Genomic DNA, 135,825 nt, shown 5'->3' on the forward strand with positions numbered 1-135,825 from the left:
TTCTGTGGAATGGGGAGATCACCAGTGTCCTCTCCTGGGAAGCAGAGCATGAGCAATTTGGTTTTCTGAGGGACTTGGCAATGAACTTCCTGGGTAGATAGCTGGAATGATAGTGGAGAAAACTCTGACTGAATCAGATCAAACATAGCTTAAAGTCCATGTTAGAATTTACTCCATGGAAGACAGGAAAGAGGTCTTTCTTCTTTGTCTCCATTGCATCAGCACAGCATCATTTAGTGGAGCTCTTTGTGGAGTGATGTCAAAGGACAACTACATCTTCTTCCCGATGGTGGTGAGGAGGACCCATCTGAAGCCTGTAGAGGTCCAAGGGTGCAAAAAAACTTTGATGTTGAAATCACTCATATTTCTACAGCTTGGACTCCTGTTAAAAACAGTCTAGTGAGACGTTTGAGTTAACTACCTGTCCAGTGCTGATAGGTGAGTTTTACTTTGTTTGGCCTGAGGATGTGGACGAGTTGTTGAGCCAACCACCTGCCCCTTAGACTCTTGCCCATCCTAGCCTTTAAGTACTGCCAGAGGGGAGCTGACTAAATGCATTTTGGATGCATAAAGGGCTTTAATAATTTTCTTCTTAATTTTATTTTCCTCCAAGAAGCCCATAAAACCGGTGATCCACATTTTACATATATTGGCTGACTTGACTATGGTGGGGTTTAAACCCAGGTCATAGTTACAACACCCTAATGGTAAAGGTTAACCTCATCCACTTCACCATACCAAGCCCAAGAATGGCAACTTATTTTTGTTTAATATTTTGTTTGCATGTTTCAAGAAAGATGAAAAAATATCTGTGGTTTATAGGTCCCAAGTGGCTATCTCCTAATGGAGCATGAAGCCACTGATCAAGTCCCTGATCACCCAACTTTAATTGGAGTGTCTTCTCAAAGCTAAAGAGGTCATTAAATTGTCAGGATGACTATAGACAAAGATAAAGAACATATATCATCAAACTTATATGTTTTAAGGGAATTATGTTGAGCCACATCTCTTTGAAATACATGTTTGTTTAGCATAGCCAACGTAAAATGCATGACTGAGTGGACTGCAACCAACATCTTCCAACCATTATCGCATTGGGGTCCCTTCCTTTGAAAAAAAAAATGTTCTCACGAGTCTGGATCAATTACAAATCAGCAGCTGATTTGTCTGGGTGATTGAAAATTCCCCAGCACAGACCACCTACAAGATAAAAGGATGGGATCTATTTCAGGGAGAAGACCTCAGCTTTGCCAAGCTTGGCAAAGCATGTAGAAACTCGGCCTCTACATTGGAATCAATCCTCACTAAAAAGGAAGAAAGGAGTAAGTATAAGATAAGTTGAACAAAGAGACTCTCTGTTCAACAGTGTCAGATGGAAACCAGGGTTTAAGAGAATGGAACTTTAATGAGCATAGATTGTGGCACTTTAGGAGAAAACTTCATGTTAATGGTGAGATTTAGTAGTCCATCCATATATTTACAGGAGGTACAACAGAAAAAGAACTTTAACTGTAGATGATGATGATGATGATGATGACGACGATGATGATGATGATGGAAGTAGTAGTAGTACTTGTGGCAGAATACATTAGACAATGGGAGGTATAGATTAGAAATCAGAAGGAGTTCTTTAAGCATTTGAACTTAAAACTGTGGAATACTCTCACTCAGATAGTTTGTGGGGGTAGGTCTTATGTGCCAATTATGGCCCATTGGGATCAAGAAAGTCCATCACCAGCACTTTCATATGAATTTAGGACTGTGCCATCTAAAGCCAGGAAGCTTGATACTGTAGAGCTAACCAAATAGAAGTTCCTTTGGAATACGGGATATGCCTCCCATGGTGGGAAGGGACCTTCCATAAGAAAAAAAAGGTTCTGTTTGATGAAGGTCCCTCCACCCAATGTTTTTGGATCCCCCTCCCCAACTTCCCATTATTCATTAGGGTCTCCTGACTCTCTCTGTAGCATTTTCATGGCTCTGAAGAGACTGCCCTAGGAAGGGAGTGCAGTGCTGGGTTCCATTGCTAGAGGAATTCAAACAGAGACTCCAATTCAAACAGAGCCACCTGTCAGGGATGCTTTAAACTGGATTCCTGCACTGAGCAGGGAGTTGAACACAATGGCCAAAATGTCCCCTTCCAACTCTATGATTCAATGTTTTATGAAGTCAGAACTTCCAACTCTATTTTTTTCCTATTTAACTTCTATAAAATAATGGCTACTATCAAACCAAAAGTCCTATTAATTTCAGACCATGAGATTCAAGCAAATAGGCAATTCTCTCATAGAAAACAATGTGAATTGAAAATGAATCACTTCAGTTGCATCATGGCCACTTACAAATAAATCAGATACAAACATTACCAGATTCGAGCCAGGAAAGGGTTGGATTGGAGTCAGATGGGAGGTGAGCTCAGGCCTACCATTTTAGATAATGGGTTAAATCCAGAATTAGTCATGCTTGAATTTTGCACATTAAAATCAATGGGGCTTAATTTAGTTAAATCATTTATTTCAGTAGTACTGTAAAGCTAACACAATAAAAGTTACTTTGGGATAACTATGGAAGGGTCTTTGCTCTCTGCTTGTGATATGCTGTGGCTATGTAGCCTATCCCTAAACATGTTTACTTGAAAGAAAGCTCCTATGGACTTCAAAGGGACTTTTTCCCAAGTAGGCATGAATAGACAAATACGTGAGTGGAGAAGTGACAGTAAGCAAATGTGATTTTCCTGTTTCATATCACTCTTGTTGCGGCAATTGGCAGTTATCACTGTCTCTTTCCAGTAACACCTTTTCAACAAGTTCAGTTGGTCAAGGCATGGGGCAGCTTAACTTTACTTTAAGAGTAACAAGGAGTTACAGGATAAGTCTCCAATAGTGGGAAGGAAACTTCTGTGAGAAAAAAAGAGGTTTTGTTTGGTGAAGGTCCCTCCACCCAATTTGTTTGGATCCCACCCACCTACCACCATTCAGTAGAATCTCTTGACCCTCTGTATAGCATTTTCAGCAGTTTGAAGAAACTGCCCTAGGAAAGGAATGGAGTGGTGGATTCCATTGCTAGAGGAATTCAGACAAAGACTGGAAAGCCACCTGTCAGGGATTCTTTAAACTGGATTCCTGAACTGAGCAGGGAGTTGAACACAATGGCCGAAATGTCCCCTTCCAACTCTACAATTCAGTGATCTATGAAGTCAGACCTTCCAACTCTATTCCCCCACTATTTAAGTTCTATAAAATAATGGGTATTATCAAACCAGAAATCCTATTAATTTCAGATAGTGAAATTGGTGTAGATGAGCCCTATGAAAGTGGTATGAAAGCAGTATATAAAAGGCAGGAGCCACACTGCTGCTTTATAGTGGTGCTGAAGTGCACTGACAACTGTTGGGGCCCATGACACATCTACACCAAGCAGAATATAAAACTATGAAAGTGGTATGAAAGCAGTATATTATATGTGTCATGGGCCCCAACAGTTGTCAGTGCACTTCAATACCACTATGGCCACAGCTAGACCTAAGGTTTATCCTGGGATCATCCAGGGTTCACCCCTGCCTGAGCACTGGATGCCCTGTGTGGCACTTAGATGAACAGGTTTGACCCCAGGACAATCCTGGGATAAACTTTACGTCTAGCTATGGCCTATGAAGTAGTAGTGGGGCTCCTGCCTTTTCTATACTGCTTTCATACTGCTTTAGTGGAATATTCTGCTTGGTGCAGATGAGCCCATAGTCTTACCAGCAGCTAGGACTGCTGTGAAATTGGTTTCTGCTGCTCCTGAAAACTGGGTTTATTTTGTGTATTGGGGCTCAGATTCCATATCTGCCTTGTACTCAGAATTTGGGACTACTTGTTCTCTGCCATGCCTCCTATAGCAGCCATTTCATGGTGGTGTCTAAGAAAGTTTCTCAAATTGCCAAATGTGCCAAGTGACTAAATGTTCCCCTACTCCCACCCTCCCTCCCTCCCTCCCTCCCTCCCTCTCTCTCTCTCTCTCTCTCTCTCTCTCTCTCACACACACACACACACACACACACACACACACACACACACTTCCTCTGTTACTTTAAAAATATTTATGTAAAATACTCATCTTTCTTCCAGATGGTACATGTCTCAGGAAAATGATCACCAGCAACTTCTCCACAAATATTGTCACTGAGGTTGTCCTACTTGGCTTCTCTAATCTCCACCAGCTTCAAAAACCACTCTTCTTTCTCTTCCTGGTCATGTACATATTGACTTTGATTGGCAATGCTTTAGTCATCCTTATGATCCAGATAGAACATCGTTTACATACACCAATGTACTACTTCCTCAAGAACCTCTCCTGGTTGGAAATCATCATCACCACAACTGTCACTCCCAAGATGCTCACCCTACTCATCTCAAATGAAAACACCATCTCTTTCTTTGCTTGTGCCCTACAAGGATATGTGTACTTTGTTGCTGGCACCACTGAAGTCCTCCTTTTGGCTGCCATGTCAATAGACCGCTACATGGCCATCTGCAACCCATTACGGTACACAGCTATCATGAGCACCCGGGTCTGCCAGGTGATGGTTCTGTCCTGTTGGTTGGGCAGCGTCTTTGCCATCACAGCCTCCATGTTACTAAAGGCAGGTCTGCCTTTTTGTGGCTCCAATGTGATTGATCATTTTTTCTGTGACAGTGGTCCTCTGCTTGAAATGATATGTGCTGACATCCTCTTCCTGCAGGCCTTGGACTTTGCAGTTTCCTGCTTCACACTTCTCAGCTCTGTATCTGTGACAACGGTCTCCTATATCTATATCATTATCACTGTGCTGAAGATGCCCTCTGCCAAAGGCAGAAAGAAAACATTTGGCACATGCAGTTCTCACATCACTGTGGCATCACTTTATTATGGCAGCTCCATCTTCATCTATATCAAGCCAGCTGGCAGCTCTTCAATGGAATTCAACAAGGTAGCGACAGTGTTCAACACAGTGGTGACTCCATTGCTGAATCCCATTATTTACAGCTTCAGGAACAAGACAGTGAAGGAAGTCCTCAGAGATACATTGGCAAGAGTGTGGACAACATGGCAAAGTAAGCCCTAAGCTTTTTGCAGAAACATAGTGGGATAGATAGAATCTTGATTCATATTTCTGCATTGCCACCATATTTTGGGGGAGAAGAAAAGAGCAAGATGGAGATGTCCTCCTTATCCCTGACATCCACCTTTCTAACATAACATGTACTAGATGGAGGACAATGTTGAGATGGCTCATCACAGAGATGATGGGAATGGAAAGCTTGAGTAGAGATAAAGAGTTCACTGAATCAACTATTTTTTTCTCATTGTATTTTAAAAAGACAGGCAACTTTTAAAAAAAAACATCTGTGAAACACACATATCAGCTCTAGAAGTGAACACGAATGATGGCCCCAGTTTATCACCATGATTGCAAGTGGTAAATTTTAGCAGCAGTTTTGGAGCGGGAGACAGCAATCCTATGGTCCCTTCGAGAGCATCCTTCCGGGGAACATGTCAACTTAAAAAATGCCCTATGAGGCTGGAGACAGTGCTCCGACCTCAAAAGAGGGAGGTGGAGATCTGCCCCAGCCCCCTCCCCCTTGCAGCTGGTGTGGAAAGAACTGCTTTGGCTGATTCTCCAAGGTTGGAAGACCTTGGAAGACTGACCTCAGAGCCACAGGAAAGGCATGGAGAGAAAGACAAGCCAAGGAAAGCACAGGCAACTCAGAAGCCTCTGCGTTCAAGAGCTTCTGAGCAGCAATGGTGAAAATGATAGGATTACACCCTGAGTTAGATGGGCTGAGCCAATTTGTTCATGGGACTAAGCAAAGAAACCAAGGGCACTGTGTCTCCATAGTATTTTTTCTAAATTTTGGCAACCAACCAGGAAGTTACTTTGGGTTCCCCTTACATTGAAACTAGCTTATTGTAGCTACTCCAGCTTTTTTCTTTTTCTCTTCCTGTTATTATTTGCTGTGTCCCAACATTTTCACCTTGAATGTATAGCCTTCCAATCTCCTGTTTCACCATTTTCATAACATCATATTGCCCTCCTCATTTGGTAAACACTAATTTCCCTTATATTTATCTTGTCCTACCTTCTGAATTTAGGCCTTTTAGAACTGGTATACTGTTCCGAGTGATAGGGGTGGGCGAATGAACCAGCTCAATTTTCACCTCTGTGATGACTGTGCATGTATGTGTATGTGTTTGAGAACAAAAAAACCCTGTGAAAATAAAGTTCATGTCTTTGGATTTTAATGAATGTTTGAACTAGTTTCCCCATGTGGGTAGTAGTTATTTCACATCTAGTTAGAGCATAGTGTGAAAGTCTGCTGTATACAGACCACATCTCAGGTTAAAGGTCCCTGAGACCCTGGGTTGGTTGTTACACATGTAAACACACGTTGTGTGCCTATGTGAACAAAGACACCTGACAACACCACTTAGCAGGAACAATGGCCAGGGATGATGGGACATGTAGTACAACAACACAAAGATGGCCACAGAGAAGTTTCTATAAGAATCTACAAATTCCAGTAGCACAAATAGAAAGCCCACTTTGGGTTATGGCTAGAGATGTGAAGTCCCCTGCCCAATGGAAAAATTCAGAAATGGATTAGTTGTTTCCAATTTTTCCCGAAGACAGCTTTTGGTTTTGGTTTTTCTGAAAAATTAGGAAAACAGAATAGGTTTGGATTATGAAATATTTTGTTTTAGAATGTAAGACAATATATTTATATGTTGTTACCCATGAAAAGATTGTTAAAAATGATGTAATAACATTTTTATAGAAAGACTAGAGATATACAATGTCTGGAAATAATGAAGCCATGGGGTGATGTGTTTTTTAATCCACTCAGTAAGATTCCTAGCATGGTTATTTCTTTTATTCCTTATTAAACTTATTGATCTAAAGTATATTTTAATGATAGACGTTTATGCTCAATTCCTCACCATGTGAGTAGAGGTCTTAGATGGGTTGCCCTCTGACTAAAAGACCAAGTGCAAAGTCTGGGAGTCCTCCTGGATTCAGAGCTCACTGAGGAATCCCAGGTGGCCACAGTGTCCTGGAACACATTTTACTAGCTCAGGCTGGTACACCATCTGCAGCCCTATCTAAAGATAACAGACCTTGCCTCAGTTATACATGCATTAGTGATGTCCAGGTTGGACTTCTGTAATGTGCTTCATGGGCCTGCCTTTGAAGACAATTCAGAAAGTTTAGCTGGTGCAGAATGCAGCTGCCCAATACTATTGGGGTCAAGGTGATTTGTTCACATAATGCGTATACTGGGCCACCTGCACTGGTGGCCCAGTATACTACCAATGAGTTTCAGAGCCCAATTCAAAGTGCTGGCTTTGTCCTTTAAATCCTTAAATGGTTTGAGACCAAATAACCTGAGGGACCACCTTCAACCATATCAGCCTGCCTGGACTAAGATCAGAAAGAGAGGACCTTCTCATTTGCTCTTCCATGAAAGCAGTGAGGTGGGTGACCACACATGAGAGAGTCTTCTCTGTGGAGGCCCCACACTTTTGGAACAAGTTGCCATCAGAGGTCCACCATGCTTCATCATTGCAGGGATCCAGAAGGCCTTGAAAACATATTATATGTGTTTGAGGGTACGGTTTTCATATGTGGCCCCAAGAGGACCTTTGATTATGATTATACCTTTATTACAGAGAAACACTGGAGTTCATTGGAAGTTGCAGTGCAACACATCTGGAGAGCACCAGGCTAGAGAAGGTTGGTTTACACTTGGATCCTATACATGTCTTCTCAGAACTCAGTGCTGCTGAGTTTACTAGAGTTTCCTCCCAAGTGGTATAGGATTGCAAACTAATTTCATCTGAAAGGAGTTCAAGTCAACCAAACTAATCCTTTTCTGTTCCTCTGTCACTCTAATGAGATGATGTATTGTGGAGGGATTGTGGGGAGTGAACAGTATATTTTGTATGAACACATTTTAAGGGGGGGACATTGGTTCTTTGAAGGGCATGGTATTGACCAAAAGTTGATAATGCCAGCCCTTGCTCTGGTTCTACATCTCCAACAAATAGTGCCCCTTCTGTTATCAATCATGCTGCTCTATGCGATATGTGTGTGAGAAAAATATATATTGTGCAGCACCTGTATTTGGTAAGGATATAGAACAGCGTTCCCCATCTTGTTGTCCCAGCATTCCTGACCATGGGACATACTGACTTGCAATGATGGGAGTTGTAGTCCAACACCCTTGGAGGGCATGAGGTTGGGGAAGGGCTGCTCTAAACAAAAAAAGAGAAGTAGGTGGCTCTAAGTTGTTCATCATCAGTTTTCCACAACCCCACAGTCACCTCTGCATATCCTATTCTCCATCCTGTCGTCATGGTTTATCTGCTTTGTACTTTCTGTCTCTTTAGGGAGGATGTGGTGTTAAGGCTTGTGAGCCTTAACTCCCAATTTCCCTGCTTTTTGGTGCTTGGTTGAAAACTGTACATCCTTAACATTGTTTTGTAAAACGTAGGTTTTTTGTTTATTGAATCAGTCAACACTGCCTTCTTGATTTTCATAAATCATATGTTTATTATATGCCATTGTTCCTGCTTGGTAGAACTCTGTTCTGTGTCTGTATGTGCTATTTTGTATGTGGTAATTGAGGAACCTTTCAAGACTGTATTGTAGAATGGGGAGATGACCAGAGCAGTTGACACAATCACTCCTAAGGGACCTCTCCACGGAGGTAGAGGATGAGCAATTGGGTTTTCCAAAGCATTTAAGGCAATGAAGCACCTGGATAGACAGCTAGAACGATGGTAGGGAAAACTCAGACCAATTCTGATCAAACTCAGGTTAGAGTCCATGTTAGGATCTATTCCATGGCAGTGAAGACAGCAAAGATGTCTTTTTTGGGAGTGGAGAAGAAAGCATGGAATAAAGACACAGACACCAGAGTTTGGGATAAACTAGGGCCTATTTATTTAAATAAGGGAAATTCACCCCTCCCTTGATCTGCATGTGAAAGTCTGGGAATCTATTAGATCCTTTCTTCAGACATATAGTCTGCCATTATGGGCGAGCCACTCTCCAAAGCCAGGAGATGGGTAAACCCATCCCCTCTCTTATGAGACACCAGCCTCACCCCTGCCAGGTGCTGCACAGCTCCAAATAGGTGAGGAAGGAAGGTCCCGAAATACAAACCATATCCTGACATGACAGCTGCACAGACCCTGAGGAGCAGGTCTTCCAGATATGCACTCACCAAAAAGTGCTAGGGTGCTCACTGTCCCCACTGTAATATCGTGCAAATTCCCGCACACTCCTGTCAATCCAATCTAATTCACCTATTTGCTCACCTTCCACTAATCATAATTCCAGTATGGAACAGGCAAAAAAAACTGTACACAATTGCAAATTCATGGCAGGTAAAATTCCTACTCAGCCCCCCGTCCAAAAGTGGTGACTGGCTAATCCCATTCCAGTTAAGGGATGGAGGGTGGGAGCCAGAAACAAAAGAGGATGAGCTTCGGCGTGGTTGGCCTCTACAGGCTCTGCACCGCCCATGGGTCAATGTGGCCCACATGCACATTACACGTGCGATGTCTTTTTCCACTCCATCTCACCTACTTTTAATGTTAAATTCTATGTTTAACATCATATGTAGTTTAGCCTTCAGTTACTAATACTGGTGGGACAAGTTAGAAGACACAGAGTAGCTTGGGGTGCCCTGCATCCAGGAACTCATACAACAGCTGGTACCTGGCCCAGGTTGATAGGCAGCTCATTTCTGGAGGTGTGGGTATTTCCTCCTGTCATTCTCTCTGCAACTCAGAAGAGCAGCATTTGAATGGCCAACAATAGCATCTAAGTCTGGGGGGAACGTTCAGTTGACATCGTCATCTCATTAGCAACAACAATACACTGCTTCAGTCACCCCTACTGCTGTGAACAGCCAGGATCTATGGAGTATTCAACTGCCCAAGAGGAGATGCTCCAGCCTCTGGAACAAAATTATATGTGTTTAAGGGTTCTGCTTTCTCATATGGTTGCTGCAGAAGCTTCAAAGTACAATAGTTGGAACATAGTCCCTTATCAGTCACCACTGCCTTCTTGATTTTAACAAATCTTATGTTTATTGTAGGCTATTTTTCCTTCTTGATAGAACTCTGTTTGGTGTGTATGACTGTACAGTGGAATGGGGAGATGACCAGAGCAGTTGATACAATCACTCCTAAAGGTCTTCTCATTGGAGGTAGAGCATGAGCAATTAGGTTTTCCAGGTGCTTAAGGCAATGAAGCACCTGCATAGACAGCTAGAATGATGGTGGGGAAAACACAGACCAAGTCTGTTCAAACTCAGGCTAGAATCCATGTAAAGTCTGTTCCATGGAGGACAGCAAAGAGGTCTTTCTTCTGAGTCTCCATTGCATCATAAAAGTGTCATTTCATGGAATTAGTTATTGGGGGGGCTAGGTTCAAAGGACTACACCACATTCCTCCTCAGGGTAGTAAGGAGGACCCATCTGAAGCCTGCAGAGGGTCAAGGGTGAAAAATACTTTGCTGATCAAATCACTCATATCTTCTTCAGCTTGGACTCAATATTAAAAACAGATCGTTGTAGGATGTTTGAGTTAACTATCAGTCCAGTGCAGATAGGTGAGTTTGTTTTGCCTAAGGATGTGGATGAGTTTTTTGGTGGGATGAGGCCAACCACCTGCCCCTTAGACTCTTGCCCATCCTAGACCATGAGAGCTGCCAGAGAGGGGCTGGCTGAGTGCATCCATATTTCATGTATTATTTTGGATGCATAAAGGGCTTTAATCAATCTCTTCTTAATTTTATTTTCCTCTAACATGCCCATAAAACTGGTGATCCACATTTTACATATATTGGCTGACCTGACTGTGGTGGGGTTTAAACCCAGATCATAATTCCAACACCCTAATGGTAAAGGTTAACTTTATCTACTTCACCATACCAAGCCCAAGAATGGCAACTTATTTTTGTTTAATATTTTGTTTGTATGTTTGCAGTGAGATGGAAATATATCTATGGTTTGTGTGTCTCAAGAGGGTTTCTCCTAATGGAGCATGAAGCCACTGATCAAGTCCCTGATCACCCAACTTTAATTGGAGTGTCTTCTCAAAGCTAAAGGAGGTCATAAAAGTCTCAGGATGACTACAGACAAAGATAAAGAAAATATTAGGTATCTTCAAACTTATATGTTTTAAGGGAATTATGTTGAGCCACATCTCTTTGAAATACATGTTTGCTTAGCATAGCCAAAGTAAAATGCATGACTGAGTGGACTGCAACCAACATCTTCTAACCATTATTGCATTGTGGTCCCTTCCTTCAGAAAAAAAAATTGCTCTCACCAGTCTGGATCAATGACTACACCAGCTGATTTATCTGGGTGACTGAAAATTCCTCAGTACAGACCACCTACAAGACAAAAGGATGGGATCTATTTCAGGGAGAAGACCTCAGCTTCCCCAAGCATGTCAAAGCATGTAGGAACTTGGCTTCTGCATTGGAATCAATCCTCACTAAAAAGGAAGAAAGGAGTAAGTAAAAGATAAATTGAACAGCGAGACTCTCTGTTAAACAGTGTCAGATGGAAACCAGGGTTTACGAGAATGGAACTTTAATGTGCATAGATAGTGTCACTTTAGGAGAAAACTTCATGTTAATGGTGAGATTAAGTAGTCCATCCATAAATTTACAAGAGGTACAACAGAGATGACGATGACGATGACGATGATGAAGATGATGACGATGATGATGATGATGGAAGTAGCAGTAGTACTGGTGGCAGAATACATTAGACAATGAGAGGTATAGATAAGAAAGAAGGAGTTTTTAAGCATTTGAACTTAAAACTGTAGAATACTCTCACTCAGATAGTTTTTTTTTGGGGGGGGGAGGTCTTATGTGCCTGTGCCATCTAAAGCCAAGAAGCTTGATACTATAGAGCTAACCAAATAGAAGTTCCCTTGGGATACAGGATATGCTTCCCATGGTGGGAAGGGACCTTCCATAAGAAAAAAAGTGTTTTGTTTGGTGAAGGTCCCTCCACCCAATTTGTTTGGATCCACTTCCACCTCCCACCATTCAGTAGAGTCTCTTGATCCTCTGTGTAGCATTTTCAGCAGTTTGAAGAGACTGCCCTAGAAAGGGAGTGGAATGGTGGGGTTCCATTGCTAGAGGAACAGGGATTCCTGTTCCTCTAGCAATTCAAACAGGGATTGGACAGCCACCTGTCAGGGATGCTTTAAACTGGATTTAAAGTATAGCGTTAAATGTTTGAAATGTCAAACATTTAAAGCAATGTTTGGCATTTCAAACCTTTTCAAAACTTAGAGTGATACTTCAGAAAATGAAATTAAAAAGCAATAATGTTAAGTTTCAACATATTAAATCCAATACTGTCTTACCTTGGTTTTTGTTTGGTTTTGGTTTTGTATGTTTGGTTCATTTGTTTGTTTGTTTTTTAGAATGCATTACATCCTGTGCTCATAATTAGTAAGGTTAAAAATTATTTGAGGGATACATACCTTCATTTTTGCATGGAAATATGAACTATAGCAATTTTATTGGGATATCCTCCTCCCAGTTCTACATTTAAAAATATGGAAGTGTTCAAAAAGTAAGAGAGTTTTCATGTTGTTGTTCTCTTGCTCACAGTATCAAGGAAAACTAAAATTACAAATTTAAATGCGTAATATTTAAAAGAGACTAAACAGAGACTTATAATGAATTACGTCAGGGGAAGGCAATGAAGCACCCACAGTCACCAATTCACCCCCGGACAGCCTTCTTGGCTCCTCTCCCATGGTGGCCAAGCCCTCTCACATTTTGTTTAATTAACAAAGGACTGCTGTAAAATTGGCTCCTGTTTCTGCTGAAAACTGGATTCATTTTTTGTGTTGGGGCTCGGATTCCACATCTGCCTTGTATTCTGCATTTGGAGCTAAATGTTCTTTGCCAGGTCTCCTATGGCAGCAATTTCATGGTTTCTCAAATTGCCAAATGTGACCAATGACTAAAAGATACCTTACCCTTCAGTTACTGATTTATCTACATCATGTAACATATTTCTCTCTCTCTCTTTCTCTGTGTCACTTTTTAAAAACATTTATCTAAAATCCTCCTCCTTCTTGCAGAAGGAACATGTCTCAGGAGAATGAAATTCACCAACTTCTCCAGTAACATTGTCACTGAGGTTGTCCTCCTTGGCTTCTCTAATCTCCACCAGCTTCAAAAACCACTCTTCTTTCTCTTCCTTGTCATATACATATTGACTCTGATTGGCAATGCTTTAGTCATCCTTATGATCCAGATAGACCACCGTTTACATACTCCAATGTACTACTTCCTCAAGAACCTCTCCTGGATGGAAATCATCATTACCACAACTGTCACGCCCAAGATGCTCACCCTACTCATCTCAAATAAAAACACCATCTCTTTTTTTGCTTGCATCTTACAATCATATATCTACTTTATCGCTGGCTCTGCTGAAGTCCTCCTTTTGGCTGCCATGTCAATAGATCGCTACATGGCCATCTGCAACCCATTACGGTATACAGCTATCATGAGCACCCAGGTTTGCCAGGTGATGGTTCTGTCTTGTTGGTTGGGCAGCTTCTTTGCCATCACAGCCTCCATGTTACTACAGGTATCACTGCCTGTCTGTGGCTCCAATGTGATTGATCATTTCTTCTGTGACAGTGGTCCTATGCTTGAAATGATATGTGCTGACACCCACTTCCTCCAGGCCTTGGATTTTGCAGTTTCCTGCTTCACACTTCTCAGCTCTGTATCTGCGACAACAGTCTCCTATATCTATATCATTATCACTGTGATGAAGATGCCCTCTGCCAAAGGCAGAAGGAAAACATTTGGCACATGCACTTCTCACATCACTGTGGCATCACTTTATTATGGCAGCTCCATCTTCATCTATATCAAGCCAGCTGGCAGCTCTTCAATGGAATTCAACAAGGTGGCCACAGTGTTCAACACAGTGGTGACTCCATTGCTAAATCCCATCATTTACAACTTCAGGAACAAGACAGTGAAGGAAGTCCTCAGAGATACATTGGCAAGAGTTTTGGCAACATTGAAAAGTAAGGTCTAAGCTTTTTGCAGAAACACAGTGGGGGGGGATCTACACTATTGCTTTTAAAGCGCTTTAAAGCACTTTGAAAAAGTTTTGAAACCTGTATATGCAGTGTGTCCTGTGCCCCAACAGTTGTCAAAACTGTTATAAAGCACTTTAAAGCAGTAGTGTAGATCCCCCCTAGGAGAGACAGAATCTTGATTCCTATTTCTGCATTGCCACCATATATGTGGGGAGAAGAAAAGAGTGAGATGGAGATGTCCTCCTTATCCCTGACATCGACCTTCTAACAAAACATGTACTAGACAGAGGACAATGTTGAGAGGGCTCATCACAGAGGTGATGGGAATGGACAAGCTTGACTAGAAATAAAGAGTTCACTGACTCAAACTGTTTTTCTCATTGTGTATTAGAATGACAGGCATTTCCCCCTCAAAAAACAACAGTAGGAATCTGTGAAACACATACCTGTCATCCCTAGAGGTAAACACAATTGGTGGCCCCAATTTATCACCATGTTTGCAAGTGGTAAATTGGAGCAGCATTTTGAAGAGGGAGACAGCCATCCTATGGTCCCTTCAAGAGCATCCTTCCGGGGAAGATGTCTACTTAAAAAATGCCCTATGAGCCTGGAGACAGTGATCCGACCTCAAAAGAGGGTGTTGGCCATCTGACCCTTTGCAGCTGGTGTGGAAAGAACTGCTTTGGTTGTTACTCTGATGTTAAATTAAAAAGCTTTGGATTATGAAATATATTCTTTTTGCATTTAAGGCAAAATATTTATATATTGTTACCCAGCAATTACTCCCCACAAAATGATTGTTAAAAAGATGTAATATCAACATATTTTTTAAAAAGACGAGAAATATAAAATACCTGGAAATAATGAAGCCATGGGCGGAAATGTTTTTGGTTTTTAATCCTCTCGGTAAGATTCCCAGCATAGCTATTTCTTTCATTCCTTATTAAAATTTTGCTGATAGATATTTTTGCTCAGTTTCTCAACATCTGACTAGAGCTCTTAGATGAGTTACCCCCTCTGTAAAAGTCCAAGTGCACACTCTGGGAGTTCTCCTGGACTCAGAACTAACTGAGGAAGCCATGGTGTCCTGGAGTGTGTATTACCAGCTTAGGCTGGTATGCCAGCCACAGCCCTACCTGTCCTGGCCTCAGTTATACATGTACTAGTGATGTCCAGGTTGGACTACTGTAATATGCTGTACATGGGGCTTCCTTTGAAAACAGTTCAGAAACTTTAGCTGGTGCAGAATGCGGCTGACTGAGTATTATTGGGGACAAGGTGATTTGATCACACACAGCTTCATAAGATGGGGGGGGGGAATCACATTCCCTACTGTCACTATGGCCTCCTGCTCCTGTCCCACAATAGCAACAATTTCTTAACATGGGAAAAGAAAGGGGAACCAGCAACCACCATGTGGCCCTCTCAGTGGGCGTTTTTATTGTGCAGCCTTCCCTGCAAGAAATGACAGCAAGTTCTACTTTAAAAAGGTAAGTGGGATTTACCAGGGTCTAATTTTGTCATGGAAAAAAAGACCAGAAGAGGCAGGAGATGCGTGGTAGGTGAATGGTGTCTTCAAAAGGTTGCACGAAAAGTCATGAGTGGGAAGTAACAAATGTGTGATAAAGCACTCATCTGATCATGCTCATAATCTGCAATGGTTACCAGAGAGTTTCAGAGCCCATTTCAAAGTGCCAGTTTTGTCTTTAAAGCCTTAAATAGTTTGGGACCAAGTTACTTGAAGGGCCACCTTCACCCATAGTTTGCCCAGACAAAGAAAGGCCCTTCTCATTTGCTCATCCATAAAAGCAGTGAGGTGAGTGACCACATGTAAGAGGGCCTTCTCTGTGGTGGCCCCATGCTTTTCGAATAAGTTGCCATCAGAGGTCTGCCATGCTCCATCATTGCAGGGTTCCCAAAAGGCCTTGAAAACATATTGTTTTACCTTGATCTTCCTTTGATAAGATTGCTATTGTTGCTATTATTGCCTTCCTGTCATTGTTGTTGTTGTTGTTGTTGTTGTTGTTACTGGTTTTATTGTTGGCTTTTATTGTTGTTTTATTGCCATTTTATTGTGTTCATGTTTTTGTGGCTTTTAACATTTGAGCTATTTAAATATCTTGTATTCCTTTAAGCCTCCTTGGAAGGGCCTCTGTCTGAAAGGGGGGCAAGACATATTTTAAATAACTAAAGGATGAAAGTATTAAACTCCCCCCTCCCTGCTTGCTGTGTTCCCAATCCTGATTGGAGGGGTCATAGCTCAGTGTGATGGAGCACATGTTTGGTGTGCAGAAAGTACCAGGTACAATCCTCAGCTGCTCCAGCTAGGGTTAAGAAAGAATCCTGCCTGAAACCCTGGAGAACACCTGCCAGTCAGTGTTGATAATACTAGATGGATCAATGGTCTGACTCAGTATGAGCGAGGTTCCTATATCCCTATGTTCCTGATCAGGCCTTCCAGCAACTTATATCTGTAGTGTTAAAAATATACTTTTAATATATAGTTTAATCTTCAGTTACTACTACTGGCGGGACAAGCTAGGAGCCACAGAGAACCTTGAGGTGCCCTGCATCCAGGGACTCATTCAACAGCTGGTACCTGGCCCAGGTTGGTAGGCAGCTCACTTCTGGTGGTGTGTGTATTTCCTCTTGTCGTCCTCTCTGCAACTTCTTGAATGACCAACAACAGCATCTATGGCTTGGGGAATGTTCAGTTGACATCATCATCTCTTTACCAACAACAATACACTGCTTCAGTCACCCCTACTGCTGTGGAAAGCCAGGATCTATGGACTAACCAGCTGCCCGAGAGGAGGTGTGCCAGCCCCTAGAACCAAATTCTATGTGTTTGAGGGTTCTGTTTTCTCATATGGTCCTTGTAGAACTTTCCAGGCACAATAGCTGGAACATCATTTCTTATCAGTCACTACCGCCTTCTTGATTTTAACAAATGTTATGTTTACTATGTGCTATTTTTCCTGTTTGGGAGAACTCTGTTTGGTGTGTATACTTAGGGTTCTGTAGGTGGTCACTGAGGAACCTTTCAAGACTGTACTGTGAAATGGGGAGATGACCAGAGAAATTAACACAATCACTCCTAAGGGTCCTCTTCGGGGAGGTAGAGCATGAGCAATTAGGTTTTCTGAGGCACTTAAGGAAATGAAGCACCTGTATAGAGAGCTAGAATGATGGTGGGGGAAACTCAGACCAAGTCTGATCAAACACAGGTAAGAATCCATGGCCAATTCTACACCTGTCATTTTTTTCCGGGATCATCCTGAGATCATCCCTGTGCATCCAAATGACACACAGGGGATCCCAGGAGCAGGCAGGGACCATCCCTCCGTTTTCCTGGTATAATCCTTAGGTGTAGAAAGGGCCCATGTAAGGTCTGTTCCATGGAAGACAGCAAAGAAGTCTTTCTTCTGTGTTTCCATTGCATCATAACAGTGTCATTTCATGGAATTAATTAGTACGGGGTGGGTTCAAAGGACTACAACACATTATTTCTGAGTATGGCAAGGAGGAACCATCTGAAGCCTGCAGAGGGTCAAGGGTGCAAAATGCTTTGCTGATCAAATCACTCATATCTTCTTCAGCTTGGACTCCCTGTTAAAAATAGTTTCTAGTAAGATGTTTGAGTTAACTATCAGTCCAGTGCTGATAGGTGAGTTTGATTTGCCTGAGGATGTGGGCAAGTTGTTTGGTGGGATGAGGCCGACCACCTGCCCCTTAGTCTCTTGCCCATCCTAGACCATGAGAGCTACCAGAGAGGGGCTGGCTGAGTGCATCATTATTTTATGTACTATTTTGGATGCATAAAGGGCTTTAATCATTCTCTTCTTAATTTTATTTTCCTCTAACATGCCCGCAAAACTGGTGATCCACATTTTACATATATTGGCTGACCTGACTGTGGTGGGGTTTAAACCCAGATCATAATTCCAACACCCTAATGGTAAGGGCTAACCTTATCTACTTCACCATGCCAAGCCCAAGAATGGCAAGTTATTTTTGTTTAATATTTTGTTTGTATGTTTGCAGTGAGATGGAAAAATATCTATGGTTTGTGGGTCTCAAGAGGGTATCTCCTAATGGTGCATGAAGCCACTGATCAAGTCCCTGATCACCCAACTTTAATTGGAGTGTCTTCTCAAAGCTAAAGGAGGTCATAAAAGTCTCAGGATGACTACAGACAAAGATAAAGAAAATATTAGGTATCATCAAACATATGTTTTAAGGGAACTATGTTGAGCCACGTCTCTTTGAAGCAAATGTCTGTATAGCATAGCCGAAGTAAAATGCTTTACTGAGTAGACTGCAACCAACATCTTCCAACCATTGTTGCATTGGGGCCCCTTCCTTTGGGGAAAAAATGTTTTCACCAGTCTGGATCAATTGCTACAGCAGCTGATTTATATGGGTGACTGAAAATTCCTCAGTACAGACCACCTACAAGACAAAAGGATGGGATCTATTTCAGGGAAAAGACCTCAGCTTCCCCAAGCTTGGCAAAGCATGTAGGAACACGGCCTCTACATTAGAATCAAGCCTCACTAAAAAAGAAGAAAGGAGTAAGTACAAGATAAATTGAACAGAGAGACTCTCTGTTAAACAGTGTCAAGTGGAAACCAGGGTTCAAGAAAATGGAACTTTAATGTGCATAGTGTCACTTTAGGAGAAAACTTCATGTTAATGGTGAAATTAAGTAGTCCATAAATTTACAAGAGGTACAACAGAAAAAGAACTTTAACTATTGATGGTGGTGGTGATGATGATGATGATGATGATGATGATGATGATGATGATGATGATAGTATTAGTAGTACTATTAGACAGTGGGAGGTATAGATTAGAAATCAGAAGGAGTTCTTTAAGCATTTAAACATAAACTGTGGAATATTCTCACTCAGATAGTTTGGGGGGGAAGGTCTTAAGTGCCAGTTATGGTCCATTGGGATCAAGAAAGTCCATCACCAGCACTTTCATATGAATTTAGGACTGTGCCATCTAAAGCCAGGAAGCTTGATACTGTAGAGCTAACCAAATAGAAGTTCCTTTGGAATACGGGATATGCCTCCCATGGTGGGAAGGGACCTTCCATAAGAAAAAAAGGTTCTGTTTGATGAAGGTCCCTCCACCCAATGTTTTTGGATCCCCCTCCCCCACCACCCACTATTCATTAGGGTCTCTTGACTCTCTCTGTAGCATTTTCATGGCTCTGAAGAGACTGCCCTAGGAAGGGAGTGCAGTGCTGGGTTCCATTGCTAGAGGAATTCAAACAGAGACTCCAATTCAAACAGAGCCACCTGTCAGGGATGCTTTAAACTGGATTCCTACACTGAGCAGGGAGTTGAACACAATGGCTGAAATGTCCCCTTCCAACTCTATGATACAATGTTCTATGAAGTCAGAACTTCCAACTCTATTTTTTTCCTATTTAACTTCTATAAAATAATGGCTACTATCAAACCAAAAGTCCTATTAATTTCAGACCATGAGATTCAAGCAAACAGGCAATTCCCTCATAGAAAACAATGGGAATTGAAAATGAATCACTTCATTTGCATCATGGCCACTTACAAATAAATCAGATGCAAACATTACCAGATTCGAGCCAGGAAAGGGTAGGATTGGAGTCAGATGGGAGATGAGCTCAGGCCTACCATTTTAGGAAATGGGTTAGATGCAGAATTAGTCATGCTTGAATTTTGCACATTAAAATCAATGGGGCTTAATTTAATTAAATCATTTATTTCAGTAGATTTATTCTGATTACATTTCTGTATCCAATCTACAGGTTTGTGTGCAGGGATGTATAAGCAATCAACGAATGGGCAGGGGAAAGGGAGATCCATTTGTTTGTTTGTTTGTAAATGAAGGGACACTTTGGTTTGGAATCATGGAAGGGAGCTGATCAACAGAACATTTCTAAGGAAAATTTCAATAGACAAGCCTTGGAGGCTCATATTTAAGTAAATGAGGTAAATACTAAAACATAATCTCCCCATTCCAGCAGGTTTCAGAAAGAATGTCACAAGATGATGTAATGTTTCAACCATTCATTAACACATATATTTAGCAACTTGATTCTACACACGTAGAAAGAAACTACACGAACAGTAATTAGGGATGAAAGGAAATGTCATTCAAATACAAGATTTGGATTTAATGTTTGGCATTTCAAACATTTTCAAACCTTAGAGTGATACTTTGGAAAATGAAATTAAAAAGCAATAATGTTAAGTTTCAACATATTAAATCTAATACAGTCATACCTCAGTTTTTGTTTGGCTTTAGTTTTGTTTGTTTGGTTCATTCGTTTGTTTGTTTTTTAGAATGCATTACATCCCGTGCTCATAATTAGTAAAGTTAAAAATCATTTGGGGGATACCTTCATTTTTGCATGGAAATATGAACCAAAGCAATTTTATTGGGAAATCCTCCACCCAATTCTACATTAAAAAATATGGAAGTGTTTCAAAAAGTAAGAGAGTTCGCACATTGTTGTTCTTTTGTTCACAGCATCAAGGAAAACTAAAATTACAAATTTAAATGCATAATTTTCAAAAGAGACTTAAAAGAGACTTATAATGAACTATGTCTGGGGAAGGCAATGACGCACCTACAGTCACCAATGCATCCCCGGATAACTTATTTTGTTGAGGTTTATTTTGTGTGTTGAGGCTCGGATTCCACAACCGTCTTTGTTCTCAGCATTAGGGGTGACGTGTTCTTTGCCAGGCCTCCTATGGCAGCAATTTCAAGGTTTCTCAAATTGCCAAAATGACCAATGACTAAAAGATACCTTACCCTTCAGCTACTGATTTATCTACATCATGTAACATATTTCTCTCTCTCTCTTTCTCTGTGTCACTTTTTAAAAACATTTATCTAAAATCCTCCTCCTTCTTGCAGAAGGAACATGTCTCAGGAGAATGAAATTCACCAACTTCTCCAGTAACATTGTCACTGAGGTTGTCCTCCTTGGCTTCTCTAATCTCCACCAGCTTCAAAAACCACTCTTCTTTCTCTTCCTTGTCATATACATATTAACTCTGATTGGCAATGCTTTAGTCATCCTTATGATCCAGATAGACCACCGCTTACATACTCCAATGTACTACTTCCTCAAGAACCTCTCCTGGATGGAAATCATCATTACCACAACTGTCACACCTAAGATGCTCACCCTACTCATCTCAAAAGAAAACACCATCTCTTTTTTTGCTTGCATCCTACAAGGATATGTGTACTTTGTCGCTGGCACTACTGAAGTCCTCTTTTTGGCTGCCATGTCAGTGGATCGCTACATGGCCATCTGCAACCCATTACGGTACACAGCTATCATGAGCACCCGGGTTTGCCAGGTGATGGTTCTGTCTTGTTGGTTGGGCAGCTTCTTTACCATCACAGCCTGCATGTTACTACAGGTAAGACTGCCTTTTTGTGGCTCCAATGTGATTGACCATTTTTTTTGTGACAGTGGTCCTCTACTTGAAATGGTATGTGCTGACACCCACTTCCTCCAGGCCTTGGACTTTTCAGTTTCCTGCTTCACACTTCTCAGCTCTGTATCTGTGACAACAGTCTCCTATATCTATATCATTATCACTGTGATGAAGATGCCCTCTGCCAAAGGCAGAAGGAAAACATTTGGCACATGCACTTCTCACATCACTGTGGCATCACTTTATTATGGCAGCTCCATCTTCATCTATATCAAGCCAGCTGGCAGCTCTTCAATGGAATTCAACAAGGTGGCCACAGTGTTCAACACAGTGGTGACTCCATTGCTAAATCCCATCATTTACAACTTCAGGAACAAGACAGTGAAGGAAGTCCTCAGAGATGCATTGGGAAGAGTGTCGGCAACATTGAAAAGTAAGCTCTAAGCTTTTTGCAGAAACATAGTGGGAGAGACAGAATCTTGTTTCCTATTTCTGCATTGCCACCATATATGTGGGGAGAAGAAAAGAGTGAGATGGAGATGTCCTCCTTATCCCTGACATCGACCTTCTAACAAAACATGTACTAGACAGAGGACAATGTTGAGAGGGCTCATCACAGCGGTGATGGGAATGGACAAGCTTGACTAGAAATAAAGAGTTCACTGATTCAACCAGTTTTTCTCATTGTGTTTTAGAATGACAGGCCTTTCCCCCTCAAAAAACAACAACAGGAATCTGTGAAACACACACCTGTCATCCCTAGAGATGAACACAAATGGTGGCCCCAATTTATCACCATGTTTGCAAGTGGTAAATTGGGGCAGCAGTTTTGGAGAGGGAGGCTTCATCTACACCATGCAGGATATTGGAATATGAAAGTGGTATATAAAAGACAGAAGCCACACCAAGCAGGATATACTGGTATAGAAGTGGTATACCAACAGTTGTCAGTGCACTTCAATACCACTATAAAGCAGCAGTGTAGCTCCTGTGATTTTCAGGGAAAGCCCAGGAAACTCAGGGTACATCTTGATGAGTGGTTTGTCCCAGGGTAGTGTTAAAAATATACTTTTAATATGTAGTTTAGCCTTCAGTTACTACTACTAGTGGGACAAGTTAGGAGCCACAGAGTAGCTTGAGTTGCCCTGCATCTGAGGACTCATACAACAGCTGGTATCTGGCCCAACTTGGTAGGCAGCTCACTTCTGGTGGTGTGGGTATTTCCTCCTGTTGTCGTCTTTGCAACTCTGAAGAGCACCATTTGAATGATCCACAATAGCATCTAAGGCTTGGGGAATGTTCAGTTGACATCATCATCTCATTAGCAACAATAATACACTGCTTCAGTCACCCCTACTGCTGTAGAAAGCCAGGATCTATGGACTAACCAGCTGCCCGAGAGAAGGTGTGCCTGCCCCTGGAACAAAATCCTATGTGTTTGAGGGTTCTGTTTTCTCATATGGCCTGCTTTCTCATACACACTGCTTAATCACCCTACTGCTGTGGAAAGCCAAAATCTATGGAGTAGGGTGACCATATTTTGGAAACCAAAAAGGACAACATGGTCAGCCCCCAATGGGGCGTGTCCAGCACCAAGGGGGCGTGCCCACCCGAACATAGCCTTGGTCACATGTCCGATTTTACAGCACACATTTAAGACAAATCTGTTCTACATAACATCTTAATGTTAAAATCACTGAAATAAAGAACAAGTGAGAGACAGCAACATATCTTAAAGATTTGCTTTCTAATGTATATACTATTCTTGTTTCCATTGAATTAAAGTGTAAAATAAAGTTGGAAAGGGACCTGCACATTTTTGTTCTGTCTTATATGGGACGAACATTCCTGAGCATCCCTCAGTTACTGTAGCTCTACCTAATTTGAATCCGGGCCACCCTGGAGAACATTCTTTAAGTAGAAGCCCTGTAATTGCTATAATGCATGACTTCTGTCTCTACCTCTCCTCCTCATACTGGTTTCCTCTCTGTCTATACACTCCTGCTCTTTTTAGTGACAGAGACCCACACACACACCTTTCTGATGTCGTCTACCTGGTGGTCACACTCACAATGAGAAAGAGAGGTTCAGCCTACAGGCTCCACCATACGTTCAGATCAATAAGAAAGATACTGTGCTTACCTCCACTTGCATCTGCCTGCTCACTGTATAAGAGAGAGAAATTGTGTCCACACACTTCTGCTACTATCTTCTTCCATGAGGGGTAATGACCAATCCTTGGAGATAAGAGACTGGCCATTGTGACGGGCTCATGCTGTCTCCTTGGAGATGAGAGACAGACATTGTGACCTAAGGCTGATATTTCCAGTCATGAAACTCTCCTTCACCCAAGAGGGCTGATAGGGCTAGATAAAGGATCAACTGGGAATTGCCAGTGGGAAAGGCACCCAAGTATATGGCCTTCAGCATCACATTTTTACATGAATGACATAGTCTATGAGTGGCATCAGGCAGGGGGCATCATGCTTCCTTACTATCACTTTCCCCCCTGCTTCTGTCCCACATTACTTCTTCTTTCTTCACACAGGGGAAGAAAGAGGAAGTAAACAATAACCACATGGTACATTCAGTGGGCATGTTTATCTCACTGCTTTTCCTGCTCCCAGCAAGAAATGGCAGAACATTTCATTCAAAAAAAGAAATCAAATTTAAAGGGGCCTATTTTGTGATGGAAAGAAGGCAAGAAGGAGCGGGAGAGACATGGGAGGTGGACATCATCATCAAAATGACCTGTGAACATCCATAAATGGGGAGTAAACGCTCATCTGGTGATGCTCTGTGTGAAGAGGTCTTGTGTGACTTTGCCATCAGGAGGTGAGGAAATTTTTGCTAAACAAAGTTAATGGTTTCTTTTAGAAGGCTCAGTGTGAGTGGGAGGGAAAAGTAAAGATACCCTGAAGACAAAAATGATGAGCACCCCGAAGCACCAGAATGGTACAGAGAGGCTTATCCATCTAACTAGCTACCTTGAGTACCATTTTTTTTTAGTAGAAAGGCAGGGTAGAAATAAAATAGAAACTAAACAAATGTATCTCTTTTGGTAACTTGAGGAGACCAGTGACAGAAGTATCCCAGGAGCCTCAAAGCCTTTGTTCATTCCAGCAATTGTGGTTTAGGGATAGTAATTGACAAAGGACTATCTCAACAACAATGCAGTGTGTCAGCTCAGTGTCAGAACCAATTCAAAGGTGAATCTTGAGGCCAAGGTGGGGTTCTCTGCCCAGGATGAGTACTGTGAATTGAACATTTCATTTCAAAATGAAAAAGTCAGATTTAAAGGTTTCCTATTTTGTAATGGAAAGAATGCAAGAAGGAGCAGGAGACACATGGGAGGCAGACGTCATTAAACGATGAATCTTGAGGCCAGGGTGGGGCTCTCTGCCCAGGAAAGCCGATTCCTCCCCCCCCATGTCGCCAGCTGCCGATTCTCCCCCCCATGTCGCCAGCCACCGATTCTCACCCCCCCATGTCACCGGCCGCCAATTCCTGCCCCCCCATGTCACCAGCCGCCAATCGCACCCTCCATGTCCCTAGCCTCCATTTCCCCCCTCCACCAATGTCCCCCGGGCTGTGATGGCCGCCGCCGATATCCCCCAGGCCGGGGGACATCGGTGATGATGGGAGCGCTGCAGCCCATCCGCCGCTGTTCCCAGCTACTCGTGTGTAAGTGCGGTAGCCAGGAACACCAGCGGAATGGGCTACACCCCCGCAGTCTCGGGCTGAGCCAGAGAAAAAATGGACTAAATGGGGTTTCACTTACCCTGCGTCCAGGAAGGTTTCACTCCTGCCTGACCCTGGGATCCCCTGTGCATCATTTGGATGCACAGGGGCGAGCCCGGGGCGAGCACCGAGCTAAACTTCTGTCTAGCAAGGCCCCAACACTCTAGCCACTACACCACCCCACCTCTCTAGGGGGAATTAGGTTGGTTGGCGGGGAATGACCAAATGTGTTTTTTTCTTGTGCTGTGTTTTACCTGAATTTCTGTAGCTGCATATGCATGTATTTAACTGGATTTATTGTTTGTATGTGTGTTTTGCCTGGGTTTGACATGGAGGGATATTGTCGCAATGTGTATCTTTCTGGGGGTGGGGATTTCTGTGTGCAGTGTATGTTTTAACTGGAGTTGTGTGCTTTGCCTGGGCTATTTTTATGATGTTTGTTTGCTTGCTTATTTTTGCATGTGGTGGTGTGAGGCCGTGTCTTGACTGTATGTGTGAGCTGAGACTACATTTATGCCTTGTCCTTGGGAAAGGTACTTTTCTTTTAGCCTTACCTGTCTGTTTTCTATGAACTGGTGTATTGTATCTCACCACACCCACAGTGGTAGCCATTTTGTAAATGTGTAAGTCTCCCACCATGGCTGCAATTTTGTGAAAGTACCCATGCCATTGTCTCAAAAATTCCTCATATGGCAACTATAGGGTGACCATATGAAAAGGAGGACAGGGCTCCTGTATCTTTAACAGTTGTATTGAAAAAACAATTTCAGCAGGTGTCATTTGTATATATGGAGAACATGGTGAAATTCCCTTTTCATCACAATAGTTAAAGCTGCAGGTGCCCTGCCCTCTTTTAAATCTGGTCACTCTAGTATAGCTCCTGCACTTTAACTGTTGTGATGAAGAGGGAATTTCACCAAGTTGGAAGTTATAAAATCTCCTCATAGTAAGTTTTTTATAATACAAACAGTAGAAATACCATTGAGTTTTTTATTTTTCAGTATAGTTCAGTAAAGGACATAACAGTTTGACTATTTGCTACAAAGTAATTGTCATCACTATTCACAAGCAGAAAGTTAATTATTCTGTTTAAATTGGACGGTTAAAATACTATTCAGTGATTTATGTGATGTTCAGATTGTATGTTGTTATTTCAGTGCCTTGTCCCCCGTCAGGCTGCCTCAAGTGACTGGCAAACTAAAATACAGGCAATGATATACAACTGTGGAAGATTGTTAAAATACAGACAGTGATATACAACTGAGGAAGATTGGAAACGGAATGTATAATCTTGATTTGATATTGTTCGGAAGCAGGCTAAAAAAAATTTGTTCCAGCAGGCCTTTGGAGAATAATCTGGCCCTCCATCTATGTTAATGTCTTATAATTTTGTTGTGTATTTTAAACGTTTATGGTTTTGTTTCCCCCCCCCCCCATGTATGTTTTAAACTTTGTAAGGGCGCCTTGAGGCCCAGCATTGGGCAAAAGGCGGGATACAAATAAATATAATAATAATAATAATAATAATAATAATAATAATAATAATTGCTTGATCTGCTAGTGCAATTGGAACTTTGATTTTGTACTTTTGATATTGTAATTGTTGATTTGTCACTATGACTGTTTGTGAAAGCACACATTTGTTAAGTATACATCATTGAATCTATAAAAACATTTCATAAGATAATTTGCGTTTTTAGAATTTTAGGGATTTTGAACTGTACTCCATAGGTCCTTACCTATACCTCCTTTTCATATGGTCACCTTAGGCAACTATCCCAAAAAGATTGGGACCACAGCTGTAAAACATGCAATTTGAATCAACTTTTTCAATTACCAACACACCGAGGAGCAGAAAGGAGAAATGGAATGTTACAAACATGTTTTTTCCCCTAGTTTACACAGACAGCTATGTCATCAGAAAGGCAATTTGTTCATCTACTCCCTAATTACCAAAATTGCTGTTCATGTAGATTAAGTAATAAAAACAGCAAAGATTAAAAGTGTAACTAGTAAAATCTTGAGCTTACTTCTGGGCTGAAGTCATATAATGACACTTAGAGCTGGGATTTCGCCACATAGAAGAGTCGGGCTATATTCATCCAATCTTCATAGAAATTATGTTTCTTTCTTGGTTCTGTGTGTGTAATTGTAAGAAGGTGCCTGCTGTGGAGACGATTGCATCAGGGAGGCTGGTTAGCAATGCAGGTGTTCAGCTGTGCTCTGAATAGACCCTTGTTTATACTCATGTGGTTAATAGTGATGTTGCTTTCATTCCCTCATCTTGTGTCTCAGAACCTGAATGGCAAATATACTTTTAATAGTACCATCCAAGACAAATTGTATAGGCCAGGAGGAGCCATCATTGGTGGCGTCTTTTCTCTAATACATCCTGCAGCTGTACTAAACAATTTTGCCAAAATTCCAACTAGGAGACAGGCAGTTTATAGGTAAGTTCTTCTTTTTTTCATAGTAGTGAATAGCAATGAACAGATCTGTCCGTTTCAGTTTCTCCAAGATTCAGGTTTTTGTTTTCCTTTCAATTTCAAAATCTGTCTATCCCATTTAGGATGAAATTTGAGGATCGTAATAACTTTATTTACTACTTTTCTATACTACCCAATAGGAAAACCTCCATTGAACTGAAAGAAATTCTAAACCCTCTCCCCTGGCCAAATTCATAAGTACTCCTATCCCTAGCATAGAGAGGACCATGTTGTACCTGCCTGCCATGTGGCTATTTAAGATGGGGAATCTGTCAGAAAAAAGAGGAGGCAACCCCAATGCAGCACTAAAGACATAAGCCTTAGCTAGACCTACCGGTAAGCCCGTGACGGAGGAGGGAAGATCTCACAATATGTTTATCGTGAGATCCTCCTCTGATTACACACGACGTGTGATGACCTCAGAAGGAGAGGTGTTGCACCCGCCATTTTTTTTATTAAAAGGGTAGCACTGCACGAACGCTCATGTACAAAAGGTAAGGATTTTAAAATTTAAATTATTTTCCCCACTACCCCCACCCTACCCCCGATGGGTGCAGCGCTTCTGAGGAGTGCTGCACCCTGTGCATGGCTCATGGCTCCTCGCAAGGAACCGTGAGGAGCTGGGTCAACCCACAGTGCCCAGCCACACATTCCGGGGTCTCAGGCTCAACCTGAGACCACGGAAAAAACTGGGGCTAAAGGGGAGGGTGAGATCCCAGGGCAAGGGGGGATCATCCCTCCCTGATCCCAGGATCCCCTGTGCATCATGTGGATGCACAGGGATGATCCTGGGGATCACCCCCTGGATTTCGCCCCGTCTAGCTATGGCCATAGTTTAATATACAAGGATTCAAGCCCAGTCTTCTGAGTGATTAAGCAATCAATGCCCTTGGACCAGATGGGCTGATCTGTCAGTTTTGGTTTCTTCCACATTAATTTTAAAAAATATGTATCAAGCTCTTTCTGTCCTGTTCGTCAACAAATTTGTGAATTTTGGAATGTTCAAATTAAAATATACTGAATGACATTCTTAGCTGTGTGATGGACTCTATTCCATGCTTCTATAAATTTGTCAGTCTTTAAGATGCCACAAGACTCTTTGCTGCTTTTCTGGAGAGGGGTGTGTGTGTGTGTGTGTGTGTGTGTGTGTGTGTGTGAGAGAGAGAGAGAGAGAGAGAGAGAGAGAGAGATTCCCTTTTTGGATTTAGAGAAATATTTGATATTTACAAATTGCCCTCCCAGTAAGATTGAACACAGTTTGTTCCAAGGTTTTCAACAGGCTATGAAGTTATACTTTAAGGTCAGAATGTGTATGCATATGTATTTGAAAGCATGTTTCTGTTCTTTCATTTTTTAAAAAAGAAGAAGAATGAATAGATTAATATCCCAACTGTACCGTGTAGGATGGATGCTTTTATTTATTACATTTATTAAACACTTCAAAAAACTACTTTACTAGACATTGTACAACAGTCAAAAGCATATTAAAATAGTATAGATTTCACAAGAAATCACTGAAATTCATCACAGTATAACCACACATAAATCCCAACATATGACAATTTAATTTTGGTTAGATCATGTCCAGGCTATCTAAACAGGTAACCCTACACACACCTGCAGCATCAAAATACTCTTCCATAGTTAGTTCCTTTGTAATCTTAAATCTCAGTTTCTCATTCTGGTAGAGATTATGAATTCATCAGCCTTTGTAAGTGTGACACTAATGATTATGAACTAGATGTTATCCCTGTTCTAACTAGGGGTGTGCACGGACCCCCCGCTCCGCTTCACTTGCAGATCCGCCATTTTTCGGATCGGGCCGCTCCGCCCCGCCCCCGCTCCGCCCCCTTCCGCTCCGCTCCGCCCGGAGCTCCGGATCCGGATCCGGAGCTCCGTTTCCCCCCCCCATAGGCTTGCATTGAAAGCTAAAAAATTATACAACTTTTTTTCTGTTCAAGTTAGAAACCTCATGTTTGGCACCATGACACCTCATGGGGATATACACACGCATGCCAAGTTTCAAAGCAATCCCATCATCCCCTGATTTTTGGCGAATTTTTGAAAATCGGGCACCCCACACACAACATCCCTGCGAGGTGGGCAGGGGAGGAGGGAGGGCAGGCAGGCAGGCATGCAGCTGGCATTTCTGGGGGCATAAGGAAGTGAGCCAAGGATAAGCCAGTAATGCATATAAAATGGAATAAATCAATCAATAAACAAAGGAGGGGTGGAATTAAAAGAAGCAGTGTTGCTCAATAAACAGCAAGAAGAATTTTTAAAAAAAGGCTATATCTGTCTTTTACCAGCAATAGGGGGACGTGCCCGGGGGAGGGGGAAGTAGCTGCCAGTTCAAGACAATGACAGCCACCAACAGCTCTGAGAAGAAGTAAAACGCTCACTTCAACTCATAACAGGCATTGCTCTACCACTGAAAAGTGACCATTCACTTCAACTCATGATAGGCATTGCTCCACCGTTTTACTCTCTTTGGAAGGCTCTATGGCCTTCCAGTGCAGGAGAGAGTGGGGGCACGTCCACGATGAGATGCCCTAGGGGAGCTCATCCCCTTGCACCACATCGATTCAGTTGTTCACCAAGGTTAGGGTGGGGAGCAGTGCTGTGTTTCTATCTCTTATTCTTGGCTTAGTATATGATTTCAGGTTGTGTTTGTGCATTTGGTGGGGCTACTGTGTTAAAAAAACACGGGGAAAAGCCCGTTCAGATGAAGAAAGAGAAGTTTCCCAGAATCCCAAGTTACCTGTTTTGCCTATGCCCTCCTCCAACTTTGGGATCATCATGACCGGGAGCTGACTCTGCCCCTCAGCCCTTTGAAAAAGGTATTTTTCCCGCCGATTTTTTAAAAACTTCTAGCCCGCGACCCGTACGATGCAGAAAGTTGAGAGTGGTCTCAAAATGACCCCCATCCACGACTCTCTGTGCACAAGAATTTTCAGAACGATAGCTTAAACCCCCCCCCAGTTATCCCCGATTCTTTCCCTCAATGCAATCCTATGGGCGAAAAGCCGAAACGCAGTTTGAGCCGCGCGGTTGACCCGATTTTTAAAAAAATATTGCACGTGAACCACAGCACGCAGAGAGGTGAGAGTGGTCTCAAAATGACCCCCGTCCACGACTCTCTGAGCACAAGAATTTCCAGAGCGATAGCTTCAAAAACAACGTAGTTATGCGCGATTATTTGCCGCAATGCAATCCTATGGCGAAATGTTTTCAAGATGGCGACCGGAGCGCTCCGCCTGAACTCGGAGCTCCGAAAAATGGTCGCTTCTCTTCGCCTTGCTTCTAGGGGGTCCACGGTCCGCTCCTACTCCGCCTCTGGGTAAGGCGGAGCAGGCCAATCCGCTACTGCTTCTACGCTCCTAATCGGAGCGGAGCACATCCCTAGTTCTAACTGTCACTGTCTATCTCATTGCAGTGCAGTTCTTAAAAATGTTCAACATGTCTTCTCCTTGATGTTTGCCATCCATGAGATCAATAAGAACCCCAAGCTCTTACCCAATCTCTCTCTGGGCTTCCAAGCCTATGACAACCTATTTGAGTCATGCAGCACATATGAGACTATGCTGGATCTATTATTCACACAGCAAATGAGTGCCCCTAATTACAAGTGTGATGTGGCAAAAGATGTGTTGTTTGTCATTGGGGGTCTCTCAGTAGAAAACTCCATGCAGATGGCCACCATCTTGAACCCCTACACAATACCTCAGGTACGTGACTGCACTTGAATTTAAGTATGGATAGCATAATCCTACTGTTCAGTTATACTCTGTTCTATTCTGAATTAAGATTGACACTTTGGGGAATACTTCAATATGTTTTGACTCTTAAGTTAGAGCACTGGAAAGATGCTGTTTCTATTTTTCTATGTTTTGATTCATGTACATCTACTTAGAACCATATTTCAGGGTACATATCTCTCAGGACAGTACCCATAATTCACTGTGTATTCAAGTTAGGAGGGCTTCCAAAAAGCTCTTCCCGGATTAACTTGGAATTCTCCTCCAAACCTTTGAAACAAATCAGGTAATTTTGATGAGACTACTTGAGTGCACAGAATATTTCCCCATATCATTTCATAGGAAGCTGAGACTCAAGTAGCAGGGTTTTTTTTTTTTTTTGGTTTTTTTTTAAAGGTGTGTGTGTGTGTGGGGGGTATTTTTAAAAGAACCTGGTGTCAAAAGTAGCATTTCAAAAGGGAAAGCACAAGAAAAACCAAAGTATTTGCTGCTATCAAAGTCATACCAATTTCTTGCTTCCTTCTTCCCGTTCTCAAGTGAAGTAAGTAGCACAGCCCTGAAAAACACACCACTTGTGGGTTGGGGAGGATGCCCATCCCTGTCTGATTTGGGCAAAACAGTACTAGTTCTACTAATTACATACACACTTACAGACACATACTGTCCAGTAAGAATAAAAGTAAAAATAAGATTGGGGGGGGGAATGATTTTCACCTGCCTGATTCATATAGATCTTCTTTCCCATGCCTTCTCCCTAGTGGGCTAGACACGAATAATATTTTAAGCAAACATATGTGTAGGAAAAGGAGCAAAATTGGAGGGTAGGGTGGGGAATCACACAGCAAACCTCCTAAAATGGCCCTAATATATATAAAAAAATCAATTATAGGAGGTTAGCGTAGTCTACACAGTGTGTGAATATGACTGGTAAAGAGAGCACACTTTGAACAGGTGGAAGAGCTAGATGATTTCATGGTTCCTTAACAACTGTATCAATCAAAAAGTTGGATCCAGATGTACTCCCAGTTCCACTGTGTGGAGAGCCTTAGGATGGGGCAGAGGTATCCCTGTTATGGTGGAGAGGAGCTCTACCAACAGGGAACAATATTTTCCCAGAAGCACCTTCTACCAGCATGTCTTTGCCTGGAACCACATCCTCCCAACAAAAGAAGATGGAAGGGCTAATGTTTGAGAGGTCAGTTGTCTAACTTGATAACCTATATCTGTGAGCCCATTTTAAAAGAGAAGAGATACTGGTCTAGAAGTGCACTAGAATGTAAATAAAGAAGCAACTCATTCCTGCTCAAAATCAATATGTAGTCTTTATCCTATCTCACACAGCTAAGATGCAATTTTCCTTGGTGCCACTTCTTTTCCAAACTTGCTTTGACATTTGCCATTACTGGCATCATATCAATCACATTAATGCTAAGAAATACAGCTAGAAGCATCATACTCCTTGGGAGCAGTACCACTCCAGCCCTACTACATCAAAGGAGATTTCTTATCTCTCACGCTTTAACTTATGTGAGCTACTGATGTAAGCAACAAATGGCATTAGGGAGTCCACAGGAAGATTTCTCTAGCAATACAGTGAGGTGCTTTGTAAAGACAGCAAGGGACCAGGACATCTTCTTGGCCCCAGGCAGTGCATCCTCCCAATCAGGATTTGGGACTGAAAGAGCAAGGAAATGTTTGGGTGCATGTAAGCAAGCACAATTTTTGGCATTGTACAACACCATCACTGATCGTGGGCACACCTGTTAACACACCAGTGTTGGCTTCTAATTCTCTAAATTTGGGGAGCTTGAACCAACTCCAGTTTTTAGCTCCCAGGAGGATCCCCACATTTTCCTCTGATCTCAGATCAAAGATAACACCAGTCTTTAGCTCACACTGTTTTTGATCATTGAATGTTAAAAACATAATCTAAAAATGAAAGATGAGGACATTGTATTGCAAATCCTATTAGATAGACACATCACTTATGGAACTTGCAATAATTGCTCCTCCAAGCTCTCATAAGCCACGTTTGTCCCATTAGTTTACTTATGGACCAGTTAAGACTACACTGGGTGGAGAAACCCACTTCCCTTTTTTGTACTGGATGGCACCCCAGGAAATGATTCAACACACGGGGATAGTCTGGTTACTTCTGCATTTCAGATGGACATGGATTGGCCTCATTGTTTCAGATGATGATAATGGAGAACACTTTATGCAGATCCTGATACCTCTGCTCACTGAGAAGAACATTTGCATTGCTTTCTCAGAAAGGCTTCTGCCAGTCAATCATGTGTATGCATTTATTCGCTTCAAGAAGATTAAACAGTTAGATTCAATGCTTCATTCAATGGATGTCAATGTGACTATTGTCAGTGGGACTTCTCAGTCTCTGCATGTTTTAACAATGGTCTTGGAAATTAATGAACATCTCCGAAAAGCCCATATAGGCAGGATTTGGATCATGCCACCTCAGTGGGATTTCACTGATACAGGAAGTAGCTACGGTTTCTCTCCAAAAACCTTCCATGGTGCTTTGTCATTCTTTGTCCACACCAAGGAGATCCCAACCTTCAAGGAGTTTCTGCAGACCTTACAGCCAGACAAGTCACTGATACATTTTCTTTCTGTGTTCTGGCAAGATGCATTCCATTGTCGTCTTCCTGATGAATTCTATCAGGCTTGTTTGGATTGCAGAACATGTACAGGAGAAGAGAACCTGGAAAGCCTGCCTGGACATGTGCTTGAGATGAAAATGACCGGGGAGAGCTATACTATCTACAATTCTGTGTATGCTGTAGCACATACTTTACATACTATACATGTGGCAAGACAAAGAGCAATGAATAGAGGCAAATTCATACATTTGAATGTTCAACCGTGGCAGGTAAAGCTATCACTGCAATGGGCTTCTAATTTAACTGTATAGCCTTATCAGGGAATTTAAGAAACCTAACCCTATGTGCAGATGGGGCAGTTGCATTTCAACTAAGATCATAATATGTGGGCAGGGGAGGCCCAACCCTTCCCTTTCCAACCATGATCCCAGTGAATCCCCACACAGCCCCACAGTTAGCCTTAGTATAAAATGTTCCCATTAGAGCCATAGTGATTTTGTTTTTTCATAGCTAACCCCATCATGGATGTGTGCAAGTGATTTTCAGCAGGCTCATGACAGAGGAGGGAAAGTTTGAACATCCCCCACCTCACATGATGAAGCTCCAGTGAAAATCCCCCACCCCTTCTCCATGCTTAGAAATCTTTTTTTAAAAACCTGATACGGCTACTAGCCATATAATTAATATTAATACATAGTTTGATTGTCAGCATGTTTGATGATTGAAAAGCTGTGGTCATCATAAAACTTGCAAGAGAACCTTTAAAAAAAACACCACAATTCACGGAGATGTAAATATCTTGTATGGTGGTAATCTGATAGGAAGATGAGGGAAATCTATGCCATACTGCTGAGGCTAAAAGATCTGAGAAGGCTCAATTATACTGTGGGATTTCTCCCTTACTGATGATTTCTGAGGTTGGACACCTCTATCAGAAAATGAAGGGCTTCTTGGTCTTAGGTAATAAGAAGTCTGGCTTATGTTACAATTTAACCTCATGTGCCTTCTTTTTTCTATTATGCTTCTCTCCATTGGGCTGTAGCCTCCCTAGCTGCCCTGTACTTCCTGATTTGAAAATGCCCCATGGGGAAGGAGTTCACTTATGACATCTTCCCCTGGGCTTTAATTGAAGTGTGGTAAACTCGGGAGGCTCAGAGCTTTATCACACCAGCATTATACTGCATAATCACTGCAAATTGCATGCAAAGGACTCCGAAGTTTTCCAGCTGATAATCTGCTTTTACTGTGAAGTACTCTGAAGTTTTCCAGCTGATAATCTGCTTTTACTGTGAAGTACTCCCATGCATCCAGCTTTAATTGTGCTATAAAGGGAAAAGAATTGAGCTATTTTGCTAGTAGTTTTCGAGCGAATAATTTGTTAGTTTCTGAGCGGCCACTGGGGTGCAGGAGAAGGATTTGATATGTTTAAAGAAAAATTAAACAAATGCTTACATCTGCATAAGCTTTAAAGATAAAGACATCAAAATTGGCACAGTAATAGATATTAAGGAGAGCTTTAAGCATACCAAATTTGAATTGGATTGGGTCATCAATTGATTTTTTATGATTTTTTTTTACATTTCCCCCCTTAAATCCTTTGCAAAGGATCTTAGGAGTGCTGCCGCCCAGGGTGCGATTTAGCAACAACAACAATGCCAGCTTAGCGCTGTAGGGGATAATTTGAGGGAAACAGGTACGTGGGATAAAGCTATTACAGGTTGCAGGAGAGGTGACTGTACAATGAAAAGCAGTAGATGCACACACACGCTCCTTGGTCACCTTATGGCCATTTCTCTGAAATGTTCCTCTTCTTTGTATTTCTTTTTGAAAGAAGCCTCTTTTCTCTCAAATTGAATGAGAATGGTCAAAAATGTGGTAGAAATTTCTGGCACAAGACTAACTTGGTTGTATTCTCTCCCAATCTAGCTCCATTCTACCCTAAGAAACATCAACTTTAACAACGGTATTGGGCATGAAATCCAGCTGGTGAATGGGGAATTTTCAGCTGGGTATGAGATCATCAACTGGGTCATTTTTCCCAATGAATCTTTCAACAAAGTCCACATTGGAGAGATTTCATCAACAAAAGAGTTCTCTCTCAGGGACAATGCCATTGTGTGGAATAGTAAATTTAAAGAGGTAAGAATAAACTGCATATATTCAAATAAAAGAACATTGGAAAAGGTGATGCTCAGGTGTTGTAGCATGGCTCTTGGAGAATGTGAGAATATCTTCTATGCCAAAATTTGGATGCTTTCACATAACTCTGGGCTTCTATTAACAAATCCTTCACAACAAGCAGTATTAAAATTACATTTTAAAAGACTGATAATATCACCACTGATAAATATTACTCCTAAACAGAAATGAGTAAGTTCATGCTGCCTGAGGAATAGAGAGTAAAACTAGAATAAGTTTCTAAGACAGTCTTCCAAAAAGCTTCAGTTGTGGTGAGTTTTTTCAAGCAGCCGTGATCATTTTAGCCTCAAGATCTCTTTTATATACCTCCCTTAAAGCCACATCTACCTAACTGCACAGATTCCAAAAAAGGTGATTACCTTTCCCAAAATGGCACACGTTCAAGACTCATATTCATGAGGTTTTCATAAGAAGTCCTTTCCCAGCTATGATTTAAAACTGAGCTATGATTTAAAACTGAGCATTGGGTCACAATGCTGTGTCTATATTTTTGCAAGAAGCATTATGAGTCAATAATGTTCATATCAGAAGCCATGAAATTATAAAACTCAGGTTGCAATCCTATACCTACTTACCTGAGAATATGTTCCATGAACTCAATTGGCCTTAGTTCTAAGAGACAGTTGAAGGATTTTGATGTCAGTCATATCTCTAAGAACTCTTTACAGGAATATGGGTCAGTATTTCAAGCCGAGCTATGGTTGTTGATATATGGATGTTGAGTATAAATCTGGCTGTACTGGCAAATGCCAAAAGATGGGTTCTACATATTCTTTTTCTGTTTTGCTTTGTTGTTTTGTCATTGTTGTTGTTGTTGTTGTTGTTTAGACAATTCCCCAGTCTATGTGTGTCCCACCTTGCCAGCTTGGGTGCAGAAAGGCAGTTCAGGAGGGAAAACCAATTTGTTGCTATGGCTGTACTCAGTGCCCAGAAGACATGATTTCAAACCAGACGGGTAAGTGACAGGATGCAGTTTTGCCTGGGAATATTTCTCAAGGAAGTATTTATCCTGACACATAAAACTATTGATATGGTTTCTATTGATATGGATTTCTGTTCTCAGTAAACCTAAGTACTTTATTGATAGCAGTGATAAAAACACTGCTACTTTGTATTTCCTGAATAATAATAATAATAATAATAATAATAATAATTTGTAGAAAAGGAAGAGGAAAAGAAAGGAAAACATACACCACTGGCAATGGAAGTTAAAGAAGTACAACAACAGGAAAAGGACACATCGGTCACATCTATTAGTCACATCAGTCACTGGCATCACATCAAAAACTATATGGGAAACTGGGCCTACCAAAATACATCCACACCAACATCCAGAAAGTAGTCATACTTAAAACATGCTCAATTGCCAGGAAATTCCTGAATCAGTAAAAGATAGCATGATCTGGCAAAGCCCGTCATGTCCATCTAGGGGGGGAAAAACATGAGCCAGAAATAATAATAATAATAATAATAATAATAATAATAATAATAATAATAATAATAATAATAGGACAGGATTCTTGGATGTGTACGAATACTACCAATTTGTGTGCTTGTCCCTTGCTCTTCCTGGCTTCTTAATAGCACCTTAATAGCCATATTTCCAGTTAAGATCGTTTGCTCTAGCATGGTCATAAAGCCTCCTTTAAAGCAGAGCTATCCATTTCTCTTTCATGGGAAGACATTTTGTCAGCAGTGGGGGAGATACATCTGTTACAGATAACACAGGTCTCTCAATGGCATGCCTAGCAGCTCCAAAGGAACTGGAAATCAAAACAGACAGAAAACTTACTCTTGGTAGGGTAAATGAAACTGGCTGGATGTGGACAATCCTCATAGAATATATGTTTCATCCTGTCAGCAGGAAGGGGGTGAAGTGACCAGAGATTGCTAAGCAAATAGACTGGATGATTCAAAGACAGGGCGGCTGAAGGAAGTGAGACAGAAGAAGGCACAGGAAACAGAGTGAAAAAAGTTCCCTGGGGAAACAGTGGGTGGTGGAGGCTTGGGGCCTTGCGACACCTCCCAGCGTTCTGGGAGGGAAGGGAGAGGATCTTGCAATATTCTGCTCGTGAGATCTTCCCCTTTGTCCACCTACGAGTGCAACATCCCAGGAGGAAGGAGGGATGTCATGGCTGCCATTTTCTTTTTTCTTTTTTTAAAAAAAGAGATGAGCTCACTTGCACTCCAACAAAACTCTAAGTAAACACACACACACACACACACACACACACACACACACACTCCCCACCCCCACCCCGATGGGCATGGAGCACCTGAGGAGCTTCATGCCCAGTTCCCGCCTCCTCGCGTTTACTTGCACAGAGGCAGGACGAAGCCGGGACGGGCACACACACACCTCCCACAGTCTCGGGATGATCCCAAGACTGTGGAAAGAATCGGGCTAAAAGTGTTCCCAGATATCCTGAGGAAATAGAGGGATCATCCCTCCCTGGTCACAGGATACCATGTGTCATGTGGATGCACAGGGATGATCCAGGGATGATCCCTGGGATAAAGACTGGTGTAGACATGCCCTTGGAGTTGACATATAATGAGAAGTTGGTGCTGCGGCAAAACTTTACACAGGGCTTTGGGTTAAGAGATATGTGAAGGAAATCATGATTAATATCTGATTGATTTCTATCAGTCTACCCTAAGTATGATGAAGTCTGGATCAAGCCAATTAGATATTTCAAGAGATTTCCTTCTGAATGGTTGCACTATTGCCTCTTTAAGAGAACCAAGGAAAACTCCTTCCCTCAAGGAGGTATTAACGGCCAATATAATAAAAATACAGATGAATGCATTATTCTCAATGTCAGTTTCACATGTCAGTTTCAATGTCAGATGAACATATTATTCTCAATGCCAGTTTCATATGTATTCAAGAATATGTATATTATCAGAACTGCTCTGCTTATCATTTTCAGATGCAGATGATTGTGCTCAATGCCCTGAAGATCAATATTCAAACAAGAACAAAGATCAATGTATTCCCAAGGTTATAACTTTCCTATCTTACCAAGAGGATTTGGGGATAATTTTAGTTTCACTCATTATTTTCTTTATTGTGATTACATGTTTGGTGATACAAACCTTTCTAAAGAACTGGGATACTTCCCTTGTCAAAGCCAACAACCGCAATCTCACCTGCATTCTTCTCCTCTCCATCCTGCTGTGCTATTTTTCTTCCTTGCTCTTCATAGGCAAACCTGGGGATGTGAACTGTCTTCTCCGGCAAACAGCTTTTGGCATCATTTTCTCCATTGCTATTTCTTGTGTGTTGGCAAAAACTATCATCGTCATCCTGGCCTTCCTGGCCACAAAGCCAGGCAACAGGATGAGGAAATGGCTGGGGCAAAAAGTGGCCAATTCCATTGTTCTTTCCTGTTCCCTCATCCAAATGTGCCTTTGCATTGCATGGCTGCTAACTTCACCCCCATTCCCAGATGTTGACATGCACTCACAGACTGGGCAGATCATAGTGGAGTGCAATGAAGGTTCCATCGCCATGTTCTACTGTGTCCTCAGCTACATTGGGTGTCTGGCCCTCATCAGCTTCACTGTGGCTTTCCTAGCCAGAAAACTGCCTGACACTTTCAACGAAGCTAAGCTGATTACCTTTAGCATGCTGATATTTTGCAGTGTTTGGGTCCCCTTTATTCCAGGTTACCTGAGCGCCAAGGGGAAATACATAGTTGCTGTGGAGGTTTTTGCCATCTTGGCCTCCAACACTGGCCTCTTGGCTTGTATCTTTCTCCCAAAATGTTACATTATCGTTCTAAGAGATGACTTGAATTCTAGGAAGTTGTTGATAAATAAAAGGAATTATTAAACTTTCCCTAAATTTTCAGATGTGAATATGTTTGTTCTTCCAACATGCATCTGTTTCTCTGGCCCTTTCTACACCTAAGGGTTATCCCAAGAAAATGGAGGGATCATCCCTGCCTGCTCCCGGGATCCCCTGTGTGTCATTTGCATGTACAGGGATGATCCTGAGAAGATCCTGGGATAAATGGCTGGTGTAGGCATGCCCTAGGTCTTCAGTTGCATTGCTTTTCTGGCTTCACTAGCCAGAAAGTTGCTGAACACTTTCATTGAAGCCAAACTGATCACCTTCATGCTGATGGTATTATGCAGTGCCTGTTCCCTTAATTCCAGGTTACCTGAGCACCATGGGGAAATACTTAGTTGCTGTAGGGGCTTTTGCAATCTAAGCCTCTATCACTGGCCTCTGGGCTTGCATCTTTCTTCGCAAAAGTTACATCATTGTTCTAAGCGTTGAATTAGAACAGGGAGAATACAGGGACCTGTATCTTATCTTCCCATCTCCTCCTTTGATCATCAAGTTGTGAACCAGCCCCTCTCTCTATAGCAACTGCACAGGTGATTGGTGAGGAGTGGTTTTGTCACTATATTTCACAAGTTAATTCAAATACGATAATAAAGTCTAGATACGAAAAAATCTAATTTGACATATGTGACAAATCATAATTTTTCAACATATGAAATGAACCTATAATCTGGGAAATATCTAATATCACATAAAACAGACTGAACGGAATGGTGTTTGTAGTGATAACAATAAGACAAAATATGTAAACAACATTTTTATAAGATATGCCTATTAAACCTAGGACATTTTGAAATAAACAATTCAAAGAACTGCATTATTACAGGAAAGAGAATACAGAAAATATAGTGTGAGAAGAGCTGTAATGACATGTTGATATAATAACTTTTCAAAATTAAGCTGCAGCACAAGACGAGATGAAAGAAGAAGAGGACATAAGCAAATGGGGATGTTATTATTCTTTATGGTAAGATGCCCCCCTACCAAGCATCTTCCACAAGGCAGCCTTGACATCTTGGTTCCTCATGCTGTAGATTACTGGGTTCATCATTGGAGGTACCACAGTATATAACACAGCAAGTGCTTGATCCAGATTGTATGAAGAGGCAGAGTTTGGCGTAAGATAAGTAAAGAGGACAGTGCCGATTAATAGGGAGACAACAATGAGGTGGGGGATACAAGTGGAGAAGGCCTTTTGTCTTCTCTCCACGGAGGGCATTCTGAACACAGTGGCAAAGATCCGCACATAGGACATGATAATAAATACAAAGCAGCTGACACCTAAACATACACTAAAGGCAAGACTCCACATTTCATTGAGGTATGAATCAGAACAAGAGAGCCTGATTACATGTGGGATATCACAGAAGAACTGATGGATGATATTGGAGCAGAAGGGCAGTGAGAAAATGGTACCTGTGTGGAGTGCAGCATTCAGAAATCCTGCCAACCATGCCCCACCAGCCATTTGGATGCAGTTGGTTCTTTTCATCATAGTTGCAAAGTGCAGTGGGTGACAGATGGCAACATATCGGTCATAGGCCAAGACAGTGAGAATGAATGTGTTTGTTGACAGGAAGAAAAGAAACAAAAGCATTTGTGCAACACATTCAGCATATGAAATCTGCATTGTGTTCATGAGGGCATTGGCCATTGATTTGGGAATGATAACAGAAGTGGATCCAAGGTCAATGAGGGATAAGTTGACAAGAAAGAAATACATTGGGGTGTGAAGATTACTGTTGACTGCTACCACAGTAATGAGCAGAAGATTTCCCATCAAGACAACGAGGTACATTGCTAAGAAGATCACAAAATGTAACATCTGAAACTTTTTGCCCAGAGAAAATCCCAGAAGTACGAAATCTGCTATGGCAGTTATGTTAGACATGGCATTTATAATATCTTGACTACTGCAGGAAGAGGGGAAGTGTTATAAATTTTATGCACCTGCAATTTCTCCATGAATTTCTATGTAAGACTTTTTAGTTTGGTTAGTACTTTTTAAAAGTGAATGATAGCATAATTTTAGTTTTCCAGAACATGTTTTACATGATGTTATACTTCTTGTCTTAGATAGATAGATTTCTTTCATGAATCTCAAGGTGCTTCCAGTCATGCAAGTCAACCACCTCAAATTCTGTCAATTCCCCCATCCCATTGCATTTCCTTCATGCACCATCCCAAATTATAGCAGAGGGTCCTTTTATCCTCAAGTGTCACTTGAGGGGGGCACAGATTATAACATGCAGGAGAATCCAAGAGATCCCTTGTGGGAAAACAGCGTTCAACTCACACTTCTTATGCAACCCTCACAGCCTAGTTCTGTGTAATGCCAGTTCTGTTATTTGATACCTAGAAAATGACAGGAAATTATTATTATTATTAATTAATTTATTTATTTATATAGCACCATCAATGTACATGGTGCTGTACAGAGTAAAACAGTAAATAGCAAGACCCTGCCGCATAGGCTTACATTCTAATAAAAGCATAATAAAACAATAAGGAGGGGAAGAGAATGCAAACAGGCACAGGGTAGGGTAAACCGGCACTGGGTAGGGTAAAACTAACAGTATAAAGTCAGAACAAAATCAAGTTTTAAAAGCTTTAGGAAAAAGAAAAGTTTTTAGCTGAGCTTTAAAAGCTGCGGTTGAACTTGTAGTTCTCAAATGTTCTGGAAGAGCGTTCCAGGCATAAGGGGCAGCAGAAGAAAATGGACGAAGCCGAGCAAGGGAAGTAGAGACCCTTGGGCAGGCGAGAAACATGGCATCAGAGGAGCGAAGAGCACGAGCGGGGCAATAGTGTGAGATGAGAGAGGAGAAAGCCCAAGATAAAGCCAGAAGATAGCAATTCAGGAAATGTAAATTACTTGAATGGGCAATTACCCAATAACCTTATATGTAAGCCACTCTGAGCTGTTTAGAGGAAGAATTGGGCATGAATGTAATAAAAAAAACTTATAATATGAACATTCTGGTTTTAAACTAAGCATTTTCTATGTTTTCTCTGCCTGTCTGTTAATATGTCAAGACAAGAACATAAATTAATTTCATCTCTAGAAATTCAAAGGAGATTTACTTTTAACTGCAAGTCTCAAATGAATTAAACTATCATAGTCCTGGGGATATCTGTCTGGCTCCACATCTGCACATGAAATCATAACCATGAGACGTTTTTCTCCCTCTCCCATAATACTAGAACCCAGGGTTCAGGGCAGATAAAAGGAAGTACTTATTTACACAGTGCATAGTTGAATTCTGGAATTCACTACCACAAGATATGGCGATGGCCACCAATTTGGATGGCTCTAAAAGGAGGTTGGATAAATTCCTGGAGGAGAAGGCTATCAATGGCTACTAGTCCTGATGGCTATGTGCAACCTCCAGGATCAGAGGCAGTAAGCCTATATACACCAGTTGTTGGGGAATATGGGTGGGAGGGTGGTGTTGCGCCATGTCCTACTTATGGTTCCCTAGTCAACAACTGGTTGAACACTGTGTGAACAGAGTGCTGGATTAGATGGACCCATGGTCTGATTCTGTATGGCATTTCTTATGGTCTTAACTCAAAATACACATCATGAAACTCTAAATTTACCTCTTTAGTCTTCAGGTTATATGTCTCAAAACTTTCAGATAGGATGCCTGTCCCTCAATGGCTTTTGTGATTCAAAGCAGCTTTCTCATAGCAATTGTACATCTTTCTGATGTAATTTGGATATGTTACTTTGTGAAGGAATGGCCCTAAAAGCAGTTTTTAATTATTTTGAACAATAAATGTCATCCTAAAAGTAATAATTGTCAGCAGTTTCTCAGACTTTAGAACCAAACAAAGCTGCCTTATACTGAAACACACAATTGAACTATCTAGTTTAGTATTGACTATAGCATGAGGAAGGCAACCTGGTACCCCACAGATCTTTTGAACTACAACTCTCAGAATCTCTGACCATTGGCAGTGCTGCCTAGGGTTTATGATAATTGTTGTCCAAAACATCTGGAGAGTTCCAGGTTGCCTAACCCTGGCCTATATTCACTAGCACTCTCTCCAGGGTTTCAGATAGGAGTCTTTCTAAGCCCTATTTGGAAATGTTGGGGACTAAACCTGAGATCTTCTGTTAGAAAAGCATATGTTCTACCAGTGAGCTGGAACCCCTTCCAAAATTTGCCTCTGGCTTTTCAGTAAATCAAGAAGATACTGTTAATTTCGAGAACACATCAGAACATAAGAAGAGACATGCTGGATCAAAGCAAAGGTCCATCTAGTCTGGCATTCTGTTCCCACAGTAGCCAACTAGCCTATGGTAAACCTATAAGTAGGACATGAGTGCAAGAGCACGTTCCTGCTCATGTCACCTGTCAACTGGTGTACATTGGCATACTGCCTCTGGAGATAGCATATGTAGTATATTCTGTGTACTAATGTACACCATCTTCCTTCACTTCCACCTGTATGAAACCACCTTCCTATAACTCATTTGCCAAAACCAAAAACCCAGAGAGCTTCAGCTATTGGGAGGTACAGAAATGAAATAAAATAGATAAATAATGCCATATTTTGTTGCATTTTTCATTTTGACACACCTTCCCTCAGCAGTATTTTCCATAAATAGAAGTTTAGAAAGAGAAACCTACCCTTTTAAAGAGATGCTGGATATTTAAGATGATGATGATGATGATGATGATGATGATGATGCGGGTATTAAATAATAATACAGACTGGGGCCCACTGAGCACTCTCACCTGCCTGAGAAACATATTATTTATCCAACCCAAAATGGATGTGTGCCCAGACACTAAGTGATCAAAGTATCACTTCAAATTTGTTAACTGGCAAAACAAAGAGTTTCAGTAGTCATGAGCAAAGTAAACTGAGATCAAACATCCCAACTCCACATATAGGGTTGAATCCATTTTTAGTCCTACATAGAATAGTACCGCTGGAATGAATGGGACTTATATTGGATTAACATCGAACGTAATCCATCAAGACATGTGTTCTAATTTGTCTGGAAAAGACTGTTCAGGAATAAGATCTAAATGGAAACCTGAGCAGAAACATTCACTCAATTCCCCCATTCAGACAACATGCTAAACCATGCTGCTTAATCACAAAATGGTTAATGGGATGCATTCCGTAACCATTTTGTGGTTAAACAGCATGGTTTAGCATGTTGTCTGAATGGGGCCAGTGTGCTATTGCAATGAAAAAAAGGAATACAATATTATGGGCAAAGACACTGAAAATAGGAGTGCATTGTATGTGGATTTAACAGTATTTGAATATAGTAGTGTTGAACTTAACATTCAAAAGTTAATCATTAAAAATGTAATAGTAGCAATAATAAAAGCATTAGTAACAAACAAATAAGAGCAATACAAATAAAAATTGAAAACTGGGGAGGAAAAATAAAGCAATAGAAAAATTAAAGAACTGACAAAAATGGTTAATAAAGACCTGAAGAGAACATATTCCAATAGAATTTGAGGTACAGATAAAGTTCTTACCGTATTTTCCCACAGATTGCATCTGATAGATGTGGGCAATTCTGCTCTGACTCTTCAGTATCAGGCTGCCCTAGTTGTCAGCTCTTTACCTTTCACTCAATAAAGTACAGGTAAATAGAACTAGTTGGTATACATTGTCCGTTTCCTGTTTCTTTCTTCAGATTGTTTATATTTCAGATTTTTAATGCAACTCTTTTGGTTCTTCTGGTGTATCCTGGAGGCAACATTAAGTTGCAGTGAAAGGGACATACATATATATATGGAACAGGATAACTGACTTATTTTGAGATCAGTTCCCTCTTTCCCTGAAGAGCTAAGCAGCCAACCCAGAACTAAAGCAAAAATATCAGACCACCTTCAAAGGACAACCTTCAACCTTCAAAGACAACCTTCAACACACACACACACACACACACACACACACACACACACACACCAGTGTCCTCTAGACCTTTTGGACTACAACTCTGAGAATTCCTGACCGTTGGACATACTGGTTGGGGCTGATCAGAGTTTAAGTCCAAAACACCTGGAGAGCACCAGGTTTTTGTATCCAAATGTATTCCAATTGTTTATTTTTCTCATGCTGCATCCTTTATAAGACCTAGAGAAAACTTCCTTAAGTGTTTCAAATTATTTCCACTGGGAGTAGGGGGGCAGTGATGATAAAGACATACACACCTTATGAAATGAATGCAAATATAACTTTATTTCAGAGGCTGATGCAATTCTTTACCATCATTGCCATAGACATAATATTTCCCTTCATCTTTAGGGAATGATAGCAGACCCACAAAAAAACCACTGATGTTAGGAGGGAATTGGCAAAGGACCTCCTGGATTGGCCATACCCATATAGTTGCAATGACCTCACACAAACACACCACAATTATTTGGGGCACTATCACCAAAAAGGGGTCCCCATCTAACCTGCTATGTGTCTGAAAGAAGTCTACACTTTTCTCACAAAGCAGGGATATCTATCCACCAATAAGAGTATTGTCAAATTATTTTCCCAAGAATAAGGTTTTTATCTTGCCAAGCTTTTGTTGAACTGAGAGAGAGAGAGAGAGAGAGAGAGATTGATGTATGACTTACAAGAGTTAGGCAGGTTCTACACTACTGCTTTAAAACAGTTTATAACAGTAGTGATAACTGTTGGGACCCACTCCATATACAGTTTTCAAACTGTTTTCAAAGTGCCATATCCTGCTTGGTGTAGATCTGGCCTTGGTTTTAACAAGCAGATGAGGTGGACAACCGGTTTTTAGCCTGAAACAATTAAGGCTACTATAGGTGGGCCAGGCAGGATTGTTCCTCCATCCAAAAACATAGAAACTAGATAACAGTGAGGCAATTTCATATTAACCATGATTTGTATGGGTGGGTGTGGGTGTAGATGTTATATTAAGGTATATGGCTGAACTTTCAAAAATGTTTCTTGGATTTAGGGGGTCTGCAGAAAAAGGGTGTCAAAATCATTTTCTCTCTTTTGCTTTTTTAGTAGGGGAGGGGGAAATGTTGAGGGGAGAGGTATGAAGCACTGACACTGCCCTTGGCCAGCATTGCTGATTGCTAGCTTTAATTTAATTCCCCATAATGCTCAGGGAAAGTCTAGAGAAAAAAATGTGGCCCATAGGTTGCCACCATTTTAGGTCATGACCTAGTGTTGTCCTTAGGGTATTATAGAGAATTAAATGTGACAGTCAGCAGAAGCTTGGCACTGGGTGAGGGCTAGTGAGTTTTAGCCCTCCTCATTCAAAACCCACCACACTGTCACTGAAATGTGGAGCATTTGGACTCAGCCCTAAATTATATTCAAAGAGACACTTTCAAATATGTGATCTCTTGCCGTTTGTCTGAAATGGAACAGATACTTTGTTTTCATTTTGTGTGAAATAAGCCTGAAGGACATGTCAGGGTTTTGATATATTTAGATGATATTGTAAGCAGCACAGCCAATAATAATAACAATAATAATATTTTTTTAAAAGAACCTGCCTGCCTGCCCACCAAATCTGTGACACCAAAGGTGCCCAGGCTGCCCAGCACTTCTTAGCTAAAAACTGGAGATCCCCTTAATGGCAATGGCTGAAACTGCTCAAGGTACAAGACCTTAAAGATGAGGTTTAACAACCTCAGTTGAAGGGTATGGGTCCAGTGTTTTCTTTAAAAAATAATTTTAGAACCTCATTTTTTTAAAAAAAAATCCTAAAAATCAACAGACGAATGGATCTGCTTCAAACTTGGCATGGCTAAAGCCCTACTTATGAGCTATCATGTGCCCAGTTCCATCTTTTTATCCTTAAAAATGACTTCTTTTTTTAAAAAGGTAATTTTAAAACCTCAATTTTTAAAAAAAAAAATCCTAAAAATCAATGGTTGAACAGATCTGATTCAGACTTTGCATGGCTTTCATGGTGCCAAGTTTCATCTCTTTGTTTTAAAAATGACAGAACTGTAAGCATTTTTATTAATTCCCATTGACTATAATGGAGTGGTTATTTGAAAATGGAGCGAGGCTTCATTGAATCTTCGACAAAGTGGAGTGACAGAGCCGCTTCAAAATTTTGTATGTGACAGCCCTTAAATGGAACTTCACTTCAAATTTTGAAGTGGAGCAGAGCCGCTCTGCACAGCCCTAGTGTGCAACCCAATGCCAGTAAGAGTCAATATATGTATGAATTAATGAGGAACTAGAGGTGTGCATCCCAAACTGAGGCCGTAGCTAGACTTAAGGTTTACCCCAGGATTGTCCTGGGGTCAGACCTGTTCATCTAAGTGCCACACAGGGCATCCAGCGCTCAGGCAGGTACAAACCTGGGATGATCCTGGGATAAACCTTAGGTCTAGCTACGGCATAAGTTTTAGGCTATCCCAAATTGGTTATTGATACAAGCAAAGGATGATGACATTCTCTTGAACCTTGGATTCACCCCAGTGCTATGTTTGTTCATGTGCATGTGTGTGCAGTGCAGTGTTAAGCTTGTGGCCCCTATACTAGTAATAGCTGTTATAAAAAATGTATGAATAAAGGTTCTCAAAGGTGACAATCTCCCATTGGTATAACTGTCAGTAGGACTGATCCAAAATTTATTTCTGGTGAGAAATTCCCACTGCATCCATTCAGAGTGCCTCCCTATGCCTCCTTGCTATCTCCCGCTGTCTCTAAGAGTCAGCTCTTGCTTTTCCATCACTCCTTGTGGCCATTTTTAAGATGCATCTGTTGAATTAACACCTGGATATTTATTAGTAGAGGTGGCATTTTGGAAAAGCACTTTGATGTGTAGGGCAGAAAATTCATCAGGTGCACTGGTAGCAAGTGACTGGGAGAGTTGCTATTCTATGGGATTTCTGCCAGGAAATTCATGACCATTTCTGCTATGTTGGGAAGGAGTGTGCCTCGTATGGGTGTGTCAGAATTGATCTGTGTTGGAGCCACATTTATGTAGGTGCAACTGCAAAGGTGGACGTGGATGTTTGTAACCCTTCTACCAACAGCAGTCTCTTCAGGCCCCTGAAATTGGTACATGCAGGATGGGGTGAGCTATAGTCCATGGGGTGAGATATAGTCCAGGGAGCAAGCAGTAGTCCAGGGTGAAGGGGATCCCAAATTCAGGCAAAGTCAGCTTCCAGGAGGGAGACCTCGGATCCAACCCTGCATGTAGCAAGTAATTTGGGAAGGGTCTCAACCTCTTTCAAGAACATTTCCCTCAGTCCAAGGTGAAACTGATAAACCAAGGCAATACCTCCAAAATATTTCAGGAACCCAAAGGGAGAGAGAGAGAGAGAGAGAGAGAGAGAGAGAGAGAGAGAGAGAGAGAGAGAGAGAGAGAGAGAGAGAGAGAGAGAGAACGCCAATATTGCTACTCCCAACCAATTCCACTTCAACCACGAAACTTTCACCCATGTATTTATTAAACCCTTTTTATGCCTAAAATAGCTAAACACAGGTGCAGGACAAAACAATGTTGTGTTAAACAAAGGTATTGCCACTTTTTATTAAAAAGAATAATAAAAAAAACCTTTGTAAACTGTTGTTACTATTTCTTTAGAGGTCCAATGATTGGCTTTAGAATGTTCAAACAATCTCCGATCAGATTATACCAATTTAGATTCCATTTTCCCATATGAAAACGAGGAACCTAGCTTTGCGTTGTTCTCTTAGTGGTAACAACCACCATACTAGGTAAACATTGTAGACTTGTTCTGGCCCTAGCCAAAAGAAAAAGGCAAACAAATTAATAACAATAACAATAACAACAACAATAATATGTCTGCCCATCTTTCAAGACAATACAAAGAAATACATTACACTTCTACTTCGTACCAAAGTTTCTGCACAGAGACAGATTTGTAAGTGAGCATAATATACTATCTGTGCTTGTGAAGCAGTTTGCCTTAAATTTCAACATCCATGGAAATGTTAAGCACCCTAACTTTAGTCTTAACAAATGGTTCTGTTCTCTTTTAACTATAGATTTGTATTTTTTATTGGATGCTTCCAGTAAAACAGCTTCCATAAGGCAGCTTTGATGTCCTTATTCCTCATGCTGTAGATGATTGGGTTCATCATTGGAGGCAACACTGAGTATATCACAGCAAGTACCTCATCTAAATGATAGGAAGAGCTGGACGTTGGTATGACATAGGAAAAGATACCAGTACCAAGTAACAGGGAGACAACAATAAGGTGGGGAATGCAAGTAGAGAAGGCCTTTTGCCTATTAGCCATGGAGGGAATTCTGAACACTGTGGTAAAGATCTGCACATAGGACATAACAATTAGCATAAAACAGAGAAGACCTAGTATTATACTAAAGAGGAGAACCCAAATTTCACTGAAGTATGGGTCAGCACAGGAGATCTTGAGAAGGTGTGGGATTTCACAGAAGAACTGATTGATGACATTGGAGCAGAAGGGCAGTGAAAAAATTGTACCAGTATGCAGAGCAGCATTGACCAAACCTGCCATCCAGGCTCCACCTGCCATTTGGATGCAGCTTCTCCACTTCATCATAGATGTATAGTGCAGTGGGTGGCAGATGGCAACATATCTGTCATAGGCCATGGCAGTGAGAAGGAAAATGTCTGATGACATGAAGAAGAGGAAAAAAAGCATTTGTGCAACACATTCAGAATATGAAATCCATGTTGTGTTCATGAGGGCATTGGCTATTGATCTGGGAATGGTGACGGAGGTGGAGCCAAGGTCAACTATTGATAGGTTGACAAGGAAGAAATACATTGGGGTCTGGAGGTGGGTGTTAAGAGCTACCAGAATGATGATGAGAAAATTCCCCATGAGAATAGCCAGGTACATTGCTGTGAAAACTAGAACATGCAAAATCTGAAGCTCTTTCTGCTCCGAAAACCCCAGAAGGTGGAAATCTGTTATGATGGTTACATTAGGCATGGCTTCATTGATATTTTAACTGTTGGGGAAAGAAGAAGAAAGACCATTAATGCCTAGTATGTATGAAAATATTGTCAAAGGAGCTGAAATGATCAGATAGATACAGCAGGAAGTTGGGGAAGGGAGCAGGTTGTCCAGGCAATGGGGAGGGGAGGGGGAGATGTGGTTGATGTGGAGGTAGGCAGAGAGAAGGACAACCTGGAGTGAGCTGACCAACGGGGAAGCTAAGGAAATTATTCATGAAACAAAGGAAGAAGCAGTGAAAGATGTTGAGAATAAACACTAAGACAACAGAGGAGTGAGAGTATCAAAAAAAAAATGTGACACACAGAGAGAAGCATACATACTGTTAGCAGAAGACGTCTGTTCCTGAAAGAACCAGAGCTCTGTGTTGTGTGCCAGGCTGGACTAAAACTAAAGGACAGAATAAGGGACATGTGTTTTCTGAAGGGACACCTCTGGGAGGAAAGGAAAGTCTGAACTCTTCACAAACTTAGGGTGAAATCTTATGCATGTTTGGACAGAAAGAAGTCCTGCATCTCCCAGCAAACCACAGCCAGCCTTGTCAAAGTTCTGAATACTAGACACAGCACTGATAGAGCTAAAAAAAATCTAAAAAAAAGGAATTGTTTTCTTTTGCATCTATAACAAATTGCAAAGGAAACCACCATAACAAGAGGTCATTACAGGAGATAGCAATGTGGCACAATCCAAATGCAGAGAAGAGACATGTAAGTCCCTTGGTAAGATCCACAGAAGCTTGCTCCATTGCCTAGGGTGACCATATGAAAAGGAGGACAGGGCCCCTGTATCTTTTACAGCTGCATAGAAAAGGGAATTTCTGCAGGTGTCATTTGTGCGTATGCAGCACCTGCTAAAATTCCCTTTTCATCACCACAGCTAAATCTGCAGGAGCCCAGCCCTCTTGATCAGATACAAATGATGGCCAGGCTCCTGCAGCTTTAACTATTGTGATGAAGAGAGGATTTCACCAGGTGCTGCAAGCATACAAAGGACACCTGCAGAAATTTCCTTTGACAGATGATCCTCTGTCAAAGGAAGCTTCTCTAGATCCAGCACACTGAGAACAAGGAACATCTGAGCATGTGCAGTTTTGCACCTTAAACTCATTTTGCATGTTTAACTCATATCATAGCACGGTCATTACTACAGGAATAAAATGGAATCTGCTTCTCTTGCCCTGATCCTAAATAGATTTTCTTGGGAAGATGGATCTATTGTAGAAAAGGATAATATCTATTTAAAGTAAAAATAATAAAATGAGCACCTGTAATCACGTACATGGTCAGATCACTGCTCTCTAACTCTAAAATGTTTTAAAATAAGAAAAGATTCTGTTTTGAGCATCATCAGCCCTGGTGGGCCCCAGCATGCTCATACCAGCCCAGCTACTAAGGCAGGCTCTGTTTGCAACTGTCTGCATCACCTGCTGCACTTTGGATTGGAATGTGGGTGACCCTTGGGTTCAGGCCACCCTAGACATCAGCCCTGACAACCAGCCCTAGTTGCACCTCTTCCCTGAAGCGAATACTAGCTTCTTCAGAAGAGGGATTTACCTTAGTAATGCAGCAAGAAATGACAGGGTTTAACTCCCTTCATGCCTGCTTTGATCCCATGAATTATTAGCCCACCTCCCCAACTGATACGGGAGGGAACCCCTCCTCCCATATGTACCTGCCCAGACCTTAAGATCATCTACAGGGGCCTTTCTCCGTGAGCCCCTGCCAAGGAAGTGAGGCAGGTGGCTACTAGGAGGAGGGCTTTCTCTGCTGTGGCACCCCGGTTGTGGAATGAGCTCCCCAGAGAGGTCCGCCTGGTGCCTACACTGTACTCCTTTCGTCACCAGCTGAAGACCTTTTTATTATCTCAGTATTTTAACACTTAATTTTAACTTAAATTTAAATTTTACTGTTCTAACTCTGTATTTTAATCTTATATCAATTTTGCTGCGTGGTTTTATCCTGGTTGTGCTTTTTATACTGTATTTTGTATTTGTGCTTTTAACATGTTGGTTGTTTTATTATTGTTTTGATTTTTGTGAACCGCCCAGAGAGCTTCGGCTATTGGGCGGTATAAAAATGTAATAAATAAATAAATAAATAAATAATAAACTGATAAAATTTGCATTAAAGTAACGACCTAACATTGTGATTTCAGGGGGAAAAGGATAGATATGAATAGTTGATACAAATTTTGAGTTTTTTTAAAAAATAAATAAATAAATAAATACCATATCATGTGTTTAATATGCCTTTAACATGAATGTGGGGAATAGAAATGCCAAAAAACAAGGTCTAAATCCAGATTTAGTCATATTTTGCCTATTGGAATCAATGGGACTGAACTGAATCATAACTAACTTCCTAACCAATGAGGTTCCTCACTGATTTCAAGCAGTCTACTTAAAGCATGACTAAGTCTGGATCCAACCCAATAGTCTTTAAAAGATCAGTACAATAAGTCATGGGTCATATTTAAAGAAAAGACATATATAAACTTTGTGAGGACTGCCAGTTCTCTGTTTCTGGTTTCAATCCTTATGGACACGTATATCAAAGTAAGCTCCATTAAATTCAATGGCACTTACTTCTGAGTAGACATGCAATGTTAATAAACTATTCCAGCCATATTTCCCCTGCTTCTGTGCACATTTCTTGAACAGGTAATATAGGGGTAATGTCCATAGCAGCAATAAGATTTGAATCAGAAATTCTCATCTAGTTTTTGACTAGCAATGCAAAGAGTTGTAGGACTTTTTTCTATCTAAACATGCAAAGAATTGTGCTCTAAAGGAATGAAAATGTAGTGTTGAATGGATGGATGTATATCACTGCAGAGAAAGAAGAATGATAAGGAAATTATACTTGATCAGGGAGTGAGTTAGGAAAAATAAAACAGAAACAGAGACAGAAAGAAATTAAGAAGTGGCAAAGATGAAATACTGAGACAGAGGAAAAGGATTAAGGGAGATAAATATTTCATAACAACAGTTTAAAATCTTACTCTCTTTCCCCACGGTGTGTTTCTGGTTGATGTTGGGAATTTTCCTCCAAACCCTAGTTTGGCAAATAACGTGTTCTCAGATGGTTGATTCATCCACTCATTCATTCATCTGTCACTCCGAACAGCAAGCAGAATGTCCTTGCTTACTTTATTGAAATGTTTTTAGGTTCCTTTTTCTTTGAGAATTGAATCAAGCAAACTTGTTACAGTGCAGGTATAAGCTTTGTGTGCATCTTGTTAATTTCAAGCAGCAATAAAAAAGGGAGGGTACGAGGGAGGGGAGTTATGAGCAAAAGGGCACCTAGTGTAATGGTTTCTAGGGATTACTTCCCTGTAAGTTCTAGACAACCCTGTAGCAAAGCCCCAGATGTGAAACTTTCCAACATACTTTTTTCAGAGCATTTTAATTTATTTTACAAGACTCTATTTAACGTGTTCTAACTATCTAAGTAAGTATGATCTGTGGTATACTTTGTGAGCCAACTTTAGGCGCAAAATAACTATGTGGAGTGGATGGGTACTTGCCTCAAAGGCAACAGGGACATCAAAAGTTATTTCATAAAATAAAATAAATTTCATACATATTAAAATACCGTACTTTCTAAAGAAAATGCTTTTCAGGATAGGATAATATGGCATAACATTTATTTAGTTATTTATTTATTTGTAACATTTATATACTGCTGAATATAATAGAATCTCTCAACGGTTCACAATATTAAAATAAAATATTAAAACACAGTATTAACACACAGCATTGAAACACTTCTAACTACAATAAACAGTAAAATGGAGCAGTAAAATCAAGTGGCCTAAATAATTTTAATTACTTATGGCCCAGAGAAAGCCTGGGTGATCAAGTGTGTCTTCAGGAGGCCTTTAAAAGATGCCACATTTTCTACATCCTGAACTACACAATGGACAATTTTCCAAATTGTGGGAAAGAGAAGGCCCACCATCTGGGTACTTCATGGTGACATTCTATCCATTTTGGAACAACCAGCAAAACCTCCTCCTCTGCCCATGTTAAAGGTTGCCTGGGTGTGTATAAGGGAAGGCAGTCTGCTAGGTATCCTGGTCCCAAATATGACATAATATGGCAACAGGGTAGATGAAAATCTAGACGTTGACCAAGTCAGAAGCTTAAGGAATGCCCAGGGTGCTCAACTTACATATTCTGAAGAAACACCTATGTTTCCTGAAAGTATTAATTACCTGAAAGCAATATGACCGTAGTTTGTTTTACAAGATGAGAGCAATGGTCAATCTAATCTGGTATTCTTTGCCAGAACAGGAAAACATGGCACCTTTGCGAAAATCAGAAGCAGGATATGACGGTGATAGCTATGAAGTTTGAGAACTCTTATTTATGGTGGAAACAGTTCATCCCTTTACTTCAGCAAAAGCCCAAAGATGCTGATGAGGTCATAATGAGGCCAAAAGTAACCAATGAGGTCATAATCCAATGCAACACACAATAGATCTCTTCACACTTGTAGCATTGCAGTATTTGCATTTTCAAACCTGGGCTTTCTTCCTTTCATGTTTGCTACTCAGCATGGTGGCTAGAAAGCAGCTCCCTATGTTTCTGATACCTGGGAATCGCAGAATGCTCTCCTACATGGATAGCAACTCTATTAAGGATGCTGTTGCTCTTTTAACTGTTCTAAAGCACAGAAAGTTGAAGTAAAATTTAAGGCTTCAATACTCAATCGATTTAGTCAAAACTTGCATCAAAGTTTAAAAAAATGTTCTCCAATGTAAAAGTATTACTTCATGTAATGCAACACAATATACTTTTAGTGATTAAGTAAAAAAAACCTACACAAAGGCAGACATACTTTTTAAATACACTTTTTACTTGTCTTTAATAATAATTTGAGAGTTGACATCAATACATTCTAAAAGGTACCCTAGTGAAAGGCGGCTAAAACAGAGATATTATTAATATTATTATTATTAATTATTTATTTATATAGCACCATCAATGTACATGGTGCTGTACATAGTAAAAGAATAAAACAACAACACCCTGCCACATAGGATTTCATTCTAATAAAATCATAAGAAAACAATAAGAGAGGGAAAAGAACACACCAAACAGGCACAAGGGACAATAAAAATAAAAGTGTTAAAGTAAGAACAAAGTCAAGTTCAAAAAGCTGTAGAAAAAAATAAAAGTTTTCAATTGAGCTTTAAAAACAGTAATTGAACTCGTGATTAAGATGGCGTTGATAGAATTTTTAACGATGTATAAGTCAGTCGTAGAATTATAGCTCAACATGAGACATTGGTCTAATCTACACCAAGCAGGATATTGCACTATGAAAGCCGTATATGGTATGTGTCAACAGGCCCCAACAGTTCTCAGTGCACTTCAGTACCACTTTAAAGTAGTAGTATAAATCTTGCAGTGCACTTCAATACCATTATAAAGCAGTAGTGTGGCCCTTGCCTTTTATATTCTGCTTTCATAGTGCAATATCCTGCTGGGTGTGGATTAGGCCATTGTCTTCTTAGTTGGAAGCTGCTCATAAAACAGCTTCCACAAGGCAGCTTTGACGTCCTTATTCCGCATGCTGTAGATTATTGGGTTCATTACTGGAGGCAATAGAGAATATAAGGCAGCAAACACCTTGTCCAAATTGTACGAAGAGATGGAAGATGGCATGAGATAAGTAAAGAGAACAGTACCAAGTAATAGGGAGACAACAGTGAGATGGGGGATGCACGTGGAGAAGGCCTTTTGCCTTTTTGCCATGGAGGGCATTCTCAACACCATGGTGAAGATCTGCACGTAGGATATGACAATGAGCACAAAGCAGACGAGACCACATATTGAACTAAAGAGAAGAGTCCACATTTCCTTGCGGTAGGAATCAGAGCAGGAGAGCTTGATTAGATGTGGGATTTCACAGAAGAACTGGTTGATGGCATTGGAGCAGAAGGGCAGTGAGAAAATGGTGCCAGTATGCAGAAGAGCATTCAGCAAACCTGCCATCCAGGCTCCACCTGTCATTTGGATGCAGCTTCCCCACTTCATCAAAGATACATAGTGCAGTGGGTGGCAGATGGCAACATATCTATCATACGCCATGACAGTGAGAAGGAACAAATCTGATGACAGGAAAAAAACAAAGAAAAATATCTGTGCAACGCACTCATAATATGAAATCCGTGTTGTGTTCATGAGGGCATTGGCCATTGATTTGGGAATAATGACAGAGGTGGAGCCAAGGTCAACAATTGACAAATGGATAAGGAAGAAATACATTGGGGTCTGAAGGTGGGTGTTAAGAGCTACCAAAATTATGATGAGAAGATTTCCAACAAGGATAGTCAAGTAAATTGCTAAGAAGACCACGAACTGTAAAATCTGAAACTCTCGTTGCTCAGAAAATCCCAGAAGCAGAAAATCCAGAATGATGGTTACATTAGACATCTTTTCATGGAGATTTTCCTAGGGGCTTGTGGTAGTTTTCTCTCTATAATGCTGAAGATATAGCACAAGTTATTTATCATTATTTATCATTAAGACTTAGGATAGAAATTCCCCCATCAAAACAATACTGCCCCTAGCATTTCCCATTTGCACGCCAGACAATATATGGACCCACAGGGACCTTCTGGAGCATAACAGTTTTAAAATGAGAACAATTCAGCTGAATTTGCTTCAACGCCTTTGCTTTGAATGGGTGAAGGATTGAAGAGTTGGCAGTACTACGAGGTTGGTTGCATGCTCCTGCCTCCCTCCCCAGTTTCAGCCCTCACACATTCAGCAGAATGTCTGAATAGGGCTTTTAGCTTAGCCTGAATAGGGCTTTGAGCAAACTATAAGTTCAGTGTTTCTTTGCATTTAACATGCAGCTTTCTTTTCAAAATGCAAATTGCATCAGCTTGGAGAGACTGGTAGCTAATGGGATCAGAGCAGCCATGGAGGGTGATTTAAATCTTACCTTTCCTGCTGTGGTGCTAAAGAAAATATTTCCTCTGAACCCGGTATTTCCTTGGGAGGAAATTCCCCATTGGCACCAATGGTGGGTGTCCCTCTGATGCAAACACCAGCTTCGGAAGAAGGGTCTTCTTTAGGACAACAGCAGGAGTTGAAAGGGTTAAAATGTCCCTCCATATCTCTTCTGATACCATTTTTTTTAAAAAAAACTCCCTAATACAATTTGTATAAAGTAAAAAAAAAAAAGTGCTCATAGATACATTTAACATCACATATACTTTGGCCCTAACGGTGAGATCAACTGTTTTTCTCAAAAAGAGGAATGCTGAACTTTTTAATAGATAATAATTTCCAAATGCCTTATTACATATGCAGGAAATCTAAAGCAAAGAAAATCTAAAGGAGTGGGCACATTCCAGCTGTTGTAGGCCTACAAAATTGGTGATACAACCACAGGGAGGGAAAGCTTCAAAAAAAAACCCTATTTTAAAGGGGGGAAGACACAATTTGCTGGTGATATTTGGCACAAAGGGGCTATTTTAATATTCCCAATGTCTCACTCTGCCACTGTCACCATGCCACTAAATGAAGCAACAGCAAAGGAAGTAGGAGGCACCAAAAAGTCCAAGGGGGCCACACATGGCCCAGACCACTGCCTACTCTTGATCTAAAGCTATTGTGCATCAATGCCGCCAGACACAACCATCCAAGACATTGTGTTCTTCACAGTATAAAGCTTTTCACTAACATTTCGATTCTTGGGGGAGAAGCATAGTTATGAATAGTGTAATAGATTCTCTCTCTTTTTGCTGTCTTTCTCTCTTTCTTTGTTATTAACCATGTATTAGAATTTCTTTCAGTTTTCCAACATGATACGAATAGTAGATTCTCTCCCTCCCTCTCTGCTCCTCCTCTTTTCATATCATTCTATATGATATGTAATATAAATATAAAATATAAATGTTTCATGTCTATAAGTAAAAACATTAGGCAAAAATTGTATAAATTGATAGGAAAAAATAATTTTAAAATAAATAATTTTTTTTTTAGATTTCAAATTGCCAAAATATTTCATATGCCTGTTGTTGTTGCTTCTTCTTGCTGTTATTGTTTAAGCATTCATTTTTTTTAACTTTCTGGAATTTTCACAAATTTAATCATAGAAAAATATGTAAAACTTTTTTTAAAAAAAAGCCCCCAAATTTGTCCCATAGACTAAAGCATTAAATGTACATAGGAAGGGATTTGCACATTGGGGGTGGGGGTTCATACATTTTTGCAAATGCAAATTTACACAAATGCAAATTTGCACAAATTTGAGAAGTTCGGGGGAAATTATTCCACCAATGAGTAGACAACAGAATGAAAGGCACCTAATAATCCACAAAATGCAGAAGGAATGGATTTTACGAAGTCCAGACAATGCCATCTTCCATTTGTAACCCTCCTGTGTTTTCCCTTTTCCCTTCTTTTTTCTTTTACGCACATACACAAACAAACACACACACACACACACACACACACACACACACATATTAAACAGTAAAAGTCAGAATAGCTGCACAATTGTTAGCATTAGGAGTCCTCCATCTGGAAGCACCCTGGGATCAATAGATTCCAAAGATTTTTTTTCTCCCTCTCTCTTAATACTAGAAACCGGGGTCATCCCATGAAACTGATTGGTGTGAGATTCAGGACAGATATATGGAAGTACTTCTTCACGCAGCGCATAAATTATAGAATTCACTACCACAAGATGTAGTGATGGAAACCAATTTGGGTGGCTTTAAAAATGGGTTGGATAAATTCCTGGAGGAGAAGGCTATCAACGGCTACTAGTCCTGATGGCTATGTGCTACCTCCAGGATTAGAGGCAGTAAGCCTATATACACCAGTTGCTGGGGAACATGGGTGGGAAAGTGCTGTAGCACCCATGTCCTGCTTGTGGATTCTGGTCGACAGCTGGTTGCCCCATGTGTGAACAGAGTGCTGGACTAGAAGGACCCTTGGTCTGATCCAGCATGGCTCTTCTTATGTTCTTAGTAGGAAGTTGTTCTCTCTCTCTCTCTCTCTCTCTCTCTCTCTCTCTCTCTCTCACACACACACACACACACACACACACACACACACACACACAAGTCTGATCTTAACACTAATAAGAGGTTTTAAATAGCCTTTCCTAATATGCAGTGTGCTGGATCCAGGTTAGTGTAAACACACTGAAATCAATAGGACGTTAATATCAATTGAACTTAAGTTAATCATGACTAACAGAAGTTTCATTTATTTCAATGTGTCTATTCTAAGTATGACTAACTCTGAATCTAACCCAGCGGTTTGATATTAATGAATATATTTAGACTGTTGAATGATTTGATCCACTTATCAGGACTGTATCAATTTAAATTCTAATGCTTCAGCTTGAGAGATAAGTTAGTCCTACTGAAAGCTATGGATGAAGTTAACTGTCTGAACTTAAGGTTCATTAATTTCAGTGGGATTAAATGTAATACATTTTTGTTGGATCAGGGCTCTTGCTTATACTCTATTGATAGATACACAAGTTAGCTTGTTTGAGTGCTGTTTATATACCTCGTCCCTCCCCCCACAACTATCAATGTCATTCTTAATATAATTCTGGTGAGAAATAGCACCAGATTATTTTTAAAAAGATTCATTAATATATTCATAGATTAATACAACATTTTAAAGAGTAAATAATGGAGAAATGAAGAATGAAAAAACAGGAATAAAGAGGAAAGGTAGACAGACAGGAGAAATATTGTAGCTAAACAGATAGGTTGAAAAGAAGACAAAAAGCAATGCAAGAAAATAAATAGCCCCCCACCGAAGGAGTAACAGAGATTTAGCAATCTGTGCCCAAAGATACAGGTTTGATGGTTACAGATGAATAAATACCTTTGGGCTACTCTTTTTTCCTTAGATATTTTGCCACTGATGGTGAAAATGCTCTTCCAACCTTTTCCTTGGCACATTAATGCTCAGGTGTCTAGACTGGCTTTCATGTTTGCCTATCCATCTTGGGCTTTTTTTCTCCCTGCCCATCATTACTGGGATAATAAAGATAAAAACTAAGCTTACACCTCTTGTTTCTTGCTTATCATTGCTCACCCTGTTTTCTTTTTCCAAAGACTGGAAGTTGAGGCATAATACTCCTTGCTCTGTAGTCTTGAGCTGTGTGCCTGGCTGATTTCAAGCAGCAGTTTATGTGCTAGGTGGTGGTGGTGGTGGTGGTGGTGGTGGAAGGAAATATGTGGCTGTCCGGGGATGTCAAGAGATTAACTCCCTGTGGCCCTGCACATCTCAGTTGCCAAGGCCCAGAGGCACGAAAGAGAGAGGCTTTCACTTTGACAGACTTTTGGAGCTTGCAATAACTAGAATCCATTCCATGCACCCTAGTTGTTTATTTGTGGAACCAGGCAAGCAAGGATGATCATGTGCTTTCCTGCCACTTAAGGGTAAGCAGGGTACATGGGAGCAGCATCTCATTCATTATGCCCTGGTGGTCCTTCCACTTAGGTGTTACCAAAATGCATGGAAAGAAGCCACGAAGTGCCTCCCATGCAACCATTTAAGTAAGGCCTATCTATTCTTCACCAGCTATTTCAAAGTCCAATCCTAAGTCCAGATACCTCTCCCAGCCTCTGTGGAGAAAGATGTGTAGGCTTAGTCTTGAATGTCTAAACAAGATTGGTAAAAGGAATCACAGCCTACTTGTACTTCCTCTCCCCAAACATTTGGTACAGTATATGAAGCCACATTGAACAAAGATCAAGGATGGAAACTGGCAACAGGTAAATGCTATGTAGGGCGCAGTAGCAATGCAATGGCTTGTTCTGTTCTGCAGACAGATGCTGCAGGAGGAAAGAGTATCTAGGAGCTGCAGAGCTCTGGAATGCATCACACATTGGCAATCAGAGCAACCTAAGGGTCTTTCAGCTCAAAATAAACACCAACGACAAGGATACAATGGTTTCTAATGGAATTAAAGGGTTCAATGTTCAATGTTCTCTGCTGTCAGTGATCTTGACATTTTTAACAGGTTGCTCTTCGAATGCCTGGAATCTGTGTGCAATCTAGACATTCAGATTCCAAAACATCTGGAAACCAGGGTTGAATAGCTCTGAACCCATCTCCCACAGCAAGAACTGTTATCTTTAATAGCTTCGTAGACTAATAAAGTTACGTTTTAGAAGATGCAACAATGGTGGCATTCTGCAAAATATAAATAGCACTAGTGGGACTCCTCCAAATCTTTCTATTGCACATTATGCTTGTGCAACAGGTCGCACAATGGGCTGTGCAAATGGAATGTGCAAGCGATTGCACAACAGGTCACACAATGGGTTGGACAGGAGTTATGTACAGCCGCTTACACAACTGTACTTGCCCAAATGTAACTTCAGCTGGATTCTCCTCTCACACATAGTTTGAGCCCTAGTTCCCACTTGTACATCATAATTTGCACTAATTGAAAGATACAGTTGTATATTGCCCAATGAGTATACACTGAAATTGAGATGTTAGGAGGCTGAAAGGTATATTTTATTTTTAATTCATTTTAGCTTAGATATATTAAAGTATTGGTAACTAAATACACACACACACGTGTGTGTGTGTGTGTGTGTGTATTCAGCAGCCCAGTTCCCCTTAGTCAGTATATTCTCCAATTCTGCCAAGGTACTCCGTCCATCCAGATCTGGATTTGGGCCTGAAAGACCATGGAAAAGTGTGGGTGCAGAGTTTGTGTCATAAGCGATTTGCAACATGGACAATTTTTGATATTGCACAACATCATTACTGAACACGGGGCAGGCCATAGCTTCCAATTACCTGGTTTTGTGGTGCTTGAGCCAACATTAGATATATCTGCCAGTTTAAGACCAGAGTTCTTAAATCAGAGTGGATGATATTCTGGAGGTGACAGACTCGACCTTGGGGGAGCTAGGGGTGGCGACAGCCAACAGAAAGCTCTGGCGTGGGCTGGTCCATGAAGTCACGAAGAGTCGAAAGTGACTGAACGAATAAACAACAAGACCAGAGTTGGATATAATTTAGTCATTACAAGGCACTGGATTTAACTGTATCTGGGTAGAATCAGGAGTGTCCTGTTGCTGTTCAAGTCTAGCTTCTTGTGCACTGTGACCTTTAAGCTTTCTATGACAGATATCACCAGTATCTGTTCCACATTTCAAGCCAGGAAGAAGTTCCTGTGTGGTGTAGCATCTGAATAAGCCATTCTTCTCAGTTCCAGGGGACACTGAATATGCTACTGATATCTGCAGTGCCACAGTACAAGTGTAAAATCAGTGTCACAGGAGAAGGATGCCTGCATCTGTAAATGCACCCTTTTTTCTTTCTTGTGTTGGTGCAGCCAAAGAAGACAAAGGATGAGCACTCTGTATCCTTTGAAAAAGCAGTGTTAGTACCTTTGCTATCTAGCTAATGACAAACCAGATTTTTCAAGAGTAGCCAAAATGAAATGAATGGCATAACAAATAAGTGGATTATAGCCTGGGTGGCTTGCCTTTGCATTGTAACACAGAGGCCCTATTCACATGCACATGGAAGGGCTGGGTAGGAGAACTATGGAGAGAGGAGGGGTAACATAAGCATAACAAGCAGGCCTGTCACATGATTGCAGAACCACATGGTGCCGTGTGGTTCTGCTACCCACTCATATTCCATAGTTACAGTCCATATCTCCATGTGGTTTAACTGCACATCCCATCATTCTCCATACCCCAAATCAGTGCCCAGCAGGTGTTCCAGTAAAAAAAAAATACGGGGAAAATGGCCATGGGCCATAGAGAAACTCTGTGGTGGCAAGAGTGTCACCAGAAGTGGAGGTCGCTCTTGCCAGCAGACTCTATGGTCACCAACACTTTTTATTTTTTCATTGAAATGACAAGTAAAACCCATAGAGTTCCTGCCTGACAACATAGAAACTATTCCAAGCAGCCTCCAAACCCCACTTCAGAAGGGGGTTAGCTGAAATAGATACTCTGCTCATAATGGGAGGGGGAAATACTCCCACCACATGACATGCTAACCCACCAATGAACACATTTTTAGTATTCCACAGTGGCTTAAAGTGATGTCTGAACAGGCCCAGAGTTGCCATAGATGAATGATGGTTGCTTGAATGGTGCAGAAATAAAACATTGCTTGCTGATTTCCTCCAAAGTTCTCTTCCCCCATAGGAAAGAATGATTCTGAACTCATTAAAAAAAATTACAAAATTAATTCCACTGGGAACCAAAGCTACAATGTTGCCAACACACTCTTTCACTCTGAAAACACTGGTGTAAATCTGCCCTACTAGTATCAAGGATTTTTAAATTGTCTGTATCTTCATTATCTCTACATTAAGGGATTGAATCTAAACAATGCAACACATTTTTTTTTACAAAAGAACAGATAAAGTCAGTAATATTAGCATAAAACAACAACAGATAAAACAGAATAAATGGACAACATATTTTTTAAAATCACAATTACAATGAAGCTAAGAGTGGGGTTTTCCTTGTCAGTGCTAGCAAGTGCGGCCCAGACTTCCTGGTTGAACCGCAGGCTCAATTGAAGAAGCCGACGGACCGCAGACAGATGCAGGTAAGGGAGAGGAGGGCAGGGGGGGGACCGGGCCCTGCCGCCATCGCTGCCTGCGCGGCGACAGCGGCAGAGCCCGGTAAGGGACCAAGGGGGAGGGGGGCCTTACCTGCCTCCGTCCACGGTCCATCGGCTTCTTCAATTAAGCCCATGGTTCAGCCAGGAAGTCTGGGCCGAAAGTGCGGCCTAGACTTCCTGGTTGAATCGCGGGCTCAATTGAAGAAGCCGAGGGACCGTGGACGGAGGCAGGTAAGGGAGAGGAGGGGGGGGTTACCGGGCCCTGCCGCTGTCGCCACATGGGCGACAGCGGCAGGGCCCGGTAAACCCCACTTACCTTTCCGGCAGAGCTCCGGATCGAGGTGAAGGATCCGCCTTCACCTCGATCCTCTTCGCCACGCTCCGCCGGCCCCCCAATCCTCTTCGCCTCCGCCTTAAGGGGAGGCAAAGCACCCCGCTCCGATTCTAATTTGTCGGTCCGATTAGAAGCGGAGCACATCCCTAGGCAATAGCATCTGCTCCTCCTCCTTCTCACCAATACAGTGGTCTGGGGGCCTTGCTAGACCTGCCGGATAAGCCGGCAGGGAAGCGGGGCAACGGCACGCTAGAGTTAGCGCGCGCCGTTGCCGGCTTCCAGATGCACGACGCGACGGGGCAACGGGAAGCCCTGTAGCGTCGGCCATTTTTTTTAAAAAAAGGCACCATGTGCCTCCAGAGCCGCCGGAGAAGGTAGGTGGGTTTTTTAAAACAATAAAGCCCCCCCGCTCCTGATTCCCCCCAATGCCCAATGACCCCCTCCCCCCCTCGCTCGCCCGTCCTCCCCCCATCCCCGATGCCTTGTCCCTGGCTTCCCCCCCCCCCGGCTCCAGCCATTCCCGACGATGTCTTGTCCACGGCTTTCCCCCCCACCGCGCCAGCCATCCCCGACGATGTCCTGTCCCTGGCTTCCCCCCCCCCATGCCAGCCATCCCCGACGATGTCCTGTCCCCAGCTTTCCCCCCCCACCCCGTGCCAGCCATCCCTGATGATGTCCTGTCCCCGGCTTTCCCACCTATCCCGCACCAGCCATCCCCGACGATATCCTGTCCCTGGCTTTCCCCACCCGTGCCAGCCATCCCCAACAATGTCCTGTCCCCGGCTTCCCACCCACCCCGTACCAGCCATCCCCGACGATGTCCTGTCCCTGGCTTTCCGTCCCTCGCCCCCGATGGCTGCTCTCCTTCCCTTATCCCCGTCCCCGATGCCCAGCCTTCTCCCCCCTTCTCTCCTGGTGGGTCCGGCCTTCCCCCCTCCCCCCCGGGGATCCCCCCCCGGCCCGATAGGCACAGTGCTCATATGAGCGCTGTGCCCAGTCCGTGGCTTTTCCCGGCTACTTGCGAGTAAGCGAGTAGCCGCAAAAAGCCACGGACCCTGCTAGACATTCCACAACCCCGGCCTGAGGCTGGGGCTGCGGAAAAGCCAGGCTATAAGTGACTTCGCTTATGCCGGATTAAGGCAGGCTTCAGCGTGGCCTGACCCCGGATTCCCCTGTGCGTCATCTGGATGCACAGGAGGGAAACCGGGCCTCACACCGCGCTAATGCCTGGTCTAGCAAGGCCCTGAGTCAGAGCAAGAAGCAGGTGAACAAGATTATTGCAATGATAAAGAAAAGGAGCAACTCCAGGTGGCTCTTATCAGTAGGCATCTGCTGAGGGGTGGAACCTTGGAAGTGCCCAACCATGTCTACTCTTGACACCAGCCCTCAGATATACAGGTCCCAAGCAAGTGTGGTTTCAACGGTTTACAAGGATTCAACCAATATATCAGGGAAGGCTTCTAGCGATTTCCATGTCTGACCAAAATGAGGAAGTTATTATGGAACTATCCACTGTCTCACAAGGTGTCTTCAAAGAATGGTATGAATCAAAACTTCTACTTTCATAATGCAAATCTGTATTTAAATCCCTTCAATAGGGGAAGAGTGGTCATTATCCCTTGAGTTCACTACCCCCATTAGGGGGTAACATCTCCTAAAGTAGTAGATTCCGATGCTAATTACCTCTTCAAGTTTCTTCGGGAAAGGGAAGTTGAAAAAACATAAATGGGAGGGAATGGAGGGAGTTGTTGGAAGTCTCAACAACTTTTTCTCATCAGCTATTTCTGGACTCCTGGGAGCAAGTCTCTGAGAAGCCAAAGAAGACATGAATAAAATGCACTTGCCTGGCAGAAAATCCTTTAAAGCCAATATTGAGAGGAAGATACTACACACGTTTTGCCAGGTTTCAATGAATATACAAATGTGAACATCTAAGAAACTAATCCCATATGGAAGGAGAATTGAATCTACTGTAGAACAATACTTACAACGAACAGTAAGTAAATTACTTCTCAATTTTGTTTCTGTTCTTTTCATTTCTCTTATTCCCATTCTCCCATCTGTCTCTTTGTCCATCCAATTATCCTTCCGTCCATACATCCATGCTCCTCTTCTAAATTTATTTTTTCCTCCCACTGTTCTCTCAGTTGCTGAGGTTCATATATTGCCTAATTTATGGGGGGAAACATACTTCCCTGTGACTGGATCTCCACATTCTAGCACTGAGCTAGAAAAAAGACAAGAATTTGGGTCCATCAGATATTATCATTGCTCTTCACACTAGAGCCATATAGCCACAGATGGTGGATCAGTAATGGCGTAAGATATGACCACACAATTCAGCTGACTGTTGCATATTCATGCTTCAATGTGAAGTCAAATGTGCACATACATCTAACGCAACACTAGAAGTCTTTCAGCTGAATCACTGAAGATTGTTCTTCACATTACAGTCCGGGACAGCAGAAAAGTGGGCCCAAAGAGGAGGGCTCAATCCCGGGACCAGGGAGGGATCATCCCTCCCTGATCCCGGGATCCCCTGTGCATCATGTACAAGGACGATCCTAAATCCCTGGTTGGCTTGAATGAGGAAATGAAATGGCTGGTTATGCATTAGGAATAGCTTGTGTGTGTTTGGCCATTATGTGTTTGATTTGTTGTTTCACTGGTGATGTTTTGAAGTATTTTAGTGTTATCAGCTAGCCTATGATGAGTCCCCTTAAAGTTGTAATCAGCTCCTTAATTAGGCTCCACCTTTACATCTGCATTCTAATAGTTTTAAGAATTCTTGTTTTAAGAGAACTTTGGCTATGGGGTGGTATATAAATGTAAATAATAATAATAATAATAATAATAATAATAATAATAATAATAATAATAGCCTTAAGCAGTTATAAACTGGGCAGCATCCTGAGCTATTTCACTATTTGATATTTGCATGTGAGTATGTGGTTTTAAATATGTACATTTTTAGCTTATTTAACTTTTAGGACTACTGCAGTCCCTTGCCAAACTAAAAAACAATCCTTCTTGGTGGAGCCCTTGGGATGTTTAAGTTACCTATTTTATGAAATGTATAGTTCTGTAAGGCTACATATAGTTGAGGATGGATTGGCAAGAAACAAATTGGTGAGTTTTAAATATATTTTTAAAAAATCTTGATATATTTCACTTTCATTTTAAGTAGGAATTTTTAATAACTTTATTATTATTATTGTTGTTGTTGTTGTTGTTGTTGTTGTTGTATTTATTGTCATCAATGTACCCAACTGAGTTGCTCTGCTTTACTGTTGTATTTCTAAGAGGTTGAGAGAAATTTCTTGTTCTGTTTAAGAGAATTAAGAGTACAGCTACTTCTATCAACTGGAGGATCAGGCATGGGTCTTACAGTGATTGCTTTTCTTCTTCCTCCCACAGGAAGCAGCACACATTTCATATCAGTTACAGAATGGCAAATCTGACCTCTCTGACTTCTGAATTTCTGCTTCTGGAATTCTCTCCAGTCCGAGAACTACAGATCCTACACTCTGTTGTGTTCCTAGCATTGTACCTGACAACGCTGATAGGCAATGGTTTCATCATCGTTGCAATAGTTCTTGACTATCGCCTGCATACACCAATGTACTTCTTCTTAATGAACTTGGCCGTTTCAGATCTTGGGAATATTTCTGTCATTGTACCCAAATCCATGCTTAATTCACTCATGAACAGCAGACATATTTCTTATTCGGAATGTGTCACTCAAGTTTTTTTCTTCGTTTTCTTTATGGCCTCCGATTTTGTCCTCTTAACCATCATGGCACATGATCGGCATGTGGCCATCTGCAATCCACTACAATATGAAATAATTATGAACAAAGGAGCCTGCACACAGATGGTCATCACTGTGTGGATTACTGGTCTTCTTTATGCCATAATACACACATCTGGCACCTTTTCAATGACTTTCTGCTCCAATAGAGTTGATCAATTCTACTGTGAAATCCCCAAACTACTGAAACTCTCTTGCTCTGACTTATACCTTGTTGAAATGGGGCTTCTTGTGCTTAGTTGTACTGTAGTGTTTGGATGCTTTATCTTCATTATTGCAACGTATGTGTGGATTTTCACTGCAGTCCATAGAATTCCTTCTGTACAGGGGCGACACAAAGCCCTTTCCACTTGCCTCCCCCACCTCATGGTGGTCTCTTTGATTATGTTTGCTGGCTTCTTCGTCTATGCAAGACCTCCCAGTAATATTTCATCTGAGCTGGATCTAGTCTTTTCCGCTATATATACGATACTTCCTCCTATGTTGAATCCATTTATCTATAGCATGAGAAACAAAGAGATTCAGGCTGCACTGCGTAAGTTATTGGATCTTAAGCACTTTTCTAGCACTACTCCCAGGTTTGTACCTAAATTGTTGGGATTATAACCTTCTTCCTTCATCACAATCCCCTTCCCGCACCACCCCTACCCCCAAATCCTTCACTATAAATCCTTAGTAGGCTACTCTTACAAAAATTGTTCTCACTCCTCACTTGTAAACCTCTCCCATGCACTCCACATATATTAGATTAGACCCACTGCCTTCTGAGGACAGAAGGGCTCCGCTCATGGAAGGTGTTCATGCCCCCATCTTGGTGGATCCCCTGCTCTGGGATGACCCTAAAATAAACTCTGCCCAGAGGGAGAATTGCCTTTGGTGCCCACCCTTTGGACAGCTTTGGCAATTCCCTCAGGTCATTTTGGTGCAACACTCAGACGGGCATGTCACCTTTCTCAGATGAGGATGGTGTGTGTGTGTGTAATTTCATTTATATCCCACTTTTGTGTACCCAAATTGGCATACACAATCCTCCTCGCCTTCATTTTATCCTCACAACAACACCCCTGTGAGGTAGGTTGGGCTGAGAGTCTGTGACTGGCCCAAAGACACCCAGTGGGTTTCCATGGTCGAGTGGGGACTAAAACTCGGATATCCCAACACCCAGTCCAACACCTTAGCCACTACACCCTTAAAGTCAGTTTGGCGCACTGCTCTGCAGAGCTCATTGGCCCCCTCATCTCAGCATTCCAATGCCTAATCTTCACCAAACAGGATATAGTACTATGAAAGCGATGTATGGTATGTGTCAATGGGCCCCAACAGTTGTCAGTGCACTTCAATACTGCTATAAAGCAGAAGTGTGGCTCCTGCCTTTTATGTATCACTTTCATACCGCTTTCATGGTGCAATATCCTGCTTGGTGTAGATTAGGGCCAAGTGACTGCCAAGCTCAGCTGGACCTTGCTCAACAATTCAAGAGGGTCTCCTAACCCTCTGTGTAGCATCTGAAGGGACTGGAGAGATAAGCCAAGGTGTAGGTGCCTGTATCTGGATCCAACCCACTATTGTTTTGGACTTTCTAAAAATAACATATTATCACCAATGTACGTTTTGCACAGTGAAATCTAGCCAGTCTATTGTGTTGAAGCTGCAACCGTAAGCCAGTGCTCCATTGCAAAATGACACTGGTACAACACACCATTATACTGGTGAGATAAATTCAATGTGTACTACTAGTACAGCATTTTCGTAATAATATTTGTTTGAAATGATACTGTAAGTGTTTTGCCAGCTGGACATCACCAATGCAACAGAAGAAAAGGAAGTTGGGGGCTTGTACTAAAACCTCCAAAGTGGGATTTGTCACATAGGGGGTCTTCGGTCTACTCTGTTGAGAGGAGTGCTGGAACGCAGTCATGCTCCAAGACTTTCTTGGGCTACCCCCTACTGTCACAAGGTGTCAGAGCACTGTGAAGCAAATAATGTTCTACAGCAGCATAAGTGCAAGGTGTCAGGATCAGGCCTTTTCTCACTAGTGTGAGGGACTGGGTTTTGCAGCCTCACTCTGATTTGGATTCTGCAGAAGCAGATGTGCACCAAGAAATGGTGTCTAGGGGGAATCTTCCCAGGAGCTTATTGGATAGGACACCCAGGGCTTTGCTAGACCTGCCAGGATAAGCCAGCAGGGAGGCGGGGCGACAGCACGCTGATGTTAGCGCGCGCTGCCCGGGCTTCCAGACGCTGATGTCGGATCCCTGCAGAGTCCGCCATTTTTTTTAAGTTTAAAGGGGCCACGCGCGGCCCGAAGACTGCGGAGAAGGTAAGGGTTTTTTTTAGTTAACCACCCCCCCATCCGCTCCTGTGGCATCTTTCCTTCTCCCTCCATGTGTGTGTGTCTGTGCTGTGTCGTCTCTCTTTCTCCCTCCGTGTGTGTGTGTCTGTGCTGTGTCGTCTCTCCTTCTCCCTCCGTGTGTGTGTGTCTGTGCTGTGTCATCTCTCCTTCTCCCTACCGGGATCTCCCCCGGCCGATGGGCACAGCGCTCAGCGCTGTGGCCAGTCCACGGCTTTTTGTGGCTACTCGCGAGTAAGCGAGTAGCCGCAAAAAGCCACGGAAGTAGCTAGACGTTCCCCAGCCCCCGCCTCAGGCTGGGGAAAAGGCGCGCCATAAGCGACTTCGCTTATGGCGCGTTAGAAGAGGCTTTAGTGCGGCCTGGAGCCGGATTCCCCTGTGCGTCATGTGGAAGCACAGCAGGGAAACCAGCTCTCAAGGCGCGCTAAGGCCTCGTCTAGGAACGCCCCCAGTCTCAGAGATCACCTTCCCCCCTGGGAACTCAGTGTCTGTCTATCAGAGGAGGGAACATTGGAGCTGACAGACCCCAGAGTCTGCTGCAGGGTCAAGTGGGCAGAATTGAGAGGAAGCTGAAGGTGGTGTGTGAGGTTTCACCTTCAAGACCACCCTGAGAGAGGTATTCAGTCAATGTCCATTGAGCACTGTGGGAAAACTATAATTTGACTTGATAGGCAACTGCCTTACTTTTTTAGGCTATTTCAACTTAGAGGGTAGCTGCCAGCTTTCACATTCTTTTCAGGTTTGAAGAGATACCTAAGAATAAACCTTTGTGGATTCCATGTCAGACCTGTTTATTGTCTCACATCTTGGTGGGAGGGCTTGGAAACATGCCAGAGAGCAATCTTGGCATGCACACCTTTCACTGTATCAGCACATATGCTTACAGGCAATCAGTTCATTGCTTTAAGCTGTTCCACTTCTGTCTCAATTTTGTGCCTGTCCATACCTGCATTCTAGTTTGAATGTAGGTTCAGCAGGGGCAAATGAGGTAAGTTTGTGTTCAGATTTGAACTACACAAATTTCTCAGCCATCCCTACCATATAGGCCTCATCTACAATAAGAAGGATATTGCACTATAAAAGTGGTATGAAAGCAGTACATAAAACATAGGAGCCACACTACTGCTTTACAGTGGTATTGAAGTGCCCCATTCACATATACCACTTTCATACCACTATATCCTGCTTGGTGTAGATGAGGCCATACATAGCTAGGACCAGAGAATGATGCCTTCTGGAAGATCAGGCAATTTATCCATCTGGCCTGATATTGCCTACTCTGTCTGGCAGCAACATTCCAAGGTGACAGATAGACAGAGGCCTTTTTCCATAGCCTGCTACCTAATCCTTTTAACAAGAGATGCCAGTCCCACTGAGTCAACCCATGGTCTGATGAGAATCCAGAGTACAGCATTCTGTACTCCCTTCTTTTAAAAACAAAACACCTGTTAGTACTGTGCTTTAACTTTTATTACTCACCACTCTAGAACCTCTTCAGATGTGGTTTGGTACATAGGTGTCATAAATAAATAAAATAATGAATGAATGATAGTAAAGTCCTCCAAAAACCTAGACAAAGGCCTTAGCTAGACCTAAGGATTATCCCAGGAAAATGTTCACATCCCTGCCCGTCATTGATAATTCTTTATTTCTTCTAAATGATGCAACACAAAATATCAAGCTATAAATATGGGAAGTATATTGGAATTCATTAACAAATTGAGAGAAGCTAAATCATGAACAGGTTTCAGAGGATTATTAATTTTAAAAAATCATTATTAATATTACATGTTTGCTACAGGACAGTAAAAAAATGTAAAATAAAGGCAGATGGTTTATCCTTGCTTCTCCTGGTCAAGTTATTGGCATTTGTGGAGAGAAGGAAAGAAGGGCGGAAACACAAATATTACCTGTTCCACGGCAAAGGGAGTAGGAGGGGATTTTTTCCTTCCAGATCTCCTCTGCTTCAGGAATTCATTTTGAGGTACCAGAACATTCAAGTTGGGGCGGGGGCTCCAGAAACAAGCCCTTCCAACCAGCCCATCTCACGTGCTGATCCAGGCCTTTGCATGGCCGGCGCCATTTTGCTGCCCAAGGAGAAGCCTCTACAAGCCCAAGGAGAGCCTGGAGAGGCCTGTTTCTGCATTTCTGGAAACGGGCCTTTCTAGGCACTGCTGCTCAGTGATCCATGCTCCTCCTGGGTCATCGCCATAACGACGACCCAGAAGACGTGCAGAAAAGCCCTGGAAGTGCCTAGAGAGGCCCGTTTCATTTCTGGGCTTCCTGAAATGGCTTTTGCAGCCTTTGCTATGGCGCAGGTGGGGCAAACATGGCGACAGCAGCGGATTAGGGGGTTCAGTTGAACCCCTTGAACCTGTTGTCTGCACGCCAATGTGTGTGTCCCTTTCCATGTGTTGGGCCAATGACATGTTGAGACAGCCCCATGGTTGTCATGGCAGCCATGAAGTCCTGAGCCACCCTGGATACAGGAGCCTCAGCATGGAAGTTGAGATCCCCCAAAACCATCATCCTGGGGGTCCTCAACACCAGATCTGAGACAAGCTCAGGAAGAGAGACTGTTGGGCAGCAGGGTGGGAGGTACACCAGCAGAATCCCTAATCTGTCTTGAGTACTCAACTGAACAGGAAGACTAGAGAGGAAGATCATATTTTTAGAGACCATGGCAACGCCCCCTCCCTGGCCCTCAAGTCGGTGCTGATGCTGCACCGAGTACCCAGGAAGGCAAAGCTGGGTTAGAGTAACCTCTCCCAGTTCACCCACCCAGGTCTCAGTGATATATACCAGGTCAGCCCCCTCATCCACAATCAAATCATGGATGAGGGAGATTTTATTTTGAACTGACCTGGCATTCAGCAGAAGCACCACCAGACCCAAGGGCAAGCTGGTAATGCTGCCAGGAACCATCTGGTTGGGGGAAGAACCAGAAGAGGGGATAGCTGTAAGAAATCCCCCAAATAACAGCCTATTACAGCTTAATGTTCTTACTGCCAGTAATTACACCTTAAGAGAGGCACTTCCACCATTTTTATGCAGGGAAAATACTGCACAAAAGCCAGAAAATCACAAAAGCCAAAAAACCACAAAATAATTGTTGGTTTGGGGAAATGTGGACCAGGGAATATAGGCATAGTTATCTGGCATACCCCAGATGATGATTATAGGACCCCAAAAGGGTCAGATTTGTCCCCACAGCCTGACATTCGGCATGCCTGTTCTATAATGTTTGCATGTTTTCAATCACATATTTGTTACATTCCATTTCTACATCAGTTGCATTTTAAATGCATGAGAATGTGTTTGCATTTTCATGTACATCTATGTACACACACAATACAGATATTTTTGTATGCAACAATCCCTAATACTGAACATGCATTTTTGCAAGCAATTTTGCCTGATAGTCTTTTTCTTTTTGCCTCCATTAGCTCTACCCCATTTGGTGCCAAGCCATCCTGATAAACTGTTAGCAGGCAGAAGCCATATAATCAGTGTGGGGGGGGGGGGGCGGTCTGCCTGCCTACGAACAATCATTCTTACCTGTTGCTTCTCTGTCCACATTTTACCACCCATTACAGGAGAGACACTGGTGGCCCCTTGCCCAAATATTGCTGCTTCCTACCTCAATGAGACAGAAATTGTGTCTACATGCTATGCTGCTGCGTTCTTCAATGAGAAAAAGAGGAGGGGATAGATACCAATTTGCCACTGTGCAGATGCTGCCTCTTGAGATGAAAGACTAGCCAATGTGACCTCTGGCCAAGACTGCGTGCCTGGACATGAGGGACTGACCATTGTGACCTCAGGTTTGAGGTTCTCTGGTGATGAGGGGTTGGCCATTATGACCTGGGGCTTGACACAGCATGCCATAAACTCACTATACAGCATTTAGTTAATGTGTAGATGAAGGAACAATTTGTCAGGACCAGTAACATTGCTCCTTACTAAGAAATCATCACTCAGGAAGGAGAGTGGTGTCCATATGGGAATGGATCACATTTTTAGACCTGCCCACACATTCGTAACAGAATCAACTTAGCTTTTCCTACATGTGAAGATTTCTGAGCCATGACTATTGCACGTTTGCCATATTCTTTGGGAGAAAATGAGCCAGTAAAGCAGTCTATGGGGAAAGGATGTCCTTAACTCTCTTCACAGCCCTTTCAAAAACAGTTTCTATCAGTTCCGTCAGCCCTACTGTAAACATCAATGGGTATACTTTAATTCCAGTTTATTCTTGAAGAACACACAATGGCCTTAGCTAGACCTACATTATAGTCCCCGACAGAGAAGGGAAGATCTCACATTGTGATTAATGGGAGATCCCTCCTCCATTTACACGTGAGGTGCAACTACCTCAGGAAGAGAGGCGTCACGCCTGCCATTATTTTTTAAAGAAACAGGAGCGCAAGAATGCTTGTGCGCAGCCGTAGGTTCTTTTTTAAAAAATAATTTAATTTCCCCCACTCCTCCTCCCTACCCCCAATGGGTGCAGCACTCCTGAGGAGTGCTGCACCCCATGCATGGAGCTGGGTCAGGCCGCAGAAACAGGCCACACGTTCCACGGTCTCGCTGATCCCAGGATTCCCTGTGCGTCATGTGGATGCACAGGGACGATCCTGGGGTTCGCCCCAGGATAAAGCCCCGTCTAGTTAAGGCCAATATGTCATGGTGTTATCATGGAAAAAAATTACATTGGCATGGATTTTCCCAAGCACAAAGGTCAGTATTAGTTATTTTGAAGTGATACAAGTTTATGTAGTTGAGCAGCAAAGCATAAAATCTATGCAAATTGACACAATGAGGAACCAAACCTGTCTCGATGCACATCAGCCTCTGAAGCCAGAGGCTGACAGGCATCCTAGGCAGAGCTGGAGTAGCACAGAGCTGATTTTTGCCTCTGGGCAGCGTCTGCTCTGCATTTCTGCTAGATGGGTGATTTTATCCATCTAGCTGGGGTGTGTGGAGCAGGGATGGGGGAAGGAGGCTGGACTGGTCAGAGGATACATCAGCAGCAGGCCACTGTGGGCTCCTCCCCACTCTGCCCACAAAATTGTCCCCCCTTCTTTCCTCTACAAGCTGGCGTAGTACCCTCCATGCCAGCTGTGAGGAGAAGGGGGAAGGTCAGGGAGCTCCAATTACCAGCTACAAGGTTGTGACACTGTCTATGAACACAGTGCTGTGAATCAAAAAAATGTCATGAAGCTACACACATACACACACACACACACCCCAAGACTCTGCCTAGGGGGCCACTGGGTTGCTTGCTTAACACTGTAAATCTCAATACAACTTAATAACTACATAATTACAAGTAAATTCTATTCTCTGAAGGATATTGAGAACAACCAATCATGATTGATACACAGCACAATAAAAACTTCACCTACATTCCTAAAGTGTTTGAAATGTAAGTAGGTCTTCTATTCTTCTCCTTAGCATTAAGAGCCCTTTTATAGCATAAGGCCCTACTAACTTTTTACTCATCCAGAGTTCCATTGTGTCTTGAACAAAATTTTCTTACCAAAAAGACAACAATCACCATCACTATAAACCCCACTTCCCATATGACTTGTCCCTACTTCCATTCCGAGATCAGACGAGATCGGGCGTGTTCAAGGTAGTATGGCCGTAGGCCTACTTCCATTCATATCTCATTATTAGTCACAGGGATGGAGGTCAACAGCAGATTTTCAAATATATCTTTTTATGTTTCCTTTCAAATTCACATCACTGTACAACAATGTAAGTCCAAACACTTCACTTCCTATTTCTTTCTCCACATTAGCTGGTCCTTGCTATTTAAGTCAGGCCTTAGTACAATGATGTAACATTTTGGGAAAAAGATACAACCCAGTAATCCAGCACTAGAGGCTAAGATGGAGAAGAGCTCCACAGCCACCATATATTTTCCCTTGGTGCTCAGGTAAGTTGGAACAAAAGTAATCCATACACTGCAAAATACCAACATGCTGAAAGCAATAAACCTGGCTTCATTGAAAGTGCTGGGCAACTTCCTTGCAAAGAAAGCCACAAGGAAGCTGATAGCAGCCATGAATCCCATATACCCCAGAACACAGTAAAACATGACGGGTGACCCTTCATTACACTCTATTACTGTTTCTTTGGGCAGAGAGTGCATGTCCGAATCCAGGAATGGGGGAACAGTGCAGAGCCAGGCAGAACAAATGCTCACTTGAATAAGGGAACAAGAGATAACCACCATGTTGGCTAGTCTTTTCCCAACCCATTTCATTATCCTGGCTCCTGGCTTAGTGGCCATAAAAACCAGAATCACCGTGGTGGTTTTTGCCAATACACACGAAACTGCCACTGAGAAAATGATGCCAAATACAGTTTGTCGTAGATAGCAGGTCACTGTGTGAGGCCGGCCAATGAATAGCAGAGGGCAGAGGAAGCAGAGTAAGAGGGAGACGAGCAGAGAGTAGGTGAGGTCTCGATTGTTGGCTTTAACAATGGGTGTGTTTCTGTATTTACTAAAGAGTCCAAGCACCACAGCTGTGATCAGAGAAAAAGATGCAGTCAAAAACAGTAAAGTGATTCCCAAAGGCTGTTCATAGGACAGGAAGTTTAGAGGCTTGAGAAGGCACTGATCTCGGTCTTCATTTGGATACTTATCATCTGGACATTTTAAACAGTCATCCACATCTTTAAATAAGAAAAGAAAAGAAATCAAGTCTTTTAAATATAGAATTCCCTTTTCACATAGGTTATCCAACTTAATGACCAAAAAAAACATGATCAAAACACCTGCCAGTTTAAAAGACAAAACTTTGAAGAATTTAAGAAATTGAAAGCTAAAGCTGATGCCTTAATGGACTTGTCCCATGATCAATGATGATATTGTTCAATGTCAGAAATTGTGCTCCATGCACCCACATTTTTTCTGGGTCTTTCAGTACCAAATCAAGATTGGGAGGGTGGAGTGCCTGGGATCAGCAAAGATGCTCCACATTTTCTCACATGCCCCCAAATGTTCCTTACCACTGATATGCAAAAGAACTAAAGATAATCTCTACGTAGAGGTGTGTAGGTTTTTCTGATAAACATTTTCTCCATCATTCATGCAATATTGTAAAGAATCAAAAATGGAGAAACAAACTCAGTGTCGATTATGCAACATGTTCTTAATATACTTCATTGCATTTCACATTATGTTTCCTACCCTTCTGGTTTGAAATCTTCCCTTCTGGACATGGAGCACAATCATAGCAACAAAATGGCTTCCCCTCCTTTATTTTTCTGCTGTATCCTGAATAACAGTTGTCATTACATACAGAAGTGGGCAGCACCTATCCAAATAAAGAGAAAGAGCATTATTTACTCCAAATTCTTCACATTGGCTTTTCCAAGATGTTATTGAGTAACAATGGATGCTGTTGAATAGCAATGATACATGAGGCTTTCATTATGTGCTAGTGAATCCTTACACATGGTACTTCACATGTCCTTTACAGCACCCTCCAGAGCTTCTCCTATGTTTTGCAACCATATGGTATTTTTTTTCCTAAAGTGGAACGTCTAGGGTTGTGTGTGTTTTCTGAATGGTGTTATAGAAAGCTAGTGTAATTGTGCAATTCCTCTGTACCACAGTTTTGTAATGGAACATATAGAACGGAATAACCCACTCACCCACGCCGGGGGGAATCATGTGTAAAGCTGCCAATATTAATCATGCAAAGAATCTGGAAGCAGAAGCCTTGGTGGGTTAAAAACCTCATGAAGAAAAGCCCAAAGACAGAACATATGCATGGTGCCTTTTGACTGGTAGCAATAAGAGCTAGGCATGTGCTCCGCTCCTATTAGAAGCGCAGAAGCAGGAGCGAATTGGCCTGCTCCGCCTTGCCCAGAGGCGGAGTAGAAGCAGATCGCGGACCCCTAGAAGCAAGGCAAAGAGAAGCGACCATTTTCGGAGCGCTTCTCTTTCCGCGGAGCACTCCGATCGCCATCTTGAAACATTTCGCCCATAGATAACTGGGTTGTTTTTGAAGCTATCGTTCTGAAAATTCTTGTGCTTAGACAGTCGTGGATGGGGGTCATTTTGAGACTACTCTCACCTCTCTGCGTTGTGCGAGTCGCGTGCTATATTTTTTAAAAAATCGGGTAAACAAACATTACAAACAGGGACAGCGCGGGTCAAACGGCGGTTTTCGCCCATAGGATTGCATTGCGAAAAAGAATCGGGGATAACTGGGTTGTTTTTTAAGCTATTGTTCTGAAAATTCTTGTGCTTAGACAGTCGTGGATGGGGGTCATTTTGAGACTACTCTCACCTCTCTGCGTCATGCAGGTCGCACGCTAGAATTTTTTTAAACATCAGGTCAACAAACAGGGACAGCGCGGTAAACCGGTGGTTTGGTTTTTTATTATTTTTTTGAAGCGATGACAGGCACATTCAACTCCCAATCCTGATGAGAATTGATCACCTCATGAAGCATCCTCCAATCCCAGCGTTGGAGTGGGGGACTAAGGCAGAGGCACCCTCAGAGCTTTCTGCTTTGTGTCTCTTTGTGGGTTGTCGTTCGTGGAGAGAGGAGTTAGTTATAGGTGCTGCTGCTGTGTTTGGACTTTGGAGATAGATTAGGATTTAGCTTGGCGCGCGTGTGTGTGTTTGTTTGCTTCTTTCTGACTTTTAGCTTAGTTTGCTCTGTGTTTTTCCCTTACTTTGATTTAATATAAACTTTATTTTTAAACTTTGGAGTGTGTGTTTGTTTGTTTGGTTGGTTGGTTGCCCCCCCCTCTCTTAAAGCCTGACTGTGTTTCATCTTCCTTCCTTCTATATACCAAAAAATACAAAAAAAATACCAAAAAAAAATATTCTCTATTTCTTCTCTCTGTTACTTGGACTCTGTGTGTGATTGTGTGAGCGTGCTGTGTGTGCAGTGCACTGTTTGTGAAGTGCAACAGCCACTGATTGAGCATTTCAAATCCTGTTTGGGCAAAGCATACACACACTTCTTGTCCCATTTCACTACATACAGTAATTTTCTTATACATATTCTTATACATATATTCTTATACATACTATTATTAGTATTAATATTTTATTCTTATACATATTAGTAGTAGTATATATTCTTATACATATTATTAGTATTAATATTTTATTCTTATACATATTAGTAGTAGTATATTAGTATATTCTTATAGATATTATTATTAGTAATATCATCATGAGAAGAGGGAGCAGGCGCATGTCTGTGGCGGGGCGTGCTGAAAGCAGTGGTCAAGGCAAGGGTCAGGCTGGCACCAGTAAGCAGGCTGTCTCTCCTGCTGTGAAAATCAAACGGGCAACTCCTTGGCTGGCTGCTCCGCAACAGAAGCAGGAGAAGCAGCAGGCAGAGCCACTCTCTTCTGCAACTTGTGCCCGGCATTCTCTTTTTGAGGGTGGGAGCAGCAGTGCCATTAGAGGAGTATCCCCAACTCCTTCATTATCCTTTGAGCCCACGAGCCCGCTGATGGACCTGTCTCCAGACCTCCTAGACGAGGTTCTTCTCAGCACAGTGGAGGGGCAGGAGGAGGAGGAGGAGGAGGTGGGTGCTGAGGAGGAGCAGCAGCAGGCCGAGGCTCTCTCCCCAGTCTCATCCCACACCTCTTCCGCTGCCACCCCTGTTTCTGTGGCAACACCAGAGAGCTCAGGCGGGCAATTGGTGGTGTCACCACGGAAGCGAAAGACAAGCATAGTGTGGGACCACTTTGAGTTGGGAGCGGATCCCCGCTTTGCTGTCTGTCGCCACTGCAAACTCACCCTAAGCAGGGGTTCATCTACAGGGCATTATGGAACCAGCAGCATGAAGATGCATTTTCAGAGGCAGCACCAGGCGATCTTGCTGGGGAAAGAGGCGGGCAAGGCGACTGGTTCCAGGGGAAAGCCATCTCCCATCCCCACGAGGGTTAGGCAGGCAACCCTGCAGGACATGGGGTGGGGGAAGTATGGACCCACAAGATGGCATTTTCCAACACCCACCCAGGGTGCTACTGTGGTGGGGCATCTGCCGGGACTGACTCCTCCCCAATACTAGATCTATGACATGTCTCTGCCTGCCTCTCTGCTAGCCTGTCCTCTTCCTCGGTGACCGACTCGCTGGGATGGTTTGCGTTTGCAATGCGTGACTAACTGCAGTGCTGGCTTAGAAACCAGCCATCCTTGCCTCACTTCCTTGTGCCCCCAGAAATGCCTGCAGCCTGCCTGCCTGCCTGCCTGTCTGCCCGCCTCCCCCGGGGTGCTGCTATGGTGGGGCATCTGCCAGGACTGACTCCTCTCCTGCTCTGCCTGCCTCTCTGCCCGCCTGGTGCCTGGGAGATGGGCTTTGCGGTTCGTGCCCAGCACCCTCCGGCACGCTTGCTCCCAGTCATCCTCCTCTGTGCCCCTCAATGCGTAACTGCTGGCTTAGAAAGAAACAACCAGCCATCTTTGCCTCACTTGCTCCTTGAGCCCACTTACGGGTTGGTTTGCTATGCGTTAGTGCTCAAGCCATCCTTGCGGCACTACAATGCATGCTGCCTGCTTGCTTGCCTGCCTGCCTGCCTGCCTTCCCTCCCTTCTCCCCTTCCCGCCTTGCAGGGATGGTGTATGTGTCTTGCTTTGACTCAGGGGAGAAGTCCTTCCTGTGCTCACTTAGACTTTATCAAGTTCAAAAATCCATTTTTCAAGTGTGCAAGAAGATTTAGGGTTATCTCATGGCATGTTGGGATTTCCTTTGAACTGGCCCCATTGAGCTGTCTGCATTGCAACTTTAAAATCCCTGACATACTGGAGTGTCCAATTTTCAAAACTTCCCCTAACATCAGGGGTGATGGGATTGGCTTGAAAGTTGGCATCCATGTGGACACATGGGTAATCTGTCATGGGACCAAAGGATAGGTTTCTGACATGCAAATTGACGTAGTTGTAGAATAGGACTTGATTTGGGGTGAGTTAAAAAGTTTAAGCCGCACCAAAAATTAGGGGATGATGGGATTGCCTTGAGTCTGGGCGCCCATGTGGACACATGGATTAGCTTTCATGGTGGTGAGTTTGAGGTTTCTAACATGCAAATTGATGGAGCTATGGAAAGTAGGCATGTGCTCCGCTCCGATTAGGAGCGGAGAAGCAGTAGCGAATTGGCCTGCTCCGCCTTACCCAGAGGCAGAGTAGAAGCGGACCGCGGACCCCTAGAAGCAAGGCGAAGAGAAGCGGCCATTTTTCGGAGCTCCTATTTCAGGCGGAGCGCTCCGATCGCCATCTTGAAAACATTTCGCCCGTAGGATTGCATTGCGGGAAATAATCGCAGATAACTGGGTTGTTTTTTAAGCTATCGTTCTGAAAATTCTTGTGCTCAGAGAGTCGTGGATGGGGGTCATTTTGAGACTACTCTCACCTCTCTGCGTCATGTGGGTCGCGTGCTAGAATTTTTAAAAAATCGGGTCAACAAACGGACAGCGCAGGTCAAACGGCAGTTTTCGCCCATAGGATTGCATTGAGGAAAAGAATTGGGGATAACTGTGTTGGTTTTTAAGCTATCATTCTAAAAATTCTTGTGCACAGAGAGTCGTGGATGGGGGTCATTTTGAGACTACTCTCACCTCTCTGCATGGTGCGGGTCGCGCGCTAGAATTTTTTAAAAAATCGGCGGGAAAAATACCTTTTTCAAAGGGCTGAGGGGCAGAGTCAGCTCCTGGTCATGATGATCCCAAAGTTGGAGGAGGGCATAGGCAAAACAGGTAACTTGGGATTCTGGGAAATTTCTCTTTCTTCATCTGAACGGATTTTTCCCAGTGTTTTTTAACACAGTAGCCCCACCAAATGCACAAACACAACCTCAAATCATATACTAAGCCAAGAATAAGAGATAGAAACACAGCACTGCTACCCACCCTAACTTTGGGGAACAACTGAAAAGATGTGGTGCAAGGGGATGAGCTCCCCTAGGGCATCTCATTGTGGACGTGCCCCCACTCTCTCCTATACTGGAAGGCCATCAGAGCCTTCCAAAGAGAGTAACCCAGTGGAACAATGCCTATCATGAGCCGAAGTGAGCATTTACTTCTTAGTGGTGGAGCGATGCCTATTATGAGTTGAAGTGAGCGTTTACTTCTTAGTGGTGGAGCAATGTCTTTCATGAGTTGAACTGACAGTGTTCCTTCTTAAAAGACTGGTCACTAGGACCAGTCAAATTGGCAGCTGCTTCCCCCTCCCCCGGGCACATCCCCCTATTACTGGTAAAAGACAGATATAGCCTTTTTAAAAAAGTTCTTCTTGTTGTTTATTCAGCAACACTGCTGCTTTTAATTCCACCCCTCCTCTGTTTATTTATTTATTTATTCCATTTTATATGCATTACTGGTTTATCCTTGGCTCACTTCCTTATGCCCCCAGAAATGTCTGTTGCCTGCCTGCCTTCCCTCTCTCCTCCCCTGCCCGCCTCGCAGGGATGTTGTGTGTGTCTGGCTTTGACTCAGGGGAGAAGTCCTTCCTGCCCTCACTTGGAGTTTTGGAAGTTCCAAATTTTGCAGGTTTAAGCCCCGCCAAAAAACAGGGGATGATGGGACTGCCTTGAGTCTCGGCGTGCGGCGTATGTATCCCTGGTTAAGCTTTCATGGTCATGAGTTTGAGGTTTTTTTTTAACGTGCAAAATTGACGGAGCTATGGAAAGGGGTGTTGGATTTTCATAAATTCCCCAAAAATCAGGGGATGATGGGACTGCCTTGAGTCTCGGCATGCGTATGTATCCCTGGATAAGCTTTCATGGTGGCGAGTTGGAGGTTTCTAACGTGCAAATTGACGGAGCTATGGAAAGGGGTGTGAATGGGGTGTCCGATTTTCAAAAATTCCCCAAAAAATCAGGGGATGATGGGATTGCCTTGAAACTTGGCGTCCATGTGGACACTTGGATAAGCTATCATGGTGCCAAGTTTGAGGTTTCTAACATGCAAATTGACATAGTTGTAGAATGGGACAATTTGGGGTGAGTTAAGCCGTGCCAAAAATCAGGGGATGATGGGACTGCCTTGAGTCTGGGCGTCCATGTGGACACATGGATAAGCTGTCATGGTGGTGAGTTTGAGGTTTCTAACGTGCAAATTGACGAAGCTATCCCAAGGGGTCTGAATGGGGTGCCCAATTTTCAAAAATTCCCCAAAAATCAGGGGATGATGGGATTGCCTTGAAACTTGGCGTCCATGTGGACACATGGATAAGCTTTCATGGTGCCAAGTTTGAGGTTTCTAACGTGCAAATTGATGGAGCTATCAAAAGGGGTGTGGTGCGTTAGAGGTTAGAGCCGCGCCAAAAAACGGAGGATGATGGGACTGCCTTGAGTCTGGGCATGCATGTGTGTCCCTGGATAAGCTCTCATGGTGGCGAGTTTGAGATTTTTAGCGTGCAAATTGATGGAGTTATGGAAAGGGGTGTGAATGTGGTGCCCGATTTTCAAAAATTCCCCAAAAATCAGGGGATTCCCTTGAAACTTGGCATGCATATGTATACCCCCATGAGGTGTCATGGTGCCAAACATGAGGTTTCTAACTTGAACAGAAAAAAAGTTGTTTACTTTTTTAGCTTTCAATGCAAGCCTATTGGGGGGGGGGAAACGGAGCTCTGATCCGGATCCGGATCTCCGAGCGGAGCGGAGTGGATATGGGCGGAGCGGGGGCGGGGCGAAGCAGCCCGATCCGAAAATCACGGATCTGGAAGTGAAGCGGAGCGGGGGGTCCATGCACACCCCTAATAAGAGCTGTCCATCTGGAAGCATACTATGGCCTTAGCTAGACCTAAGGTTTATCCTGGGATCATCCCGGGGTCATCCCTGTTCATGTAAATGAAACACAGGGGATCCCAGGAGCAGGCAGAGACAACCCTGGGACGATCCTGGTATAAACCTTACGTCTAGCTAAGTCCTATGTCTCTATGCAAAGTTATATACATACATGCTGATCTATGATCATGATAAAAAATTATCTATCCATCGAAACAAAAGGGATACAAGGATCCTAACTATCCATGAGCCTGCCCCAGGTCCCTTCGCCAGACCATGTGGCAGGCTTGACTCCAGTTGGCATAACTCAAAACGAGGCTGATGGAAGGCAATTAGCGGAGACAGAGCAGAGACAGAGCAGCAGTTGAAGCTAATAGTAGCGAGAAGAAAAGAAGAGGACTGCCCATGGGGCAGGAACCAGAGACCTTCAGGCCCCGTGAAGCAGGTTCCATGCTAACCAGGAATGAAAAAGAGATGAGGCAAGGAGAAAGCTGGTATCACCGGCTGCTGTGATGTGGCCAGAGGAGGAAGGAGGACATCTACAGTAACAGGTGGCTTGGGCAGGCCGGGGCTTTAGCAGGAGGGCCTGCCCCTGAGGCAGCAAACCAAGGCATGAAAAAAATGGGGAGCGAAGTGGGCTACATACATACCTGAGAAGTGAAGCAACAATTCCGGGAAAACTTTAAGAATAAACAAAGGAGCAGTAGATATAGGTCTGTTGCCATCTGCTGGATATTTTTATATTCCAGGGAGACTGTTACTTAAATTTTGTATTTGGTACTCCAAAAGACACGCAAGTCATGAATTCTATCTATAAAAAATTGGACTCAGGAGGGAGACCAAGACTGACTTCCAGAAGGGAATAGAGGGTGCTTCTTCAGTCACTTCTGTGTTACAACCAAGAACAAATGAATAAATACAAAACTGCCCTACGCACCTACCAAACATTGTGGACTCTTTTGATGTGTTGCTGCCGCTGGATAATGTAACAGTAACAAAGAGTGTCATTAGACAGGGGGTTTGTGTTTCCTTACCATCACTTCTGTCTCACACTACATCCTCTTTCTTTACATGGGGAAGAAAGAGGAAGTAAACAATAAATACAAATATGTGGCCCATTTAGTGGGTGTTTTTATCCCACTGTTTCTCCTGCACACAGCAGGAGATAGCGGCACATCTCACTACAGCAACAAAAATGGATTTCCTGGGGAAACAAGCAGGAAGGGTGGGAGACATGCAGGCAGCAGGTGGCAGCATCAAAAGGACCCACACAAAAAATGAGTGGCCAATAACAAGCATGCAATAAAACGGTCATCTGATGACACCCAAAAGAACCAGCTAGGTGATTGAGACAGCTCAAGCAGGTATTTGCCTGAGGAGGAAGTGCCAAGAATTGATAGCAACTGGGAAAATACTTGAGAAATCTTGAAACAGAATTATGCGGTGGAATTCTCCAAGCAGTGTGGAAGGGATTGTCCGGTGTCAACATTATGGCACTTTGCCATTTGGCTTTTTACTCCATTGCCTGCAGCCAGATCCCCCACCTGATTAAACTTGTTGTGCCATGTGATGAACTCTTCAGCGATGCTAAATTCTGTACCAGGGGAAGCCTGGGGATTCATCCTTCCGACTTTCACTTTTAAAAAGCTTTGGTTTGAAAGAGTGACCCAATTTATAATATCAAATCCAGTGACAAGTTCTCTTTTCTCATTAAAAGAAATAGCGTCCCCAACACTGTTGTTAAAAGAGATGCTCCCCAGAAAAGGGTGAAGCTAGATTGAAAGAAGAAAAGTCAAATCTCAGAAAACGGACAAAAGAAAGAAAAGTGGATGATGTTGGTGATTTCCCCCCAAAAAATATCATTCAACTCCCAGCATGCCCCTGCAAGTATTACCTGTGCTGGCTGGATGATACCTGGAGTTGTGGGACTTTTTTCTGTCATGCATAGGATTGTGCCTTCGGTTGTGTCTGGACCCTTGTAGGCATCTAGTGGGGACAGATCTACACCAAGCAGGATATGTCACTTTGAAAACTGTATATGGAGTGCGTCCTGGACCTCAACCGTTGTCACTGCTGTTATAAAGCATTTTAAAGCAGTGGTGTAGATCCTGCCTGGGTTTTTGTTTTTATTTGAAACCCACAGATAGATACACACATACACACTTTATATCACAAATTTCTTCTGAAAATCCCTTCTTATGCCACTGCAGTTCATCACTGAAGGCAGGGATACTGAACATTGTTCAGCCCGAAGCTCAAATTCAATTCTGGACATGCTCTCAGAGGCTTCATTCCACTGGTGAGCAGAGCATGAACGCAAAATAGGATATGGCCAAAGGAAAACAGTCAGGCCCAAATACCCAAAATACCAGCAACCTTTAGCTTAAAAGCTCTTACTGCCAGTAAGTTTGAGGAGAAAATTTCAACCTTTTAAAATGAGAGGTGTGCTAGGAGGTGGATATTCTAACCAAGCCATTTTCCTCTCCTTTAATGAATGCACATGTGTGTTTTGAGAACAAAAACTGTAAAAACAAAGTGGATGTTTTGGACATTGAATGAGTGTTTGAACTAATTTCCCCATTTTAAAAGCAGTTTTCCCCCATTTGTAAGAGCATAGCACTTTAACCCACTGTGTGTGCACCACACCTCTAATTAAAGCCCCCCTTAGATCTGCAAAGGTGGATTCCTGCATTGAGCAGGGAGTTGGACTCGATGGCCTTATAGGCCCCTTCCAGCTCTACTATTCTAGGATTCTATGCATTGGGCATATACATGCATGTTACATGTCCTTGTGAATGAGGACACAAAGCAACACCTCTGTTATTGGGTTGTTTTTTTATCTTCAAGGGGTGTTATAATCTAACCTAAAAACTTGATACAATGTTATATAAAAGTGATGTATTTTTATGTAGACTTCATGAGATAAAGAGGGTATCTGGGCATGTGACAACTAAAAGCAAGCAAAGGGGTGATGTGATGCGATGCTTTGGTGCTATTGGTAAACATCATGCTTTATCACAGTCAGAAACAAATGATAATAGAGTTGGTTTAGAAGCATGATGCTACCTGCCAAGAATGCTGAATAGGAGATTCCAAGCTATAGCCATGCTCCACCATGGTCCTGCGTTTCTCTCTGGCTGAGTATAAGGTATGTAAAGCTTGCGCTATGGCATGAACAGCATTATAGATGCTGTAGCTCTGGGCCGTCATGCTCATTTCAAAAAATGTCCCAGGAAGGCTCTCCAGTTTCTCCTCCCTGGTGCATCTGCTCATATGCTCCTCATACGCCTTGGAATCTGGCATTAAACAGTCAAATGCCTGTTCCCAGAAGTCTCGGATGAAGCCATCTTCATTTGGCCAATGGGAATATAGACTCTGCAGGAAATGTTGGAACCCAAACACCTCATTGGAGTTCACGGTGAAAGATAAAGCACCTTGAAAGATTTCTACATCCAATCCCCTGAAATTCGTCTGCGATGAGAAATCCCACTGGGCTGTCATGATCCACACTTTACCCATAATTGCCTCTGTCAGATCTTCCATATGCGCCTTGTACAGAAACCATTTCAAAGTTAACACAGTATGAGTATCTGCATTTACAGCAAATACTTTGACATTATTCCTGGTTAGGAAAAGTGTCATGGTCTCCCTGGGTCTTAATAAGAACATAACTACTATGTTGTCAAAGGAAGCCCAGCTTGGTAGCCTTTCAATAAGAGCAGAGCAGATGCCATTCTGAGAAAGCAGCTTCATCAAAGTCTGTACAAAAGTTTCTCCTTTATCATCCTCTAATGCAATGATGCCAATCCATGTCCACTGGAAATGGTGAAGTAGCTGGACAATCCCAGAGTACTGTTGTGCTTCATTGGGGACCATCTGGTAGACTGAAGGGAATTGGAGTTTATTTACTACAAGAGCAAATGAGGAGTAAGTGACCTAAGCAAAAAAAGGGATAGTAACAATTATGCTCCTCAAACACAACACAGAGAGGAGGAAGGAGAACACACGTTCACCCACATAGCTTCCTGGTCAGGGTACAACCATAAGCTTGGAAAGTGGAAGGGACACTCTCCACCCTGGCATATGTAAGCTAATCAGCAGGAACACCACATAGGCCAATACCCTAGCCCCTACATGGGCTGACTAGCCTGTTTGGCCTTCCCTCTACACCTGGCAACCAATATGACCACCTCCCCTTCTCATTTTCCTGAGTAGCATCCTGGCATGCCCCCACCCTCTTTATCATCGCTCCCCTTGCCTCTGTCATACATGTAGGTATCACTTTCTAAGCATCTAATCAAGCTTTTACACACTGTGAATGAACTATAAAATGTGGGGGCAGGGAATTTGTATGATTTTTTTATTATTACAAAGCAAGCAAAGACTGTCTAAGTTATGCTTATCAAAAATATGTCCTTTCTGGGGGTTTTCCAACCCCATTTAACAGCCCTGGTAATATGGGCTAAGTATGTGCCATATTTGTAAAATGTCCACATTCCTCACAGTTAAACACACACACACACACACACACACACACACACACACACACACACACACATATCCTACCTGTGGAATTTTGTAGATCCCTAAAATGTTGGCTATGTGGAGGGATGTTTCAGAATCAAGTCCACCAATGACAGCTAAAAGATGCTTCTGGGTATCGCAGTTATAGTTGGGGATGATCTTCCACAACTTGAAGAGAAGGTTCAGGGTGCTCTGATAAGTCATTTTTGCATTGAAGTAGCTGTCATAGATGTGGAACCCAAGGCTGACATTGGGTAAAATCTTGGAGTTCTCATTAACTAACTTCACAGCAAACACAAAGGCGAGGAGATGCTGGTAGTTCTTTGGTGTTGCACTGAATTAAAAAAAATAGATGATGGGCATGAGATGTTCTGCCTCTTATGAAGTCCTAGCAAACATTTGATGGGAACACCAGTTTCATGGCATGACACTCTGCCCATCATCATGGTTTCACATATCATTAGGACTGAGATGTGAATCTATTTAAAACCAAACAGAATGTAACCCAGAAGTCATTCTTTATCATTGCATCATTTAACAGCTTAAACAAAGTGTATAATGAATATGTTCTATAACAGTATGTTGTATATTTTTTTATTAAAGTAAATAAAGCATTTAAACAAAGTAGGCTGCATTTACAGCTTGGTGCTCGTGACAGGCGTTTTCATAGCTTCTCACAAGAGAAGGAATTTGTACTGAATATTTAACTTATTCTCCTAGTCTTTAAATTAGATATGGACCTATGGGCCATTTTACAATACCTCATTGTTGCTGTTATTTACCATGAGTCATCTTGAGGCAGGCATTGAAAGGAAAACAGATGATACGAAACAAACAATTTCACATTGCTCACAGCTCTTTAACAATAGCACACACAAAAAAGAACACACACACACACACACACACACACACCCATAGGTGATTGTGAGGGTGCATCAGAGCAATTAAGGGAGGCCTTGGGCCATATGGACCTTTCCTTTCCTAGACATGCGCATGGATAGTGGGAAAGGGTGGTATATCGATGCCACTTGTGAGTGAATAAGTACATGGATATTTGGTCTGCTTTTGTTGAAACCAATGCATAATTCTCTCCACCACCATCCTTTTTTCTTTTAATGAATGGTATATCTGATGTGAAAAAAATGATGCTATTCCTATGTATGTAGTGCTTTTTTCTTTGTCATTATTTATTTTTTGTTCTGTTCTCCCTCCTAAATTTAGGAAGGTCGGGCCTGGAGAAGGAGTCTTTCCTGTGGTGGCATCCCAGTTGTAAAGTTGCTTCTGCATGGAGGTGACCCAGGGCTAACCACTAAAAAGCATTATTGAACTATTCCACAGGGGCCTTAGCTAGACCAGGCTATATCCTGGGGTGATACTCGGGATCGTCCCTGTACGTCCAGATGACGCACAGGGGATCCTGGGCTCAGGGAGGGATCAACCCCCACCCCTGGCCCAGGGAATCGGGATACAGCCTAATCCTTCTAGCCTGGTATTTTCCGTGGAGTCCGAGACCATGGAAGGCGTGGCCCATTTTCACGGCTTGACCCCAGCTACGTGCGATTACTCGAACGTAGCTGGTAGCTGCGCACAGGGTGCAACGCTCCCCAGGAGCGCTACGCCCATCGGGGGCAGGGTGGGGGGAGTAGGGAAAACATTTTTTCTAAAAAAAAATCTTACCAAAGTGCATGAACGTTCATGCGCATTCGGCCCTTTAAAATGAAAAAAATGGTGGGCACGATGGCTCTCTTTGTGAGCTCATTGCGCCTGACGTGTAGACGAGGGCGACATCCCACAATACTTGCATCTCGGGGTCTGCCCTCATCAGGCACGTAATTTCTGGTAGGTCTAGCAAAGGCCTTGGTCTTCCTTACCAGATTTTCCATGGGTCAAGAAAAAATGGAAGAAGTGGTTGGAAAACATGAGAGGACTACAAGTGGAAGACGAGAGCATCTGGACTTGCTGTAAAATTCTGTGAGTGAGGCAGGGTCATCACACTATAGAAATCTCTCACCTGGAAGCACCTTAGACCTGTACATCCACCACCTACCATTATGACACTTAGGAACCAGAATTATCTACATAAGCATTCTGCTGCCTGCTGCATTTAGCCTTGTTGAGTTCATTGTGTCCTCTGCTACTGTGCTTGCTGTTTCAATGCTGCTTTTAAAGTTGCTTGCTTCTGCTGTTCTTATTCTAATGTTGAGATTACATGTATGTTTTTATGAAAATGCCTTTCATAAGATAGGGCTGAAGTGTATCAAGTTAATCACAAGCATAAATGTGTTTGGATTGCGGGGTGGGTGGGGGGATTTGTATATGTGAGAGGATCTGGTGCCTTCCTTTCATTTCATTTCTTTTCTTTTTTCCCCTTGTCTTCCTGCAATTCTACCTTTTCTGTACTTTAATTTGTTTCCTTATTTCTTTCACCATAATAATTCTCCTGTGTTGCCCCCGCCCCCAAGCAATGGAATGTGCTCCTTCAAGAACTATGATTGCACACTTTTTCAGCCTTTAGAAAGGGCATGAAGCTGCATTTTTTTCTATATAGCCTTTTAAAATATGACATTCCGACGTTTAATGTTTTTACTGTTTTTTAACGTTCTTGTTTTTAATGTTTTAAATTGCCGTACACCACCTTGATGGCTTGTTAGCAGACATGGTGGTATATAAATGTAAATAATAAATAAATACATTGTTAAGTATATGAAAAGAAATACTTGCTTAGTCATTAAAATTGTGTGTGTATGGCTATCTCAGGGTTAAACAGAGAAAGTCTATCTGTGGGCAATTACCTTGAGATAGAGGCTGTTCTGGGAACCTTGCCAAGATTCTAAGTTAGCCTCATCACAACTGTATGTAATGTAGATAAGAATTGTGTAGATGTGTATATAGTTTCTCACTTCTGTAAAATGGAACTGATCACTGCTCTCCGATCACTGCTCTCTGTGTATGCCTCAGTGTGCTGATCTGAACTGATCTGAATTGGACTGCACAGAAGCCTGAAGGAAATAAACCAGCTCTGCTGTGTAAGACCTGAGTGATGTGTGTTTGTTTCTGAGCACAAACAGAGTTCCAGAAGGAGAAAAGTTCTGGCAATAACCCAACAAAGGTTATGGGCCTAGTCCAGTCTAGACCAGCCTAGACCAGCCTACGCCAGCCTACACCAGCCTACGCCAGCCTAACCCAGGCAGAAGAACCAGAACTTGGTGGGAACGGTGCAGTATCAGAACCAGAACCAGGAGTCTGCTAAAAAAGAAGACTGTTGATGGAGGAAGACATCAAGCTAAAGCCAGTGCTGCAAAGTGAGGAAAAATCTCAGTCGGCTGACTCTGAGGAGGACTCTGAGCAGGAGGACAATGAGATACCAATTCCTAAAGCAGAGGGAATGGCAGGAGCTAATATGTCTGGTTTGCATCAATTGTTAGAAAAGCTGAATGACTCTAACTATGCATTATGGTCTTACAAAATGCAAATGTATCTGATTCAGGCTGAACTGTGGTATGTAGTCACAGAGGATCCACCAGATAGAGCAGATCCACAGAATGCTAAATGGTTTAAGGACGATGCAAAAGCAATGGCAGTTATTGCATTAGCTGTGGAAGACTCTCAAATTTCCTTCATTCAGTTTTTGAATACATCAAAAGAGTGCTGGAATGCGCTGCAAGCTGTATATCAAAGAGAAACAGCGGACAGTAAAATAATTCTAAACCGGAAGCTGTATGAAATGAAGCTGAAACCAGGGGAGTCTATGTCAAACCATTTGAAAAGCATGAGAGAAATCTTCAATCAACTCAGGGCACGAGGGATGGAGTTTACAACTATACACCAAGTCTATGTGATTTTGTCAAGTCTTGATTCATCGTACGACGTGGTTGTCACCATGATGGAAAGTCAAGAGGAGGAAAATTTAACCCTCGAGTATGTAGCTGGAAAACTACTGGAAACCTATGAAAGAAGACAAGCTTCAAAACAACAGAGCCTTAAACATCCTGTGGCTGATTTTCAACAAAGCCATAAATCTTCTGATGTGGTGGCTGCATTAAAGGCAAGGAAATGCTTTAATTGTGGTTCCACAGAACATTTACGGCGGGATTGCAACAAGAAGAAGAAAAAGCAGTCGACAGCAAAGTGGAGAGAAGAAAACAACATGAATGAAGCTGAATCAACAAAGAAGTGTCTTCTAGCAAGAGTCAAAGAGACAATGAATCCTTGGTTTTTGGACTCTGGGGCTTCAATAAGTATGGCAAAAGACAAACTTTCATTTGTAACCTTGGAAACTTCTACTTCAGAGCAAAAATGTGTTACCCTTGCAAATGGAACAAAAATCCAGATTTGTGGTGTGGGTAATGTATATTTTGATTGTCTGGGAGTTGAACTACAAAGTGTTTTATATGTACCAGAATTAGAAACAAACCTTCTAAGTGTGTTTCAGTTAACAGAAATGGGGTATGAGGTTTGTTTTACTGAAGAAAATTGTACTATAAAACAGGGAAACAAGGTGTGTGTGCAGGGAAAAATGAAAGATTCTTTGTATGTGATTAATACTTGTACAAAAAATGAAGTTGTAGCCAGCAAAGTCACAACAAAAACAATAGCCAATTGCAAACCACACCAAGAGTGCATCCATTTGACTCATAGAAGGTTTGGTCACGCCAACTATAAAACAATTTCTAAGATTCCAGAATTGTGTGAAGGGGTGAAAATCAAACCATGTTCTAACTATGTAGAATGTAATGTATGCAGTGAAACCAAGTGTCATAAGTCAAACATTCCAAAACATAGTGAGAGAACAACAAAAAGAATTTTTGAATTAATTCATGCAGATCTTGCAGGTCCTTTTGAGACAAGTCAAGGAGGAAACAGATTTTTCTTGTCTATTGTTGATGATTACAGTAGATTTGGATTTGTGTATGTGTTAAAACAGAAGAGTGAAACTTTTGGAAAGTTTAAAGCGTTTGTTAAGTGGAGTAAAAATAGATTTAAAGAATCTATAGCTAATCTAAGAACGGACCGGGGAGGTGAATTTCTTAGCAACCAATTAAAAAAATTCCTCAGTGATGAGGGTATACAACATGACCTTACTGCTCCATATTCACAATTTCAAAATGGAGTTGCAGAAAGGAAAAACAGAACCTTGCAGAACATGTTAAGAGCTCTATTGAAAGAGTCAGGATTGTCTAATCTGTTCTGGGCAGAAGCTTTGTCCACCTCAAATTATTTGTTAAACAGGCTTTACCACTCTGTACATGAAAAAAACCCATATGAAATGTTTTACAAAAGAAAACCTAGAGTGTCACATATAAGGGTTTTTGGAAGTAAATGTTTTGCTCATATTCAGAAAGAAAACAGACCAGGAAAGCTAGCTCAAAGAGGTTTGGAATGTAAACTGTTGGGATATGATACACAAACAAAAGGCTATCGTTTGTGGTCTCCATATCACAAAAGTGTAATTGTGAGCAGAGATGTAGTTTTTCATGAACAAATGCAGGAAACAAAACAGTATGTAAGTTTGCCTGTGGAACAGAAAGCTGTAGAAACAGAAGAAATTCCTGAACAATCTCAGCAAGAGAGGGAGGGGGAAGAAACTGTAAAGGAGGAAACTATGCCTGTAACTATGCCAAAGCGACCAGAAAGGGAACGCAAAGCTCCAATTCGTTATTCAGATGAATACCAAAGCAAACAGGTTTCTCATAGAGCTTTACTGATAGCCTATGAACCTACTTCATTTGAGGAAATTCAGGAAATGGAACCTACAGAAGCTCAGGGCTGGCATGAAGCAATGTCAGAGGAAATCAGAGCAATGGAAAAAAATGAAACGTGGGAGCTAGTACCTTTACCTGAAGGTCGTAAAGCCATTACCTGTAAATGGGTATTCAAAGTAAAACAAAATGAGAAAGGACAGGTGGAACGTTACAGAGCAAGATTGGTAGTAAGAGGATTTGCTCAAAAATATCTAATAGATTTTGAAGAAGTTTATGCACCTACAACAAAATACTCAAGTGTAAAACTTTTGTTAAAAATTGCAGCAGAAAAACAATTGAATGTATTTCATTTTGACATCAAAACAGCTTTCTTATATGGAGATTTAACTGAGGAAATTTACATGACTCAACCAAAAGGTTTTGTTAAAAATCCAGGGTTAGTTTGTAAATTGAAAAAATCCATATATGGTTTGAGGCAAGCAGCAAGGTGTTGGAATAAGAAACTGGACAATGTATTGTTCAAAATGGGTTTTAAACAAAGCAAAGCTGATCATTGTTTGTACACAAAACAGGATGGTTCAAATGTAGTGTATTTGCTGATTTATGTAGATGATTTGTTGCTGGTTTTTAATGAAGAAGAACAGAAAAACACATTTGTAAACCAGCTGCAAAAACATTTTGAGTTAAAAGACCTTGGTTCAGTGAAAAGTTATTTGGGAATGCAAATTTCAAAAGATTCTAACACAGGGTCATTTCTGATTGAACAAAGTGGCAAAATTAAAAAATTGCTGGAAGAACACAGCATGGAGAATTGTAAAATTGTTGCCACTCCTATGGTCACTGATTTTCAAAATCAGACAGACAGTACTGAAATGGAAGACATACAGAAATATCAGAGTGTGATTGGAAGTTTACTTTATCTAGCAAACCTAAGTAGACCAGATATTACATTTGCTGTAAATCTTTTAAGCAGAAAAATGACAAAACGTTCTGTAACTGATTGGACAGCTGTAAAACGTGTATTGAGATATCTAAAAGGTACAATCAATCACAAATTGGAAATATCTACACACAAAGATGGAAATTTCTGTGTTTATGCAGATGCTGACTGGGCTAACGCAATTGATAGAAAGTCTACCAGTGGAGCAGCATTCTTTTACAATCAATCCTTGATTGATTGGTATACAAGAAAACAAAATTGTGTAGCAACCTCTAGTGCAGAAGCAGAATATATCAGCTTATCTCTGGCTTGTAATGAGATTGAGTGGTATAAACAATTATTTGCTGATCTAAGGTTGGAAATTGAGACACCAGTAACCATATTTGAGGATAATCAGGCATGTATTAGTATGGCTACATCTGAAAAGTGTAAACCAAGAACTAAACATGTGGATGTTCGTTATTCTCATGTGAAAGATATAATTCAGAAGGGCTGGATTAAGCTTGACTATTGTCCATCTGAAATGATGTTGGCTGATTTATTCACAAAGCCAGTATCAATGGTAAAACACAAAGAGATGCTTTTAAAGCTGGGTCTCAGATTGTAACACAATTTAAACAACATGCGCAAGAGGAGGACTGTTAAGTATATGAAAAGAAATACTTGCTTAGTCATTAAAATTGTGTGTGTATGGCTATCTCAGGGTTAAACAGAGAAAGACTATCTGTGGGCAATTACCTTGAGATAGAGGCTGTTCTGGGAACCTTGCCAAGATTCTAAGTTAGCCTCATCACAGCTGTATGTAATGTAGATAAGAATTGTGTAGATGTGTATATAGTTTCTCACTTCTGTAAAATGGAACTGATCACTGCTCTCCGATCACTGCTCTCTGTGTATGCCTCAGTGTGCTGATCTGAACTGATCTGAATTGGACTGCACAGAAGCCTGAAGGAAATAAACCAGCTCTGCTGTGTAAGACCTGAGTGATGTGTGTTTGTTTCTGAGCACAAACAGAGTTCCAGAAGGAGAAAAGTTCTGGCAATAACCCAACATACATTACCCTCAAATATTCTAAAAGGTTCACCAAAACTGTTTACAAATATCTGCCTCCCAGAAAAGGGTTTTGCTTTTTTTCATATAGAAACTAAGAATCCTTTTTCATGTTTACATAAGATTGATTGTAGCACAGGCTATAACCTCTCTGGGGTTCACACCAAGGAGTAGTGAGAGGTAAGAGGCACTCCAATGAAATGAGTTACACCACCCCATTCATTCCCACAGTTTTCAGTCACAGTTCTATAAAGCATGTATTAAGGCCTTAATCTCTCATTAATAATGACCTTTTCCATGAACACCAGGCTCAAATTAGGTGTTTTTCTGGAGTCATCCCTCAAGCTGTCCTACTACGTGCTATGGGAATAAAAAAATATTTCCTTACATAGTTTCATCCATAAGCTTCGTCTTTGGATCTGCTACAAAGGACATTGGTTCAAACAAGGCAAAGAGCTGAGAAGTGATCCCACCAATGCTGAGGTCCCCTGGCTGATAATACTCATGTGGGATATTGAGGGGATCCCTCTTGCTACACATGGAAGTATGTGCCTCACATTCAATCTGAAGCAGCAGAAACAATAAGAACATCAGAAACGCCGCTGCCATCTTACAGGAAGGCTTGTGTTCATCCAGCACCAGTTACAGCATCCTGCCTTCAGTGAATCTTCACTCTTCTGATAGATTGATAAGATATAAGGAAAATAACCAAAGCAACAGTAGACTGCTGAAGCCTCTGAAAAGCCACAGCTGTCTTAGACTGAAGGATGATTTATCATTGTGATTTGGAATAATTACAGGGTTGGCAATTGCCTCCCCAAAGGACTGTACACAGTGGACCCATGTGCAGCAAAATCATAGGAAACACGTTTGTCTGATCTGATCTAGGGTGACCATATGAAAAGGAGGACAGCATCAGCCAGTCTGTCAGGGCACTCTCCTCCAGAAGAATGATCGCTTCCCACTGAGTGTGTATGATTTGGCCTTGAGGCGATAAGCTCTGGAGATAGTTCACTCCCAGCTGGAGAAGAAAGTGTGTGAGCTTTCTCCCCCACTGGTACAGGATGGCCTGTGTCTGGTGCCAAGTCCTCTACTTCAGAGTCTGATTCTGATTGATTTGAAACACCTTCTTCTAAAGCAAGGGGAGCAGAGCTAGACATGACACTATCAGCCAGAAAACTCCCCATAGCCCTTTGGAAACCATCCAGATCCATTGGTCTCCAGGGGCAGATCATCTCAATAGGTCCCCCACCCGTACAGAGGGGGAAAGCTGCTATAAGCAAGCAGAGATCTGACCATGACAAAGGGTCCTCCACTTTCAGATCACCATTTCCATGTCCAGTTGTGAAAACCAGGTCTACAAGAGTTGGGCCGATGGAATGTTGGGACAGTCCCATGGTTGTCATGGAGATCATGAAATCCTGAGCTACCCCAGATAAAGTGCCCTCCTTGTTAATGTTGACACCCCCCAGAATCAACAGTCTGGGAGATCTCAGCAGTACAGCCACCTCCATCTGCTCATCTAGGGAGTCTGTTGAGCAGCGGGGTGGGCAGTACACCAACAGAATCCCTAATCTGTCCCATTGGCCCAACACAAGGTGCAAACACTCTAGACCAGTCATCACATGGAAAGGGAGCCTGCAGAGGGAGCCACAGCAACCCCCTCTCCCCAGCCCTCAGGTCTCCCCTGATGCTGAATCAAGAACCATGGTGGTTATAGCTGGGAGGGACTGACTCCTCCCTGCTCAGCCACCCAGGTCTTGGTTATACATGCCAGATTGGCTGCCTCATCCACAATTAAGTCACAGATGAGGGGGGTCTTATTATGCACTGATCTGGCATTTAGGAGCAGCATCTGGATGCTTGAGGGCTGGCTGATAGGGCAACCAACAGACCTGAAGTTGCAGGGAGGACTGGAACACAGCACAGCTGTTAATTGTAGGGATGTGCTCCACTCTATTATGGATCCCTGGATCCGAAGTGGAGCGGGATGATCTGGACCTCCTAAGCCCGGTTCTGGAGCGGATCGGGGGAGGTCCGGATCGGCCCAAAGTGATTCGGAACGGTCCAAAGCGATTTAGACCGTTCTGAAGCTTCGGAGCCCAGTAAGTAGGGAGGGGAGCTTACCTGGCTCCCCCATCCACACCACTGCGGTTCATGCAGCAACGGCGGCAGAGCCAGGTAAAAAGGGAAGGGGGGCTTAACTGGATCCGCTGCTGCCACAGTCCGTGCAGTGACGGCGGTGGAGCCAGGTAAGGGGGAGGGGACTTACCTGGGTCTGTTGTCTGCCATGATCCATACAGCGGCTTCAACTGCCGCCCAGGCCTAAGACTGGAAATAGGCCTATTTCCGGCCTTAGGCCTGGGCAGCAGTTGAAGCTGCCGCACGGACCACAGCAGATGACAAACGACAGAGCCAGTTAAGGAGGGAGGGGGGTTATTTTGCCCCCCTTCCCACTTACCTGCCTCTGCTGTCTGCCACAGAGGCAAGTAAGTGGGGAAGGGGGGGAAATGGTGTCCAAATATCAATCTCGCTCCAGATCTGGTTCTGGAGAGGATTGGGGAAGGTCCGGATCGACCCAAACTGGTCTGGATCATGATCCGAAGCGGTTCAGGGAGGGTGTGCACAGCCCTATTTAGTTGTCTGGACCATGTTCCCCTTACCTGGCAAGTCCTCCTCACAATGCCATGTCTCCCTCTTCCTCAAATCCCCCCCACTTGGCTCTGTATCCCTCCTCCCAAGCACAGAGCTCAGACCACAAAAAAGAAGAAGCAAAAAGAGCAGCAGCAGCAAGCAGGCAGGCAGGCAGGCAGGCAGGCAGGCAGCAGGTGGCTCTCCCTCATCCCTGGTGGTGGTGGCGTTACCTCATAATTGATTATATTGTACTAGCAAAAAAGCCCATCATACGACAGGTGTAGAGGAGCAGTCTGGTGAGGAGGTTAGAGGGTTTTGGCCCCTCTGCTAGGCCGGAAGCTCCTGGCAGTTATCTTTCTTCGGAACTTGGAACTTCCATAGAAGGCCGCAGTTCCGAGAAACATCACTAGATGGCGACAGAGGGCAAAACCTAGAAGTGGCTTGGAGGAGCCCTCTGGCCGTCTGTCTTGGAACTTCCCTAGATGGCAGTTATTTTTCTTGGTAGATGGCAGTTATTTTTCTTGGAACTTCCATAGAAGGCCCTGTGAGCTCAGAATTTTTAAACATGCAAATAGGAGAGAATGCAGAGGCAGTGGATAGGCCTATAAGTGCAAATAGGAGAGAACATGCAAATAGGAGAGAAGGCAGAAGCAGTGGATTGGCCTACTGCTTGGCCATATCATTGTGACATCACCAACCAGTAGGCCAATCCACTGCCTCTGCCTTCTCTCCTATTTGCATAAGTGGCTTGGAGGAGGCCTCTGGGCTTTTATATATATAGACATGTCTGGATTGGTATGTCTGATAAGTATGGAATGTTAGAACTGTGAGTGTGGTTTATGATGTAATAGGTGGGGGGAAAGTAGTATATAAGAAGAGTGTTGGGAGTTTGTGAGGTAGTGTGTGTGAGAGAGAGTTGTTTATTTGTAGAGTAAGAAGAGTTTGGATTCTAGGGATTTAGGATTGGTGTAAAGAGAGTGAAGTTGTTGGTGTGTGGAGAGTTTAGGTTAGGCAGGATTGAAAGTATTATATTTTTATTTAAAGCTTTTAAATTACAATAAACTTATTATTATTTTGTTAGCTACCAAATACCACATGTCAGCATGGAATTATTTACCTGCCTTACAGTTATTAAACACACACACCAGATTATACCCAAAGTGTATGTATCACTGACCTGGTATGTATCACTGAGACCTGTGTGGGTGAACTGGGAAGGGTTACTCTCACCCAACTTTGCCTTCCCAGGTACTCGGTGCAGCATCAGCACCGACTTAAAGGCTGGGGAGGGGGGTTGCCGTGGTCTATAGAAAGATAATCTCCCTCTCTAGGCTTTCTGTTCATTCGTGTGCTGCTCTTGAGTGTCTTTATTTTGGGTTGGGTGCTCGAGACAGATTAGAGATTCTGCTGGTGTACCTCCCACCCCACTGCCCAACAGTCTCCCTGCCTGAGCTGATGGAGGTTGTCTCGGATCTGGTGTTGAGGACCCCCAGGATGATGGTTCTGGGGGATCTCAACTTCCATGCTGAGGCTCCTGTATCCGGGGTGGCTCAGAACTTCATGGCTGCCATGACAACAATGGGGCTGTCTCAACATGTCATCAGCCCAATACATTCAAAGAGAAACACACTTGACTTGATTTCTCGACTGGGCAGGAGGAGGGTGATCTGAAAGTGGGGGAATTAACATCTACCCCCTTGTCATGGTCAGATCACTTTCTATTGAGGTTTAGACTTTCCACAGCCTTTCCCCATTGCAAGGATGGGGGGCCTATTAAATGGTCCACCACCGGAGGCTAATGGACTCCAATGGATTCCAGAGGGCATTGGGGGGATTTTGTGCTGGTATGGCTGGTGCTCCTGTCGAAGCCTAGGTTGCTCTGTGGAATGCAGAGATGACTCGGGCGGCTTACACAATCGCGCCCAAATGCCCTCTCCCTCTGAGCAGAGCCCGACCAGCTCCTTGGTATACACCTGAGCTGAGGGCAATGAAGCAAGAGGGAAGATGGCTAGAACAGTTTGACCATGTAGTACCCATACCTGCCCATCCAGATATCCTCCAGATCTGCCCTAGTCTGTAAGTTGGGGACTTCTGCTCCAGGAAATCCATCTTACTCCCCCAGAGGGACACCAGCACCTGCGGTGAGGCAAAACCAGCCAGACTGGTATGTTTAAGGAGGACATGTCAGCACAGCATGCCATGACTGCCACTGCACTGTATGGAAGCCAACTGACTGAGCCCAAACTGCATCAACAGTTGCTCACGTTGCTCTAGAGCTGGCCCTGATGCCATAGCATGTCTGGAGATTAGGATCCCCCACTGGCTGTGGTCTCCTCTGCCAATCTGCCAAAGAACACAATTATCAACATTGAATCTACAGTACTGCACCCATCTTTATCTTTATAATGCATGCCCAAGACTGCCATACATCTATGCCCCAGATCTTGGCTTCTCCCTGTCGAGCTGCAACAGCAGCAATGCAATCTGGATGGGTGTCCAATTGAATAATTTCATAGGCCCAATGTCTGAAAGGCCTTCTTGGCTACCATCAAAATGGTACCAGATAAGGGGAAGCCCTTTCCTGATAAATTAGCATCCCATATTATTTCCCCATATGGTGAAGCAGGGGGCACAACTGCAATGGGCATATACCCTTACTCGACTACAATGAGTGTTACCATGGCACTTCTAGCTAGGTTCCTTAAGCCTACTATATAAATGGGCTTCATAACAACTGTATAATTGGTACCAGTTAAAGAGCAGCTCCTTCCCATGATAAAACAGAAACCTAAGTTCCTTGCCCCAGCTGGTGAAGTAGGTGAGATTGCTCAAAGAGCATATCCTCTTAGCATGGTGCTTCATCCCCTCTGGCCATGTGCAGGCCTGCTCTGGAGTTAAATGAGCATTGGAAAATTGAAAGGCCCTACCAGCTGCCTCAGACAATCCTGCCTTCCCTTCCAGCATCCTTCAAAATAGGAAATTTGCCATGCTACCTGTAAACCTCTTCCCTGTGGAAGCAAAGGATGGGCCGCCCGGCTTACCTCCTAAAGTTCATGTGAATATTATGCATTCCACGTGTCCCATCTTGCCTGAGTGAAAATGCCTCCTACATTAGAAAAGTTGCAATACTAATTAGCTCTTCAAGTCAGTTTCAGAAAGATAAACAAAATTATAGGGGAAGAAGAAGAAAAAACCTCTCAAAAACTTCTTATCAGCTGTTGTTGGACTCCTGGGAGCAAGTCTCTGAGAAGCCAAAGAAGAGATGATTAAAATGCCCTTCCCTTGTGGAAAACTCTTTAAAGCCAATATTAAGAGGAACAAACAACACACATCGTGCCAAGTTTCAAAGGAAGAATAGAAATACTTCAATGAACAGACAAACATTAACAGCTAAGAATCTAATCCCATATGAAAAGAGAATTGAATCTACTGTTGAACAATAGTTACAACAAAGAGTAAGTAAATTACTTCTCAATTTTGTTTCCATCATTCTCATCAGTCCTGTTCCCATTTTCCCACCTGTCTGTCTGTCCATCAAATTATCCTTCCTTCCATACATCCATGATCCTCTCCCAAATGCCACTTTTTGCCTTCCACTGTTCTCTCTGTTGCTGAGGTCAGGGCCCATTTCTATATTGCCTAATTCATGAGGAGTGAATTCATGTGACTGGACCTCCACATTACCCTATTTCTTCGATTCTAAGACACACTTTTTTCCCCATATAAACATCTCCAAAAACGGGGTACGTCTTAGAATCGCGGGTGTGTCTTAGGGGTTTTTTTTCCTGTTGGTGGTACTGAAATTAATGTGCATCTTACAATCGAAGAAATACTGAGCTAGAAAAAAGACAGCTGGAAGTCCAGTCTGCACATTCATCTAACTCAACTCTCAACATCTTACAGTTGAATCGCTGAAGTGCCTCCTTTCAAAAAAACTGATTGTCATCTTCAACAATAAGAAGTATCACATCTTTTCATACTTCACATTTCATATCACAATGCTTTTCAGAGGAGGCATTTTAGGGATTCAGCCAGAAGACTTTGAGTGTCGTGATACATGATTGTGTGGGTGAGTCTTCACATTTCATCTCATAGCTACTTCTCATTTCTTTAGATTTCTACCCCAACTCACTGATGATAAAAGAAAAGCCTTGTGCAATTGAAAGACTAGTATATTTCCTGTGGCAGACATTTTCCTGGAGAAGAAGGGTTGGATCCAGGATCTGCCTTCTGTGAGTGGAAGGTCCATCCAATTGATTTTGGGGATCATCTTCCCCACACAGAACACAGTTCACCCCCTTCAGCAATATCTCTTGACTCTCTGTGTAGCAATTCCAGCAGTCTGGAGGGGCTGCAATGGGACCGAGGGTGGGGAAGCCCACTTCCATCAGTGCCGATGACCCAGTGTGCAGCTGGATCCAACCCTAAATTTGTTACATGCAAATGAACACACAGAGAAACACATACACATGAATACACAAGCCCACCCTCTTCTCCACAGGCTCACCTCTTCTCCTAATGAGCAAGCAATCACATAGTCTTGAAGACGTCACAGGATTTTTTGTATTCTTTACATATATAAATAAGTTACTTTCAAAACCTTTTTGCCCAGCATTCATCCAATTCCCTTTCTATCTCCTTTCCTTGCATCTCCTTCCATTCATTGACAGCTTTGCTGTTATTAATTTTATTTCTTCCCTCACCTCCAGGCTACAATGCACAAATTCAGCTTTTGAACATATTATGCCATGCAATATAGTTTATTCATCACAGATCATTTTCCTCATCCTTGACATATTTAATCTACTTTTAATATTTCAGTATTTACATTTGGAAAGGCTGTCAGATGCAGAAACCTGGGAAAACCTTCTCCGCATGTCCATTTTAGAAAGAAGGAAGGATATGGCCACCGCCCATAAAATGACAACTTTCAGGAAGTTTTTATTTTCCTCATCCCATAGCACATTAAAATTTAAACCTTCAGCATAGTTGCTTTACAGGGACAAAGGAGAATTAACCTACCTTCACTCCCTTAGCGTCTATTTGATGCAGGGATTTGTGGCTGTGTGTTGTTGGCTGAAGGAAGTGAGCTGCACTCCCTTCATATAACCAACACAATGAATGCCCTTCTATTCCAGATCAGATTTAATAGTTGTACATTATCTTCTGACCCTGCAGTATTTCACTGGACATCGCCATGGATAGTTTGGGTGGTCTTAAACAGTGAACAATACATTTTTCTGCAAATGTAAGGGACTTTATCACAGCTATCATGTTTTTCTGCTCTATAGAAATTCCATGATGCTAACTGATGCAGTAACTATATGGAGGTAGTGGGATATGGTGGATCTGAATGTCTTCAGGCAACTAATGGGTGAGCCAATTACTGTAGGAGATACTACAGCCAACGCAAGTTGGTTCCAAGATGCCAGCCAGGCCCTGTCCATCAAACCAGTCATTTTTTAAATTAACTACAGTCAGCCAAGGTTGACTGGAATGGAGATCTGTGGGTGCCACTTCTATCAGATTCTCCAGAGCATATGTAGGGAGCATAGTGTTGAACAGAAGAACAATCTCCAAGCTAAAGTGACGCTTCCCAAACTTTTTACAGTGCTTTAACCAGTTTTTTTCTGTTAGCTCAGTCTTCTGACTTTAAGAAAGGATTTGATAGCTGACATGCTTTTCCTTGCACCATGAGCTTAACTTGGTTGAGGCAAGAGAAAGATCACAGCCCCTTCCCCTTCAGGGAGTTCAGAGTTGTGGGTGGATTGTGCTGCCTTTTTCAATGACCCATGTAAACTTTGGCCCTTTCTACATCTAAGGATTATCCCAAGAAAATGGAGGGATTGTCCCTGCCCGCTCCCAGGATCCCGCGTGTCATTTGGATGCACAGGGATGATCCCCGCACAATCCCTGGAAAAAAGGCAGGTGTAGAAACAGCCTCAGTTAGTCAGCATTAGGGGTGTGCACGGACCCCCCGATCCGCATCTCTTCCAGATCCACAATTTGCAGATCGGGCCGCTCCACTCCGCCCCGCTCCGCCTATAGTCAACTTCGCTGCGGAGCTCCAGATCCAGATCGGAGCTCCACTTTTCCCCCCCATAGGCTTGCATTGAAATCCAAAAAAGTATACAACTTTTTTTCTGTTAAAGTTAGAAACCTCAAGTTTGGCACCATGACACCTCATGGATGTATACACACACATGCCAAGACTCAAGCCAATCCCATCATCCCCTGATTTTGGGGGAATTTATGAAAATCGGACACCCCATTTTCAGACATGGACTGTTCTCCGACATTTTGACAGATAAAAAAAAATGGAAGTGGGCACCCTCACAGATGCCATCTAGATCCACATTCATGCCAAGACTCAAATCAAATCCCATCATCCCCTGATTTTTGGCGGGGCTTTAACCTCTAATGCACCACCCATAACCCCAATTCACACCCCTTTTGATATCTCCATCAATTTTCTTGTTAGAAACCTCAAACTCTGCACCATGATAGCTTATCCATGGATACACATGCATGCCAAGAATCAAGCCAATCCCATCATCCCCTGATTTTTGGGGAAATTATGAAAATCAGACACCCCATTTGCTGACATGGACTGTTCTCTGACATTTTGACAGATAAAAAAATGGAAGCAGGCACCCTCACAGATGCCGTCTAGATCCACATTCATGCCAAGTTTTAAGCAAATCCCATCATCCCCTGATTTTTGGCGGGGCTTAAATCTTTTAACTCACCCCAAATCAAGTCCCATGCTACAACTACATCAATTTGCAAGTCAGAAACCTCACGTTTGGTCCCATGACAGCTTATCCATGTGTCCATATGGACGCCAAGTTTCAAGCAAATCCCATCATCCCCTGATTTTTGAGGAATTTATGAATATTGAAAACCCCAGTATCTCAGGGATTTAAAGCTGCAGACAGCTCAATGGGGCCATTTCAAAGGAAATCCCAACATGCCATGAATTGGGGAGTAGAGATAAACCTAAATATGAATCTTCTTCCACACTTGAAAAATGTATTTGGAACTTCCAAAAGTCTAAGTGAGCACAGGAAGGACTTATCCCCTGAGTCAAAGCAAGACACAAACCATCCCTGCCAGGCGGGCAGGGGAGGAGGGAGGGAAGGCAGGCAGGCAGCAGACATTTCTGGGGGCACAAGGAAGTGATCCAAGGATAGTTTCAAAGCCAGTAATGCAAACCATCCCTGTGAGGTGGGAGCAGCACAGAGAAATGCCTTTTCTTTTGCATCCCATAACTACTAGGAGGCTAGGAGGATAAGAGTAAAGCTTTGTGATCCTTGCTTCAGAGTTGATTGACTGCACTGTGATCACACAGCCATTACTAAACAACAAAATAATAATGTTAATAATAGCAGTACTAATTAATATTAATAGCAATAATAACAACAACAACAACAATAAGGAGTTGAACCACAATGAAAGCCTGCCTGACTTCACTGAAGAGGAAAAGCCAGGAGAGCTTGGGTTATGGGGTGTAAAATGGAATAAATAAATAAATAAAGGAGGGGTGGAATTAAAAGCAGCAGTGCTGCTGAATAAACAAGAAGAAGAATTTTTTTTAAAAGGCTATGTCTGTCTATTACCAGTAAGAGGGAAGTGGACGTGCCCAAGGGGAGGGGGATTAAGAAGTAACCTTTCACTTCAACTCATGAAAGGCATTAGCACAGCTGCTTCTATGCCAAGAAGCTACCCGTTACTTCAACTCATGACAGGCATTAGCTTCAGCACAGGGCACGTCCACATGCCCTAGGGGACCTCATCCCCTTGCACCACATCTATTCAGTTGTTCCCCAAGGTTAGGGTGGGTAGCACTGCTGTGTTTCCTATCTGTTATTTATTTGCTTAGTATATGGTTTCAGGTTGTGTTTGTGCATTTGGTGGGGCTACTGTTTTAAAAAACACTGGGAAAAGTCCATTCAGACTAAGAAAGAGAAGTTTCCCAGGATCCCAAGTTACTTGTTTTGCCTATCCCCTCCTCCAACTTTGGGATCATGTGATCATGACCGGGAGTTGACTCTGCCCCTCAGCACTTCGAAAAGGTACCTTTTCCCGATTTTTTAACATATTTTTTCAAAAAATTCTAGCAAGCGAACCGCAACATGCAGAGAGCTGAAAGTAGGCTCAAAATGACCCCCAGCCACGACTCTCTAAGCACAAGAAGTTTCAGAAAGATAGCTTAAAAAACAACATAGTTATCCCCTTTTCTTTTCCGCAATGCAATCCTGTGGGCGAAATTTTTCAAAATGGCGATCGGATCGCACTGCGAAAAGAGAATCGCTCCGCCTATGGGTGCTTCTCTTTGCTGTGCTTCTAAGGGTCCGCGGTCCGCTTCTACTCCGCCTCTGGGCAAGGCAGAGCAGGCCAATTCGCTTCTAATTCTCCAATTCTAAACAGCACACCTCTAGTCAGCATGCAAGCTTTACATCAGGGCTAGGGAAAGCACAGCCTTTCAGATATTGATGAACTACTACTCACATCATCCCTCACCATTTTCTTTGCTGGTTGGGGCTGATGAGAATTAGAGACCAACTACTTCTATGAGATCCCAGTGCTGCATTACTTGAACAGCAGAATCAGGCATGGGTGGTACTGTGATGGCTTTTCTTCTTCCACCCACAGGAAGCAGCACACATTTCGTATCGAGTACAGAATGGTAAACCTCACCTCTTCACCTTCTGAATTTCTGCTTCTGGAATTCTCTCCAGTCCGAGAACTTCAGATCTTACACTCCGTTGTGTTCCTAGCATTGTACCTGATCGCCTTGATGGGCAACAGTTTGATCAGCATTGCAATCGCCCTTGACTATCGCCTGCATACACCAATGTATTTCTTCTTAATGAACTTGGCCATTTGCGATATTGGCACTATTTCTATCACTGTACCCAGATCCATGCTTAATTCACTCATGAACAGCAGACGTATTTCTTATTCGGAATGTGTCGCTCAAGTTTTTTTCTTCTTTTTCTTTGAAGCCTCCGATTTTGTCCTTTTAACAATCATGGCACATGACCGGCATGTGGCCATCTGCAATCCACTACAGTATGAAATAATTATGAACAAAAGATCATGCATCCAGATGGTCATCACTGTGTGGATTACTGGTTTACTTTATGCCATATTACACACATCTGGCACCTTTTCAATGACTTTCTGCTCCAACATAGTTGAACAATTTTACTGTGAAATCCCCAAACTAATGAAACTCTCTTGTGATAGCTTGTATTTTGTTGAAATGGGACTTCTCGTGCTTTCTACTAGTGCAGCGTTTGGATGCTTTATCTTCATTATTGCAACTTATGTGTGGATTTTCAGTGCAGTCCATAGAATTCCTTCTGAACAGGGGCAACAAAAAGCCCTCTCCACTTGCCTCCCCCACCTCACGGTTGTCTCTATACTTATGTTCACTGGTGTCTTTGTCTATGTAAGACCTCCCAGTAATATTTCATCTGAGCCGGATGTAATCTTTGCTGTTATATATACTATACTACCCTCTATGTTGAATCCGTTCATCTATAGCATGAGAAACAAAGAGATCCAGGCTGCATTGTGTAAGTTAATGAATCTTAAGCACTTTTCTAGCACTACTCCCAGGTTTGTTCTGAAATTGTTGGGATTGTAGCCTTCTTCCTTCATCACAATCTCCTACCCACACCACCCACACCCAAAAATCTTTCACTATAAATCCTTAGTAGGCTACTCTTAAAAAATTGTTCTCACCCCACATTTGTAAACCTGTCTCCTGCACTCCACATATATTGGATTAGATCCATTATCTACCTTCTGAGGACAGAAGGGCTCCACTCATGAAGGATGTTCCTGCCCCATTTTGGTGGATCCCATGCTCTGGGATGGCCCTAAGATCAACTGTGCTCTGGCGAAGAATTGCCTTTGGTGCTCACCGTTTGGACAGCTCTGGCGCCTCCTTCAGCTCCGCGAACCCCTCAGGTCATCTTGGCTCAACCCTCAGACCAGCTTGTCACCTCAGATCAGCATGCTGCCCTCTCAAGTCAGTTTGGCACCCTGCTCAGCTGAGCTCAGTGCCCCCTTCAGCTCGGCACTCCAACTGACCTCCCAGCTCGCTCACCCCTAATGCCAGCACACCCGGTCTCTGCTCATCAATCTGGCAGGATCCCCCAGCCCTCTGTGTAGCATCTGAAGGACTGGAGAGGCTGCCATTGGAAGGAGAGGGTAACAAGCCAAAGTGCATGTGCCTATCTCCATTTTGTCACCAACATGCAGTTTGTGTATGTGCAGTGAAATCTAGCTGGTCTATTAATTGTGTTCAAGCTGCAACAGTAAACCAATACTCCCTTTCAAAATGATACTAATGCAACACAACCTTACATTGACGTAGTGAATTAAATCTATACTACTCATATAGCATTACTGCAATAACATTCATATGTAATGATGCTATAACTGCTTTGCCAGCTGGACACTACCAGTGCAAGAGAAGAAAAGGAAGTTGAGAACTAGTACTAAAACCTCCAAAATGGGATTTTCTTGGGCTCACTCCTACTGTCACACGTTGTCAGAGCACAGACAAGCAAATAATGTTCTAAAGCAGCATAAGGGCAAGGTGTCAGGATCAGGCCTGTTCTCCCTGGTGTGAGGGGCTAGGTTTTGCAGCCTCAATCAGACTCAGAGGCTGAAGAAGCAGAAGCAGTGGTGCACCAGGAAGTGGGGAATAAAATTCTTCAAGACTTGTCAGGAGTCCAGGAGGAATCTTCCCAGGAGCTTATCGGACAAGATGCCCAGGCTCAGAGATCACCCTCCCCATGGGAACTCAGTGTCTGTGGGAGTAGGAGTGGGGCATCAGAGCTGACAGACCCCAGAATCCGCTGCAGGGTCAAGTGGGTGGAGTTGAGAGGAGGTGGGAGGCAATGTGTGAGGTTAAATATTCGGCAGAGGCTTCACCTTCAAGATCCGCCCTGAGAGAGGTGTAGAGTAAATGTCTGTTGAGCACTGTAGTGAAACTGTAATTTGAGTTGATTGGCAATTGACCAACTTTGTAAAGCTAATTTAGATTAGAGGATAGCTCCCAACATTCACACTCTTTTCAGGTTTGAAAAGACATCTAATTACTGAATAAAGCTTTGTCGATTGCACGACAGACCTTTTTATTGTCTCACATCTTGGTGGGAGGGCTTGGAAATATGACACAAAGCGATCTAGCTCCAGTTGCAGCATCCTCCCTTCAGTATATAAAAGGAAGGAGCTACACTACTGCTTTATAGCGGTATTGAAGTGCACTGACAACTGTTGTGGCCCATTAACACTTACTATATACCACTTTCATAGTGCAATATCCTGCTTGGTGTGGCTCCTGCCCTTTATATACCGCTTTCAAACAGCTTTCATAGTGCAATGTCCTGCTTGGTGTAGTTGAGGCCAATACATTTACAGGCAATCAGTTCTTTGCCTTATGTTGTTCCACTTCTGTCTCAATTTTGTGCCTTGGTTATAGCAAGAAGCAGGTGAACAAGGTGGTTGCAGTGATGATCAGAAGGAGTAACTCCATGGGGCTCTTGTCAGTAGGCATTTGCTGAGGTATGGGCCCTTGGCAACCCTGTCTACTCTTGACACCTTCCCTGAAATATACAAGTCCCAAGCAAGTGTGGTTTCAACAGTTTACAAGGATTTAACCAATATGTCAGGGAAGCTTTCCAGTGAATTCCACTTCTGTCAAAGAAAAATGAGGAAGTTATTATGCAACTATCCATTGGCTAACAAGTTGTCTTCAAAGAATTGTAGGAATCCAAAGCTCTACTTTCCTAATGGCTGTCTGTATATAAATTAGGGCTGTGCACGGACCCCCTGAACCGCTTCGGGCCGATCCGCCCATCCCCCGCTCTGCTCCGTGTAGCGAGATCCGGAGGGGCGGATCGGGATTTTGCCCCCCCTCCCTACTTACTTGCCACTGTGGCAGACGGCAGAAGCAGGTAAGTGGGGAAGGGGGACAAAATGGGGGCCGATAAGCCCAACTCCCCTTGCCCCCTTACCTGTGTCCGTTGCAGTCCGTCGCATGCTTCAATTGAGGCCCCAGCTTCAAGCTGGAAGAGAAGGCCCCAACCTCTTCTGGCTTGAAGCCGGGGCCTCAACTGAAGCCCACAAGAGACACAGGTAAGCCCCCCTGCCCCCTGCCTCCTTACCTGGCTCCATTGCTGTCACTGCACAGACTGTGGCAGCGGCAGCACCAGATGAGTCCCCCTCCCCCTTCTTACCTGCGTCCGATGCGCTGGATCAAGGTGAACCACTTCACCTTAATCTGCAGGGGGGGGCCCACCCGAACCATCTCCACCTTTGTCGGAGGCAATGGCAGAGATGGTCAGGCCGCTCCGTTATTGCTTCTCCAAACCGAACCGAACCAGATCACAGCCCCAATTTAAATGCCTTCACATGGAGAGGAGTTGTCATTATCCCTTGTGTCCACTACACCTGTTAGGGGATAATGTCTCCTAAAGTAGTTGGTTCTGATTAGGGGTGTGCACGGACCCCCCGCCCCGCTTCTCTTCCAGATCTGCGATTTGCGGATCGGGCCGCTTCGCTCCGCCCCCGCTCCGCCCATGCCCGCTCCGCTCCGGATCCGGATCAGAGCTCCGTTTCCCCCCCCCCCCATAGGCTTGCATTAAGCTAAAAAAGTATACAACTTTTTTTCTGTGAAAGTTAGAAACCTCATGTTTGGAACCATGACACCCCATGGAGGTATACACATGCACCCCAAGACTCAAGGCAGTCCCATCATCCCCTGATTTTTGGGGAATTTATGAAAATCCAACACCTCATTCACACCCCTTTCGATAGCGCCGTCAATTTGCACGTTAAAAACCTCAAACTCGCCACCATGATAGCTTATCCAGGGATACACATGCAAGCCCAGACTCAAGGCAGTTCCATCATCCCCTGATTTTTGGGGAATTTATGAAAATCGGGCACCCCATTCACACCCCTTTCGATAGCTCCGTCAATTTGCACGTTAGAAAACTCAAACTCACCACCATGATAGCTCATCCAGGGATACACACGCATGCCCAGACTCAAGGCAGTCGCATCATGCCCTGATTTTTGGCGGGGCTTAAACCTGCAGACATCTCAATGGGGCCATTTCAAAGGAAATCCCAACATGCCATGAATTGGGGAGTAGAGATAAACCTATGAATCTTCTTCCACACTTGAAAAATGGATTTGGAACTTCCAAAACTCCAAGTGAGCACACTTGAAAAATGGATTTGGAACTTCCAAAACTCCAAGTGAGCGCAGGAAGGACTTCTCCCCTGAGTCAAAGCCAGACACACACAACATCCCTGCGAGGCGGGCAGGGGAGGAGAGAGGGAAGGCAGGCAGGCAGCAGACATTTCTGGGGGCATAAGGAAGTGAGCCAAAGATAAGCCAGTAATGCATATAAAATGGAATAAGTAAATAAATAAACAAAGGAGGGGTGGAATTAAAAGCAGCAGTGTTGCTGAATAAACAACAAGAAGAACTTTTTTAAAAAGGCTATATCTGTCTTTTACCAGCAATAGGGGGACGTGCCCAGGGGAGGGGGAAGCAGCTGCCAATTTGACTGGTCCTAGTGACCAGTCTTTTAAGAAGCAACGCTGTCAGTTCAACTCATGAAAGCCATTGCTCCACCACGAGAGCTCTGAGGAGTATAACTCTCACTTCAACTCATGATAGGCATTGCTCCACCGGGTTACTCTCTTTGGAGGGCTCTGATGGCCCTCCAAGTACAGGAGAGAGTGGGGGCATGTCCACATGGGATGCCCTAGGGGAGCTCATCCCCTTGCACCACATCTTTTCAGTTGTTCCCCAAAGTTAGGGTGGGTAGCACTGCTGTGTTTCCTATCTGTTATTTATTTGCTTAGTATATGGTTTCAGGTTGTGTTTGTGCATTTGGTGGAGCTACTGTTTTAAAAAAAACACTGGGAAAACTCCGTTCAGAGTAGAAAGAGAAGCTTCCCAGAATCCCAAGTTACCCGTTTTGCCTATCCCCTCCTCCAACTTTGGGATCATGTGATCATGACCGGGAGTTGACTCTGCCCGTCAGCCCTTCGGAAAAGGTATTTTCCCGCCGGTTTTTAAAAAAATTCTAGCACACGAACCGCAGCACACAGAGAGCTGATAGTAGTCTCAAAATGACCCCCATCCACGACTCTCCAAGCACAAGAATTTTCAGAAAGGTAGCTTCAAAAACAACACAGTTATCCCCCTTTCTTTTCCGCAATGCAATCCTATGGGCGAAATGTTTCAAGATGGCGATTGGATCGGACCGCGGAAATGGGCGCTTCTCTTCACCTTGCTTCTAGGGTTCCACAGTCCGCTTCTACTCCGCCTCTGGGCAAGGCGGAGCAGGCCAATTCGCTCCTGCTTCTACGCTTCTAATCGGAGCGGAGCACATGCCTAGTTGTGATGCTAATTATCTCTTCAAGTTTCTTCAGGAAAGAGGGGGGAAGCATAGATGAGGGGGAAGTTGTTGGAAATCCCAACAACTTTTTCTCATCAGCTGTTTCTGGGCTCCTGGGAGCAAGTCTCTCAGAAGCCAAAGAAGATGTGAAAAAAATGCCCTCCCCTGGCAGAAAATACTTTAAAGCCAGTATTAATAGGAAGATACTACATACACACACAGTGCCCGGTTTCGAAGGAAGAATAGAAGTACTTCAGTGACCACACAAATGTGCACATCTAAGGATCTAATCATATGGAAAGAGAATTGAATCTACTGTAGAACAATACTTCCAAGGAACAGTAAGTAAATAGCTTCTCAATTTTGTTTCCATTCTTTTCATTGCTCTTATTCCCATTCTCCTATCTGTCTGTTGGTCCATCCAATTATCCTTCCTTCCCTACATCCATGCTCCTATTCTAAATGTCACTTTTTGCCTCCCACTCTTCTCCCTGTTGCTGAGTTCATATATTGCCTAATTTATGGGGCGGGGGAGAGAAACTACTTCCTGGATCTCCACATTACAGTGCTAAGCTAGAGAAAAGGCAAGCATTTGGATCCATCTGATATTAGGGTTGTTCCTCACACTAGAGCCAAATAGCTAGAGAGAGTGGTTTAGTACAGGCATAAGAAGTGACCACACAATTCAGCTGACTGTTGCGTACATTCATGCTGCTACGGGAAGTCTAATCTGCACATACATCAAACACAACTCTCAATGTCTTACAGCTGAATCACTGAAGTGTCTGCTTTGAAAACTGTTCTCATATTCAACAATATTAAGTATCACATCTTTTCATACTTCAAATTTCATATCACAACACTTTTCGAAGCAGGAACTTCAGGGATTCAGCTAGAAGACTTTGAATGTTGTGTTACATGACTGTGTGGATGAGACTTCACATATCATCTTATATCTACTCCTCATTTCTTTATATTTTTACCCCAAATCCATGATGATAATAAAAGAAAAGGCTTGTGCAATTGAAAGACTAGTATATTTATTGTGGCAGACATTTTCCTAGAAAAGAAGGGTTGGATCAAGGATCTGCCTTCTGTGAGTGGAAGGTCCATCCACCTGACCTTGGGGGATCATCTTCCCCACACGCAGCACAGTTCACCCCCTTCAGCAGCATCTCTTGACTCTTTGTGTAGCAATTCCAGCAGTCTGGAGGGGCTGCAATGGGACCGAGGGTGGGGAAGCCCACTTCCATCAGTGCCGATGACCCAGTGTGCAGCTGGATCCAACCCTAAATTTGTTACATACATACACAAACACCCATGCACACAAACACACAAGCCCACCCTCTTCTCCACAGGTTCACCTCTTCTCCTAATGAGCAAACAATCAGATAGTCTTGAAGATGTCATAGGAATTTTTGTATTCTTCACATATATTTCTTTCAACACCTTTTTGTCAAGCATTCATCCTATTCCCTTTCCCTCATCTTTCCTTTTCTCTCTCCTTCCATTCATTTACAACTTTACTCTTACTTATTTTTTTCTTCCCTCATCTTCAGTCTATAATGCTCAAATTCAGCTTTTGAACATATCATGCCACATAATACAGTTTATTCTTCACAGATCATTCTCGTGATCCTTGACATTTTAGATCTTTTAAAAATTCAGGATTTACATTTGGGAAGCCTGTCAGATGCAGGGAGCTGGGAAAAGCTACCCACATGCCCACATGCCCACCCATCAAATAATAACTTTGGGAAATAGTGTGTGTGTGTGTGTGTGTTTTACCACATAGCACATTGAAATATAAACCTTCTGCACATTTGGTTTACGGGGAAAAGAGAGAATTGACCTACAGTACATTCATTACCTAAGAGAGCATTTGATTGTCTAATTGAAGGAAAGATTTGTGGCTGTGTGTTATTGGCTGGAGGAAGTGAGCTGCACTCTCTTATTATAATATGCTGTAAGGCACTATACGCCCTTGTAAAAAAAAAATCTATGTGGGAATGACTGAAAGAGCTATTAAGACCAGGACCAGTGATCATAAGACCTGAATAAGAAACCATAGAGTACAAGCCCCACCCACCCCTGGTCAACACTTCATGGAATGTAAACATAACTCAGAAGACTTGAAATTCTGCCATTTGGAGAAGGAAGAAGCACAAGTACAACAGATGCGCTGTAGAGTTCTAAAGAGGGAACTGTTCTGGATTTTCACTCTAAAGACTAAATCCCTAGTTGGCTTGAATGAGGAAACGAAATGGATAGTTGTGCATTAGGAAGAGCACCATATTGTTTGACAATTATGTGTTTGATTTATGTGAGCTTCTCTGGTGATGTTTTAAAGTATTTTAGTGTTACCAGCTAGTCTAGAATGAGTGCCCTTAAAGTTGTAATCAGCTCCTTAATTAGTATCCATCCTTTACATCTCCATTCTAAGTATTTTAAGAATTTAACAGGCTGTGCTGATAGGTGGAAAGTAAGTGTTTGGGCAGCATCCTGATTATTATTATTTGACATTTGTATGTATGTGGTTTTACATATGTACGTTTTTCGCTTATTTCATTTTCTATAATTAGTACATTAGATAGATAGATAGATAGATAGATAGATAGATAGATAGATAGATAGATGATAAAGATAGATAGATAGATAAAGATAAAGATATAGATATAGATTCACTTTTAGGACTACTGCAGGTCCTTGCCAACCCAAAAACCAAACCTTTTTGGTGGAGCCCTGGGCCCCCTTACAGTTTTGTATTTTATAAAAATGTATAGTTATGTAGATCTACATATATTAGAGGAAGGATTGGCAAGAGTCTTAAATTAGTGAGTTTTTAATTTTTTAAAAAAATGTATCTTTGGATACATTTTATTTTGATTTTAAATATGTCTTTGTATTTATAGGTTTTAACATTGTAGTAGTCCTTACTGTTATATGTGTTGTATGTATTGTTGTTGTTGTTGTATGTATTGTTAACATATGTTTGTATAATTGTCAACATTTAATTTACCACTGAAGAAGACCACAGGTCTAAATGCGTTTGATATTGGTAAAGTCCTTATAGGTAAAGATAGTTTTTTAAAAATACTACAATATTGTGCTTTTATTGGTCCGATATATCCCTGTATTTGTTTCCTGTGTATGTGTGTTTTAAATCAATTGAAAAAATAATTTTAAAAACAGTATCATTATTATTAGTATTGTATGTATTGTCACCAGTGTACCCAATCCAGTTGCTATGATTTATTGTTGTATTTCTAAGGGGTTGGGAGAAATTCCTTGTTCTCTTCAAGAGAATTAGAGTCTTATTACTTTTACGAGATCCCATTACTGCATTACATGAACTGGAGAATCAGGCACGGGTGGTACAGTGATGGCTTTTCTTCTTCCTCCCATAGGAAGCAGCACACATTTAGTATTGACTACAGAATGGCAAATCTTACCGCTTCAATTTCTGAATTTCTGCTTCTGGAATTCTCTACAGTCCGAGAACTACAAATCTTACACTCTGTTGTGTTTCTAATATTGTACCTGACAACGCTGATGGGCAACGGTTTGATCATCCTTGCAATCGCCCTTGACTATCGTCTGCATACACCAATGTACTTCTTCTTAATGAACTTGGCCATTTGCGATCTTGGCACTATTTCTGTCACTGTACCCAAATCTATGCTTAACTCACTCATGAACAGCAGACGTATTTCTTATTCGGAATGTGTCGCTCAAGTTTTTTTCTTCTTTTTCTTTGAAGCCTCGGATTTTGTCCTCTTAACCATCATGGCACATGACCGGCATGTGGCCATCTGCAATCCACTACAGTATGAAATAATTATGAACAAAGGAGCCTGCATTATGATGGTCATAACTGTGTGGATTACTGGTCTTCTTTATGCCATAGTACACACATCCGGCACCTTTTCAATGACTTTCTGCTCCAATAGAGTTGATCAATTCTACTGTGAAGTCCCCAAACTACTGAAACTCTCTTGCTCTGACTTATACCTTGTTGAAATGGGGCTTCTCGTGCTTAGTTGTAGTGCAACGTTTGGATGCTTTACCTTCATTATTGCAACGTATGTGTGGATTTTCACTGCAGTCCATAGAATTCCTTCTGTACAGGGGCGACAGAAAGCCCTCTCCACTTGCCTCCCCCACCTCATGGTGGTCTCTTTGATTATGTCCGCTGGCCTCTTTGTCTATGCAAGACCTCCCAGTAATATTTCATCTGAGCTGGATCTAGTCTTTGCTGTTATGTATGCTGTACTTCCTTCTATGATGAATCCATTCATATACAGCATGAGAAACAAAGAGATTCAGGCTGCATTGTGGAAGTTATTGAATCTTAAGCACTTTGCTAGCACTACCACAAGTTTTTTTCTGAAATTGTTGGGATTATAGCCTTCTTCCTTCCTCACAATCTCCTACCCCCAGTTGTACCCCCAATTCTTCACTATAAATCCTTAGTAGGCTACTCTTACAAAAGTTGTTCTCACACTTCACTTGTAAACGTGTCCCTGCACTCCACACATATTGGATTAGACTCACTATCTGCTTTCTGAGAACAAAAGGGCTCCACTCATACATCGTGTTCCTGCCTCATCTTGCTGGATCCCTTGCTCTGGTATGGCCCTAAGATAAACTGTGCTCTCGGGATGAATTGCCTTGGTGCTCACCATTTGGACAGTTCTGGTGCCACCTTCAGCTCAGCGATCCCCTCAAGGTCATCTTGGCTCAACCCTCAGACCAGCTTGTCGCCTCAGATCAGCATGCTGCCCTCTCAAGTCAGTTTGGCAAGCTGCTCAGCTGAGCTCAGTGCCCCCTTCAGCTCAGCACTCCAATTAACCACCCAGCTCGCTCACCCTTAGGGCCAGCTCGCATGATCCTTGCTTATGAATTCAGCAGGGTCTCCCAGCCCTTTGTGAAGCATCTTTAGTGACTGGAGAGGCTGCTATTGGCAGGAGAGGGTGGCAAGACAAGGTGCATGTCCCTATTTCTGGATCCAACCCACTGTGAATGAGTTTTTAAAAATAACGTATTGTCACCAATGAACAATTTGCACATTGAAAACTAGCTAGTCTATTAATTGTGTTCAAGCTGGAACAGTAAACCAGTGCTCCCTTGCAAAATGTCACTGGTACAACACAACCTTACACTGGTGTGGTGAATTCAATGTATACTACTAGTATATCATTACTGTAATAACATTCATATGTAATGATACTGTAAGTGCTTTGCCAGTCGGGCTCCACAAGTACAAGAAAAGAAATGGAAGTCGAGAGCTTGTACTGAAACCTCCAAAGTGGGATTTGTCACATGGGGATGGTGGGTCTACTCTGTTGGGAGGAGGGTTAGAAACCAGTTATGCTCCAAGGTTTTCTTGAGCTCACTCCTACTGTAACATATTGTCTTAGCACTGACAAGCAAATCATGTTCTAAAGTGGCATAAGGGCAAGATGTCAGGATCAGGCCTGTTCTCCCTAGTGTGAGGGACTGGGATTTGCAGCCTCAATCAGACTCAGAGGCTGAAGAAGCAGAAGCAGATGTGCATAGGAAGTGGGGGAGAAATTCTTCAAGACTCTTCAGGTGCCCAGGAGGGATCTTCCCAGGAGCTTATTGGACATGACACCCAGGCTCAGCGATCACCCTCCCCACTAGGAACTCAGTGTCTGTCAGAGGAGGAGTTACATTGGAACTGACAAACCCCAGATTCTGATGCAGGGTCAAGTGGGCAGAGTTGAGAAGATGTGGAACGTGGTCCACAAGGTTGGCCACTCAGCAGAGGCTTCACCTTCAAGACCCACCCTGACAGAGATATTCAGTAAAATTGTGTTGAGTACTGTGGGGAAACTTTCTTTTGAGTTGATAGGCAATTCCTTACTAAGAGCTCCATTAGACCTACATGTTTGATCTTGTATGCCTCGTTTTATCCCCCTTCGCTGCTGGAGCATGTTAAAGCCTTACGTTTTGGCAATCTTTACACCTCTCCTGAGCACTGGGGAATTGCTGTTTCTCCCCCCAGATCTCCTTTATACCTCCCCTTACAGTCTATTGATTAGTCGCAGTTGGACACCTTGCTCTCCCCAGTGATCATCATGGCGGACTGGAGTAAAGACACGCCCCTCCCTTTTCTCAGCAATACCGCTCCTTTAACACACACCCTCAGAACATCAGATTGAGTTCAATATAAAAATACACATTGGGGTCAATCACATTCCCAGAAAAACCATTCTTTCCCCACACCAAACCTTACAAAGGGGGAAGGAAGAGGCGAGATCACGACAGGACATGGATGATGTCATGTGAGGCCTCAGCAAACAACTCATGGCGACAGTGGGCTATAACGCTGGTGTGATGGAGCCATAAGGCTAGCATTGCTCTTCAGGTATGAAGAGACATCTAATTACTGAATAAAGCTTTGTGGATTGAACAACAGACCTTTTTATTGTCTTACATCTTGGTGAGAAGGCTTTGAATCATGACACAAGGCCATCTTATGCCATGAGGAAGGATTTTCCTTGTCTTTGTTTTCTTTATATTTTCTAAATGCTAAATCAATGTTTCTAAACACTCTCTACTGGGAGTATTCCATTAACTACTTCCGAAGGGCCAATTAAGACAATAGATGAATTTGGTGCATACGTGTATTGGCAATGGTAGAGATGGATCTGCTAAATTCCTACTACTCAGTCTGAGATCAGGATTAAACAAGCAACTGACGTTCTTCAAAGTGTAGAACTTGGCATTTATCCCTAATTAAATTGTATTCTGTTGTTTTCAGCCCCGCGCTCCAGCCTATCAAGACCACTTTGACCTTTGCTTCTGTCTTCCTAGGTATTAGCTATCCCACCCAATTCAGTGAGCATTGGGCTGAAGACAAAAGTGCCAGGGCCAGAATCCCCCAAATATCAGCAGATATTTTAAAGAAAATAGCAGTTATACAACAAAGGACTTTATACTGGACATTTTGATACCACACTTCATCAATAGCAGAAAAAACAGGGAGTCCTGCAGTGGAAATGCAGAGTTTATGAAAGTCCTTTGCATGCCATTACCATCTTAAAGGAGGGCTCATCCAGCACCAGGCATAGCATCCTGTCTTCAGTAAATGTGACCACTTCTGATAAACTACTATGAAAATTCTCCTATATTGAGAAAGAGAAGCAGGGGGAGGAGGAGGGGGAGGAGGAGGAGGAGGAGGAGGAAGAGGAAGAGGAAGAGGAAGAGGAAGAGGAAGAAGAAGAAGAAGAAGAAGAAGAAGAAGAAGAAGAAGAAGAAGAAGAAGAAGAAGAAGATTGTAGTAGAGTTTCCTGCTTATGCACCTCATCCCAGCACTGAGTGGTTTGGAGGTCCTTTATATAAGCTTCTAAACTCAATGGAGTGGAGAACCTGCCTCAAATTCCAGGGAGATGCAGATCCGCTCTGCACACCTCTAGCAGAGAGTAATCACAAAGTAAGCAGCATGTACAGTTTCCACATAATTTTAAAAAATTGTTTTCCAGTCACTTCGAAAAACCTAATCTTGTTAACTTTATTATCATGACAATATATCAAACACCAAACAGCCAGTTTCTACCTCTCACATTGTCTCCAGTTATTTATTTTGCAATTGCCAACTTCGTTACAATTAAGAGATTTTGAATGAATTCATCACCACCCTGTTCAACTATTGAAGCTTACATATAATCAAATATAGTCACTAATGGGTCTTCTTGTTTGACTATAGTGGACATTCAAAGACTTAGACTCCTAGTTATTTCTTATTAACAGCTGATCCTTACTGTTCAACTCAGGTCTCAATACAATAATGTAGCATTTGGGGGAAAAGATACAACACAGCAGCCCAGCACTGGACGCTAAGATAGAGAAGATCTCCACAGCCACCATGTATTTTCCCTTGGTGCTCAGGTAAGCTGGAACAAAGGACAACCAAACAGTACAAAACACCAACATGCTGAATGTGATTAATTTGGCTTCATTAAAAGTGCTGGGCAGCCTCCTTGCAAAGAAAGCCGTATAAAAGGTGACTACAGCCATGAACCCCATGTATCCCAGAACACAGTAAAACATTGTGACGGAGCCCTCATTGCATTCTAAGACAGTTTCTTCAGCCAGAGCGCTAGAGTCCAAATCTGGAAATGGAGGAGCAGTACAGAGCCATCCAGCACAAATTCCTGCTTGAAGAAGGGAACACGAAAGAACAACATAATTTGCCAGCCTTTTCCCCACCCATTTCCTCATCCTGCTTCCTGGCTTGGTGGCCATGAAAGCCAGAACAACCATTATGGTTTTGGCCAACACAAAAGAAATGGCCATTGAGAAGGTGATGCCAAAAGACACTTGGCGTAAATAGCAGGTCAGTGTGTGGGGTCGGCCAATGAAGAGCAGGGAGCAAAGGAAGCACAGCAGGAGAGAGAAGAGCAGACAGTAGGTAAGATTTCGATTGCTGGCTTTGACAATGGGAGTATTCTTGTATTTAATGAATATCCTTATCACCAAAACAGTGATCAAAGTAAAAAACAAAGTCAGAGAAACCAAAGTGATCCCCAAAGGTTCATTATAGGACAGAAAGTTGAGAACCTTAGGAAGGCATTGATTTCTCTCCCTATTTGGATACTGATGTTCTGGACATGGGAAACAGTCATCTAAATCTGAAAGAAATGATTCAGTTTCAGCATCTCAACTATATTGCAATTGTTCAAGTCACAGAATTGCCCTGTGTTCAGTAAAATAAATAGCTCCATTTCCATTGCTGATATTGTACCATTTAAAACATCATAATAACGACACTAAAATGCAAATAAAATCCTAACAAAAACAATCCACAATCTACTGTTACTTTCTACTGTTAGTTTTACACTAACCTGTGCCTGCTTACCCTACCCTGTACCTGTTTGCATTCTCTTCCCCTCCTCATTCTTTTACTATGATTTTATTAGATTGTAAGCCTATGCGGCAGGGTCTTGCTATTTACTGTTTTACTCTGTACAGCACCATGTACACTGATGGTGCTATATAAATAAATAAATAAATAAATAAATAAATAATAATAATAATAATAATAATAATAATAATAATAAACATGCCAGCACAGCATAAAATGTAAAGGAACACAACCCTGAAAGCAACCATATGATATGATATGATATGATATGATATGATATGATATGATATAAGGTAAGGCTAACCACAGAACAGGTTCCTGGCTAAGCATTAGTCAGTAATAAATGTAAACACCATTGACAGGATCACCTGATGTGAGTGGTGAATGACCCTATTGAAAATGGAGAAGGAAGCATAGAATAAAGACGTAGACACTAGAACTTGGGTTAAACTAAGGGCCTCTTTATTACAGGATCACCTTATGTGAATGGTGAATGACCTTAATCCCAATCATTCTAGTAGGGGAAGAATTATCTCCTAAAGCTATTAGAATGCAACTTCAGGGGTGTTTGTTTGTTTGTTGCAAAATTGAGGATGACCCCTGCAACACCACATGGCAGTACATGCCTCATCGTAGTTGAGGACTATCTGGAGCATGAAGTTTTGGAAGACTGACACAAGTGGCATCAGACAGTATAGGAGCTGCTGAAGGCCCTGCTGGGGTGGTCGGACTTGCCATGTTCTCTACGCAGAAAACATGTCTGGGCAAAAGGGGGTTGCTTCTATACTGTCTGATGTCACTTGTAAAGTTCTACCTACTGGTCAGTGGAGTGAAGGGGTGGCCTTACAGGGCCACGTGGGCCCTACAGGGCCAATCCGGGTGGAAATATCAATGTAGGGGGTGATGTCTGCACACCCTTATGGGTTAAGGCCCTAAAACCCTTTCCTATTGGTCCAAGGTAGCCTGGTGAGTTCCTAGACGGGACACATGACCATGCTGGGTCATGTGATCCCCATCAGGTGGCCTCTCTATCTGATAGTGGGACTTCAGATGGCGGGACTTCTGGCTGAGGTGGGACATCTGGTCCTAAAGAGGGAGGAGCACCTGTCAGTGGGTGTGATTTAGAGTTTGATGGATGGTACTGATATTACTACTAATATCTTTGAAATTTGCTGAATTGTCCATACAAAGTCCACCCGAGCCCACATGGACACAAACAAAACTCTCTGCACGGCACTGAATGTAATGTCTCATACCATTCCGGTCTGAAATCTTCCCTTCTGGACATGGAGCACAATCATAGCAACAAAATGGTTCCCCTTCCTTCTTTTTTCTGCTGTAGCCTGGCTGGCAGTTGTCATTACATACAGCAACTGGCAGCGTCTCTCTTTGGAGGGCTCTGATTGCCCTCCAAGTACAGGAGAGAGTGGGGGCACGTCCACATGGGATGCCCTATTGGAGCTCATCCCCTTGCACCACATCTTTTCAGTTGTTCCCCAAAGTTAGGGTGGGTAGCAGTGCTGTGCTTCTATCTCTTATTCTTGGCTTAGTATATGATTTCAGGTTGTGTTTGTGCATTTGGTGGGGCTACTGTTTTAAAAAACACTGGGAAAAGTCCGTTCAGACTAAGAAAGAGAAGTTCCTAGAATTCCAAGTTACCCATTTTGCCTATCCCGTCCTCCAACTTTGGGATCATGTGATCATGACCAGGAGTTGACTCTGCCCCTCAGCCCTTCGGAAAAGGTATTTTACTGCCAGTTTTTTTAAAAATTCTAGCACACGAACCGCAGCATGCAGAGAGCTGGGAGTAGGCTCAAAATGACCCCCATCCACGACTCTCCAAGCACAAGAATTTTCAGAAAGATAGCTTCAAAAACAACACAGTTATCCCCCTTTCTTTTCCGCAATGCAATCCTATGGGCGAAATGTTTCAAGATGGCGATCGGATCGGACCGTGGAAACTGGAGCGCTCCAAAAATGGGTGCTTCTCTTTGCCTTGCTTCTAGGGGTCCGCGGTCCACTTCTACTCCGCCTCTGGGCAAGGCGGAGCAGGCCAATTCGCTCCTGCTTCTGCGCTTCTAATCGGAGCGGAGCACATCCTAGAGGAAAGCATGGTCACCTGGCTTAAGATTGAGTGCTTCTACTCACAGCTCATGGCTAAATATCCATACTCCTGCCCAGTTATCGCAGGTGACCTGAATGCAAGAACGGAAGCCTTTCTGGCAGATCCAACTATCTATGGGTCCAGTCTAATAGCATGTAAGGAAAGCCTTAGACCCCACATACGTTTATCCAAGGACTGTTACGTTAATTCTGCCAGACGCTGCCTCCTCCAATTTGCAGCGAAAAACAACTTGACTATTCTGAATGGAAGCAGCAGCAATATGGACCAGGGAGAATTCACATTTATCTCCTCCAGGGGAGCCAGCATGATCGATTACATCTTGGTACACAATACGTTGGACCCCATGAGCTGTAACTTAAGGGTTGCTGAACTCTCAGATAGCGACCATCTACCCCTTGAGCTACGTTTAGTCATTCCTGGGCCTATAAGGTCCTTACCTTGCCATCCTCTGTTTGACACACAAGCTCTAAATGCAACAGCCAATAAAATTAAATGGACCAAAGATACAGCACAAATTTTTGACCAACTTATGCCGACTACCCGTATCACAGATATCACCAACAAGATAGTTTCCATCAAGTCCCCAGATCAGTGCATCACAGCTTATGAGGAGCTAATTGAAGTTTTCCATAGTGCCCTACAAAGCAAAGCAAACCCTCCCAGACACCATAGGGCTACACGAAATAACTGGTTTGACCGGGACTGTGCTCGCCTTAGGAAGTCCATAAACTCTATATACCATTCCTGTAGGCTAAGCAATGATAGATCTCTTCCTGGTGTATATTACCAGCTAAAGAAGGAATATAAGAAGCTCATCTCCCGGAAGAAAAGCGAAGCAAATAGAGAAACATGGCAACTGCTGATAGGGGCCTCTCTAACTAATAATTCTAAAACTTTTTTGGCAAAAATCATTTTCATCAATACTTTTAAAATAATCCTTACACATTAATCTATTAGGTGCTAGCTCTGCCTTTGATCTCACACTGCTGAACATCATAAATCCTCTGCGTTACTCACTGAACATCATATATCTGGTATTCAATAAACAGACAACCTATACCATGAGTTGAAAACTAATTTTGACATCTGAGGATCAATTGGTTTCTCCATTTAAACTGACGCACATCTTTTGGGGTTCCTTGAAGTATCACATATCTTAATGCTGGAAAACATCATACTTTAGAACAGATATGGGCAGAAAATAGTTCTATCCTGATGTTTTGGACATCAGTTTAGAGCATTCCTGATCACTGTGAGGATCCACGCTGAAAGGGACTTTTATGAGTTGAACTCCAAAACATCCAGAGATCTACATTCTGCCTGCACTTGCTCTAGAACAGCATTCCCCGATCAGTTTTCAACAACCCCACAGTCACCTCTGCATATGATAGCCTGCTACTGTCCAGATGTTTGAGATGTTTTGAAAATTGGTGTTACATTGGCCATCCTCCAGTCCTCTAGTACAGGGGCTGAGCTTAGGAACATTCTTGCTGGTTTTATTGTTTTTAATTGCTATTTTATTGCACTTAGTTTTTATCGCTTTTACTAACTGTTTTCATGTATTTTATTGTTGTAAGGCCGTTGTCATAACTTCTGCCCTGAAAGGCAGCCAATAAATGATTTAAAAAAAACAAATAAAAATAAGATGTGATTTTATAATGAAACAAATGGCAAAGAAATAGGAAAATTAATTAATTTTCCTTCATCATTTACAGATGATGTTATATGCATGTGTGCACACCACACCATTGCCTGGTATTCTTTGACTCACCTGAAGCCTGCCAATTTCTATCTCAAATTGTGCCAACCTCTGGCAGTATCACCCTTGTGTATCAAGGGTACTCCAATATTTCCACCCACCCTTTTTGGCATCATCATGAGGTATTGCTTGGAAGTAAACACCCTGTATTGTGTCTCTGCCTCCTTTCTTCAGCTGCTTCTTCTCTGCCCACACTCTGCTGTCCATTTCTGTAAAGAAAACACTGGGAACACACAGTATTGCTGCTCACCACAATAAGCCACTGTTCCCACAAGCTCCTGCCTTTGCCCACCTCAATGAGGAAGACTTTGTCCACACACTACTGTTTCTTCTTGCCACACTGTGTAAAAGGTGGGAGCCATTGTGCCCACATACTGCTTCTTGCTTCAATGAGAGAAACTAACCAATGTGTCTCCATGATGATGCTACCTGCCCTAAGCAGAGATTGGCCACTGTGACCTCACATTGAGTTTCCCTCCCTACCCAGTTGACCGTGGACCACTGGCAGTTGTTGACTCAAGCAGTTGCTTAGCAACTTGGTGGGAGGAGAATGGAATTTTCAGAAGGGAAGGAAGACATTTGCTCCAGTGGAGCTATGACTTTGCATGCTCACTCACATATGTAAGTGGCACCTATGTTTCCTGGCAGCTTTCACTCATAGGAACACAGAAAGCTGCCCTATACAGAGTTGGATCAAGAGTCAATCTAGAGCAGTACTGTCAACGCTGACTAGCAGTTGTTCTCCAGGTATGAGTCAGGAATTGTTCCAGCCTTAACTGGAGATGTTGAGGATCAAAACTGGGACCTTTGGCCTTTCCTCACCCATGCACATTCAAATCAGACCCCATTCTTCTCTACTCCCCTTCAAAAGGAGTCTGCCATATATGACATCCATGCCAGTTCCAGGTTTTGAAGGTTCCATGAGCAAAATGCCCTCATCGGTTCTGCGTGCTGCCACAGCCCACTATTTTCAGTCAGAGAGCAAGAGTCCAAATCTGGGAATGGAGTAGTAGTACAGAGTCACACAGTACAAATCCCTGCTTGAAATAAGGGAATAGGAAAGAACAAGAGAACTTACCAGTCTTTTCCTCACCCATTTTGTCATCCTGGGCTCAAGGCCATAAAAGCCAGAACTAAGGCGATACACCAACACAGAACAGCCACTGAGATAATACCAAAGGCCATTTTTCATAGAAGGCAGAGCACTGTGTGAGGCTATCCAATGAACAGCAAGGAGCAAAGGAAGCTGAACAAGTGGGAGATGGGTAGAGCATAGGTGAGGCTGTTATCCCTCAACCAGGGGTTAAAGGCTCACTGCCCCGGCGCGTTAGTAGCCAACAAAACACACAAGGCTGGAGAATGCTCTTAATCAATTTACTTCCGATACCGCAGTATGGGAGTGCTCTCCGGTTCTACAAAATGGAGGCACCAAGAGCAAAGGAATCTCACAGTTTATATAGGCCCTAACTGCAAGAGGGTGTTAGTCTCTTTCTAACCCTTCTATTGGTCAGTTCTGGATTAGCAAGTTAAGTTACATTCAATTTTCAAGTTAAGGTGCACAATCTCAATGAGTCATAGGTTACATTCGATGCTCCATTGGTTGAAAGTTTTTCCCTTTGTCTGCTAGCACATCATGTCTACCATTAAGGAATGCAAATCTGGCATGTAGTCACCTGTAGCCACCCTTTGGCAGAGAAGCCATCTTTAACCCTTGGCACATTACATTCCTCAGAGAGATGAAATCTCTCCCTGGGTCTATCAAGACCGCAATACCTCTCCCGACATGAACCTACCCGTACACTGCGCTCAACGTCTAAGGTCCTGCTCTGAGTGCCTACTCTGAGGGAAGCTCGGAGGATGGCAACAAGGGAGAGGGCCTTCTCAGTGGTTGCCCCCTGACTGTGGAATGATCTTCCCGATGAGGCTCGCCTGGCGCCAACTTTGTTATCTTTTCGGCGCCAGGTCAAGACTTTTCTCTTCTCCCAGGCATTTTAACAGCATTTAACAACGTTAAGTTTGTTTTTAATGGACCCCAGAATTGTTGTTTTTAAATGGATACTGTTGTTTTTATACTGTTTTTATGTTTTTTTAATTTTTGTATACTTTTAATGTTTACTATTTTTAATTGTTGTAAACAGCCCAGAGAGCTTCGGCTGTGGGGCGGCATATAAATGTAATAAATAAATAAAAATAAATAAATAAATAAATAAATTGTTGGCTATGACAATGAGAGTGCTCCTAGCCTTGTTCTTTTTCTCTCACTCACCCCTTTATCTTGCTCTCCACTCCCAGCTGCTAGACTTGCTATTTTCTCCCTACACATCTCTTTACTTCACTGTCTCCCCTAGCCTCTAGCCTTTCTCTTTCTATATCCTCTGAACATTGTCTTGCTATTTCCCCCTCCCTCCCAACCTCTAGACTCACTAATTAAGTGGGTATAGAATTGCAGCCTTAATCCCCAGTAAAGAAAAGTGTTGATTTATTTATTTTATTTATTTGTTACACTTATATACCGCCCCCATAGCCAGGGCCCTCTGGGCAGTTTACAGAAATTCTAAAATTAAGATAAAAATGAGTATGTTGTTTTGTTGTTTATTCATTCAGTCGCTTCCAACTCTTCGTGACTTCATGGACCAGCCCACGCCAGAGCTTTCTGTCGGCCGTTGCCACCCCTAACAAAATTTAAAATTCTAAAACACTGAACATACACACATAAAGCATTAAAAACCGTTAAAAACCTAACATGTGGGTGATTAAGATGTGCCGCCATATGCCTGGGCAAAGAGGAAAGTCTTAACCTGGCACCAGAAAGATAGCAGCGTTGGCGCCAGGCGAGCCTCGTCAGGGAGATCGTTCCATAGTCTGGGGGCCACCACCAAAAGGCCCTGTCCCTCGCTGCCACACTCCGAGCCTCTCTCAGAGTAGGCACCCAGAGGAGGGCCTTAGATGTTGAACGTAGTGACGTTGGGAGAGGCGTTCCATCAGGTATTGTGGTCCCAAGCCGTGTAAGGCTTTATAGGTCAAAACCAGCACCTTGCATTGGGCTTGGAAACATACAGGCAGCCAGTGCAAGCGGACCAGAGCAGGTGTTATATGGTGGAACCTTCTGGTTCCTGAAATAAATCTGGCTGCTGCATTTTGCACGAGCTGCAGCTTCCAAACCACCTTCAAAGGCAGCCCTATGTAGAGTGCATTGCAGTAATCTAACTTGGAGGTTACCAGAGCATGGCCAACTGAAGCCAGGTTATCACTGTCCAGATAGGGGCGTAGCTGGGCCACCAACAAAAGCTTGTAAAAGGCACTCCGTGCCACTGAGGTCACCTGAGCCTCAAGTGACAATGATGGATCTAAAAGAACCCCCAAGCTACGAACCTTCTCCTTCAGGATGAGTGCAATCCCATCCAGAATCGATAGAACACCCCCAATCCTGTCAGCGGAATCATCTACTAACAGCATCTCAGTCTTGTCTGGACTGAGTTTCAGTTTATTAGCCCTCATCCAGTCCATTGTCGCAGCCAAGCACCGGTTCAACACATCCACAGCCTCTTGCTGAAGATGAAAAGGAGAAATAGAGCTGCGTGCCGTCAGCATACTGATGACAGCACACTCCAAAACTCCAGATGACCGCACCCAGCGGCTTCATGTAAATGTTAAACAAAATGGGGGACAAAACCAGCCCCTGTGAGACCCCATACTTAAGAGTCCACGATGCAGAGTAATGTTGCCCAAGCACCATCTTCTGTATCGGACCCGCCAAATAGGAGTGGAACCACTGCAAAGCAGTACCTCCCATTCCCAGCTCAGTGAGTCATCCCAGAAGGATACCATGGTCAATGGTATCGAAAGCCGCTGAGAGGTTGAGGAGAATCAACAGAGTCACACTCCCTCTCCTGTCTTTCTCCAGACATAGATCATCATACAGGGTGACCAAGGCTGTTTCCATGCCAAAATCAGGCCTTAAGAGGAAATAGAAGGGGAAGGGAAAAACAACATTCATTTTTCTCTTGAAAAGTAGAGCTGTGCACTGCTTTGGATCTGAATTCTGAATCTGAAGTGCATCGGGGTGATTTGGACCTCCCTAATACAGATCCGAAGTGGTTTGGGAAAGGTACAAATCACTCCAAAGCGGTTTGGATTTGTCTGAATCGATTCGGACTAATTTGGACTCTCTCCCAAGCATAGGGTGACCATATGAAAAGGAGGACAGGGCTCCTGTATCTTTAATAGTTGTATTGAAAAGGGAATTTCAGCAGGTGTCATTTGTATAGATGGGGAACCTGGTGACATTCTCTCTTCATCACCACAGTTAAAGTTACAGGATCCCTGCCCTTTTGACCAGATACAAAAGAAGTCAGGGCTCCTGCAGCTTTAAATGCTGTGATGAGGAGGAAATTTCACCCGGTGCTGCATGCATACAAATTATTCCTGCTCAAATTCCCTTCTCTGTGCAACTGTTAAAGATACAGGAGCCCTGTCCTCCTTTTCATATGGTCACCCTACCCAAGCACATATAAACATGAAAATTGGCATCATGATAGGGCTTCAGTAGGGCTTCATCTTAGCCAAGTTTGAAGCATATCGATTCATTCACTGATTTTTAGGGATTTTTTAAAGCTTTTACCCTCTATTTCCAAAATTGCATTCATCTCCATCATTTCTCAAGAAACATGTCACTGTTAGGAATTGTGAGTTATCTGACGATGAGGAGTCTGGGGATGAAGAGCCGCAGGCTGGACCCAGTACCAGCATGGCTGGGGAGCAGCCAGTGGAGGCTCCCTCCAGCTCAGCCTTAGAGGAAGAGCAAACAAACATCTTACCGGTGCCATTGTTCAAACAACAAAGGGCAGAGGAGGTGTTACGCAGATCCAAGAGTATTGCTACTAAACGCCAGATAAACAGGGAACAGCTGTGATTCTGGGCGTGGGTATTTAGGTAACAGTGCGCAGGCCAGGAACTTGTTAGACTTTTTATTTATTTATTTATTTATTTATTTATTTATTTATTTAAAATATTTATATCCCGCCCTATAGCACTAAGATCTCAGGGCGGCGTACAGATAAAAACACACAGTATAAAACAATAACTATACACAGTTAAAAACAAATTAAACCATAATCCAAGTTAAAACGATATATAATTTAAAAGCAATTAATCTGGTATGCCGGAGGAAGCTCTGGACCTTGAAACCTCTGCCTTGTCTTGCTCATGCTGTACCGGTTGGACTACGGACTTCTTGGACTCTGTGACTCTCTCCTGCCCTTTGGAACTCGGACTGGCTTTGTGGACCTTCATGACCTTCTCTCTCTTGTCCTTTATGACGACTGGATTGAGTTATGGACTGGCTTTGACTTCTCCGTAAGCACCGAAAGACTGTTCTGCTTATTTATGTTTGAACGGCGTGTTTTGCTTATTCTCAACCAGAGAAATACAAGTTGATTCTTATCTCTTCCTTTGGTGTGTTTGCTGTTACTTGGCTGTGTTCCCAGTCTGGGCAAACAGCCCATTTAGATAATTTTAAAAGTGCCTGGTTGCTAAGCCACTTTCCAGGACAGTCACTTGGCAACATGATAGATTCTACATAGGACTGTCTTCATGCAAAGATTGAAGAAATTTGGTTCATCTGCTGATTTTTAGGGATTTTTTAAAGCTTTTACCCTCCATTTCAAAAATTGCATTCATAAATTTCTACGGAGGGGGAGCGGTTTGGCCTAAAATGGCATCCGAATCGATCCAAATTGACTCGGATCCATCTGAACCACTTCAGATCGATCTGGAGACCCCCTCGAACCGCTTCTGAGCAATGATTCGAAGGTCCGAATCACTCCGATCCACTTCGGATTCAGGATTACGATCTGAGGCAAGCACAGCCCTATTTAAAAGCCAGCTCGTGCCTTTCTTTCTTTGTGATGCGTGTGCTTGTGTGCTAGGGATTTAAATTGCCATCCATATATACACACTTACTTGAAAATGCTGTTTAACAGTGGGTCTGATTAATCCCCAGCCATGATGAAATGTATTGGCTTAAAGGATTGGGGGAGGAAATGAGAAATTTTGAGTGTGTGTGCGTGTGTGTGTGTGTGTGTGTGAGAGAGAGAGAGAGAGGGAGAGAGGGAGAGATTACTTTTTGTTTCATCACTTCCTCTCTGAAAAGAAACATGAAAGTACGAAGTAGGGATGGGAGATACTTCATGCCAAACTGCTTCATTTAATCCAGGATTGAGGATAGAAATACCTACCTTTTCTTAATGGAGGAAAGAGGAGACAGAAAATATTTATATGGGATGGGAGGAACATTCAGTTTGCTCTGGAAAATGTCCAAGAGACAGAGGGCTCGTCTACACCAAGCAGGATATTCCAATATGAAAGCAGTATATAAAAGGCAGGAGCCACACTACTGTTTTATAGTGGTATTGAAGTGCGCTGACAACTGTTGGGGCCCATTGACACATACCATATATTGCTTTCATAGTGCTTCTTGGTGTGGCTCCTGCCTTTTATATACCACCTTCATACCACTTTCATAGTGCAATATCTTGCTTGGTGCAGATGAGCCATTTTCAGAGATGCCATTGATTACAAGAGAGAGGGATAAAGGAGCATGTGTCTGAGTGTGCACGCGCACAAGAGAGCTTTTAAAAAGGCAGAAAAAAAGAACTTGCAACAAAAAGAACTGGCGTGGTGGTGTTTACATTTTACAAAGCAGGTTTTGAAGCCTTGTCACCCCTTTCCTCCAGGAAGAGCTGAGAAAAATAAGAGTAGTTTGGGATGAATTCCCAGACCCTAAATAAGTTTCTACCCATGCAGGGTATTTAGTTTTTACATCAGTTTTACTGTTTGTTGCTACCGATGTAAGCAGCAGTTATGGGTCAACTCACAGGAGGATTCCTCTAGCAATACAGTAAGCCTCAGATGCTTCATAAGGCAATGCAGGACTAGGATGTGGGGCATCGATACTGGCCCCAGGCACTCCATCCTCCCCATCTGGATTTGGGACTGGAAGTCCGAGTAAAAGTGTGAATGCATGGAGGGTAAGTTGTAAGCCAACACAAAGGCACCGCATCCTCACTGATCACTGGGCATGTCTGTTAAGGCATCAGCCTTAGCTTTTGTGGCGTTTGAGCCAACATGAGATAGCCTTAACTCTGGTCTTTTAAACTGGCAGCGTTTATGGCCATTGAATTCTAGAATGTTCCAATTCATGGTGGCTGTTCTTCGTAGAGCAGAGACAGGGAAATCCTTAACCGAATGATATAACACCACATATTTAGCAACAGCGGGGAGGCCCTTTTCATCACAATCACTCAAAATTCAGCTGCAGCAGCTGCAGTGGGCAGGCAACTTGGGCACCTTCACTGGCCACATGGAAGATCTATAAGGACCACATGTGCCCCACCAGCCCTGGGTTGCCCACATGTGGAGTAGGAATTGAGATTATTCAATCTCATGGCCTCCAATATCATCTGTATGCCGATGATACACAATTATATCTTTCATCTCCGGATCTTTCTCCTGATGTTCACGATCGTATCTCGGCATGTCTTTCAAATATCTCAGCTTGGTTGCTTCATCGTCGTTTGAAACTTAATATGGCAAAGACTGAATTGCTTGTTTTTCCTCCTAAACCTTCTCATCTCTCATTCTCTCTTACTGTCAACGATGTCACGCTTACTCCAGTCAAGGAAGCTCGTAGTCTTGGCTTTATATTTGATTCCTCGCTCTCCTTTATTCCTCATATTGAGGCAGTAGCTAAATCCTGTCGTTTTTTCCTGTATAATATTGCCAGGATTCGATCATTTTTGTCTGTCTCTTCTGCCAAGACTCTTGTTCATGCATTGGTTATTTCTCGGTTGGACTACTGCAACCTTCTTCTCACTGGCCTTCCTTCTTCTCACATCAGTCCGTTAGTTTCTGTTCACCACTCTGCTGCTAAGATCATCTTCTTGGCTCGCCGCTCTGACCATGTAACTCCACTTCTGAAATCTCTTCATTGGCTTCCAATTCACTTCAGAATCCAATATTAACTTCTCCTGTTGACCTACAAAACTTTTCACTATCTAGCTCCTTCCTATCTCTCCTCTCTCATCTCACACTATTGCCCCGCTCGTGCTCTTCGCTCCTCTGATGCCATGTTTCTCGCCTGCCCAAGGGTCTCTACTTCCCTTGCTCGGCTTCATCCATTTTCTTCTGCTGCCCCTTATGCCTGGAACGCTCTACCAGAACATTTGAGAACTACAAGTTCAACCGCAGCTTTTAAAGCTCAGCTAAAAACTTTTCTTTTTCCTAAAGCTTTTAAAACTTGATTTTGTTCTGACTTTATACTGTTAGTTTTACCCTACCCAGTGCCTGTTTACCCTACCCTGTGCCTGTTTGCTTTCTCTTCCCCTCCTTATTGTTTTATTATGGTTTTATTAGAATGTAAGCCTATGCGGTAGGGTCTTGCTATTTACTGTTTTACTCTGTACAGCACCATGTACATTGATGGTGCTATATAAATAAATAAATAAATCATCATCATCATCATCATCATCATCATCATCTAACCTCTAGATAGATTTGTTTTGGAGCTCTCCTCCCTCTGTGTACTACTTGTTGGCACCCCCAAAACTCCTTAGAGTACAAGGGTCTTTGTCAATGGGAAGAGGACACATGGTCCAAATCTGCATTCTAGAGTAGGAAACTCCCCAAGAACCAACAG

The 135,825-nt window shown here is 42.8% G+C and overlaps 11 protein-coding genes across 11 annotated transcripts; 7 read left to right on the forward strand and 4 right to left on the reverse strand.

Moving 5' to 3' along the window:
• The first annotated feature begins 4,129 nt into the window (after nucleotides 1–4,129).
• LOC134405469 (olfactory receptor 6M1-like) lies at nucleotides 4,130–5,086 on the forward strand. The gene has a single exon (XM_063136713.1). The coding sequence runs from the start codon at nucleotides 4,130–4,132 to the stop codon at nucleotides 5,084–5,086; it is 957 nt and encodes a 318-aa protein (XP_062992783.1).
• Nucleotides 5,087–13,173: 8,087 nt separating this feature from the next.
• On the forward strand, nucleotides 13,174–14,130 carry LOC134405470 (olfactory receptor 6M1-like). Its single transcript, XM_063136714.1, has one exon. The coding sequence runs from the start codon at nucleotides 13,174–13,176 to the stop codon at nucleotides 14,128–14,130; it is 957 nt and encodes a 318-aa protein (XP_062992784.1).
• Nucleotides 14,131–21,072: 6,942 nt separating this feature from the next.
• LOC134405471 (olfactory receptor 6M1-like) lies at nucleotides 21,073–22,029 on the forward strand. The gene has a single exon (XM_063136715.1). It carries the CDS (start codon nucleotides 21,073–21,075, stop codon nucleotides 22,027–22,029), a length of 957 nt encoding a protein of 318 aa, XP_062992785.1.
• A 5,559-nt stretch (nucleotides 22,030–27,588) lies between these two features.
• Nucleotides 27,589–40,228, forward strand: LOC134405472 (vomeronasal type-2 receptor 26-like). The gene is made up of 5 exons (XM_063136716.1): nucleotides 27,589–27,776; nucleotides 31,249–31,540; nucleotides 36,118–36,330; nucleotides 37,219–37,345; nucleotides 39,324–40,228. Exons 1-5 carry the CDS (start codon nucleotides 27,589–27,591, stop codon nucleotides 40,226–40,228), a joined length of 1,725 nt encoding a protein of 574 aa, XP_062992786.1.
• A 973-nt stretch (nucleotides 40,229–41,201) lies between these two features.
• On the reverse strand, nucleotides 41,202–42,044 carry LOC134405473 (olfactory receptor 14C36-like). Its single transcript, XM_063136717.1, has one exon. It carries the CDS (start codon nucleotides 42,042–42,044, stop codon nucleotides 41,202–41,204), a length of 843 nt encoding a protein of 280 aa, XP_062992787.1.
• An 8,186-nt stretch (nucleotides 42,045–50,230) lies between these two features.
• Nucleotides 50,231–51,172, reverse strand: LOC134405474 (olfactory receptor 14A16-like). Its single transcript, XM_063136718.1, has one exon. It carries the CDS (start codon nucleotides 51,170–51,172, stop codon nucleotides 50,231–50,233), a length of 942 nt encoding a protein of 313 aa, XP_062992788.1.
• Nucleotides 51,173–56,696: 5,524 nt separating this feature from the next.
• On the reverse strand, nucleotides 56,697–57,638 carry LOC134405475 (olfactory receptor 14A16-like). Its single transcript, XM_063136719.1, has one exon. The coding sequence runs from the start codon at nucleotides 57,636–57,638 to the stop codon at nucleotides 56,697–56,699; it is 942 nt and encodes a 313-aa protein (XP_062992789.1).
• Nucleotides 57,639–68,578: 10,940 nt separating this feature from the next.
• Nucleotides 68,579–69,547, forward strand: LOC134405476 (olfactory receptor 14A16-like). The gene has a single exon (XM_063136720.1). It carries the CDS (start codon nucleotides 68,579–68,581, stop codon nucleotides 69,545–69,547), a length of 969 nt encoding a protein of 322 aa, XP_062992790.1.
• Nucleotides 69,548–77,076: 7,529 nt separating this feature from the next.
• Nucleotides 77,077–102,025, reverse strand: LOC134405478 (vomeronasal type-2 receptor 26-like). Its single transcript, XM_063136721.1, has 8 exons — nucleotides 101,956–102,025; nucleotides 101,094–101,197; nucleotides 97,671–97,846; nucleotides 89,633–89,924; nucleotides 88,133–89,002; nucleotides 86,611–86,838; nucleotides 78,496–78,622; nucleotides 77,077–77,978 (listed from the first exon to the last, which is right to left on the reverse strand). The coding sequence occupies exons 1-8, from the start codon at nucleotides 102,023–102,025 to the stop codon at nucleotides 77,077–77,079; spliced, it is 2,769 nt and encodes a 922-aa protein (XP_062992791.1).
• A 6,577-nt stretch (nucleotides 102,026–108,602) lies between these two features.
• On the forward strand, nucleotides 108,603–109,571 carry LOC134405479 (olfactory receptor 14A16-like). The gene has a single exon (XM_063136722.1). The coding sequence runs from the start codon at nucleotides 108,603–108,605 to the stop codon at nucleotides 109,569–109,571; it is 969 nt and encodes a 322-aa protein (XP_062992792.1).
• Nucleotides 109,572–117,794: 8,223 nt separating this feature from the next.
• Nucleotides 117,795–118,763, forward strand: LOC134405480 (olfactory receptor 14A16-like). Its single transcript, XM_063136723.1, has one exon. It carries the CDS (start codon nucleotides 117,795–117,797, stop codon nucleotides 118,761–118,763), a length of 969 nt encoding a protein of 322 aa, XP_062992793.1.
• Nucleotides 118,764–135,825: the final 17,062 nt, after the last annotated feature.

This window comes from Elgaria multicarinata, chromosome 11 (assembly GCF_023053635.1).
Source record: "Elgaria multicarinata webbii isolate HBS135686 ecotype San Diego chromosome 11, rElgMul1.1.pri, whole genome shotgun sequence".
Lineage (NCBI taxonomy): Eukaryota > Metazoa > Chordata > Lepidosauria > Squamata > Anguidae > Elgaria > Elgaria multicarinata.

What these genes read in the sequence shown, in the direction of transcription:
- LOC134405473 (XM_063136717.1), bottom strand. Translation starts at nt 42,044, where the DNA reads ATGTACCTCGTTGTCTTGATGGGAAATCTTCTGCTCATTACTGTGGTA.
- LOC134405476 (XM_063136720.1), top strand. Translation starts at nt 68,579, where the DNA reads ATGGCAAATCTGACCTCTCTGACTTCTGAATTTCTGCTTCTGGAATTC.
- LOC134405470 (XM_063136714.1), top strand. Translation starts at nt 13,174, where the DNA reads ATGAAATTCACCAACTTCTCCAGTAACATTGTCACTGAGGTTGTCCTC.
- LOC134405469 (XM_063136713.1), top strand. Translation starts at nt 4,130, where the DNA reads ATGATCACCAGCAACTTCTCCACAAATATTGTCACTGAGGTTGTCCTA.
- LOC134405475 (XM_063136719.1), bottom strand. Translation starts at nt 57,638, where the DNA reads ATGTCTAATGTAACCATCATTCTGGATTTTCTGCTTCTGGGATTTTCT.
- LOC134405471 (XM_063136715.1), top strand. Translation starts at nt 21,073, where the DNA reads ATGAAATTCACCAACTTCTCCAGTAACATTGTCACTGAGGTTGTCCTC.
- LOC134405478 (XM_063136721.1), bottom strand. Translation starts at nt 102,025, where the DNA reads ATGGATTTCCTGGAGCAGAAGTCCCCAACTTACAGACTAGGGCAGATC. An exon ending in GTCTCAGTGATACATACCAG is followed by an intron (nt 97,847 to 101,093) that starts GTCAGTGATACA and finishes CTGCTGCTTCAG; the next exon opens with ATTGAATGTGAGGCACATAC. An exon ending in GGCACAACAAGTTTAATCAG is followed by an intron (nt 78,623 to 86,610) that starts GTGGGGGATCTG and finishes TTATTTGGATAG; the next exon opens with GTGCTGCCCACTTCTGTATG.
- LOC134405472 (XM_063136716.1), top strand. Translation starts at nt 27,589, where the DNA reads ATGTTGCTTTCATTCCCTCATCTTGTGTCTCAGAACCTGAATGGCAAA. An exon ending in AGGAGACAGGCAGTTTATAG is followed by an intron (nt 27,777 to 31,248) that starts GTAAGTTCTTCT and finishes ATCTCATTGCAG; the next exon opens with TGCAGTTCTTAAAAATGTTC. An exon ending in GGAATAGTAAATTTAAAGAG is followed by an intron (nt 36,331 to 37,218) that starts GTAAGAATAAAC and finishes GTTGTTGTTTAG; the next exon opens with ACAATTCCCCAGTCTATGTG.
- LOC134405479 (XM_063136722.1), top strand. Translation starts at nt 108,603, where the DNA reads ATGGTAAACCTCACCTCTTCACCTTCTGAATTTCTGCTTCTGGAATTC.
- LOC134405474 (XM_063136718.1), bottom strand. Translation starts at nt 51,172, where the DNA reads ATGCCTAATGTAACCATCATAACAGATTTCCACCTTCTGGGGTTTTCG.
- LOC134405480 (XM_063136723.1), top strand. Translation starts at nt 117,795, where the DNA reads ATGGCAAATCTTACCGCTTCAATTTCTGAATTTCTGCTTCTGGAATTC.